Genomic DNA, 144,179 nt, shown 5'->3' with positions numbered 1-144,179 from the left:
TTCAACAGAATGGTGAGAGCAACAGATTTATGTCTCTGAGAGATCACCTTGGAACACAAGAATGATTGTAATTGTTGAAACTGTGGACACAGGAAGACTAACTAGAAAACTATAATAACATATAGTAAGCATATACAAAACACAAACCTGTACACAAATGTTCAGCATAGCTTTATTCATAAATTCCCAAAGCTGGAAACAAACAAGATGTCCTTCAAGGGGTGAATGAATAAATAAACTCAGGATACATCCATGCAATGGAACATTATTCAGACATAAAAAGAAGTGAGCTATCAAACCACCAAAGACACAGAGGAAACTTAATTGCTCAATGAAACAAACTAGTTTGAAAAGGCTACATACTACATTATTCCAACTAAACAAAATCATGAGAAAAGCATAGCTATCAAGATAATAAAAAGATTGGTGGTTGCCGGGTGCCTGGGAGGGATCTGGGAGGAATGAATAGGTGAAGCACAGGCGATTTTTAGGGTGATGAAACTAATCTGTGTGCCACTGTAAAGGTGGATACATGATGTTATGTATTGGTCAAAAATTTGCAGAATTTAAAACACACAGAGAATGAATGTTAATGTAAACTGTAAACTTTAGTTAATAATAATGGATCAATATAGGTTCCTTAATTCTAACAAATGTGCCACACAAAAGCAAAATATTAATAATAGTGGAAACTATATTTGGGGGTGAGTTTATATGGAAACTGTACTGTCTGTTGAATTATATATACATGTATACACACACACAATATACACACACATATATGTGCCGAATATAGGGGAGTAGCAATAAGGCTTAGGGTATTACATTCAACTTGAGAGGAATATATAAGGACAAACTAGATTTAAGTAAAAAGAGAAAGACAATTGTTGGAATAAAGATAGGAATCTTTTTTAAATTCATAGTATTCATTATAACTGTGCAGGAAAATAAATATAAAAGCATGGATAAATCAGTAGTGACCCTAGAAGAGATATAGGGGAATTTTCTTTATTAGTTATATTTCCCTATGATAATTTTTCCTAATTCAATAAATAGGTATTACTATTTCTATTAGGAATTCATCATATAGTATTTTCTAGATTACAATATATTGTCTCATACTATTGCTTTATGAGGAAACAGTCATATATATAAAGAAAGTACTATCATTAAGGTAATGTCCACAATACACTTGCTTTGGAATAACCTGGGTTACATGTTAGAAACTCAAAGTACAGGTCTCATTAAAGACTTTTAAAATGGAATTTTAGTGTTGGGCCTAGGAATATATATTTTAAGCCTCTGTCACAAATATGCTTATGTTCATTATATTTTATTTTTCTCAAAGTGTCTTTCAGGCACTGTATATATAACTGAATAAGATAGAATAAAGTCCCTGCTCATATGGCAAATACTATAGGAGCAAGACATAATAAACAGACAAATACAAAAGATAATATTAGACTATGAAAAACATTTGTGATGGTGTGTAGAGAAGTGATTAGAAAAAGAATTTCTCTTAGAAGGAACTATGTAGCTAAACCATCAAAGACTATAGATAACCACACATAAATGGAAGGAAACCACATGTAAATATAGATAACCGCATAGAATATCGTAATCACACATAAATGGAAGGAAAAAGTGCTGGGCAAAGGGCACAGTAAGCACAAAGGTGTCCAGATAGGAGAATCCTTTCATGGACAAGAGGCTGAGAGAATCCAAGATATCTAGAACAGATGAACGAGGGAGAGGGTGAGAGAGTGGGTTAATCTGGTAACTTGTAGGTATATAACCAAACCCCTCAAAGTTACTGTTATAAAACAAGTATTTTGTTATACTCATAGGTCAGTGGGTCAAGGTTTTGGCCAGAGAGTAGCAAGGAAGGCTTGTCTCTGCCCCACCATGTCTGGCACCTCTTGGAATCGTGGAGCCTTCTTCACTCTCTTGCCTGGGACCTAACCTGGGAAGACTTAGAACCCACTGGGACTGTTGACCAAAGCACAGACATGTGGCCTCTTCATGTGACCTGGGCTTTCCACAGCATGGAGGCTGATTTATGAGGAAAGGCCCAAGAGTGAAAATCCACAAAGTAAGCATTTCACAAGATCTAAGCAGAAGCAACATGATCTTTGATAACCTAGTCTATGAGGTCCCATAGCATTACTTCACCCATATTCTATTAGTTAAAGAAGTCATTCAGATTCATAGGATAGAGATATAGAATGCTATCTCTCAGTGGGACAAATATCAAGAAATTTGGGATCACTTTTTAAAAACCTATACATAGCCAGAAGCCAGATAATCAAGGATCTTTTAAACCATCATGCAGAGTTTTACTTTAATCTAATTGCAAGAAGGAGCCATTGCAAAATATCAAGTAGGGACATTACAATGTACAAACTGACTTAAGGGCCTTTAACCTTATCCACTGCATAGTAAATAGTACTTAAAAAAATACCAAGAATGAATTTCATAAAATCTTGCTAATGGCCATCAATTAAAGGAGAAGAAGCTCATGTAATTTCCCTTTTTTTTTTTTTCAAACAACATGCCATAACAGATATGTTTTTAAAAATACTGTGTTAGACCAAGTGTGGTAGCTCATACCTGTAATTCTAGCACTTTGAGAAGCCAAGGAGGGAGGCTATTTTGAGTTCAGGAGTTCAAAACCATCTGGACAACATAGTGAGAATTTGTCTTTACTAAAAATCAAAAATATTACCCAGATGTGGTGGCACACGCTTGTAGTCTCAGCTACTTGGAAGGCTGAGGCAGGAGGATCACTAGAGCCTGTGAGATCAAGACTGCAATGAGCTGTGTTTATGACACTTCACTCCAGCCTGGATAACAGAGTGAGACTCTGTCTCAACAAATAAAAAAAAAATAAATAAATAATAAAATAGATCTTAGAATTTTAAAATATGGAAAGGGCTTCCTTAATATATTATCTTGTAAAACGTCTCCATTTTCATGATGAAAAATGTAATTTGGAGAGGTGAATATCTTGACAAAGATTTCAGAGCTAATCAGTGGACTATTGCGTGGTCTAGGTAATAAATGAGAAATTTGAGTAGAGAGAGAGAAAAAAAACATAGATGTGATGTTATGATCATACTCTAATGCAATTTCCCCTTCTATTTCCAAGTAATGAAATATTTTCATGTACATTATTTAATTTGGTCCTCATTACTCTATAAAGTAGCAAGGGTGGGCATTAATGTCTCCATTTTATAGATTAAACAATAAAGGCTTAGATGGGTCACGTAGCTAATTATATGTAAAAACTTGAATTAGAAATGTATATCACCTGCTTCCATTTCAAGATTCTTAGTCAAATGAAGAAAAAGAGGATATCTTTATCAAAATAAAGCAAAGTATATATAAAAGCTATAACATAACTTTTCAATACTAAACATACCATGATGTAAATCAAAGCAGTTTTCCAAGACTTCAAATGTTTTCAAACATCCATGTGATTGATATTTTATATATAAAGTATGGAGAAAATTAGCTAATTTTCCCTTTTCAAACAGGATTTCTGGCATTTTTTAAGATCTTCATGCCAGGATGCAATAAAAAATTAGAAAATACTGATACACACATAGAGAAAGTTCACACTTCTTTGCAGAGGGTTACTGCTTGACCTTTTGTTTTGCTTCAGACTTTCTGTATTTGTTTTGGTGGAGAGAAAGCAGCTGTTCTGTTCTAGATACGTAGTAGATGTCAGAAGTGAGTGAAGCAAAAATTTTTTTAAGAAAAAAATGACACATCCATTATAAATGTTTATTGAAAGTATATTGTCGTTACTAATTCCATATCTGTCAACATCTGGCCAACTTCTATGTGTTGCAAATTTTTCATTCTCTACTCTTTTAAGCTACCTAATCTATTATCTTTATTGTCTTGAGCTCCTTAGTTGAAAATTAAAACAGGGAAAATGGTCAGTTATTTTGGGATAAACAAAAAGTTAACCTGTATCTCATTTTATATATTTCTCATAACTAAAATCATAAACATATACTTTTTAAAAATGAAATTAACATTTTAATTTTACATGTATTTGAGGATTTAAAGATAATCTACTGAGGAGTAAAACATGAAAGAAATAGCTTTGGTCCTCAAGGGCTTGCTTTCTGATGAGGGAGTCAAAATAGGCAATCAAGAAGTTATAAAATCCAAATAAATTTACTATTAAGAGCAAAAATATGTGCTGTAGGGACTAGGCACTGTTTTGAGTTTAGAAAACTATAGCAAGCAGCTCCCTTAGAAACAATTTGAATATAAGATGTTTGATCTAGAGCCATAAAGTCATTCTTATTCAGAGTAATAAGAAAAATCAGAACATAAATATAGAGTTATGCGAAATCTTAAAGGATGAGCAAATCTCATTGGAGGAAGGGGATTTAAAGATCAATTTATAGAACTTTCTGGCTAAAGTTTTAATACTAGGCAGTGGTGGAGAACAAGGTAAAATGGAAAAGAGCAGGGGAAGAACTTTAATAGTTAGTATTAATAATTTAAAATTGGTTCTAAGTCAGTAAGAAGTTGAAAACTTTCATCAAGAAAGCAGTTCCATGACAGCAAGGTTGCCCACACCCTCTTCAAAAAAAGTGCAGTAGCAAATATTTTTGTATGTCCACGTATCAATAGAAGGAGTCTTTCTCTTTATCTTTTGAATCTGCACATGGCCATATTGCTTGCTTTGGTCAATGGGGCATTGGAAAATTTGATATAAGCAGAGGCTTAAATTGTTCTTGCAAACTTGGTCTTGCCCTCCTTTGCTGTTGAAAATCCTTAAAACAACATAAGAACAAGCCCAAACTTGCCTATTAGAAGAAAGAGACTAGTCATTCTGGACACTCCAACAATTCTAACAGATTACCCAGACATGTCAATAAGGCCATCTGAGAATTTTTAGCCCCAGACAAAATGACAGTTGATAGCAGAGATGAGCCAAGTTGCTCAAGACCAGAAGAACCACCTATTGACCCATAGAATTGTGAGCAAATAAAAAGTTTTCTTAAGTTCCTGCGTCTTAGTGTAGTATGTTACATGGCAAAAATTAACTGACATAAAAAACTATAGGAATGGCAAGCATACTAAAACTTCATGTATACTCTGGGAAAGTCAAGTTTAAACAAGCATCAGCAGAATTATTAACCAAATCTCCTTCATTCCTAAGACTATCTTAGATAAAGTCTCAGTCCTCTGTACTTTCATTGTGCCAATTATACTATAATGTTCTTTCCTTTGGATAATGTCACCCACTTAGCCATTAACTCTGAGGGTCAGAGATCATGTACACTTTGATTGCTGTTGTATCTGCATTATTTTTGTAGTGCCTAGTATGTCGTATGCATTCAATAAATGTATGTTGGATAAAATGGCTAATAAGAAAAGCCATCATGTATATACAACAGAAAAAAACATACATGTATCTTTCTTAAGATGTACATGGAGTCCTTAAAATTAGCCCAGGATCTTATCTATATAGAAGACTTTTCCAGGGCCATTGAGTACGACATGCATCCTGCCATATAATAATCTATTTGACCCTTGTTATTGTCTTTCCAGCTATATATAATCTTGACTCCTCAACTCAGATTAATCCAGTGCTCTATCCCGGTTAAGCTATCTCAGGCATTCCCGGGTAAACTTGCTTCAGGTTTGACACACCCTGACACTACTAGTGTGCCATGACCTCATAGGTAAAAGCTGGATATTACTTCTTATGCAATTTAATCGCATGAAAATGAATATCAGTATTTTTATTTAACTGTTTCCTAAATTTATGCCTTTGCTCCATAATCAAAGAGGACAGTTTTATTATTTTCAACAAATCATGGGAATGACAACATGTTGAGCTTAATTTTCATGTCAATTATAATTCATATCTTTTCTAAACAAACAGGAAAACATCTCATTTCACTCAATTACAACATAACACCAAAAATAAATCAATCAGATTTCAATTGACTGAAACCTAATTTCTACCACTTTGCTTTTTTCCATGATAGATTAATTTCTGGCTCTCATTATGTATCCTACCTAAGGAAATATCTGCAACTAAACGTAAGACCATGTTTCTACTTGAAGAACACCCATAGAGTGTATGTTAAAACTATAGACCAGGGCCTAAAGGCGTTGGAGTCATTTCCTTATCATCACCCTACTTCTCACCCTATAACCTATTGCTTTTTTGTTTGTTTGTTTGTTTTTGAGATGGAGTCTCACTCTATCACCAGAGTGGAGTGATCTCAGCTCACTGCAACTTCTGCCTCCCTGGTTCAAGTGATTCTCCTGCCTCAGCCACCCGAGTAGCTGGGACTACAGGTGCACGCCACCACTCCCAGCTAATTTTTGTAGTTTTAGTAGAGACGGGGTTTCACCATATTGGTCAGGCTGGTCTCGAACTCCTGATCTCAAGTGATCTACCCTCCTCAGCCTCCCAAAGTGCTGGGATTACAGGCGTGAGCCTCTGCACCTGGCCTTCCCAACCTATTTCTAAAGAAGGACTTGCATATTATGTGATTGGAATCTAAGTTATACCTGTTTTTTTTTTGTTTGCTTATTTTTATAAAAGAGGAATCTTTAGCTAGTCACAGATAATAAACACAGAAGTAGAAAATAATTTTCTCATTTTCGTGGCCTGGAATTTCATTTGTTCTCTGTGATTTCTAGTTTCTCATAACAATGAACTGATTTCGACTGTATCCCCAATGTAGTTACATCTTGCTTTGGCTTCTACTAGGTGAAGCTGAACTTCATCAGTGTTCCAGAAAAAACTACCTCATCTTTTCTGCTCAGGGGCAAATCTTAACCTGAAGACAACATGGATGCTTCCTTTTCATTTATATGCAGAGATTCTGTTAGTGGGAGCAGTAAATGATCCTATCCAAATAACGTATGGGCTTTAGGAAAAAAAGCTACAGAACATTTGATTTACAGCTACTTCAACAAACTGTACTCATTGTTGTAAGTTGAGGCACTTAGGTTGTTTTGCTTTTCAAATGCTCTATGTGATTACAACTGTTAAGGAACTCTAGTGATATATCATTGACAAAATCAGAACAGTATTAAAATTTTCAGTTCACAATTATTCCAAACTGAATATAGAAGATGTTATGTCTTAATGCTGCTGAGGTACTCAGACTGCACTGATAAAATTCTTATGAATTGATTTAAACAAAAGTGAAACAACTGTTATTCTAACAAATTGAATCCAAAGTGCTCATTGTCTATAGTATTTCATGTACTAACATTAGGAATAGTGCTGCTTATAACTTTTTTTTTTTTTTTTTTTTTTTTGAGACCGAGTCTTGCTCTGTCATTAGGCTGGAATGCAGTGGCACAATCTCAGCCAACTGCAGCCTTCACCTCTTGAGTTCAAGCAATTCTCCTACCTCACCTTCCTAAGTAGCCGGGACTACAGCTACGCACTACCCTGCACAGCTAATTTTTGCATTTTTAGTAAAGATGGGATTTCACCCTGTTTGCCGGGATGGTCTGTTATCTTTTGACCTCATGATCTGCCAGCCCTGGCCTCCCAAAGTGCTGGGACTATAGATGTAAGCCACCATGCCCAGCCTAAAACTTTAAATATTCTGAATTGTTTCTATAAAACATTGATCTATGATTTAGAAAAATATCAATATTCAGCAGAGAAATGGCTTTACAGCTAGTGCTCGACTTATGACCACGATTGGTTCTAACAGACCGGTCGTAACACAATTTGGTTGTAAGTTGAGTAGGCTGTATGTACAGTACTGTGAAATGATGTTATAAAAATCTTTAAGTCATATTTTATCATAATTTTCTTTCATTGTTGTTATATATAATAATTTTCTTTGTTCATTTTGTGCCATTTGTATCATCTCTACATCATTTCGCTTCTTATTTTTACATTCGTCAGGTTTAAGTAAAACACTGCATTACCAGTACAACTGGTTTAATATTTGCAAAACATACAAAATTACAAAATACAGGTGCATACAAAAATACAAAATACAGGTGTAAAAAATACCATAGGAAACATTTTCCCAATTGCAAAGCATATCAATATATATAAACATGTACGAAACATTTTATTGGCTGCTGGTGCTTGGCTGCGGATCGTTGATGTCGTCATCTGAGGCAGCAGTTGGGGTTACCAGAGTTGGTTTTTTCATCAACATGGTGAGCTTTGTCTGAATTGTATGTTTCTTTTTTTCTTCATAAATTTCACGATACGGACTAAACACATCGTGCGCCATCCGTTCAGTCCTTGCAAATTGTTCGATGTTTGGGTCCATTGCTTTGAAATGTATAAGAAGTTTATTGGGAGGGGTTTGATGAAAAATATCCAAGACACAAAACACAAATTGCTGTACCGAGTCTGGGATAACAGTTGAAATGGTGCACGCAGAGATGGTAGTGCTGCCGGAAGCTGGTCCGCACTGTCGTACGCCCAGCTGGGCAACATTTGCGCTGCCAGACGCGGAGCAGTCGTGGCTAGCGATTGTGGTCGTAAAGTCGAATGGTCGTAAGTTGCATAGGTCGTAAGTCGATCAATACCTGTATTAGTTATATGACATGCATTTCATTAACTAAAAGGGTCAAAGTTAAGCAACTGGCATACCCTGAGATGAATTAATTAACATATCAAATGATCTATGTGTAATGCTTAGAAAAATCCAATGGACTATTTTTAGTTATCTCACATTGCCTACACAATTTATAAACAAAATCACAAATCCACTGAACAAATTGATTCTTCCATTGTGTGTTCAGACAAAAGAACATCCATTCCAACAAGTCTGTGTGTCTGTATTGAAAATGTGTTTCTAAAAGTTGCAGTGGTAAAGATTCCAACTTCAGTATTTAAATCTTATTAATTTAATTTGACAACATTTTATCAATTTTTTACTGCGTTATTACATGGTACTATATTTTATAGTGAACACTGACTAGAGAGCTGTTATTTGGGGAGCGAACTATAAAATTCTTTTGAGGAATAGAGTTTTTTAGAAGCACATCTTAGCATGGCAGTTTGGTTGTATGCACCTTGGGCTATTCACAACGGGCTTGGCTCTTGACATGCTCATCTGGTCATCTATATAAAAAATAACTGCATTGGGAGAATGACAACAGCCAGAGAAAAACATTGTGTAAAGAGTATCTGGTGTAAAAGGGGTTCAGTAGGAGGCCAGCAGAATTTAGAAGAAAATCTGCCAATGATGTTTGACTCAGGAGATTTTTACAAGAATCTCTAGGCAGACACTTCTTTGGCAGAAATATCATGGAAGTGATGCCGTTTATTTGTTTTGTTTTGTTTTAGATCCTATCGTGTCGCACAACTTCATTTTGTCCTGTTCCATTGCTGGTGATATTAACTTTGATTATTTGACTAATCTTTTCTAGCATCTACTTAACTTTTATACAGTAAAGCCACTCATTTTTTCCTTAAACTTAATTACTTTGTAAGAGGTACTTTAAGGCTGTATAAGCATGCTGTTTCTTACCAAAATTGTGATATATTTATTTATATGAGCATGAAGTCGTGGAATTCCTATTTTAATGAATGGGTTACAATCATTATTTATTTTATTATATTTTATTTTTGACAACCCCACAGCCATTATACTATTTATTTATTTTGATGTCAAGATGCCTTTGTTCAATAGGAGCCTTTTCCTTCTGGCACCCTGGTTCTTTGGACATGTCTAGAACAATATTTGAGAACCTTGTGTTTTGGCAAACTAAGATGTTTTGGGATCATTTAATATTATCGTCATCCCCAACCTGAGATCAGCCATTATCTGCAAGGAGCCCTGGTTCATTTTAGGTGGGTAATAAAAATAGTATCTGGTGCTGGATGTGCTGATCTATATGGGGATATCACTGTACCTAGGCCCGGCCAGTGTACAAATACTTATATTTATTCATTTATCTACCATTCTATCTACCTTTCTTTCATCTACTTATCTATCTACTGTCTATTTAATCATTCTTTCATCTGTCTATGTACCTATTTATCCATCTATTATCTATCTATCGAAACCATGAATTCACACTGTTATCTTCTATTTAAATGCAATACCACATTTCTGGTGGCGTATTCTAGTTTTTTACCTTTTGATTTCCAAGTTTCTTCAACAGTGAAACACTTAGCTCCAATTATGCTGAATTTATTTACTTATTTGTTCAATTTACCTGAATACAATCAATCTCTTATCCTTTCTATCCCAAGTCTCTGTACCCACCCCCAGCATGGTCCCCCTCTCACCCCCTTTAGCTCTAATACCTTATTCTAAGCTACCATGGCTCCATCCTCTCCCTTCACTGTGGTCCTACCTAATAGCTTTGAGATTTAATTGTTCAAAAAAAAAGGGGGAGGGGGAAGAGATAAAGAAGAGAAGATGAGAAAGTGGAAGAGAGAAAAAATTTTAAATAATGAAGTGGAAAGTTAACTGAAATAGTAAATTATGAGAGAAGATCAGTTAAACAGAAGCTTTTTGGAAATTTCTCTAGAGATATGAGGTAGGTGGAAAGAAAAAACATAGTATTTAACCATCAAAGTAGAGGCAATCTCATTTAATGCATAAGTGAAAATTAGAATTAAAAAGAATTCTACAAAGAAGCATTCTCTAGAAGCAATAGAGCAATTAGATATTATTCTCAGGAGATCTCTGGTCATAGGTATGAATGAGACAAAGGTTGTCTTGGGCAAGTATAAATTATACATGTGTTCATTTAATCACTTATATTCATATGAATATTTGAGTTCTTATGATTTGCCAGGCATATCATAAGATATGAGGATTACAAAGATAATGATTGGTTTTCTGACCTTTTCTTCTCTAATTATTTTCCCTTCAGTCCATTCTCATCCCAATAATTTATTGTTGGTATATCTTTCTTGTTAAAAAGAAAACAAGATTTAATAAATTATTTATATCCTAGTGAATATAATTACAGTGATTTATGTATCCCAGTTACATTTGAATTTTATACTATAATGGCAGAAGCAAGATGCAGAGAAATTGTGAAATTTCAGCTACTGTTACATTATAGGTATGTGGTTGTTACTGAAAATATTTGATAATCAGTACAGCAAAGGACCAATAAAAAGAGATGGTAGTTATCAACAACTGGTACATTCCTTATAGATATACTAACTAAATATTAAATCTGTCTTTGGGGTAGTTGAGAAAGGATAGCAAAATTTCAGAATACTGGATAAATTGGAGACTGAAACATAGTTGCTTACAGAGCACAGTGTTTGGGCCTGGAAAAAGTCAAATAATTGAAAATATGAGTCCTGCACGAGAGGCAGATGAATGAAATATTTGGGAAACTCTGTGAATATATGGTTAAGTCTGGGGCATTAGGCTGGCTTTCCCTGAAGAGGAGATATATAAACTGATCAGAAGGACTTTGGTGAAAATTTTTCAAGTGAAGTGAGGGAGAGTAAGAAGAAAAAACATCTGGCTTGATGTAAAAGCATTGAAAGCCAAAGAGTCCTACTCTACTAATAATAAAATATATAAAAGAATATAAAAATATTCTTTTATAAAATATAAAAATAATAAAATATATAAAAGAATATCATTTGGTGGTTTGGGAAACATATAAATATTTCAGAATTATCCAACTCTACACTTTAATTATACACTTCTGATGACATAATAAGGTAGGATTCTTTAATACTCATTTTATAATTGAACAAATGAAGGATCAGAAGTGTTTAGTCACTTTGTTGGAGTTTACATGACTTGAAGAATGGTCTTATGATTGCTGTCAAGTTTAGGGCTCTCTTTTCAACCTATGATTGTCAATATCAAAGAAAAATTGCACCAGATAGAGTTAAATAGGCAAGAAAGATTTTATTCAAGGCTATTGTAATAGAGGTCAACACTACTATAATAGGGGAGAGAGACTGAACTCACCTACACTCTACACTAAGACAAAAGGCAAGAGAGTTAAGTCCTGGGGTGACTTAGTGGAAGAGTAATGGAGGCCATTAGAGACAGCTTGGTCAATGTTATTGGGCCCCTGGGTTTGTTAATTGGCCCTTATAGAATTTAAGCTTCTACCTTCCCACAGATACTGGGAGATAGAGGCACTAGCTTACTCGATGATTACATTTCAAAGAGATGGCCTCCAGGTTTTTGGGAAAGACCATTCCTCAGTTGAAAACTAGCAGGTGCCTGGGAGAAGATCTACATCTCAAAGTGACAGAAGTGCTCAAAAAAAAAAAAAAAAAAAAAAAAAAAAAAAAAAAAAAGATTGGGGAAGGTCAGGAGCCTATAGTCAGAAAGAAACTGTTTAATGTTTAGTGAAGCAGTGGCGGAATATTATGGACCTCTTAGTCATTATGATCTACGCTATAATTAAGATTATTCACATTTAATGAAGTTAAATAATGGTAGGGGCTTATGAAACATCACAAATGTGAGTGATCATGGAGTCATAGAGTCTCTTTCTTTTCTTTCTAGGTCCTGCTTAATTCATTCCCTCCAGGCAGCCTTCCTAGTATCACATTATAAAATGCTCTAGAAATAGGCTCACTATTTTCAAAATGCTTATCACATTTGCAATTAGTTGTTTAATGACTATCATCTTGTTTGGTTCCCAGCTCTCAAAGTATGGACTTGGGAAGATCTTGCACACTGCTGCATCCCTATTACTTAGAACACAGGTTGGCCCCATCAACTGAGCCATAAGTGTTTCTTTAGTCAACGGATACCAATTGAGTCAGGGAGGGATAAATATGAAAACAAACAGAAAATTCTTTTTTCTTTCTGTTTCTTACAATTTTCTTTTAAAATTATTATTTTAATTTATTTATTATACTTTAAGGACTGGGGTACATGTGCAGAACATGCATGTATGTTACATAGGTATACATGTGCCACGGTGGCTTGTTGCATCCATTACCCCATCATCTACATTAGGTATTTCTCCTAATGCTATTCCTCCCCAATCCCCCTACCCCCTACTATCCCTCCGCTAGCTCCCCACCCCCTGATAGGCCCCAGTATGTGATGTTCCACGCCCCCCCCCATGTCCATGTGTTCTCATTGTTCAACACCCACTTATGAGTGAGAACATGTGGTGTTTGGTTTTCTGTTCTTGTGTCAGTTTTCTGAGAATGATCATTTCCAGCTTCATCCATGTCCCTGCAAAGGACATAGACTCATCCTTTTTAATGGCTGCATAGTATTCCATAGTGTATATGTGCCACATTTTCTTTATCCAGTCTATCATTGAGGGGCATTTGGGCTGGTTCCAAGTCTTTGCTATTGTGAACAGTACCACAGTAAAGATATGTGTGCATGTGTCTTTATAATAGAATGATTTATAACCTTTTGGGTGTATACCCAGTAATGGGATTGCTGGGTCAAATGGTATTTCTAGTTCTAGATCCTTAAGGAATCTCCACACTGTCTTCCACAATGGTTGACCTAATTTACACTCCCACCAAATGTGTAAAACTGTTCCTGTTTCTCCACATCCCCTCCAGCATCTGTTGTCTTCAGATTTTTTAATGAACACCATTCTAACTGGCATGAGATGATGTCTCAATGTGGTTTTGATTTGCATTTCTCTAATGACCAGTGATTATGAGAAAATTCTTAAAGATCAAGTTGTCTTTTAAGTCCATTAAGGATTTCTTTTAGCCCAAACTAATTTCTTTCCATAAGCCCCTGCTATTGGTGTGTGACCTATTGTCACTAGCTGATTGAGGGTTCTACAGAGGTCAGAACAATTTTCCATTAGATCATAGGTTTACCAAGGAAAGGACCTTTTCTCCCTTTATCAGACTCTGGGTAGGCAGCCTCTAAATATGGAAAAGTCTAATTAACTTATACCTCTGAATCGATATTTTTTAAGAATGATGAGTGAATGATACAGGTATTGGCATGATGTGTAAGGTTACCCATGCACCCATTTTGGAAAACTTAGTTCTTTATGAGTTCTCAGTGAGGAGGTAATAAACATTAGGATGTTTGTGTTGAGATCATTCTATTTTATTATGTATTTTTTTTTCTTGAGACAGAGTCTTGCTCTCTCACCCAGGCTGGGGGTGCAATGGCTCCATCTCGGTTCACTGCTGCCTCTGCCTCCTCAGTTCAAGCAATTCTCTCTACCTCAGCCTCCCAAGTAGCTGAGATTATAGGCATGCGCCACCATGCTCAGTGCACTTTTGTATTTTTAGTATATGGGGTTTTGCCGTGTTGGTCAGGCTGGTCTCTAACTCCTGACCTCAGGTGATCCACATGCCTTGGCCTCCCAAAGTGTTAGGATTACAGGTGTGAGCCATTGCATCTGGCTGAGATCACTCCATAAATAACCCTTTTGAAGAGTCAAACTCTTACAGAGCAGAAATCAAGATATCTCTATTGTATGTCTTATTGGATACAGGTTAATGTAGTGACATGATTATTAGTGATAGACAAAGCCGTATAAAAATTCAGGATTCTTAACCACAACAACAATTGATTTATCCTACAGAATGTTCAAAGTGGTTTGCTGTTGTTGAAAGGGTGCATAGAGTAATAAGATTGGATCTCATTTAAAAGTCTGATTTTTAAAATGTTCCATTGAATCTGTAGTGCATTTAAGAACTTCTTCAGATATTTTTTTCTGTGAGCCTGGCACTAGAGTGGTGCCTTGGTTCAAGCAGTTCACAGCTGGGAGTACTTCACATTTTTATTCTCCTTCTGTTCCCCACCCACAACACTCAACAGTTCATAGAGTCAGCGGAACAAATCAACACCTCTTCATAGCCACAGAACTTTCTCAGAATGTAGACATAATAGAAAGTTTAACAAAATAAACACAGCTAATTAAGTAAAAATGATGACAAAAACCACCACACAAAAACTGACATCTAGCATTTTAATAGTTGTCAGATGTCAGCCAAGGAAAAAGAGTTTTGTATTCCAGTTTTAAAAATAGGTATAGTAAAGGTATCTCTTACTAGTTCTGAAAAAATACTTTTCACAAATTCACTTAATATCTTCTTCTCTTTATTTTAACATTAAATTAACCCAGTATTGCTCTTTATCAAGAGTGATCAAGTAACCGTAGCTAAGAAACATAAGGGGAGCTTCTATTTACTTTATTTTCAATCCAGGATATTTAAATCAAGTTGAATACCCCCAGATTCAAATGGAGGTAACTGAAAGTAATATATCTTAAATTAGTATTATATTTCCTTAAGTATTATGAGGGTTCTCAGTAAACAGTAGAAGATTTTGGATTACATACCCAACTGACTTTAATGTTAGGATTAAGGATACTTATTATTTCATATAACAATCAGTCTGGTAGCAAATGCTTCCAGGATTCCTGGATTTAGCAGTGTCATTGTTGAGGCTACTAGTCAGTTTCCTTCTAAGTTCATTGGTTTTCTTTCCATGATCTCAGGATAGTGGTTACAACATCCACCATCACTGGCTCTGTGCAAGGACCAAAGGCAAGAATAGTTGTGTTATCTTTTCCAATTATATTTACTAGGGACAACAACATGCTTATTCTATAGTAGTCTCCAGCATGTTTTCTCTCCTTTTATTTATCAAGTTTGCAGCACATACCCATGGATAACACATTTGCTGTAGAAAAGGAGAAAAGGACCATGATTGACTTAGATTAGCCATCATCATTCACTTGTTGGGACAGTGGAAGGACCACCTTCCTTAATCATATAGAAATAAATTGAGATTCTATTACCAAAAAAGAGGGATAATGTGTAAAAGCTGTTAGGCAAGCAAAATAGGTGTTGACAGTATCAAATGTAATGATACATGTGGAGGTATATGTGAAAATGTAAATCCACTTACAAATTTGTAGTCATATTATCAGTACTTGAACCAACTAACATATAGTCAGAATCAGTAGTTTTACTAGAAATGTGTATACAAATAACCAAGTTACATAGAACTAACGTGTCCCAATCTCACATGAAAGGAAAAAACAAGTGATTTTACTGAGAATCTTTTTGTTTAGTACCATCGATTCAGATAATAGTGATAGAAAAAGAAACAGAGAAGACAGAGAGGACGTGGATTCTAGCAATGTAAAGTAAATGAAATGTATATATTTCTCTCTTCCCTTCTAAAGCACCCTCCCCCCCAAAAAACATGTATAAACAGACAAGTAAAAAAAGAGAAGCGTTTAGTTGATTAGTTATGTTCACAACATTTGGTAAAATGAAAAGCAGATTAAAAAAAGGTGCAGGAAAGGTTGAAAGTAAAATGCCTAATGGTTATGTATGTAAAACCACGAAGATAGAAGTGGATTTACAGCACAAGAGCTTGAAACGTCTGAAGAATTAGAAATACCATGTGGTGCTGAAGTCATTGGGGAGAACTAGATCTAAAAAGTGAAAAATTAGATGAACGTTAACATAAAAAATAATTAGGGGCTGAAATCATTTCCCATTGAAGCCAAATCATTGCTCTTCCCTCAACCTGACAAAAGAATGGATGATTATTCTCTGGTTAACCATAGAGGCTCTGGGAGCAGTAGGCAAAGATTGACAAATAAAACAACATATTGTTGGAAATAATCAAATCAATTGAAAATTGAAATAATGAATAACGATATCCCCTGTTCTCCTTATCCTGCCAGCCACCAAAATGTTACTTTCCATGTTAATTCCTTCCACAACCACCTCACCTTAGACAGGAGATGGGAGATTGGTCTTTGGGGAAACAAGCCAGTGCAAGAAATAATAACAACAGATGCTGACAGTATGAGTTCAGTACCCACTCTATGGTGCAGTCAGCTTGTTGGCCAAGTTCACTCCAAAACATACAAAACTTTAAAGCGTGTTTTTGTGTTTTACCCTTAAGGTTCATTGTTAGTAACTAGCTGGAGCCAATGATCATCACACATCACACATTTAAAGATTGATTTTTACATGAAAGAGATCAAAGCAAACAAACATACAACCAAACAAAAAAAATGAATTCAGAAGGGACAGAGTCATTGTAATATAATAATTTATGTAAAAAATGTAATACTGGAAAATTAAAGAGAATGTTGAGAATGTATAATAGAAAGTTGAAAAATAAATGCTAACTGGACAAGAAATGGGGAAAACAAAGGGTCCTTCAAAATATCCAAATTGGTCCAATATCCAAATAAGTAAAGTTTCCCCAAGATAGAAGAATGTCCAAAATTGAAGAATTGAGGGGAGAGAAGAAAGTTCAAAATATAGTATAAGAAAATTTTACTGACCTGAAAACCAACAGTTCCCAGATTGAATGATTGAACATTTCTACTAAATGCCTAGCATATTTGAGTGCAAAGTGGGTCACACGAATTTACATCATAATAAATGCAAAACACCAGGGATAAAGAGAGTATCCTAAAAGTGTACTAAGAGAACATCACCATCACTACTACCACAATAAGAGCAAATAACATTTAAAGGATCTCAAAACAAAATAGTATTAGCTTTTTCAATTATGTAGTATTGGAAGTTAGAATGAAACAATGCATTTAAAAATCTAATGGGCTCGAGCAGGGTGGCTCATGCCTGTAATCCCAGGACATTAAGAGGCTAAGGCAAGCAGATCACTTGAGGCCAGGACTTTGAGACCAGCCTGGCCAACATGGTGAAACCCCATATCTACCAAAAATACAAAAATTTGTTCGGAGTGATGGAGTGTGCCTGTAGTCCCAGATACTCTGGAGGCTGAGGCACGAGAATCACTTGAACCCAGAAGATGGAGGATGCAATGAGCCTAGACCATGCCACTCCACCCCAGCCTAGATGACAGAGCAAGACTCCACCTCAAAAAAATCTAATGAAATATAATATTTAACCTATACATTCTATAAGCAAATTATCCACCAATTATGATGGATAAAATGAAGATTCAGCCAGCTATAATAAAATAGCCAGCTTAACTATAGCTAGCTTAAATAAATGTACTCTAATAGATACTCTAACTGAAAGTATTGGGTGGGTTTTCTTCATTAAAATCAATAGAGAATAGATACGCTCCAGAAAAGAGGGGTTCCAAAAAGTAGAATGATTCCACAACAATTGTGAATTAAGATACAGAATTGCAGACAAGTATTAGGCTAAAGAAAACAGATCAGATTAGAACAATATGATACGGAGATTCAATAGAATTATCTCATTTAAAAATGTATCCTATAAGACACCTGATTTATTTGATTATATTAATATTTAGAGTTATTTTAAAGTTCTATTGAATAACTTAGGTAAAGAAATAATAATAGGTACCAAGTAAAGTAAAAAAAATATTTTTAAGGGTAACGTATTTAAAAATCCATATGATACTTTTGCAAGGAACATGGAAGAAATAATTAAAAGAAGAAAAACCCTAAAATGATTTCATTTTAGGGTTTATTTTATCTTTAGTGAATTAAGTGTAAGTGCAGTTAGCTGTCACTCTCTCTTACTCTACTTATACTTTATGACTTTGCTCAGTTTTCTAAAGCATAGTTTAGTAACTTGGCCTCCATATGAACTTAGATGTTTGCACTTCAGGAAGGTAGTAATAGGCTATACAGTAAAACAATATATGTATCTAAAGTGAGAAAACTGTCACTTATTCCAGAGAAAATATGAGTCAAATTTAACTTTATTTGATAACTTTAACTTATATAATGCCTTTTCTATTACTTTAAATGGGTGTTTTCTTAGTTCCAAGGCCATAAACTTAGTTTTCTTATTAATGCAAAATAGAATATATATAGCCTAGTGCTAAAGCTGATGTGCTTTTTTTAAAAAAAAAAACAAAACACATTTCTGATTTTGCACATTTCTTTTTGTAAGAAGATCTTATATTTTGTTCAATACATTGTAGTCATTAAATAGCAATGTCTAAAAGTAAAAATAATGAAATGAGGTATTAGCAAGTTATTTGGAAATATATAAGTAAATATATACATAAAATAATATCCTAGAATACAGAGATAGTATCTTTAAGTATTTTACCATTTGTATTTGTATATATGTTTTACAAAAATGAGAGCATGCTACATAGTTAATTTTGATTCTTGATAAAACATGTGAAAATGCACAGAAATTAGCTGCTTGCATCTTATGCAAGCATAGCTTGCTTCTCCCACATATGCATTCAACAAATATTTTTTGAGTACTGATATGGTTTGGCTGTGTCCCCACCCAAATCTCATATTGAATTTTATCTCCCATAATTCCCATGTGTCATGAGAGGGACCAAGTGGGAGGTAACTGAATCAGGGCGTGTGGCTTCCTCATGCTATTCTCATGATAGTGAATTAGTCTCATGAGATATTATGATTTTATAAAGAGTAGTTTCCCTTTACACATTCTCTCTTGCCTGCCATCATGTAAGATGTGGTTTTGCTCCTCTTTTGCCTTCTGCCATGATTGTGAGGCCTCCCCAGCCATGTGAAACTGAGTCAATTAAACCTCTTTCCTTTATAAATTATCCTGTCTTGGATATGTCTTTATTAGCAGTATGAGAACAGACTAATACAGAAATTGGTACCAGTAGAATGGGGTGTTACTGTAAAGATACCTGAAAATGTGGAAACCACTTTGCAACTGGGTAACAGGCAGAGATTGAAACAGTTTGGAGGGTCAGAAGAAGACAGGAAGATGTGGGAAAGACTGGAACTTCCTAGAGACTTGTTGAATGGCTTTGAAAAAAATGCTGATAATAATATGGAAAATAAAATCCAGGCTGAGATGGTCTCAGATGGAGATGAGAAACTTACTGGTAACTGGAGCCAAGGTGACTCTTGCTATGTTTTATCAAAGAGACTGGTAGTATTTTTGCCCTGGCCCTGGAGATTTCTAGAACTTTGAACTTGAGAGAGATGAATTCACGCATCTGGGGAAAAAGATTTCTGAGCAGCAGAGTGTTCAAGAGTTGACTTGGGTCCTGTTAAAAGTATTTAGTTTTATGTGTTTACAAAGATATAGTTTGGAATTGAAACTTATGTTTAAAGGGAAGCAGAGTTTAAAGTTTGGAAAATTTGCAGCCTGATGATGCAATAGAAAAGGAAAACCCATTTTCTGAGGAGAAATTCAAGCCTGCTGCAGAAATTTGCATAAGTAATGAGGAGTCAAATGTTAATTGCCAAAACAATGGGGAAATGTCTTCAGGGCATATTGGAGGTCTCCACTGTAGGCCCTACCATCACAGGCCCAGAGGCCTAGGAAAAATTGGTTTCGTGGGCCAGGCCCAGGGCCTTGCTGCATTGCGCAGTCTTGGCACTTAGTGTCCTGCATCCCAGCTGTGGCTAAAAGGGAGGGGCCAACATAAAGCTCAGGCTGTTGTTTCATAGGATACAAGCCCCAAGCCTTGGAGGTTTACGGGTAGTATCGGGCCTGCAGGTGCACGGAAGTCAAAAATTGAGGCTTGTGAACCTCCATCTAGATTTCAGAGGATGTATGGAACTGTCTGGATGTTCAGGCAGAAGTCTGCTTCAGAGGCAGGGCCCCCATGGAAAACCTCTGCTAGGGCAGTGCAGAAGAAAATCATGGAGTGGAAGCTCACACACAGAGTCCCAAATAAGGCATTGCCTAGTGGAACTATGAGATGAGGGCCACCATCCTCCAGACCCCAGAATGATAGATCCATTGACAGCTTGCACTGTGCACCTGGAAAAGCCACAAACACTCAATACTAGCCCTTGAAAGCAGCCAGGAAGTGGGCTGTACTCTGCAAAGCCACAGGAACAGAGATGCCCAAGACCATAGGAACCCACCTCTTGCATCAGCTTGACTTGGGTGTGAGACATGGAGTCAAAGGATACTTTGTTGAAGCTTTAAGATTTGACTGCCTTGCTGGATTTTGGACTTGCATGGGGCCTGCAGCCCCTTCTTTTTGGCCAATTTCTCCCATTTGGAATGGGTGTATTTACCCAGTGTTTGCATCCCCATTGTATCTAGGAATTAACTAAATTGCTTTTGATTTTACAGGCTTATAGGTGGAAGGGAATTGCCTTGTCTCAGATGAAACTTTAGATTGTGGACTTTTCAGTTAATGCTGGAATGAGTTAAGACTTTGGGGGACTGGTGGGAAGGTATGATTGGTTCTGAAATTTGAGGATATGAGATTTGGGAGGAGCCAGGTGAGAAAAGATATGGTTTGGCTGTGTCCCTACCCAAATCTCATCTTGAATTATACTCCCATAATTTCCATGTGTCATGGGAAGGACCTGGTAAGCGGTAATTGAATCAAGGGGTGGATCTTTCCCATGTTGTTCTCATGATAGTGACTCTCATGAGATCTGATGGTTTTATAAAGGTGAGTTCCCCTGAACATGCTGCCCTCTCTTGCCTACCACCAAGTAAGATTTGAGTTTGCTCCTTTTTGGCCTTTTGCCATGATTGTGAGGACTCCCCAGCCATGTGGGACTGTGAGTCAATTACACTTCTTTCCTTTATAAATTAGTCTTGGGTATGTCTTTATTAGCAGCGTGACAACAGACTAATACAAGCAGTGAGGATAGATCAATAACCAAGAAAGATGTGGTCTTTGCTCCAGAATGCTTACAATCTAATGAAGAAAGCATGTTATATAAATAATTACTCAAGTATGATTGACATTTATGTTTATTCAAAGTAAGTATATGATACTGATAAGATTTAATCTAATCTTGTTAAAGAGATCAGATTTCCTAAGGAAATGACATTTAACCAGAGATTTGAAAGAAGGTTCTGGACCAAGAAAACAGCATAATCTATTGTTTATGATCCAAATATTTTTTAGCAAAGCAAGTGTTCTGAAAAAGCAAGGATTCTAAAAACATAATAAATTATATATATTTGATTTAAAATATGTCTGAGTTGCACTTTCAGTTTAATTTGATACACCATTTGCTACTACAGTCTTGCCTCAGATTCTTATAGTAATCTAAATTGTTATCAGACTAAGTAAACTCATAAATAATTATAGAGTCAATTAAACTCATAAAAATTTATATATTACTTTACATTGCAAGCCTTTGGATTAGGCCAGGTGGGGTATTAAGAGTTGAATATGCTATATTCCCTGACTTTGAAGAGCTTGAAATGCTTTCCAATCAAATGAAGATAGTCCACAATTTACAGTGATTCAACTTATAATTTTTCTTTTTTATTTACAATGGTGCAAAGTGATAAGCATTCAGTAAAATCCATACTTTAAAATCTGAATTTTTATCTTTTTGCAGACTAATGGTAGGTGTATTAAATGCATTTTCGACATAATATTTTCAATTAACAATAGTTTATTGGTATGTAACTCCATCGTAACTTGGGCAGCATCTGTAATCTGACAGAGTCATATCAGTGTTTAAATTAGATATAAGAGCTTTATTGCTATTGTTGTATTGATTATAAAAAGCCAACATATATTCCTATGTTGGGAACATTTTGTCACAATCATATTTCTCCCACTTTATTTCTCACATATTCAGATAAGTTCATTCATACTTTTAAAAAAATGATTAATAACTGATATTTATAAATGATATTCAGATATGTATTTGTCATGATCAAGTAAATTAGTCCACTACAGCAGAAAACATAGTAATGAAACTAATCTTGCTTATTGAAGTTTCAATGGTAAATATTAAAGAGAAATATAAAATATTAATTTAACTGATTTGCTATTTGGATTTTTAAAAATGATTTCCCATAAATAAGAAACTTTAATTAGCATTCTGACTATATCTGTAAACTAAGATTTTAAAAATGTATAATTTCACTAAGTTCAGGCTGATGGATGGCCCAATTACTTTAGAAACATTTATCGTATGAGCTGTTAGAAACAAACTATTATTTGCTATATTGAAGAGAAATGTTTGTAAGTTTCTAGAATGCAGGAACAAAGTCTTCTGCCTCCTTCCTATGCAGCTTAGTAACTCGGCCAATAGAATGATTTCAATGGAAAACTCCAGAAAATGCAGCTCTTGTAGAATATTTAATAAGGCACATAATACAAATATTAGGTAATAAAGAATGCATCTACCTCCTCTTTTTCCATTTCTCTTTCTTTTTCTCCTCCTACTTTTCTTTTGTTCTCCTTCTAATAATAATGTTAATAACAATATAGTAGCGGTGGTACTTTTGGAAAATATTTTGAGGTAGTCCTCATCCTAAATTTTATTTCCTCTTAAAAGCCATGTCTGCTTCTATCATTGCAGGAATCGGAGGCAAGGGTGAGCGAAGAAGAGACAGAAAAGTCATCCTTGAGCATTAGATATTGTTGCAACAGGGCATTTTGTGTTGTACAATTTTAAAGAAAGTAAAACATAATAGCTTCTAGCAATACATATATTTGAAATAGATAGAACAAAGTAAATACAGCAGGTGAAGTGCTCAGTTTAGACAAACTCAAGTTTCCTGTAAAATAAACTATTTTCCTGAGTTGTACTGCATCTACAGGGACGCTTTTCTCCTACTTCAGAAAGACTAACTAAAAATGACTAAAATGATGATTAACTTACTATCTACAATATCAAGAAGTACACAGGTAGATAGTTTCAGGGTTGATGAATTCAGAAGATGAATAATTTCTTCATGTTTTTTGTTTTTTTATTCTTTTTGGCCTATTGTGTTTAGAGTTGGCTTTTGTCATCAGGCATGCTCATGATCATAGTTTTAAGCAGAAAATCCTTCAATAACTGATGTAGAAAAAGCAAAGGTTCTTCATATATTTTGTTTCTCAATAGGGTGGTTAATGGTTTTCAGATATTATAAATATTTGTGTGCATTTTTAGTACATAAATTAGTATTAGGTTGGTGCAAAAATAATTGTTTTTGCTTCTAAAAGAAATAGTGAAACCATGATTTCTTTTGCACCAGTCCTAAAATAGTATTACAGTCTTAAGGAAGGAGTCTTAACTGGGTGCCACTTTGTGCACTTAGACTCTTTGCCTTTTCTTTAATTTATGATCTTTTCAATAGAGAGTAACATCATACTCGCTTTACATGGAAAGATCAGTGTGCTATGTTTTCCCTTAACCAATTACATTCTGCTTAAATACTACTGACTCATCACATTCTCAATAAATTCGAATAGTGATCATACATATTGCATTTCTATTAGTTACAATATTTACAATGGTCCAAATGCCCAGTAGAGTAAAAATGCAATTTTCTGTAAATTAGGTTCTTCCTACGTATCATCTCACTTTGGTGTAACATCAAGCGAGGTATAAAGAAAACATGAGGCAATCAAATAAGAAAACAGTACAATTTGTTGACATTTGAAAAAATAAGCTTAATAATTTTCTCTGTAAAACATGTTGAAAATCAAAAAGAATTTGGTAGAAGCACTTTTCTAAAATTGTTTAAATGTGACCTCAGTTATTATTTCCCATTAACAATGGTTTTGTTTTTCCAACCATTAAGAGATTAAAATGTTATCTACAATTTCAATATTTCTATGCAAATGTAAAATACAAGTATGTTATTACTATATTAAACAATACATTAAAATCACTCACTTTTTAAGGTTTCCTCTTCTTGTAGTATGAAATTATGAGGTTGTTTTTCCATTAATCTCAATTACATTTAAGCCTTTTCTTATGGGTTATATTATCTCTTCAGTATGTGTAAACCTTCATTATTGAGAGTTTCTGTCTGCTGTATATCTAGAGAATAGCTGAGGTCTAAGGAATATAACCCTACCGTGTTTAGTTTCCTGATTGGTGCTGTTAATTTGACTGGATCCAGATACAAATTACATTTCTGAGGAGAATTTAGAGACAACTTCTTTTCATGTCTAAGGAATAGTGGTGGAGGCTTGGTAAATGTTGTGAAAAAGAGAATAAAAAAATTGAACAAAGAAACTATATTGCATAAATGTGAGGGCTGTGTATGAAAAGTAGCAATGCAGTCTTTCCTTTTGTCAACAAGGAATTGATTCCAGAAACGCGCAGATACCAAAATCTGTGATTGCTCAAGATCCTCCTATAAAATGGTGAAGTATTCACATGTAATTTACGCACATCCTCCTGTATACTTTAAATCACGTTTATATTACTTATAATATTTAATATAATATAAATGCTATATAAATAGTTGTTATACTGTATTTCAAAATTTTGTATTATTTTAATTTTTAATATTTTCATTTGAGGTTGATTGAATGTGCTGATATGAAGGGCTGACTGTACATTGGAAGAAAAGGGCAGGAGAAGTGGAAGATGTGGCAATATACCAGCTCTGATTATTCCCTTTACTATTTGCATGATATTGTGGCAATTAGCAAACTACTTGAGCTCCCTTTTTAAAAAACTGATAAAATAAGTGTAATCACAACTGTTTTGCAAGGTTGTCATTAGGATTAGATATAATATTGCAAGGAGCACAATGGGCTTTTAATACATGGGACTATTTTTACTCAAAATTCATCAGTCTTCTATTATTTCACTTTAGAGTACTGAATTTTATTCCATTAAATGGAGTTGTGGATTAGAATTAAAGCTTGGTAGCGCCAGCAGGGATCTGAGAGCACCCTGTCTATTCAGTCTAAGACTAAGCAGATAAAAAACTGAAGCTCAAGCTCATTGTGTCCTATCTTAGATACCATGTATAAAAATATTACTTACACATGATATTTCATATAATCCATACATTGTAGTAAAATAAAATAATTATAATAATGTTAATATTTAACATTATACGAGTAATTATTATAATATTTTTTATCATAGTGATGATCAGTGGGAAACCTAGGAATGAAAATTTGTCCTTAAATCTTCCATTTCAAATTCCTTACCATATGAGCCAAAGTTCTTAAATGGGCATAATGACTTAACATTCTGAAAATACCAAATCAAAATGGACAGGGATAGTATTGACCTACTTTTTTTCATCCAGCTTTTTCTGAATTTAAATACAGGGAAAGTAAATTTAGTTCAAATTGCTTAAATTCTGTACCTACCTAAAGACTATATCTCTCCCAAGGAATGTGTTCTAAAAAAAAGGAAAACTAGTGTTAATCCTATTAGTGTTGGCAAATGTGGGAAGAAAATATGTGCTACAATTTTTATACCATATATTTGTTGTATTATAAATGTATTTGGTAGGTTTCAAATTACAAATTCATATTTTTGAGTCCCTAACAAGACTTTGCTATAATAAAGTGAAATTTATTAGACTAAGTGTCTTGTTTTCATGATCTTTTATTTGAATTCAGTGTTCTCTTAATTCTGCATTACAAATCAAGGATGACTGTTTGGGGAAGAAAATAAATCATACACATAACTGAGGTGCACATATTTTTATAATCATGTTTTTAGGCAACTGACATTGTTTCATCTTAGGTGCATCTTGGTTGCAGTCATCGGTTTTGAATATAAGTGGGGAAGGATTGGGACTTTTCTCTTTGTAGCCTGTTAGAAATTTTCCATAGGATGTCATTAGCTAATCTATTTAGCACTAACTAAATAGCCGGAAAGACAGAAGAGAAGGCGCCTTCCGATATACCCTGATTTTTCCTGATGTATTCCAGCTTTTGTTTTTCAAATAAACCTGCTGATAGAAAAGAATAATGAATAAAAATGAGGAGCAAGAATGTTAATTTGTATGTAAGTTCTCATGATCCATGAAAATTAGAGACGCTTAAAGATAGTTCACTCTGTCCGACAAACGCATGTGTGAGAGTGGCTTGAATTAGAAAATTGTTGAAGAAGGGGAAGCTGGGAAAGACATATTATTCTTTTATTTTATATAACATTCATTTTGTGTGTGAGGGAAAGATAAATATGGAAAATAATGAAAAATAATATTTAAAACTATGAAACATTAAAGAATATTTTATTTTTTCGTGGATGCATAAAAATGGAGTAAAAATATAAGTAGGATGCACAGTAAATTCATGATAGTGATTATATCTAGAGAAAGAGAAGGGGCTGGAAAAAAGAGAGTAAAGAATAATTCAACTTAATGTGTATTTAACAATTTAATGTTTAAAAAAATGAGACAAATATATTTATGTCTGCTAGTTTCTAGAAAAGTTGACAAAGATTATCTTATTACTTTTGTGGTCCTTTAAAATGTTTTGGAAGATTCAGTTATTTTTTGTTTTTAGTGCTTAGCTGGAAATTTTTGTAATGTTCTCTTTCATTTACAATTCTTGACACTATCCAACCAGATATAGACAAAAAAAGATATTTATTGTCTATCTGTCATGTATTTTTATCTATTTTCTTATTTACTTTCATACAATTTTTACATTTATTCCTTTATATCTTTAGTTAGCTTTCCTTTTTTGGGGCACAGAGAAGCTCTTCACTCACTAGAGAAAGCAAAACTGATTCAGCATTCTAGAGGGAGAAAACAGACCCAAAGGGATATTGAAAGAGGTATCACCTTCACTTCAGCGTCATACCAATGGATAAGCTGAGGCGTAAGGCCTGATGTATTGCCTTCCATTGTCACTAGAAGCAGTGCTGAAAATTGGTTCTTACTGGGTTATCTGTATCAACAGTAAGTGGAAAGTGTTTGTATTTTCCCCTCCCACCCAAAAAAGAGCTTCTCCGAACAGAATTGAGAGGATAAAGAGGTAAGTTGGATTTCAGAAAGGCTTCCTGCTCTTAATAACCTAGTTGGCTGAAATACTTACGATTGAAGGTCAATCCATTTAATTTAACAAGCTGCTCTTTAACAAGTGAATGTGCTTAATACACTTCATACAGCTCCATGTCAGCCCTTTACATTGTAGTGTGAATTTTCTATTAGATTACATTTCCTTAATAGGCTAGAATTAGCTGCCTTGGAGGTGGAGAGGAGGGGGAATAAAAGAATCAGAAAGAAAGTAGAAAGTAACTTTGTTCATTTATATGTCTTATCCTTATTTTATGAACGGCCACCATCCCAACACTTCAGCATCCAATACGAAACAGTAATCTTACAGGGTAATTTCATGAGAACATTGGAGATAAGGCCTTCCTGCTAAACTAGGATAGTTAAGTATAGGGCAGTGGTTCTCAAACTGTGGTCCCTGGACCGGTAGCGTCAGCATTGCTGGAGACATTTTAAAAATGCACATTATTGATCCAGAAACTCTAAAGTGATAGCAGACATTTGTGTTTTAACGAAGTGAGTCAGATATAAGTCACATTTGAAAGCCACTGGTATAGTGTGCTTTGCTTTGGGTGGGAAGACCTGAGTTGGGATACTCAGTGCACCATAAATAATAAAAGGAACTCAGTATCAAGTTTAGAAGAGAGAGAACATATTGTAATATACACAGTGGCAGTAAGGGAAGTGAGTATGTAAAGGTTTTGTTTTTATCTGCAAAGCTTAGCAAATGGATCAAAATAAGTAGTACTTGTACGTATCTTAGATCTGCTGTTTCTGTTGCATTATCAGGCCACCTATCCCAATTCTTCAGTTTGTTTACATGAGCATCATATATTTTGTTTATAAATATAATTAAATCGTCATTTTTAAGTTCTTGAATTATTTCAACTTTTTGTAATTTGATATAAATATTAAATGCCATTGATGATGTCTTTTGAGAGCATTCCTTTTCTTCATTTTTCAGCCCTACACACACATATTCATGCATTTTTACTGAGGAACCCAACATTTTGAGAGTTACCAGGTATGAATAGCTGTGAATGCTAAGCTAGAAGTGCCATCTGACATTATGAAGTAAAGTGAAGAAAACTGTCACATCATTATCAGTAATATGAACTCATTAGTAGCATGCTTTATTCAACAAATATGGCTTAGAAATCTACTTACGGACTACAAGTAGTAGATATTTATAAACAAAATATATGATGCTCATGTAAACAAACTGAAGAATTGGGATAGGTGGCCTGATAATGCAACAGAAACAGCAGATCTAAGATACGTACAAGTACTACTTATTTTGATCCATTTGCTAAGCTTTGCAGATAAAAACAAAACCTTTACATACTCACTTCCCTTACTGCCACTGTGTATATTACAATGTGTTCTCTCTCTTCTAAACTTGATACTGAGTTCCTTTTATTATTTATGGTGCACTGACTATTATTGCTGTATTTTCGGAAAGTATATAGTGGCAATAGGAATACTGCTAGACTCATTTCTTTTGCTACACATCTATCCAATGAAAATAACACATGGCTGGATGCAGTGGCTCATGCCTGTAATCCCAGCACTTTAGGAGGCTGAGGCCGGTGGATCACGAGGTCAGGAGATCAAGACCATCCTGGTCAACAAGGTGAAACCCCGTCTCTACTAAAAATACAAAACTTAGCTGGGCATGGTGGTGCATGGCTGTAGTCCCAGCTACTCAGGAGGCTGAGGCAGGAGAATTGCCTGAACCCAGGAGGCGGAGGTTGCGGTGAGCCGAGATCGTGCCATTGCACTCCAGTATGGGTAACAACAGTGAAACTCTGTCTCAAAAAAAAAAAAAAAAGGAGAAAATAACATATTTGGATTTTTGCTATCCAAATACCTACCTTTCTTGCCAATACCAAAGGTTAAACTCAGAACAAATATGAAGAAAATAAATGAGATTTGATACATTAATGTCCTCTAATATCTTTTTTTTTGACAAGTAGGTTGTGTGTTTTGAAGATTGTAAAGAGTCATTTTCAAAATTTTCTGAATAAGTGTATTGAAACCAGGGATGTATAGTTGTGAAGGCTCAGTTAGGAGTGACATTTGACATTACTGAGCAAGGAAAACTTTCAACAGCTGATATAGTTTGGATATTTGTCCTTGCTCAAATTTCACGTTGAAATGCAATCCCTAATGATGGAGGTGGGGCGTGGTAGGAGGCGTTTGAATCACAGGGGTGGTTTCTTCATGAATGGCTTGGCGATAAGTGAATCCCCTTGGTAATAGGTGAGCTCTCACTATGAACTTACACAAAATCTGGTAGTTTAAATATGTGTGGCACTTCCCTCCCTCTCTCTTTCTTGCTTTCATCATGTGACATACTTGCAGCCCCTTTGCTTTCCACCATGATTATAATCTTCCTGAGACCTCCTAGAAGCTGAGCTGATGCCAGCACCATGCTTTCTGTAAAGGCTGTAGAACTGTGAGCTAAGTACATTTCTTTTCTTTATAACTTATGAACTCTCAGATATTTCTTTATAGCAGTGCAAGAACAGCCTAATATGAGAGTTGAACACAACCCATATCCCTGTATACATGGGCTGTTTATGCTAATGTAGGAATTATGTTTTATGTATTTGCAAAGTTTTTGAGATTTTCTCACGACTGAATCCTGCTCTGAGTACTCTGTGTGACTAGGAGAGCTGTGTTAATAGGTTAGATTATTGAAAATGCAAAGAGTTTAATTTACAAAAGTAAACATATTTCCAACATTAATTATAACATCGTATTTTAGACTTCAAGCTGATTTTTTCTTTTTATAAATAAATATTTGCTTTCATTTATTTTAACTGCTAATGAAATGTAAAGCTAAATTGTTAAAATGTCTGCTATGAAACTATTTACAGTATTTTTTTCAGGTTAAAAGGAGTTATTTCATTACACTATTCAATGGAATAAGTAATATGTTATGACCAAAAGAACTGCATATAACCATCTTCTTCATTAGCAAAATATAATGTGTCAAGGCAAATAAGTCTTTTGATATACTGAGATACAATGTGTGGAGTACTTTATATTGTAGTGTAGTATTATGGTATAGTACTTTATATTATGATATATTAGCATTTAAGAATAATATAAAACTGTTTATTAGCATTTAAGAATATTAGTCTTCATGCAAAAGTATAAGCTCTTTTTTTCCCCGGGGTAATGATAAGGAAGAAACGGGGTGATTCTGGTGAATTATGAGAATGGTTGATGAAAAGGCAAGGAAGAAACAGGGTGAGTCTGGTGAATTATGAGAATGGCTGATGAAAAGGCATATAAAAAATACTCATGTTTGGTACATAGCAGGAAGCAAAAGGACGAATTGAAGTTTCAGTAATGACTTTCAATATTTTTTGGCTGGCAATATTACTTGTGTCATTTTCAATTTGGTTTTGAAATGGGTAATATTATGGAAACATATTTGCCCACTGATATTTTTTAATCTTCCTGCAAGGTCAATCCAAGTATTTCACAGGTAGGTACCCAAGAGTTTTCAGATTCTTGGATTCAGGTACGATATGAAAAAGTAATATATTTCCTTTTAAGATTTTAGCACTTGATCTTCTCATTCTCATCAAAATCAGATAGAATAAAAAAGTTGTAGGGTAGAAAACCTGAACATTTAGAGTTCTATAAAACTGATTTAAAAACCTTGGGTAGAAATTAGAGCCAACTCCAACTTCCTGTTATGTAATTAACCTATCTTCAGAGTAATTTTTTTTTTTTTGAGACAAAACATTTTTTTTTTCTTCCTTCATCACCTTAAAATGTATCATGATCTGTCACTGCCTTGGCTCTCAAAATATTTTTAACAGAGTATATCTTATGTTACCAATGTCCAACTGTTAACTAGAGCGTCCAGCTATTAACTAGAGCGTCCAACTATTAACTAGAGGGCAAAATGTCAAATACTTAATAAAAATGTCATAATGTGTAAGAATTTATTGGGTTGATTACATGTGAATTTCAGTCTCGTGTCATAGAAAACCATTTATGGATTTGCTAAAAAGTCCTGTTTTTTAATGATTAAAAAACCCCTGAGAACCATGTAGGACTTGATTGTAATTTCAATCTGATTCATTGGACCATGTACCTTTAAGATAGTCAGTGGTATCTGGAATACCCCAAGCCTTCAAAAGCAGCAACTCTTCAGAAGAAATCGTCTGTTTTAGATTCACCGCTGTTAAAATATTTAGCTAAATTGCTGACAGTTTCTTTAGCAAAGGTCAGCATAATAAAAGCATAGTTGAAAATTACCATAAAGAGGAGTGAAAGCGCATCCAACAACAAGCCCAAATAACTTTCCTTTATCAGTGACTTTCAGAGTGATTTATTTGAAGAGCACAGCCAGAAAAGCCTTGTTTGCTTGAAGACAGTGAAAGGTCAGGCTCAGAGAAGAAATAGTTAAATTAGACAAGCTGCCTCAATACAGGAAGATTAAGAGAGTAATTTGTGTTTGTCTGGAAACAAGTGATTTGCAATAGTGAAATTTCTGGTATGAGAGTTGAAGAAGTGTCCAATAAAAAAGAGTTATGGAAATAGCCATGGGGTCTTTGAGCCTCACTGCTTTATTAGTGGTACCATACTTGTTATGAAGTTCTGTGAACTGCTAAAATCTGGTTTGGATTTGGAGTCATGCACAACAACACACGAGTACAGAAAATGTTCCCAAATAAACATGGGCTTCTGATCAGGAGAAACCAAGGCTGCTCACTAGATCTAATTATTGCTTTCCAGACCTGCTTAGTCCCTGGTTAGCTGCTGTTGGCTTAAACCCAGAACCTACCTGCATATTTTAGTTATCCCACTTTTGTCCATTTTGGAACAGGAATTTCCTGTTTTGTTGTCTTGTCTAAATCTGTAGTTCTGCTTTTGTCATAGGAATTAAGCTTTGGAGTCCTGTCTGCAGTCTCTTAGCACCCTAACCCTTAGCCACCAGTTTTTAAGTTTGTCTTCTTTCTCCTATTTCCATCATCATTGTTCCACTTAAGCCTTTTCTCACTAGATAGATGAGGATAAGCATGAACATGAAGGAGGTACTTTTAATGCCATGTAACGCAACCTTAAATTAAGGTGATTGACGAGAAAAGCTTTATGGAACTGGGTCTTATTACCTAATAGAATAATTCTAATACTCTCTTCTCAACTTGTTAAAATGACTGCAGCTTTGTATAGAAATAAAAATGAGATGTTGGGGAGACAAATGGCTTTAAGTGTTCTATTAGTCTCTGAATTGACAGCGTTTCTGGTGGGGGCAGGGTCACTCTTTCTAAGACAAGTCTTGTGACAAGACAATTCTAATGTACTGAACTAGAAATAAATATATATGAGTGGTTTTTTATTTTGGAACCTATATCTAAAGAAAACATTTCATCTCCAACAAAACACAAATCAGGTACATTGTAAAATTATTCTAGACACTACTAATTATATGTTTTCAAGGTATTGGGGCCTGTAAATACTGATTTTCAGCAATTACTTCAAATTCCTGCTACTTTGTTTAACTGTTTTATTCCCTTTGAATCTATCCCATTAAATGATTGGGCTATCTAATAATACACTGAGATAATTCACAGTCAGAAAGTGAAGGGGCAGAAAATGTCAATGGAAATAATGTTATCCATTATATATGTAAACGCATGGAGTGGGAGCACTGTCTATAGTTCTGATTTCCTCTTTACATAACTTCCCAATACAAGCATTCAAGAGGGAAACTCTTCCATATAATTTAAGGGAAACAGCCCAGGATATTTACAACCACAAAATCAATAAATTCCTCAGTAATTTCTATGAGTTTGTATTGATAAGACAGAAAAATGAACATCACATGTGATTTGAGAATGGCTGGCAATCAATAAGTCTCAGCCAGAAAGAAGAAAAACCAATAAACAGAGCAACAGAAAAAGACAAGATCATCTCTAATGCCATGTATATCCTAGAAAAAAGATACTTTAATCTTGAGGAGTAAAAGGGTGAGAGATTCTCTAATGCTGTTCTCACATTGGCCATACTTTTCTCACGACTCTAGATGCCCTGTTAACCCTAACTTAGATGTAGTTCAGCTTAGTTCAACACACACTCACTAAAAAACCATTAATGCAGTAGGTGAAAGGTGAGATGCTCATTAAATAAATATAAAGAAGGTATAATTTTTACTCCATATAAGAAGCTTGCAATGGAAACATAGATACTTAACACTCAACAAATGCAGAGATCATCACAGACTGTATGGAAATGCAGGAGCAAGGAGGGGGTAACTCAACATGGAAGGTTATTCTAGGCAGCTTTAACTAATATATTGCCTATTGCAGTATTCAGGATCCATTCAGGCTTCCAAGAAGCTGGTGGTTAAAGGACGCTGTTGTGCCTTTTGTCCAGCATCATGGTCCATAAGCCATGAAATTCTTATCACTGCGTGGGGTAAGAGGCCAATGGCCCGAAGTCAACACGCAATGTGCTCTGAAGGAAACAACCACCGTCAATACAACTTTCACTCTAGCAATCAATCCAAGTGTGGTGAGTCAAATGGTGCCACACCCCCACAAAAATGTATTTAAGTCTTAATCCTCAGAACACGTAATTATTACCTTCTAGGGCAAAGTAGTGAAGATTACCTTATTTGGCAAAATATGAGATGAAGTTAAGGATCTTGAGCTTCTTCTGGAATTTATCCATAATTATCTGAGTGGGCCCTAAATGCAGTCACATGTATTCTTCTAAGAGAGAAGCAGATGAAATTTTGAGAGAGAAGAGGAGGAGGCAACATGAAGACGGGCAGATTGGAGTAGTGCAGCCAAGAGCCAAGCAACGCCTGGAGCCACCAGCAACTGGAAGAGGAAAGAACAAATTCATCTCTAGAGTCTTAGGAGGAAGCACTGCCCTGCTTTAATTTTGGACTTCTGGCTTCCACAATAAGAACAGAAGAAATTTATGTTGCCCTAATCCAACCAATTTATAGTAATTCGTTACAGCAATATAGGAAACTAATACACAAACAAGGCCTGAATGAGCATTGCCAGAGGAAAAAGCAGTGAGGGAGGGGAGGTGAGACTCTTCTCTTGGCCTACTCAGATCTGTTCCCTTATTGTAGAAGAAATGTGGGACGCTGTTCTTCTTTTGTGGCATATGACAAAAGTTTTGGCAGGTGGGGAAGAGTGTAGGGTTTTTCGACCTTTGGGGTTAGATTTTATCAGTGATTCCATGGCAAAGGCTAAATGTGTTTGAGCACTATTTTTCAAGTCTGCTGGTTTTACATATTCAAATTCTACCCCAACTCATATTTTCTGCCTGCTTCTATCTGTATTCTCCAGACATAGCATCATCTCACATTCTGAAACAAAAGTGACTAATATAATTCATAGTTTTTAATATACATAGTGACTAATATAATTCATAGAATTTTTTTCTCTCTCTTACCAGAATTCTTATAAATTACATAGTATTTCTTTTCAAATCAAGTCTTGGACTACAAGGTAGTAAAACTTTATAATTTCCATTAAAACTGGATCAATTCTATGAACTGTGCTATGTGAATACCATATATTAATTAATTATCTCTGAATTTAATTAATGCTAACAGATGATTTTATAAAACAGCTTTCCTTTTAAGAAAAAGACTCCCTGATTGCATTAAAAGAGTAAAAAATCTCTTTCCTCCCTTGCTCATAAACCAAGTTTAATCTGTAGCAATGGGATCTCAGGTAGATTTTAATTATTTATTTTATAAATAAAGTTCCTATTTTCAAGCCTATGCAGGTAGGGGTTTTTTACTTATAACTCATTTGTACATAAGGAGGGTTTTCACTAAAACTCTCAAAAGTATATTATGATACAACCACTACAATTCATTAACAGCTTTGTGACAGATCATATCCTTCTCCTCTAGAGGTCAGAGTTCTACGCACATACTGAATTCTGATCAAATTTTCTTTCACCCGTTCATTCAGGCATGCATATTTATAAAGTATTTGCTAAAATATAAAATTGTATTCACTGTACTTAGGGAGCTCACAGTTTTAAAGTGGGCTAAAGTTGTTAATGATTTTAATACTTGATGAAAATGGCTACAATGTACGAATATGCTCAGCGAACCTGAATATATAAAAAGAGGAGTTCTTCAATTTGATTGGGAAATTAAAGAGATGTTTTAAGGACTAGAAGAGGTGGTTATAGTTTGTTATGCAGATGAATGAAGAGTAAGAGATTCATAGTTAGACAAGTGAGATTGACCATTTTAGTTGGAAGGAATAGAATGTTTAAAATACAGTTGTAGAAAAATAATGACTCACTTATCAGAAATTCAGTAGGACTAAAATAAAGTGTTGGAGAGAGGGAAGTGATCTAACCTTACAGGCAATGGTGGAGGCAGAGGAAAATGAAAATTGTGGTAATTTGTTACAGCAATTTAGGAAACTAATACACTAAGCAAAGGGCGACTGAGTAAGAAGTCTCAGGCAAAGAGTTTCTATGATCATATTTGATTTTTGTATGTACAGAACATGTTTGTTCTGTAGAGTATTGGTAAATATTTGTGTAATCATATAATTTTTTTAATCCCTAGAATCTAGCATAGTGTCTGGCATGTAGCAGAAACACATGCATTTGTTGACTTAATAAAAATAAAGGGGAAGAGCCTAGAGGTGGAAAGAAAAAGAAGAGAAAAGAACGAATTGATTAGAACATAGTTTACAAGGATGAATGAAAAGGATGACATTGATGTGGAAGAGTAAAGAGTGTGATTCTCCAGATTATCAGCATTTAAAACTAGAAGCATTCATAGATGACTAAACTCTAAGAGTAATATTACCCTTGAATTTTTAAGGTACTTCACATTTATGGCTTATCTTGTCTTCTGGCAAGATTGTAAGCTCTTCAAAGACAGTGGTCATGCGTTGTATTACTCTAAATATCTAAGGTAGCAAATACAACACACACACAGTCCATTTTACTTTTACAAATGAATCAGTGAATAAATTGACACTAGGCACTGACATATGATTGACTATGGAGGGAGAGGCACCTAGGCTGAATTTGAACGTTTCAACATCTTTCAATGTAAGCGATAATACAAGATCCCAAATAATAAAAGGAATAGTAATTTACATTGTCTTTTTAATGGATTAAAACATATTTATGGGTACATAGTATATACATTTATGGGGCATATGAGATATTTTGATACAAGCACACCGTGTGTAATAATCCCTTCAGGATAAATGGATATCTGTCACCTTACGCATTTATAACTTCTTTGTGTTACAAGTATTCAAATTATACTCTTTTAGCTATTTTTTTTTTTTTCTGAGACAGAGTCTTGTTCTGTTGCCCGGCTGGAGTACAGTGGCATAATCTCTGCTCACTGCAACCTCTGACTCCCAGGTTCAAGCAATACTCATGCCACAGCCTCCAAAGTAGCTGGCACTACAGGCACATGCCACCATGCCTGGCTAAGTTTTTTTGTATTTTTGGTAAAAATGAGGTTTCACCATTTTGGCCAGGCTGGTCTCAAACTCCTGACCTCAAGTGATATACCCAACTTGGCTTCCCAAAGTCCTTTAGCTATTTTTGAATGTACTGTAAATTATTGTTGACTTTGATCACCCTGTTGTGCTATCAAATAGTAGATGTTATTCATTCTATATAACTATAACCATTCCTATTCCCCACTCTCCGCCACTGGCTTTCTCAGCTTCTGGTAACGACCATTCTACTCTCCATCTCCAAAAGTTCAGTTGTTTTAATTTTTAGCTCCCACAAATGAATGAGAACATATGAATTTTGTCCTTCCGTGCCTGGCTTATTTCAGTTAGCAAAATATCCTCCAATTCTATTCATGTTGTTCCAAATTATAGGATAGTATTATTTTTATGGCTGAATAGTACTCTATTGTGTATATGTACCACATTTTCTTTATCCATTTATCAGCTGATGAACACTTAGGTTGCTTCCACATCTTGGCTATTGCGAATAGTGTTGCAATTAACATGGAAGTGTAGGTATCTCTTTGATATACTGAGTTCCCTTCTTTTGGATGTATACCTAGCAGCGAGATTGCTGGATCATATGGGAGTTCTATTTTTAGGTTTTTGGGGTGCCTCTGTACTATTCTTCGTAGTGGCTGTACTAATTTACATTTTCACCAATAGTGTATGAGGGTTCCCTTTCCCTCATATCTTTGCCAGCATTTGTTATTGCCTGCCTTCTGGATAAAGCCATTTTAACTGGGGTTAGATGGTATCTCATTGCAGTTCTGACTTGAATTTCTCTGTTGATCAGTGATGTTGATCATCTTTTCATGTTTGCCATTTGTATCCCTTCTTTCGAGAAATGTCTGTTCACATCTTTTGCCTATTTTTTATGAGATTATTAGAACTTTTCCTGTTAAAGTGTTTGAACCCTTTACATATTCTGGTTATTAGGCCCTTGTCACATGAATAGGTTGCAAATATTTTCTCCTGTTCTGTCTGAAGTTTCTTTATATTGCTGAATTTTTCCTTTGCTGTTCAGAAGCTTTAGAACTTGATGTGATCCCATTTGTCCATTTTTCCTTTGGTTGCCTGTGCTTGTGGAATATTACTCAAGAAATCGTTGCTCTGATCAATCTCCTCGAGAGTTTCCACAGTGGTTTTCTTGTAGTAGTTTCATAGTTTGAAGTCTTAAATTTAAATCTTTAATCCATTTTGATTTGGGTTTTTTATTTGGCAAGAGATAGGGGTCTAGTTTTGTTCTTCTGCATGTGGATATTTGGTATTCCCAGCACCATTTATTGAAGAGGCTGTCCTTTCTTGCAGTTGAGTATCAATATATTTTTCTAGGTTTGTGAAGTTTTTTGTTATTATCCCTTTGAATAAACTTTCTACCTCACCTATTTCCACCTTCTCTTTAAAAGCAATAACTCTTAGATTTGTCTTTTTGAGGCTATTATCTATATCTTGTAGGCATGTTTCATTTTTTTTCTATTGTCTTCTCTGACATTTTATTTTCAAATAACCTGTCTTCAAGCTCAAACTTTCTTCTGCTTCATCAGTTCTGCTGTTGACTCAGATGCATTCTGTAATATATCAATTGAATTTTTATGTTTCACAATTTCTGCTTGATTTAGAAATATTTCAATCTCTTTGTTACCTCTATCTGATAGTATTCTGAATTTTTTCTGTGCTATCTTGATTGTCATGAGCTTCCTCAAAACAGCTACTGTGAATTCTCTGTCTAAAAGGTGGCATATCTCTATGACTCTGGGATTGGTCACTCGTGCCTTGTTTAGTTCATTTTGTGAGGTCATGTTTTCCTGAATGGTCTTGTTGCCTCTGAAAGTTTGTCAGTGCCTGGGCATTGAAGTACAGATATTTACTGTAGTCTTCACAGTCTCGGCTTGTTTGTACCTGTCCTTCTTGAGAAGGCTTTCAGAGTATTCAAAGGGAACTGAATGTTGTAATCTAAGTTTTTGTTCACTGTAGCCATAACTGCATGAAGGCCGCCCCAAGACCAGTAATGCTGTGACTCTTGCAGACTCATAGAGGTACCTCCGTATTGGTCTTGGGTAAGATCCAGGAAAATTCCCTGGATTACCAGGCAGAGTCTCTTGTTCTCTTCGTTTACTTTCCCCTAAACCACTGAGCTCCCTGGAGCTAGGGGAGTGGTAACATAAGCCACTCTTTGACTATCACCACTGGGACTGTGCTGGGTCAGTTCTAATGCCAGCACAGCCCTGAATCTCGCCCAAGGCCTGCGGCAACCACCACCTGGCTATTGCCGATATTCACTCAAAGCCCAGGTGCTCTTTAGTTAGCTGGTGGCAGATCTAGCCAGGCTTGCATTTTTTTCTTCAGAGTGGCGAGCTCTCCAGTGGCTCAGAGCAGGTCCTGAGATGCCTGGAAGCCAGGATCTGGAGACAGGAAACTTAGAAATCTACTTGGTGCTCTATTCTACTGCAGGTGAGCTGGCACCCAAGACACAAGACAAAGTCCTTTCTCCTTTCCATTCTTTCCTTTCCTTTCATCAAACAGAAGGAATCTCCCGCCATGTCCACTACGGCCCCATGGCCCCGGCAAATACTACTGGTTACCATGATGTTCACTCCAGTTCACTTCAGTCAGCCTATGGTGAATGTTGCTAGGCCTAGGACTTTCTCATAAGGGCAGTGGGCATCCCCCTGGTCCAGGGTGCGTCCAGAAATGTGGATCAAGTGCAAAGGCCTAGAATTGGGGATCTCGGAAGCCTGCTTGGTGCTCTACCCTGCTATGACCAAGCTGTTACTCAAGCTGCAAGACAAAGTCTCCTTTACCTTACTTTCTCACTTCTCCTTTGCCTCTCCTTCCCCTTCTCCTTCTCCTTCCCTTTTCTTTTTTCTTTCTTTCTCTTGTTTGTTGCCCAGGATGGAGTGCAACGGCATGATCTCAGCTCATTGCAACCTCCACCTCCCATGCTCAAGCGATTCTACTGCCTAAGCCTCCTGAGTAGCTAGGATTATAGGTATATGTAACCACGCCAGGCTAATTTTTGTATTTTTAATAGAGAGGAAGTTTTGCCATGTTGGCCAGGCTGGTCTCGAACTCCTGACCTCAAGTGATCCACCCGCCTTGGCCTCCCAAGTGCTGGGGTTACAGGCGTGAGCCACCACACCTGGCCTCCTTTGCTCTTCCCTCTTCTTGCCTTAAGCACAAGAAGTCTCTCAATGGCCACCACAGCAGAGAATGTGCTGAGTCACCTTTGAAGCCAGCACTGCACTGGGGCTCACACGGCCTGTAGTGAGTATTGTTTGGCTACTGTTGATGTTTATTCAAGGCTCAAGGGCTCTTGAGTCTGCAGGTGATAGCTCCTGCCAGACCTTCAAGGCAGGATCCTTCCTTACCTTCAAGGCAGCAGGTTACCGTCTGGCCCAGTGTATGTTTAGAAATGTCTGAGAGCTACAGCCTGAAATTGGGGCTTCAGGACTCTGCCTGGTGCCCTTTTCTACTACAGCTGAGCTGGTATACAAGTTGCAAGATGAAGTCTTCTTTTCTCTCCCCTCTCCTCTTCTCAAGCAGAAGGAAGGAGTCTCTCCTAGTGCTGCCAGCTGTGCTGCCTAAGATTAGGGGACTGATGATGCAAGTATTCTCCGCACTGCCCAGGCTGTTGTCTTAATATAATAGATTTTGTGCACTCCAAGTCCAAGTCCGCTGGCTCTGAGCCCAGCACAGCACAAAGACTTGCCCAGCAATTGCAGTCCTCATAGCCTATACTGCCTTTCATGTCTGTTTAGGCCCCCTGAGTGCTTTAGCCTACGGTAGTGTGGCTAGCTGAAGCTCAGTCTGTCCACTGGGATGGATGATTGCCCTCTGGCTAGGGCTGATCTAAATGCTCCTTCCTTGGGTGTCACTGAATTCTGCCTTATGTTGCTTTCTGCTGTAACAGGTAATAAGTTGTAACGCAAAATCCCACAGTCACTGTGCTCTCTCTTCTCTGAGCACACCGGTCTTTCTCTGTACCACAGAGCCACTGCCAGGGAGTCGGGAGAGGTGGCATCAGAAATTCAAGACTGTCTTTTCTACCCTCCCCAGTGCCTCTTTCCTTGCTGTGATGTTAAAACTAGGCACTATGAGGGCAATTACCAGAAGCTTCTATTAGGCCATCTTGTTCCACCTCCTTCTAGTGCATGAAGGTTTTCATTTTCCTTCTACTAAAGATTATTTTTTATCTTTATTTATTTATTTATTTTGCTATCACATGCCCCAAGTGAACATGTTTGAGAACTGAAGGCAAAAGAGGATGCTTAGGAGTAGAAGACATATGGTAGATTTTCTAGCTTCACAGATCCCATTCTTTTGCAGCCTGAAGTATAAGGCTTCCCCAAACTCAGTTTCTATTAACACACTGTAAGGAACAGATGTTTACCTAGAGTTGGCCATATGGGCAAATGTGATTCATTTTCACAAATCTACATTTTTTTTTTTCCATTCACAATATGTATCTTAGACATGCCACTAAAGTTCCCACATGAAACTACCTAATTCCAATGAAAATGTCAATGAATTCTCCTATTGAAAGGGTCCAAGGGCAGAGCTCCATCCTCCATGCTATTTAGGTGCAAACATACAGAACTGGAAGGGAATTGCTAGAGATGGACGTGCTATGTGGGACTTTATGTAGTTCCCGTTGCTAAGGCAACAACCTCCTTTGTTTCCTTTAAAAGCTGTAGCTTTATTTGAAGCCCGGTTTTCAGGTGCACTAGAAGCAGTTACAATATCAGAAAGGATAGAAAGCAACTATACTTTAAAGAAATATTTTTAAAATCCCACTATGACTTAAAGGGCATTTTCAATTTTTTTCATGCCTTCACTAAGAAATCTTAGATTTCTTTTCCCTTCAAGTATATTTAGAATAAGAAAGCTAGATTATTTTTTGCAATTTTTTTACACAAAACTTCTAAAAAATTTCTATTATTTCCATTAATGAATAATTCTATCAATATATCATGACAATTTGAGAGAAGAGTTTGTACCTTTTCTGAAATTTCAAGGTATTGCCCACAGGTAAAAGTGCAGTTTTAAGATTTAAGGGAAAATGAAATCCATAATGGCCAACTGACTGTGTATAAGATATGGAAAAACTTACATGCAGAAGTGAGCTTTAGTCTAGAGATCAGCTAGTTAAAAAGTAGAATGCCACTGTGGACCAGGATTGGAAATGGTCTAGTTCTATCTGTTAGTTACTCCCTATCCACCCTGTCAATGCAATTTGGCCTTTGTGAGTATTGTTTTTCTTTTCTTAAAATGAGCTAGGACAAGACTATGTTCTTTGGGCTATTAGGAAGTATATTTAAGAAATGCCAACTAAAATGTTCTGTAATGCTTATGATGTGTCAGATATTATATTTTTCTCTCTATTGACTCATTTAAATTATTCCAATAATATTGTTTGAAATTGGCATTTTTTTAGTCTTTATTTAAGCAAACAGATACAGAGAGGTTAAATAACTAGCTTAAGTTCACAAAACTAAGAAGCAAAACTGGGCTGTAAACCAACCCAGGCTAGTTCTACTGCTCATGACCTTTTGAACTATCGTGGTATATTCTCTTTCAAAGTTAAATAGCTTTTCTTACAACAAGATTTCTCATTCCTTTGATATGCTAACTATTGTATAAATCTCTATAGGAGATGTATATTATGCAGGGTTTCACAAATGCATTAGCTACTGAATATTTTTTTCAGAGTATAACCAAGGACTATGAAATGAGCTTTGAGAAATGTTGGGCTTGGCAGTCATGTCTCTTGCATTTCTAACGTAATGATCCTGATGACATAAGCAGAGAATTTCATATCTTACAGTGCTCTAAAACAGCTATCTCTAATATTGACGTCTTATTTAAAAATTTAGAAAATACTGAATTAAGAATTCGCAATTTTATGAATGATTTATAGCTGTCTCACTCCAAATTTATTAAATTTTTGCTTTCTAGAGTTTGTGCATGTTATCTAGAACATTTTTTATGACTCCAAAACTTCCAAATTAATTTTACCATGAATCAACAAAAATAAAGGATATTATTTTGCTGTTTCTATAAAAATGTACTCTATAGATAAATATAACTACATTTATTTATTTATTTAGAGACAGGGTCTCGCTCTGTCACCTGTCACTCCACTGTCTGGAGTGCAGTGGCACAATTTTTGTTCACTGTATCCCCAATCTCCAGGGCTTAGGCTATCTTCCTACCTCAGCCTCCTGAGTAGCTAGGACCAAAGCCACATGCTATCATGCCAGGATAATTTGTGTATTTTTGGTAGCGATGAGGTTTTACCATGTTGCCTAGGCTGCTCTCAAACTCCTGGGTTCAAGCAGTCCCACTTTGGCCTCCCAAAGTGTTGGGTTCTAACATGAACCACTGTGCATGTTCTATCTATATTAGGTCATCCATTCTTTCCTATTTGTTAGCCTAAACCAAACCTATCTGAGAGGAATATATATAATCAATTAATAAAGTCATTTAAAAAAATTTCTTCTTTAGTTAAAAAAATGCCTATAGTCTTGAGATGCTGTTATTCTTGATCTCCAGCCTTGCATTTGGTCTCTTGCTATGAAAGACAACCTTTCTCCTAGAGGATAACTAACATTTGCCAAATATTTCAATTTTTTAATTGTAGTTTGTTTGAGATTCAGGGGATATATGTATAGATTTGTTCACTGATGCTGAAGTTTGAGATTCTATTGAACTTATCACCCAAATAATGAATGTAGCACCCAAGAGGTAGTTTGTCAACCCCTGTTGCTCCTCTTCCATCTCTAAGTGTCTGTCATTACCATCTTTATGTCTAGTGTTTCTAGTGTTTAACTCCCACTTATAAGTGAGAACATGCAGTATTTGATTTTCTGTTTCTAGATTAATTCACTTAGGATAATGGCCTCCAGCTGCAACCATGTTGCTGCAAAGGACATGGATTTATTCCTTCTTTATGGCTTAATATTCCATGGTGTATATATTCTTCATGGCACATAGGTTGATTCCATGTCTTTACTCTTGTGAATAGTGCTGGAATAAACATGTGGGTACAGGTGTTATTTTGATAGAATTATTTCTTTTCCTTTTTTCCAATTATTTCTTAAAAATTCAATAGTAACAAGGATTACCTACCAGATATTTTCTTCATGAGCACTGCCAGTCACAGAATGTGGAAAACAAGGGAAGGAGGCTTCAGTTAGGGAGACCAGTTGAAAAGCAATTTCTGTAAGTGCTCATAACAAATGCACGAGATCTGTGTGTTGCTGTGAAAGCACACGCTTTTGAGGCAGCATGACTTGGCCCAGAATTACAGTCTTTATTATCTGTAAGGCGCTACGAAAGTTAAAGTTACCAAACTGATTTGTTGACATTTTCACTTAGTAACTCATTAAGCTCATCATTTTAAGGCAGTCTAATTTTAAGTGAAATATAATATTGGATTTCTGGTTTAGTGTCAATTGACTTTATAGCAAAGACACTTGGACCTTGATGTGATCGATTAAGATCTTTCCGTCTTTTACTTTTCTTTCATTGATTCACATTAGTAACATATCTGAGGCATGCTTGTCTTATAGGAGTGTAGTGCTTTTCTAAATTAAATAAATGATTAAAGAGAAGAACTCAAGCGCTTTCCTAAAAATTGACTGAAACGACAAAGCAAGACCCCAGTTCAGTTTCTAACTATACAGTTGCTAAAACCTATGGTCCTGGCATAAGTCAATTTTTGTTTTATAAAGATTCAATAAATTCCTATGTCTACACCATAACATTTTTTATTCTACATTTTTTAACAACATTGCTCAAAAATTCAAAAGCCATAATTTGAATAAAAGAGCAAGTATTTTTGAAATGTAAAACTCACTGAGCTATCTTTTTTTCTTTAAAGATGAGCAATAAAAGTGTCAGAAAAGCCATATAACCATATTGCCTTTAGTTTATGTCTAAATTAAAAGCTGCCAAATAAATGAATTCAAAATTGGGTAAGAAAATTGCTTTAACATGGAACTGGAATAATTCAAATGGAAACAGAAAATAAGATCATCTCAGAAAAAGTGACCACTTTTTTCTAATGATTGAGTGTGTGTGAAGTGTCTCTGCTACAGACTTCTCTAATTGAAGAAGTAGCATGTCATATCACAGTGATTGTTGAAAAACATTAACTCCTCCCAGTTAAAACATATATCTTGCAGAAAGATATATCTTTTATATCTTTACAATTTTTGCAGAAAGAGAAACTGAATGTGATTCAGCAATAGTGTTGAATTAAAAGAATCCTTGTGAAAATTCTTTTAAGATTCTAAACCCAACATATTGCTCCAGTTGACTTAATTTGTCCTGTTCAGGTGGCATATGTTAGTTTTGTCTTTTATATCATGAGTCTTTCAGTCTGTAGATTGAAGTCTCTAATCATATCATAATTTTGTTTATATTTTAAGTATTGATTTGTTCCATAGGATCATTTTCTTCATAAAACACAGTGATTATTCATTTCTTTCCACTGTATTATCTTTCTTTTTAAATATTTATTTTATGGTCTTCATCTCCTTGCTTATGCTTCTCCACATTTTAACAGTGTTTCTCATCTGTACCTCTTATTTGCTTTTTTTTAGAGTCAGCTCAAACCTTTGTGTTTTAGAGTCCAGTTTTGAATTTTAATACGACACTTTTTTTCCTACCTTCTTTTCTTTTACTCTGTCATTCTACTTTGTGTCTCTGTTTCATGGCTATATTGGTTCATTTTCAATGTTGCTGAGAAAGACACACCTGGGACTGGATTATTTATAAAGAAAGGAGGTTTAATGGACTTACAGTTCCACATGGCTGGGGAGGCCTCACAATCGTGGCAGAAGGCAAAAGTTACATCTTACATGACAGCAGACAAGAGGTAGAATAAGAATCAAGAGAAATGGGTTTCCCCTTATAAAGCCATCAGATTTCCTAAGACTTATACACTACCACAAGAACAGTATAGGGGAAACCCTCCCCCAATTATTCAATTATATCCCACTGGGTCCCTCCAACATGTGGGAATCATAGGAGTTACAGTTTAGGATGAGATTCGGGTGGAAACACACCCAAACCATATCATTGGTCATCCATGTTTCCTGTTTATTTTAGATAATTCATGTTATTTTGTATTTATTAATTGCATGCTTCTTCATGAGAGAAAAAAAGACAGTCTTATTATAATTTTTTATGGTGTGCAGTATTTAGAAACATATCTTTTTTAATTTTAATTTTAATTTTTTTAAGAAACATACCTTTTAAACATTTTTATTTATTTATTTGACAAATAAAAATTGTATACAACTTGTTTATATATATAGTGGAATGGCTAAATTAAGTTAATTAATATATGCATTAGTTTGCATTTTTTTTGTGGTGAGAATACTTAAAGTCTACTTTCAGCAATTTTTAATAATACATAATACACTGTTGTTAACTATAGTTACCATGTGGTATAATAGATCTCTTGAACTTATTTCTTCTAACTGAAATTTTGTATCCTTTGATCAGTATCTCCTCAGGTCCTTTTTAAACTTGTAAGAAAATTCTTGTGTTTATTTTCTTCTATAATGCTACTGAATCTTTTGGTAGGACCAATTATTTGCTTAACCTTTTTTTTTTGTTAATCCTTTATTAACAAGAAGCCTAGCCTGACTTTTTCATGGGGGAACTATTTGTACCCTGTACATCCTGGTTGTTCATGTTTGTTTATGTTTTAAGAAATGTGAAGTGTTTGTGAAACATTACTGTAGTTCCAAGAGTCAGATATATACAAATATATCTAAGAGTCAGATATATACTCCCTCCTCATCTCTGCTGCCCTGATCCCATTCTGCATTTCTTACTCCCTTTCTTTTCTACGTATTCCTATAGGTAAACAGTTTTTGTTTTTTTAGTTTCTGGTTCATCAGAAACAAAAATGTGTTTTCACAAATAAGCACCTACATCAGTATCTTCTTGTGTCCCCTTCTTGTGTCTAGCATATGAAAACAGGATGCTATAGGCATTTTTTTCTACTTTGCTTTTTCACTTAACAATATGTCAACTGAAATTCCCCCGTATCAGTTCATAGAGATTTTTCTTATTATTTTTATAGTTACATAGTTCTCATTGTGTGAATGTATCATACTTTATTCAGCCACCTTCCTGTATATATAGGCATTTAGGTTGTTTCCAATATTTTGCATACATAAACAACACTGCAATAAATAACCTTGTGCATATATATTTTTGTGATGTTGGAGGAATAAAAATACACATGCAGGATAGATTTCTAGAAGTGAGATTGCTGAATCAAAATGTTAGGGCATATGTAGTTTCATTAGGTATTGCCAAGTTTCCCACCAAGAGTTGTACAATTTGCATCCTTCATGTAGGGAAACATGAAGTACATGTTTCTCCACAGTGTCACTTACAGGAAGTATTGTCTTATATTTTTGAAAGTTTTACCAGTGTGATGGTTAAGTGATGCATCAGATTAAATGAAGATTTCAGATGCAGTATCTCCATCTATTACATCTGTTTTCCTTCCCCCGCAAAATTATGTAGAAAAAAATAAACTTAGGACAAATCGTAATAGCAGTAAAAAAAATAAAAATGAACATGATCAATAGTTCATACATTTTGAAAAATTCCTGGAAGATAGAAAGCAAATCAGAACAGACTAATGGATATATAAGGATAAAGAAAACTTAAACAGGAAAGAAGAGGTAGTTCATAGAAAGGGTCAAAAAATACCCAAAGCAGCATGTGTTTTGGGGGCAATTGTCAGAGCAGCTGATTAAAGCAAATCATTCTAAGCAATTGGCCCATGTGGGTGACTCTCCCTTTGATATAGTCACTACTACACAGTGAAGAGGTGCATTTTTTCAACCCATTGATTAGACTTAGTATACTGAGTTTGGGGCTGGAAACAAGGCAAAGAGAACCATAAAAAGCAACAAAACACTACAAAGAAAGAAGACAGAAAAAGAAATTAACTTTAGGCTTTATTCCCAGAATGCAGCTTAAATTCTGACCTGGGAGTTGCAAAAGAGGAGACTCCTAATGTTGCAGTTCACGCTACAGAAGCAGGGCAGTGCTTCAGGTCACTTGCCAGCCGTAGAAATACAAGGAACACATAAATTCTGAAGATAAACCCTCCTCACATCCCATTGCACAGTCCCTTCTGCCACTCAGTGCAGGTATATATGGTATTCTTATTTTAAAAAATGAATAGAAACCAAAGTTGAGAAAAACACACACATGAAAGTAGAATACTAAATGCAGAAAGAAAACAATAAATACTAAGAAAACCATGAAGAATGGAATCAAAAGGTAACTGAAACAATAAATCTAACTGATTTCTCAGATATATTTAGAAGACCATCATATTCATAAAGCAAAATAGACTACAAAAAAGTAAGTTAATTGGTATCCTTTAATGTAAATGTAAGTGTAATAAGGTGAAAAAAATTAACCAGTCTTCTGCTCTCTGCTTCCATGAGTTCAAGTTTTTTAGATTTTGCATGTAAATGAGATTGTACAACATTTGTCTTTTTGTGCCTGGCTTATTTCCCCTAGCATAATGTTTTTCAGGTTCATCTATATTGTCACAGATGATTGGTTCTCCTTATTTTTTTAAGAATGAATAAAATTTCATACAATGAACCATTGTGTGTGCATGTGTGTGTGTGTATGCATGTGTGATATATATGTGTCTTTCTTATAATAGGCATTCTAACAGGTGTGAGGTGACATCTTATCATGGTTTTAACTTGCATTTCCCTGATGATTGGTGATTTGACCCTTTTAATCATATACCTGTTGGCTCTTTGTATTTCTTCTCTTGATAAATATCTATTCAAATTTTTTGACCATTTTGAATTGTTATTTGTTTTCTCACTATTGAGTTGAGTTCCTTATATATTTTGCATATTAACCTCTTATCAGATGGTTTATAAATGGTGTTTGCTAGGGGTTGTTGGGGTAAAGAGGAGATGTTGGTCAAAGGGTACAAATTTCCATTAGACAGGATAACTACATTCTGGAAATCTGTTGTACATGACTGTAGTTAATGTTTATAATATAGTTATAGACAGGATGTGGAAACAACCTAAATGTCCATTAAGAGATGAATGGATTGAAAAACGTGGTACCTTTACACAATAAAATACTCTTCACACATGGCAGGATTTCCTTTCTTCTCCATCTTTTATCATCAAGAGCTCTTATTCAAATTTCTTTCTTCAAAATGGTTTTCACTATTAGGGCATGCAAGTCAGAAGGCAAAGGGGTCATATTGTTGTCTTATATTTGTTTAATATTATTTCGCTCATGTAGTTTTTTTCTTCTTTGGCAATACTGTTTCTCAACTAGGTTTTCTTCACATGCACCAAATTATCTTTTTTATTATTTCCATCATCTTGCATTTATGCTTCATTCTTTGAGATATTTCTTCTAGTTTGTCTTCTAGGCTAGTAACTAAGGTTTACTAGTGAATAGTCTCTCTTTGGTATCATCAACTGTAGTTTAAGTTCTAAATAAATATTTCCAGAAATTGATTTTATTCTCTGAATCTTCATAAGTGGTCTTATTTTTTTTTTCTTCTTTTCTCTCTTCTTCTCTTTCTGTGTTTATTCCAAATGCTCTGTCTTCCTCAGGGGCTCAGTTTTTCTGAAAATACTAATTCTATTTTAATTTCCTTTCTCTAATGACTAGGCACGTTAATAAGTGCTGGCTCACTGGGTTCTGCTTAATAGAAAACTGGAAATCGTCCTATAATTGATAGAGGATGTAAAATTACCTCCTCCCTTATGTTGATGATGTAGTAACAGTCAGAAATCAAGGTAAGACTCTTTGCTCCTCTGATCTTCGTACATTCTTTTTGATGGATTAAATTAGCATTGCTAACTCTTCCTCCTATCTTGTATTAGAATTAGACATCACTACCCTTTTCCTTCTGACTTGCATTCCCTAATAGGGAAAACCATTTTGAAGAAAAAATTTTAAATAAGAGCTCTCAATTATAAAATATGGAGAAGAGAGGAAATCCTGCCCTGTGTGAATAGTATTCCATTTGTGTAAATGTACCACATTTTTCAATCCATTCATCTGTTAATGGACATTTTGATTGTTTCCATATTCTGTCTATCATGAATAATGCCGCAGTGAACATGAAGGTGCAAACTTCTCTTCACCATACTGCTTTCATTCTCTTTGGGTATGTGCTCAGTAGTGGGACCACTGGATCACATGGTAACTATACTTTCAGACATTTTGAGAAACCTCTATACTGCTTTCCAGAATGGCTCTATTAATTTGCATTCCCATCAATAGTGTGTGAGCATTCTCTTTTCTCTACATCCTCACCAACATCTTTTATCTTTCATCTTTGTGGTCTTATTTTGTGTTTCTCTGATGATCTGAGATGTTGAACATTATGTATACAATCTGTTGGTCCTCATATATGTTCTTTTGAGAAATGTTTATTCAAATTCTTTGCCCATTTTAAAATACACTTTTTTTCTTGTCATTGAGCACTTTCAGTTTTTTGTATATTGTTTATATTAGTTCCTTACACAGTGTATGGTGTGCAAATGTTTTCTCCCATTCTGTAGGTTGTTTCTTCGCTCTGTTGATTGTTTCTTTTGCTGTGCAGAAGCTTTCTAGTTTGATGTAATCCCATTTATCTATTTTAGCTTCTGTTGGCTGTGCTTTGAGGTCTATCCAAAAATTTTAGCTTAAACCTATGTCAAGAAGATTTTCTCCTATGTTTTCTTCTAGAAGTTTTATACTTTCAGGTCTTACATTTAAGTTGAATCCATTTTAATTGATTTTTGTGTGTGGTGGGATATAATGGTCTAATTTCACCCTTCTGCATGTGGATGTCCAGGTTTTCAATGTCATTTATTGAAGAAACTGTCCTGTATTTCTGGGCTTTCTATTTTGTTCCATTGGTCTATGTGTCTGCTTTTATGTTAGTACTATGTATTGTGGTTACTATAGCTTTGTAGTATATTTTGAAGTTAGATAGTATGATGCTTCCGACTTTGTTCTTTTTGCTCAAGATAACTTTTACTTTTGGGAATTTTTTTTTATAGTTTGATACAAAATTTAGAATTGCTTTTTTCTATTTCTGTGAAAAACATCACTGATAGTTTGATGAAGATTACATTGAATTTGTAGATCACTGGGTAGCATGGATATATTAACTATATTAATTTTTTCCATACATCAGTATGGGTTATCTTTTTATTTATTTGTGTCTTTTTTGATTTCTTGCATCAATGTTTTATAGTTTTCAATGTAGAGGGCATTTACCTCTTTGTTTATGTTTATGATTATTTTTAAGATAACTTTGTAAATATTGTTTCTTGATTTCTTTTGCTATTAGCATATAGAAATTTTACTGATTTGTGTACACTGGTTTTGTATTCTGCAACTTTACTGAGTTTATTTGTTCTAACAATTTTTTGGTGATGTTTTAAAAAATATGTATGGTTGCATCATCATCAAACAGGGACAATTTAACTTCATTCTTTTCCATTCAGATGTCTTTTATTTCTTTATTTTGCCTAATTGCTCTGGCTACGACTTCTGGTGCTTTGTTGATTGGAAACAGTAAAAGAGGTAATCCTTGTCTTTTTTTTAGATCTCAAGGAAAAGCTTCAAGTTTTCTCCATTCAGTATGTTATTTGGTGTGGCTTTGTTATCTATGTCCTTTATCGTGTTGATATACTTTCTTCCATACCTAATTTGTTGATAGTTTTTAATCATGATGGAATGTTGAGATTTGTCAAGTTATTTTTCTGCATCTATTAAATTAATAACATAGGTGTTGTCCTTTCTTCTATAAAGTGTTTTATCACATTTATTGATTTGCATATGTTGAATTGTCCTTGCATTCCCACACTCTGTAATTCCACCTCATGAGTTTCTAACAGGCATGTCTAATTAATGTATTTGAAAACATCTCCCGACATGTTTTCTCCCATTTTCTCCAGTTACTAAGTAGCATCACCATCCACTTAGTTTTTCAGACCAGTAATCTAGAAAACATTTAATGCCATTTCTCCTCTCACATTCATACATAAATTACACAATGATTTAAAATCTACCTTTAGATTATTTTTCAAATCTGACCTGTTGAAGTGGCTGTGTTGTCTGGGGTAAATACCCAGGGTTGCTCATCTTGTGCCAGGAAAATTTAGGACACAAACACACACAAGGAGTTTAGGAGTGAAGTTTTAATAGGCAAAAGAAAGAGAAAGGAAAACAGCTCTCTTTCTAGTTTAGAGAGAGAGGTTTCCCAGAGGAAAAGGCCTGCTTGAGGAGGTGGTTTCTGATTTATGTAGGGGAATACACATTGTTTTGATCAGGTGTGACTTTATATAGTGCTGGGAAGGCTGGCCACCTCACCATAATCTTATGCAAATGGGCTTTCCAGTTGACCAGCACCGTCTTGTCTGCTTACTGTACACGTGGCTGGCAAAGGGAAGGGAAGATGGAGCTTCCATTTTGAACATGCCTAGTAACAGGTAATATTCCTCTTCTGGCAACTATATCTGCAGCTCAATTTTACAGGCTACTCTTTGCTAGAAAGGAAAATGATTTGGGCTGCTTTTCATTCAAATAAAAACCTTTTCCAAGGATTTCCGTACCCATTCTATCTGCCTAAGTAATTTCTTTTTAACTTCTGTATCACAATTTTCACTGATTTTTCAGGTAACACACTAAGTTAAGCCTTTCTTATCTTTCATCTCGACTAATATAGTAGCCACCTAATAATCTCTTTGTTTTTACTAACCCCCTAAAAACTGTATTAAACCAAAAGTCATATTGATATTGTAAAACTATAAATAAGATCACATAACTCTCCAGCTCAAAACCCTCTGGTGGCTTCATGTTACATATAAATCAGTCCCAAGTATCTTATCACTGACTCTAAGGCTGAATGAATTTGCTGTGACCACCTGTATGACCTTCCCTCCTAACCTCCACTGTATTTCCCATTACTCTCTGCTATGTAGTCCTTGCTTTTCCTCTAACTTGCCAAACCCATTCCTCGATGAGAAACAACTTCCTTGTGATTGTTCGTCTTTTGTCTAGATCAATAATCCCCCACATTTTTCCAGAACATCTAGGTCTCTATTCAATGTTATGTCTCCAGACATCTCACCAGACTCTCTTTTTTAAGCTAAAAGTCATCCCCCAATTCATTCCCTTACCCCAGAATGTTCCAGTCTATGAGCCATTAATTACCAAGCCTTGATCCCCCTGCTCCTCCTTACAATGGCCAGGCAAGGCCTATGACTACTATACCCTCTTATTTCCCACCCACCATTAGTTCTCTCTGACCACAAACAGCCTTATCCTACTTAACTCAATGTGCTTTTTAATGTTAAGTAATATTTATTGTTTGTCATTACATCATCCTGCGATGTTAGAGAACTAGTACTAGACTAGCTTTCCCTGTTAGTTTCCTGCTTCTGCTATAATAAATTGCTATGAACTTAGTGACTTAAAACAAAAGAAATTGGGCCAGACACAGTGGCTCATGCTTGTAATCACAGCACTTTGGGAGGCCGAGGTGGGTGGGTCAGCTGAGGTCGAGAGTTTGAGACCTGCCTGATCAACATGGAGAAACCTGGTCTCAACATGGAGAAACTGGTCTCCACTAAAAATACAAAAATTAGCTGGGTGTGGTGGTGCATGCCTGCAATCCCAGCTACTTGGGAGGCTGAGGCAGGGGAATCACTTGAATCCGGGAGGTGGAGGTTGCGGTGAGCCAAGATAGCACCATTGAACTCCAGCCTGGGCAACAAGAGTGAAACTTCGTCTCAAACAACAACAACAACAACAACAAGACCAAAACAAATTGATTTTTACTGTTCTGGGGGCCAGACGTCCAAAATGAGTCAGCACGGCTGCAATCCTTCTGCAGGTTCCAGAGGAGAATCTATTCCTTGACATTTTAGGCTTGCAGAGGTGGTCTGGACCACTGCAACCTCTGCTTCAGTTTTCACGTCTTCCTCCCTCTGACTCTGACCATCCTTCTCTCTCATAAAGACCCTGTGATTATATTGGGCTCAACCAGATAATCCACGATAATCTCCCCATATAAAGAGTCTTTATTTAGTCATATGTGCAATTTATTTTGCCATATAATGTGATATATTTATGAGTTCTGGTTATTTACATGTATCTTCAGAGAGCTATTATTCAGCCTGCCATGCCCCTCAGCAGAAATAGCTCTAAATCTCTGTAAAGGGTATGATTCAACTATATTCACATATCAGGTGACAAGTAAGATAGGATTAAGCTCTTTGCAAGAAGAAAATCATATTAAGTGGTCCTACTATTGCCCTAGGTTTCTGCCTCAATGTACTTTCTGAGCTGTGGCATAGGAAGAGAGAACCCAAGCAGAGAGGAACTGAAGAAACAGCGAACAGAATTTAGCAAGGCTGAGGTCTCTCTCTCTCTTCCTTCTGTTTCTTTTCCATCTTCTTTCTTTTATCTGTTCCCTTTTATTTACTTCTTAATCTCCCTTTGCCTAATTGTATGTATTTCTATCTCAACCTGTCTCCACTTTCCTGACATCTCTTTTTATTACAGACTTTATATGAACCAAAGCATACATTTGAAGACTTGTTGCCTTTATAGTACAAAGCTTTCGATCTCATGTTCTAAATATTCAGTTCAAAGTAAGCATATTGAAGGCTTTTTATTTCTATAATCTTAAAAATGAATTCAAATGAATCTACTTTTTAACTTTGTTGTAGCGTTCAATTGATATTCCTTTCCTTAGGTCTGCAACACTTAGAAGCAAAAACAGAAATCTACTTGGTACAAAAGATTTCAAACACGCAAGTGAGACCAATCTGGTTTCCACAAATGGTTAATTTTTGCCAGATATAATAAAATTAATTTCATCAGATCAAGCCGTGTTTAATGTGCTGTATGTAAAACTACATATATAGACCAGAATTAATATCAAATATAAATTAAACAATATAAAATCCATTAACTAAATTTATTCTGTCAGCAATTAAAATATAAGAACAATTCTACCAGGATTTGCTTAGTTACTTAATTTATACTGCTTCTTTATAATACTCATGTAATGATGTGACTTCTGTAACACTATTTCTGTGTTCTCATAAAAAGGAGTGACTTTGAATTATCCTTTCCTCAGCAAATTTTTCCTTCCTAAGCAAGAAGTACCAGATAGAAATCATTCACCGGCCCTATAGCTGTCATTTACTTTTCATCAATGGAGATTTCATTAACATACTCAATTTCCTGTGAATCTTTTTTTCCCCGTAAAAATAGTTGCCATTCCCTTAACACCTATAGTAATTCTTAAGTATGCAGGCTCTTAAGTCAGACTGCTTGAGTTTTATTTACCACTTCATACCTTTCTAGCTCTGTAATCTTCAGCAAGTTAAATTTATTCTGCCTCATTATCTTCATCTGTTTTACAAAATATGTATGTTTGTACGATGACTATAAGGATTAAATGTATAACATTTATAAAGCATTTAGAACCCTACTAGATGTATAACAAACAGTAAATAAATGTTAGATATTGCTATTGCAACTCCTAGTATTACCATGACCACCACAACTATCTAGACTGTCTTTCATCATTATTCTTAATTACCACTACAATTTTATCAAATATTGTTTATTTCCACTTGGAAAGGGTCTAACTAAGGATCAAAGCTGTTAAAGTAATTTTATTTACCTGCAAGTGAATAGTCAAGTGGAGTTTTGAATATATCTCTATCCCATTTTTTCTACCAAGACTTGCTGTCATTTCAGTGTTAATGAAAGGATGGATGAACTGGAATGGTTAAATATCTTTTTCATTTCTAGGATTTTAAAGAAAGATTTGGAAAAAGGGGCCCCTAGTGCTCCAAAGCAGTAAGTGTGGCTTCCAACCCAGGAGAATCAACTCTACAGGTTCTTCTCTAAGCTGGGACACTCTTGGCAGAGCTTTGTAACTGCAGGTGGGGGAAAGTGCACAGCAGCTGTTTTGACAGCCTGGTACAAGCACAGCCTCTCTGGTTGCCTGTTTTCATATCCATCTGTTTAAATGGCATTTTTCCGAGTCATAATGAAGGAACCAACTAAAAAGAATTTTCTGGTAAAGATGCTTTCCCCCCTTAAAATGTGACCATCAGCCTAGGGAGATACCCTCATTTCATAGAGCCTGATAACAAAGTCATAGTGAACTCATTTCACAAAAGTGCCTTATTGATTACATATTTCTGGGGTATATATGGCGCCAATTAATTTTCATATGTTTCAAAATATTTGCTTTAAAAAATAGAAAAGAAAGGCATTAACATATTTAAAGTCTACTGTATACTAAGCTATTTGCACATACTGTCTTATTTAATCTCCACAATGATTTTAAGGTTCAGAAACTATCTTCTTTGACAGATAAGGAATCTCAGACTCAGAGAGGTTCATTAACATGGCCAGTGTCATCACACCTACTAAGTGGTAGAACTGGGATTGGAATCCAGACATTTATGACTCTTACAAATGTGCAAATTCCCTTAGCTCAGATGTCTCTATATAGCCGCATGCACAAGAAACTGTGATGCATATTTTTCCAAAGCCTTGTTTCTTACTTTTTCTTCTTTAGCTTTCCTCACAAGCTCAATTTCTCTTATGCTTCTCTAGTATTTATAGCTGTTTTAGAAGATAAGTTTTCCGAATAAAAGTTGTTCCTGACTGTAATAGTGTTGGTCACAATGAACAGGAGCCAAAGTCTTAGCTGCCTAGATACCATGAGACACCTTTGACGTTTACACATTTTTTTTTTTAACATTAAGCACTAAGACTGTGTTTTTATGTGCACAGTTTGGGAAATAAGATGGAGGGGTGTGTGTGTGTGTGCGCGCGCATGTGTGTGTGTGTTTATGATATAAATGTAGATATTTTTCAAATGAGAATCAAAAGTGAAGTAAAGCCATTATGTCCTGATATTCTGAGTTGGTAAGTCAGCAAAATGATGAAGAAGTGGCCTGAAATATACCTTGTTTGTTTGGCTCAAATAATTCAGAAGTCTCTGTAAAGAGGTAAGACACAAGATGCTAAAACTGTAAAACCGTCACTGTCCAATATGGTAGCCAGTAGCCATAAATTTCTGTTTACATCTAAATTAACTGAAACTAAATAAAAATTTTAAACTGAGTCTCCTAGCTGCGCTAGCCACATTTCAAGTGCCATAGCCATCTATTGGGCAGTACAGATAATTTTGTTTTTCCAAATTACAGAAAGTTCTTTTTGACAGTGCTGCTAGAAATTGTAGAGTTGTTTATACTTTATGCAATAAGTACATTAGCTTATTGATGATGGTTGGGTGTAGATAATATTGAAGCAGTGGATTATTCTCAGTGCTATAAGTAGAGAAGCCACTTAAAAGTCATTCTGCCTTAGCAGTTGTCAAGGGTGATTCTGTTCCATTCTTGCTGTTCCAAGTTAAGAAAAAAAGACTAAAAGAATATTAAAGACTACTTTAATATTAGTTATTATTCCATTAGATGAATCAAATAAAAATTATAAAGTATAAATGATATGACAATATAATCGATTTATCTGTTTCATACATCATTTAAATGAGGCCAACAAACCAATGGAATCTAATAAAAAAACCAAACAGAAACCCTTTGGAAATGTCTGGCTTACTTCTAGAATTATTCCAGATGATTTCTCATATGCACACTTGACCACACCTGTCTCTAAGCTTTTCTAATATCTGGATCCTATATATTGCTTCCTACAATTTTCAGACTGTTTGCATTGGCAAGAAAACTTGTGTTTTACCAGTTAAACTTTGACAACTTTAAGGCTACTTGGACTTAAATTGAGAATCCATAACCAAAAGGAAGAGCTATACTTTCTTAAGCTTACAGGACCCACTATGAAATGTCTCAGTCTTATTCACTCTTCTAGCCCCTCATGAAATATGAATGAAACATATTAATCTCTGTAACTTTGAGGAAAAGAATAAAAGAGAAAAGTAACTAACTTTTGGGAGAGAAAATTGAATGTTAGCAATGGAAGTAAACTTAAAGATTGCTGATTTCACCCATAATGGTGAATGGGCATAATTGCAGTGACTCTGCATGAAAGAAAATGATGTGGGCAAAGTTCTAACATGGAGCTAAATATTTTTTTCTGAAGTCTTTTGCCTGAAGTTTACCTGAGGAAGCTCCTTTTCCTTCACCTGTCTAGTTTTGCATCTGCTGAATTAGACAATTAACCACCAAGCCTCTTTACACATAAGTGAAGGAAGGAGATGCTAAAGACATTTCATCTGACTAGGAATGATACATGAGTATCTTGACTGTGCAAAGCCCAGCAGGAAAGAGTGTCTGATGCACAGTTAACTTTTAGGTTGATATTTCCAAGGATGATTTCTCTCAACTTTATTTCAGAGATTGGTTGAGCACTTAAAGTATACATTTTCTTGAGAGCACTGAATCTAATAAATAAGCTGGAATTCAAAATAGTCTTGGTTCAAGAGTGAGAGTGGTGAGGGCCTCAAATGAAATGACTTCTTTATATATTACCATTAAGTAATGTTGCTCATATATAAATAAGCATCACTGAAAAGCCCGAAAAAGACATGTAATCCTGCTAGACTGTTTCTCTACTGTTCAGTAGTCCTATGGAGTCTCTGCTATATGCTATACACTTTTCTAGGGTCTCTGTGCTTCTGGTAGCTTCTGGTCTGATGCACCATCACAGCCATGAGAAAACACCATCACAGCCCTGAAAAACTGTCTTATGATTTAAAACAAACAAGCAAACAAACAGCAAACCATTAGTTATAATGTTATACACTTAAAGTTACATTTTTCTACCAATATGATGTTCTGAGACTAGGTAATAAAAGAAGCAAGGGTAGATTAGTTTTTCTAGTAAATATCTTATGGTATTTAATTTTATGACTGTCATTTATTTTGACACAGAAAAATATCATTGCCAACTCAGTGAATATAGTAAAAAAGTAACTTGTGAGAAATTAAATAATTCAGTGGGTTGATTACAAAAAAGGTATGATCAGATGACATTACATACACAAACTTTGAATACAAATTTTTCTTAAACATACATTCAGTGTTAATCAGTATAAGAAAAGTCTGGAAGAGGGAGTAATCAGACATTTTTTATACCTTGAAAACTTTTTGCTCCTTTGAAGAAAACCTCACTATTCCCCCTGGCCTCGAGTCTACTCTTACTTTGGCAGAAATGATTAGCAACCAATGAAACAATATCTGTTTATGAAACAAACACCGGAGAGCTACATGAATAACTCACAGGCGAGGAAGCACTACAGTCGCAATCAGTGGCAAGGGTGATTTACTATTTCTGCAAAATGCTCTAACTGCATTAATCTTTGCTTGGAACTGAGTCACTGCAGAAAATGACACAAGCTATAAGTAGCTTCAGTCACACACTGGAATAGAGTTCTGTCAGACAACTTCCAGAGACTACGATGAATCATGCTGCTACTTATTTTGAGCAGCCCCACAAAAACAAAAGGAAGGTAAGAGGCAATTCAGTGTCTTGGTGGCAGGTTTTGGACTGATTTAGACTTTTTTTTTTTTGCTTGTGCCTGTAAAACTGTCATCTCTAAAATAAGAAAGGTCAAGGGAGAGAAGAAGATATATAGTGACTGGGGTCATCTAAGGGCCCTGTGAAGACCACTGCATTCTGTGACTACAGGGGAAACCACTCCTTACTGGGTTGACCCTATGGGTGTGGCATCCTGGTACTTCACTGCAACGTGAGAATGGACTTACCTTTTTGTCTTGCCATACAGACCCGCTTGTATATCCCAAATCTGTCCTATCTTTTTGCATTTCTCCACCTTTCATTGGTGCATGTTTATGCATGTGCCTGCACACATCATGTGTCCAAGGGTGAGGAGCAATAGTTAATTCTCTCTCCCTACATTTTCATTCTTGATGGAGAGAAAAATACAGAATAAATATCTCTGGTGGATCTTTAGGCTCTCACTTATTTCTCTGTGTTTTTCTTGGGGAAAGAAGGTGTCATCCAGTGGTTGGAATGGAGTCCAAAACTTAATAGAGCATAGATTATAAAACAAACTATCTTGGAAAAAGGGAAAGTTCAAGAGCCAGAGACAAAGAGGCAGAGTTACAATGAGTTCTTAAACTCTCCATTATTCCAAAGAGAAGCATAATAATCTGGGCATCTGCTAAACCCATAATGCGTCCTGCTGTGGTGGAGGAATTTCTCTTTCTACTCCATTGGTGCTTTTTCTTATAGAATAAGCAAGAGAAAATGGCCTTTTCAGTTGAGAAACAGACTGAATACTGGCCACTGAGCAGTCTTGTATTTGCAGTACTTGCAATTTACAGTATTGCCTGAACAAGACAGCTTGGTACTTGGAACTTGAGATCTGTGGGATAATGTAGTCTCGACCACAAGAAAGACGGTTGCAGTCCCATTAGAACTTAAACTTGAAAGCTGCCCCTTCAGCTAGGAGAAAAGTGAGCTCACAGACCTGACCTAGTTTGCTGTCCAAGCAACACAGGTTCATGTTTGCATAATTCTGCTCCTTCAGTAACACTCCCAAGGGAAGAGAAAGTATATCTAACTGGTGAATTTTCCAAATTGAAATAGGAATGCTTGGCTTAATATCTTCTGGTTTTCATGCTCCTACAGACCTAATCTCCTTTTGGACATAGGGATTTTCTCTTTAATACATGCACCTTATTTTGGGGTATGAGATTGTATTCTCTATGAGAGGTTTATTAGTTAGCTATTGCTGCATAACAAATTGCCCTAAAAGTTATTGACTTAAAACATTTATTAGCTCACAGCTTTATGGGTCAGCAGTCCTAATTTGATTTACCTGGCATATCTTGTGCTTTGTGGCCTCAAGGCTGAAATCTAGATGCTGTCGAAAGCTACAGTGATCACAAGGGTTGATTCATAAAGGATTGACTCTCAAGTCCACTCATGTGGCTGTTTTTCAGAGGCCACCCACAGGTTCTTTTCATGTGGGGCTCTCCAGAAGGTAGCACTCAACAGGGCAGCTTGTTCATCAGAATGAGCAAACTGAGAAGAACCAGTAAGAGGAAGAGAAAGTGCAAGCAAAATGGAAGTCAAAGCTCTTGATAATCCAATCTTGGAAGTGACATCCTATACCTCTTTCTGTATTCTATTTATTGCTGGTAAGTCACTAGGTCCTGCCTGTACTCAAGAAGAGGGGATTCATACAGGTGTGAATACCAGGAGTATACTGGAGTACCAGGCATCACCAGGGGCCACATCAGAAGTTGTCTACTGGCCAGGTGTGGTGGCTCACGCCTGTAATCCCAGCACTTTGGGAGGCCGAGGTGGGCACCTGAGGTCAGGAGTTCAAGACCAGCCTGGCCAACATGGTGAAACCCCATCTCTACTAAAAATATAAAAATTAGCCAGGTGTGGTTGTGGTCACCTGTGATCCCAGCTACTCAGGAGGCTGAGGCATGAGAACAGCTTGAACCTGGGAGGAGGAGATTGCAGTGAGCCAAAATCATGCCATTGCACGCCAGCCTGGGTGACAGAGCAAGACTTGGTCTCAAAAAAAAAAGGGGGAGGGTTGTCTAATACAGGAGATTATCAGAAAGTAGTCATGGCCATACATTTACACCATGTATTTCAGTATAATTTTCATCAAAAATAAAGCTGATATTTTTATCTCCATCTGCCTCTCTCCAAGTCTTTCAGCTGAATTTGAATTCAGATTAGATGACAACATTTTTGTTCTTATAGATGACAACATTTCTGTTCTTACCTTTTCCTCTTCTCATAATCTTTCTTTCTCACTTGACAAACCTTGCTAGTTTTTCAAGATTCAGCCTCAATATTATAGCCCTCAAGAAACTCTTAGTAAGCTCCAGGGAGCAATACTAACACACACATCAATTGCTGTTGGTATTACCTAAGTATGAAAGAAAAGATAACTAGAGTTATTTTTCCTCAATAGGAAAACAGAGTCTGGAGGTCAGTATTCTTTCAGTAAACTCTACTCCTAATCCAGGCTCTGGAGATGAAGCTGGAGGCACTCATTTATTCACCTCCTTTTTGACCAAACTTTATGCCCTTCCCATAGGATAACTTCATTTTTTTTTTTTTTTTTTTTTTTTTTTTTTGTCAAAGTCTTGCTCTGTAGTGCATTTTTAGTGCAGTGGCGCAATCTCGGTCACCGCCAACCTCCGCCTCCTGGGTTCAGGCAATTCTCCTGCCTCAACCTCCTGAGTAGCTGGGATTACAGGCACGTGCCACCATGCCCAGCTAATGTTTTGTATTTTTAGTAGAGACAGGGTTTCACCATGTTGACCCGGATGGTCTCGATCTCCTGACCTCGTGATCCACCCGCCTCGGCCTCCCAAAGTGCTGGGATTACAGGCTTNGTAGAGACAGGGTTTCATCATGGCAAGAATGGTCTCGATCTCTTGACCTCGTGATCCACCCGCCTCGGTCTCCCAAAGTGCTGGGATTACAGGCGTGAGCCACCGCGCCCGGCCCCAATAACTTCATTTCTTTAAGAAAAAGTTGATGAATTTCTCATGCCCTTCCTCTTACCTCCACGCAATGGAGTCTTACACTCTAGCAGAGCATTTTAGACTTTGTGGGGTGAGTAATGATGCTTGCCACCGCTAACTGCACCCATTTTGTAGATGTATATAGAGACTAACATTGGCTCTAATCAATGTGCGACATTTTTTTAGGCATGATACAGCTTACACCCATGCTGAGGAAATAGTGTTTTGTGTCTCGTTTATTGGACAAAACCTATTCAGGTTTTTAGAGGTCAGCAGGTTCTCTACTATTCTGTAGGTTGATTTCTTATCTCCTCCAGTTGTATCCAATTGGAATAATAAAAAGGTTCATTAGCTTTCTAATATTTGTTCTTGTTACTTCCAGCAATGTGTGTCAGTCTTAATTGAACCTTTCGATTCAGCAGTCCCGTTCTGATGGCAGATGTGTGTCAGTCTGTGTGTACATGTGCATGAAATGTTGCCAATTTTTTCTACCATATTAGCAAAAAAAAAAGAAATTAAGTAAACTGAGTATTCAATACCGTAAGATAGATGAAGAGGGAACATGACAGAGAAAAGAAGAAAAGGATTTATAAAGGGGAAGAAGCCTTTAATATTGTAGGCAAGAAAATAAAAATAAATGTGGAAAATAAAAAGAAGTGCGTGTCTGGCAAGAAGACTGTAACATGATGCTTTTGTCACTTTACAGCAACAAATTTGGATATCTAGATTAAATGGTCAATATAAAGACACCATAACTGAACAAAATTACTCAAAATATTTGATTAAATCAATAACCAAAAAATCCCCTGGAAATTTCTACTTATAGTTTTCATTCTACATACAGTTTCACAGGTGCATTTCTATCAGGCCTACAAGGAACTATATATTTTTATGATGAAACAATTTTAGAGCATAGGAAAAAAGTAAAGCTCCTCAAATTATTTACTGTAGGTTACATTGCAAACATACCAAAATCAGGCATGATTAAAATATATATAGAAGAAGATGAGGGGAAGGAAGTTTCTAAATTCACATGAGCACTGGTTATGAATAAGTTTGTTATCATGATGCTATACCTAAAATCCAGGGGCTTTAAGAAAATAAGACATCTTGGCCGGGCGTGGTGACTCACACCTGTAATCCCAACACTCTGGGAGGTCTAGGCGGGCAGATCACAAGGTCAGGAGATTGAGAACATCTTGGTCAACATGGTGAAAACCTGTCTCTACTAAAAATACAAAAATTAGCTGGTCGTGGTGGCGCATGCCTGTAATCCTAGCTACTCAGGAGGCTAAGGCAGGACAATTGTTTGAACCTCAGAGGTGGAGGTTGCAGTGAGCCGAGCTCGCACCACTGCACTCCAGCCTGGGTGACAAAGCAAGACTCCATCACACACACACACACACACACACACACACACACACACACACACACAAAGTCTCTTTAGACTCTGAGGAGAAGATTTTTAATTCAAATTTTGATTATGGCAGTGAAAAAGAAAGTGCTATATAATTTTATAAATAAATATATCCTCTGGCAGTTAGTATGTTTTATGAAAGACAACAGGTACATTTGATTCAGAGCTGCCAAGTCTTTCACATGAAAAAGAAAAGTTGTTATTTATCAACAGTACATCTTACCATAGAGGGTATCTTAGAAGCTAAGAAAAATGGCAGCCAAAGTAGTAGAGTCAAAGAGGAAGTTCAAAAGAAGCAGCCTTGGAGAACTAATTAAATTCTTATAAATATAAGTGAAATAAAACTTCAAGCTAGGATATCTGCTTGAAGAAGGCTTGAAGGATTAATTAAAATATCACAAACTGGGTTAAGCCTAACTTCAATTAGGAAGGAATGGCATAGATTACAAGGATGTAAAGGGCCAGGGCTTTATCCCAAGGGGCACTGAAAGGAAAGAACCGAGAGGAACATTCACAGAAGAAACAAAGATCAATCTGAGGAGTAATTACTTCATGTGAAAGAATTAAGTTTCAGTCCTTCATATTCATCAAATGAAGAAAGGCATGTTGGGATGGATTGGTGCATAACACATAAGGTGCATGGAGAGATACAAGATTGGGAAGGGTGTCATGAATATAATCAAGGTGACAATAATTATTAGATATGAGGCTGTGACTATCTGCCAAAAGAAATGTTATGGGCAATATGTTTCAGCCATACTCTTGTCTCCTGAACACAAGAAGAGTGTTCAAAGACTTTTACCTGAAAGCAAGAAAATAGATTTAGGGAAACGTGATGATAATCTTATGTGTCAAATTCATGGGTCACCAGGAACATAGATATTGGTCAGCCATTATTCTCTGTGTTTCTGCAAGGATGCTTTTAGATGACATTAATGTTTAAATTAGTGGACTTTGAGTAAAGCATATGTTCTCCATAATGTGGGTGGGCCTCATCCAATCAGTTGAAGGCTTGAAAAGAACAAAATGATTGTCCTTCCCTGAGGAAGGGAGACTTCTCCAGCAGATTGCCTCTGCACTGCATCTACAGCATAAGCTCTTCTCAATTCTGCAGCAGATGGCCTTTAGACTCCAACTGGAATACTTGGTCTTCTGTGACTTCAGCCTATCTGTTCATCCTCCAGATTTTGGGTCTCCCAGCCTCCATAATTGTGTGAGCCAATTCCCTATAATAAATCCCTTTCTATAAATATTCATACTTTTTTCCTGTTTCTCTGAAGAACCTTGGTTAAAGTAAGAAATAAGGAAAACATTATTTATGATGTCAGAAATTTAAATGTAGCCAATAAGATTAAAGGAGTGAAGGACTTATTTCCTTTGTCCAGACATGTTAAAACATAGACCTATAAATGGAAGGCAATTGTAAAACTTACTACTTTTTTGCTATTTAATTTATGAGATATTTGTAACATACAGGACAGTGGTATATATTGTTCATATATTCAAACATGTACCTTAAACGTCAAAAAGCATACATGAGAATGATACACACTGACTTTGGGATTTTGGGGACATTAATCCCTAAAAAAGAGAATGGAAGGTGAGGGGCCTGAGATAGTGAGTCTTCACTTGTATTTATGGAGATATGTGAAAAGCAAATAGGGCAAACTCTCTAATCTCATAGATGGATGCATTATTGATTTTAACATTGTTTTTTGTAATTTTGTGTGTGATTAAAATATTTTACAATCAAAATGGAAATATTAAACAAAATGAAAAATCATCTAAGGTAAAATATAGATTTAAATTTCTTTTTTCTTCTGAGAGACAGCTGCAGAGGAAGGCATTCATTGACCACCTATAAAGCAGTAGTTGTGCTAAGTGTTAGAGATACAACCAACCCACAAGACCAGCCTTCTGAACTTAGAAGCTTTGTCTAGAGAGTGACACAGAGAAATACAAGAGATGTTTTTCAAGCAGAGGCATCACAGACAATCCAGGAAGTGATTCTGCTTCAGATAAAGTGCAGAGAAGCCCTCATAGAAGAACTCATATATGAATAGTTTCAAAAATGAATAGGAATTTCCTATAGTCAAGGGTTAGAAGGGCTTTCTTGGACATCAATGGTTTAAAGGCAAGAAATGACAAAATGTTCAATAGAATAAAATACAGATTAAACTATAGTAATAACCAAAATTAATTTCTCAAAAGTTTTAAAACTTGAAAGAGGCAGAATCTGTATAACTGGTTCTAAAAGCAAGGAGAAAAAAGGCAAATGGACGTATAATAGGAGAGAAGTATTACTTTCCTTCTGAATGCCCAAGAAGAATCAGTCTGTCAAGGTATGTTGTGAAGATAAGCTTATGCATGCAAAATGAAAACAAAAGCTAAAACAAAATAATTATAAATAACAAAGTCATTCGTGGATAAAGAAAAAAAGTACAAAAGAAAAGTAGTGAAAAAAGTCAAAAGATTAAAAANACAAAACCAAAATAATGAAGAGAAAACTATAAGGTCAAACCGAAATGAATTCACTACTAAATAAAGTATTAACCATTAGGAAATGTACTAAATACATTGTGATCCATCCACTTCTTGTACTATTATGAAACACTTATAAAAAGGGCTGTGAAATCTTTGCATCATAAAGCAAATATTTATGCTATAGCAGGAGACACAATTATTTGTATGCCATGCTTATTATTTATTACTAATACAAGCAGGGACATACCTAGGATCTACAGACACTGAATAATTTTTTGTGGGTTATTTTCTTATATTTATAAATAACGTTATTAGTGATCAATATATTAGAATATATTAATTGGTCCATGTAATGGACAGTGATTAACCGGTGAAAATTTAGAATAATGGATAGAGAAAAAGGTATTCGTAACTGTATAATTAGTATATGTATAGATTCTTCGCAGCATCTGGGCATCTCATTTTTTCTTTTTCAGGTCCAGAAGCTGTATCTTTGAGATCTTTATTATCACATGTCACATTTTGGCTACTTCTCTATTCCTATTGTGAGAAGAAAGTGGCAATGCTGTTATTTCTAACAATGCCTCATGGTGGACCATCAGTAGTGCAAATCCCTAACATCGTCTTATGTTAGAAAGTCACTCAAAATCAGCACATTCTGATGGCTCAGTCTCATGAAATCACACAAAAGAAATGCCACACTGGCCAGTGGAAGCAATCTGCTTGTTATGCTGCCCTCATGCACTGAAGCCATTTACAGGAACCCAGGACAACTCCATCCATGGAAATCCAAGAGGTCCCCAGGGCATCTGGTAGATCCTACTAGGAAGAGGTGTGGTAGGCAGAATGCCCTCTTCCCAATGTTTACACTCTTATTCCTGAAGTCCTGTGAAGATATTACATTTCATGACCAAAGAGGCTTTGCAGATGTAATTATGGTTATAGATGTTAAAATAGGTAGATTAACCTGGAGTACTTAGGTGGAAACAGTCTGATCACATGAGCCTTTAAAAGCAGGAAACTCTGTGGAGTCACGGAGGCAGAAGGGGAAGTTAGAACTGAAGTGATTATTGATGAAGGTTGGGGGGGCGTGACCCACTGTGGCTGGAGGGAGGCTACATGGAAAGCATGAAGAGGAATTTGGGTAACCTCTAGGAGCAAGGGTCATGCTAACTGATAGGTAGCATGAAAATGGGGTCCTCAGTAGCACAACTGCAAGCAACTAGATTATACCGACAACCTGAATGAATTGATTCTTTTGCAGAGTCCAATAAGGGTCTTAGCCTAGCCTGACACTGATTTCAATCTTCTGAAACCCTGAGCAGAGCACGAGCTGAGCTCACTCAGACTTCTGATTTACAGAGCTGTGAAATGGCAAATACATGTTGTTTTAAGATGCTAAGTTTAGGGTAATTTGTTACAGCAGTGATGGAGAACAACTATGTGAAGGGGATCAATAAAGTTTGCTTGGAAGGTGCCCTCACTGGGGAAAACTGCAACCATCAAAGCCCGTAGTTTCCAGTTTAGAAGGGGTTCCACTATTGTGGCACTGTTAGCCCCATCTGCTTCCAAGCACTGCAGCCTTAGAAAATTTCCAGGAAGTTACTCTAAAACAAGAGTTTCCTGTGGTGAAACCTGGGGCAAGACATAAAAGTTGTGATGAGTTTAAAGATTCTTCTTCAGTCTTTCTGCTTGCCAGAGTCACTGGGGGTAGCTAAATGGTTTTACAATAACTTGGTGGGGTGTGCATAATTTAAAGAACCAGTAGTCAAAACTGAGAGAATGACACAGTTCACCCCACTTACATGGAATCTCTTTTTATCAGAGGCTATTAAAAGCTGCAAAACCAACTTCATCCATCTCAACATTTAATAATCTTACCCTGACTTCAATCCATTACATCACCCTAAAATCTGACATCCAATGCTAATAAGTGGGTAGTTGTGGAAGATTTGCCAGAAGGAATATTGGTATGTGCAGGTTGCCAAAGTAATTTTGTTTATACTTTGTTGTAACTTTCTTTTTCATCCTTGCAAGGCTTTGGCATTTTCTGTGATACATATGGCCATTGGACAGTTCTCCAATACCTCCAAACCAAGGGAATTTCTTGATTTTCTCCACGTATAACAGTAACACAATGATGAATATTAAAATTACATGGAACCTATATATTATCTAGGAGAAAAGATTTATTCATTCAGTCTATACTCACTGTTCTAGAAATGGTGGATACATCAAACAAATATAAAATAAACAAATCCCTGCCCTCTTGAAGCTTACGTTTCTAATGGGGAGAGATGTGTTATGAATGCAAACAGTAATTGGCATGAAGACTCTGTCATTAGGGGACATGTGAGAAATGTTCCCTAATCGTTTATTTTTGACTTGAGATTTCTGAAGGTGAGAAGCTTAGTAAATAACGCAGAGAAAAGGGTTCATGAATAATTGTGCCTGGGAAGAATATATGAGCAAAACCCTTTCTCTTTCCAGGTCTTGGTCATTGTAGGCTAAGGAAAAGAACCTGAGCAGTTGTGTGGCTCCATATATAGGTACACTGCTCTGCCCAGGGAATCATTAGGCAGGATAGAGGATGTCCAACCCAAAGGATTATTAGTAAGGGAGATACATAGCATCCCTCCTGATGGTACCTCAATGATGGAGGGAGCAAGGGTAAGGCTAAACCCTACTTGATGAGAACCACAAAACAAGAAGACCCTCCTTGCCATGGACATACTACCAGTTTCATAAGAAGAGCCCTGTATCCATCTAACACCACTCTTTCCTACTGAAGAAGGACGGTGAGCACTTTTGATATTTAGGACAAACCATCATGTTACCCTACTCTATGAAGACACCATCAAGGCTCCAGTTTGGAAGTTGCTGGGTGGAATTTGCTATCAGAATAAAACAGAGTTTACAATTGAAGCTTCAAACTAGACTGAATATGTAATATGCCAAATTACCAGAAAATTTAAGAATATATCAACATGCTTTTAAACAAAGAGGAAGGGAAATCCAACATAGAATATTGGCAGGTAATTAGAGAAAATTAAACCTTTTAAAAATATTTTTGAGGCTGGATGCAGTGGCTCACTCCTGTAATTCTAGCATTTTGAGAGGCTGAGGCAGGTAGATTGCCTGAACCCAGGAGTTCAAGACCAACATGGGCAACATGGCAAAACTCCATCTCTACTAAAAATACAAAAATTAGCCAGGCTTGGTGGCATGCACTTGTGGTCACAGCTACTCAGGAGGGTAAGAGGATCACCTGAGTCCAAGGAGGTCAAAGCTGCAGTGAGTCATGATCATGACACTACACTCCAGCCTAGGCAACAGAGTGAGACTCTGTCTTAAGGGAAAAAAGGAAAAAAATGTTTTGAGACTTGTAAACATGGCTGATACCTGCATGCATTTTATATTTTTAAAACTTCCATGTTTTTCTTCCATGTGAAAACTCAGGTTTCGAATGTGTTTTGTAAAGCATGAAGTTCTTTTGCTGATAATAGTCTTGAATATGACTGTGTGAGTGGGTGGGCGTATACATGTCTGTGAGGTAGAGTGTGTGCATGCACGCTGTGAGAGTAGGCATGTTGAGAGTTAAATTGCACAGGACCTGCACTTTCTAGAAGAAGTCGATGAGGCAGTATAGGGAGGCTTTGCCCTAGGAGGTCATTACATCTTATTACTAAAACAAAGTCTAGAAATTCAAAGTGGGATTATGAATTACAAGAAATCCAAAGTTTTCTACCTCCTACTCTTATTTATAGTGTTCGATTTCTGAGTAAAATATTATGAATTCTTTTCAGTGTAGCCTCACTCAATTCAGTCAACATTCAATAGACGTATATTGAGCTTCTATTAATTACAAGAAGGAAAAGAGATAAGTAAACTGTCAATTCTAATAGACTATTACAAATTGCTAAAGATTTCTATAGCTTTCTTCAAATCATATTAATTGAAATTTTCCAACATCTCACAGAGTTCAGAATTGTGCCATAAGGCATAGAGACATGAATTTGTGCCCTGATTTTAAGCAAATTAATGGCAGAAGTATGAAAAAAAAAAACACCCTGCTTTGCCAAGTTCACCATTAGATAGCAGGTAAAATTGGTGTCAAAATTCTTTATCAGTTCTGAGACCTGGACCCAAGGGGAAACTGAGAAACAAGTAAACAAATTAAACAGCAACAACGGCAAGAAGAATAAAAACTTCCACTTGCTCCCATCTTTGAAAAATGTCTCGGAAACTAAACAAAGGCATGACCTAAATTTAAGTCGTATTTATTACTGGCTGTCCAGGATATCAGTCAAATTTGAATCAAAATATATTACGCTTTTCGTTGTATAAAGAATGACTACAGTGATACATGTGATTTAAAAAATGTTAGAACTTATATGATTGAGTGTTTATCCAACCAAATAGTGTTTTGCAAGTGTTGTTCCTGAAACTCAGAATAATTTCCAAGTTGCATATTCGAAGTCCCTCCAAGGTCTGAAGAAAAATTTTTTTTTTTTNTTTTTTTTTTTTTTTTTTTTTTTTTTTTTTTTTACAAATTTTACTTGAGGGAAGCAGTTAAAAGTGATTTTGAGTCACATAGTTGAAGAGGTAAATGATTCAGGCGAATATACTGTCTTTGAAGGATGCTTCTTTGGGAAGCAATAATAATGGTGATGATGATAACAGCTTTAAAAATAATAACAGCTGGGCTGGGCGCGGTGGCTCACGCCTGTAATCCCAGCACTTTGGGAGGCCGAGGCGGGTGGATCACGAGGTCAAGAGATCGAGACCGTCCTGGTCAACATGGTGACCCCGTCTCTACTAAAAATACAAAAAATTAGCTGGGCATGGTGGCGCGTGCCTGTAATCCCAGCTACTCAGAAGGCTGAGGCAGGAGAATTGCCTGAACCCAGGAGGCGGAGGTCGCGGTGAGCCGAGATCGCGCCATTGCACTCCAGCCTGGGTAACAAGAGCGAAACTCCATCTCAAAAAAATATATATAATAATAATAACAGCCACCATTCAATCATATTAATGCTTCCCAGAAGCCAGGCTCTGTGCTGAACTCTACATATACATATTTTCTCATTTAATACATTGAATAAGATCTGGGTTAAGCATTATTATCATTATCCCTAGTTTGTTGCAAATTAAACTGAATCCTAAGAAGGCCAGCGTGGCTGGACTAAGAGTAAGAGGGACATACTTGAAGAAGGTAATGAAGGGTTGGGGGGAACAGACTTTATAGGGCATTGTAGCTCAGTGAAGAATTTGACTTTTACTCCCAGTAGAAACACAGACATGACTTACATTTTTAAGGAAATAACTTTGGCTGCTGTTTTGGGGACATACTGCAAGACAGCAATGACAGGAGTAGGGAGACCAGTAAGATCCTATTGGCATAATCATGGCAAGATAGTGGCTAAGAACAGAATGATGGTAAGTCAGGACAGTGGAAAGTGGTCACATTATAAACATTTTGAAAATGGAGAAGACAAAATTTGCTGATGAACCAGTTCTAGAGTTTGAGAGTAAATGCGAGATTAACTATGACATCAACTGTTAGGCATAAGTAACTAGAAGAATGGAGTTAGACTTAATAAACGTGGAACTGTCCATAAAAGCCTGTATTTAGAGGGATGAACTCATATGGAGCTTATTTTTGGATATGTTGAGTCTGCCAAGTCTGCTAGATGTCCAAATGAAAATGTCAAGCAGACAACTGGATATACAGAACTATAGTTTAGGGCTAAAAGCATAGAATTGTGAATCATCCGTGTATGCATTATATGTATTTTTATTTTAGATGTTAAATAACCAGCCCAAGGCTTAAGTGGCAGAGTTATCTGACTTCAAAGCTCATAATCTTTTCATAAACTGTACTGCTACCATATTCTTAATTTTTTATATGCAAATTTGCCCATATCATTAAATCGCTCATTTAACAAATATTTATTGGAACTTGTTACATGCTGGACAGTTTGCAAATTGTTGGAGATAGAGGAATTGGATTAAGACATACTGTGTGTGATTTCTTGTTACAAAAATTGTACAGTCGAGTTCAGAGGCTGTCTCAGTCCTGAGAAAATCAAACCTTCAAGAGTCGATAAACCCCTTTGGTCCCAGTGACAAATAAGGTAGCTAGGAAATGACTTTAGACTAGCTTTTAAATTTTTGAGATAAGATCTAAAATTAAAATAAAACAATTGTGTTAATTGAATCATATTAATACATTCCTAGTTATGAATTGCTTTAGGAAACTAGCCAGGTGATCATTAAATTTTATGCCATTTAACATAATAGCCATACTTGAGTGAGAGCTCTAACAAATAATAATATCAATATATCAATATTTATTGGGTTAAAATAAGCCTTATTTGTACAAGAAAAGAAAAAAAATTTTTGAATTAATCCTGAGTCTTGGCATTGAGACAAAGCCTGTCTTTTCTCCTGCCCATCTATTTTTCTTTTCTCTGCTTTCTTTTTATTTTCTGTCAGGGACACTATTAGATTCACATTGCCTCTGGCTATCCTCTTTCTATCAAAATCTATTCTAAAGAAACAGTGAACATTCATAATAAATACTTCCATGTGCATTTAAGTCTGCTCAGCCCTTCTTGGGGCTGTGTTTGGTTTATACTGTGACATCACTGCCTCATTGAACAGGGGTTAGAAAATCTGTGTACAGGCCGGGCGCGGTGGCTCAAGCCTGTAATCCNTTTGCAATTTTTATAAAATAGTAGCAAACATTATTAAATATAAAAAAGTTTTTAACAGAAGTTCCTTCTGTTGTCATTTAAACAAGTGATGTATCCATGCATGATTCATTTTAATTTCAGTGGCTGTCATTAAAACAAAAGTAAATGCACATGATTCAAAATGTACTAAGATTAAATTTTCATTGTTGGTTCACAATAAAGCTAATATTTTAACTTGTTTTTTGTCTTTCATGGTTGCATTTTATTTACAAGACAAATTTGTGCTATAAATTATTGGAGATAAAACCAAATTTCTATCCAAATCTTTCAGAGTCTTATAAAGAGGGTCTTATAGCTAGAGGATAAAGCAATCAGAAATAATTTCAAATTAAGGAAATATATGACCAGTTCCATATAGGTAATATATACACAACAAGCATTATAGTAGTTCAAATGGTAAATGTTGAATATACATATTGTCATGGTTAATTTTTTTTTGATTCAGGCAGAGTCTCTGCCACCCGGGCTGGAGTGCAGTAGTGTCATCATAGCTCACTGTCACCTCAAACTCCCAAACTCAAGATATCTTCCCACTGCAGCCTCCCAAGTAGCTGGGACTGCAGGTGTGTACCACCTGGGTAACAAGAGCGAAACTCTGTCGCAAAAAAAAAAAAAAAAAAAAGAAAATCTGTGTACAGTTATGTGTCAGCTTGGCTATGCTGAACCACATTTTCCACAATTCCATTTCTCTTTTCCTTTGGCAGAGGGTAAATTGCATATTCTTGTGTGAGATTCAGAGGGTAGAGGTGAAGTAGTAGGCCTGTCGTAGCTCACACACACCAGTTACCTACTGGCCCTCTTCATGGGCACAGAGCCGAGAAAGGGTATCCAATAGCTCCTTCTTCCCCAGCATCCTCCTTCAGAGTCTCTGACTCTTGTGCCAGGTGTGCTTGTTTAGCTCCATGGGAAAGGGCCCTGGCTTCTGTGGGACACACATGCCATCAAGGTCAAGGGAAACAAAAACTGACACAAGTCATAGTCCATCTTTCTAGGCCCAGTCAATACTTGTGAGTTCCAACTGGTCATTTATTTTTTTTAAATAAGCCTTTTATTTTAGAACAGTTTTAGATTTAGAACATTATTATGAAGATAGAGTTTTCATATACCCTGTACCTATTTATGCCTATTAACATATTAGTTTGATATATTGGTCATAAGTAATAAACGTTCATACATTATATTTTCTTTTTGTTTTAGGATCTCATCTAGAATACTAAATTACCCTTAGTAGCCACACCTCCTTAGGTTCCTCTTGGTTGTCAGTTTCTCAGATTTCCCTTGTTTTCGATGACAGGCAGCTTTGAATATTACTGGTCAGGTATCTTGTAGAATACCTGTGTGGTTTGTCTGATTTTCTTTCTCTTTCGTAATTATATTGCGATAATATGTTTTTGGGAGGAAGAGCACAGAAGTACAATGCCATTATTTCACATCTTACCTAGGGTATACACTATCAATAATATGACTCATCACTGTTGATGTCAACTTTGATCACCTGGTTTGAAGTAGTATTTGTCAGGTTTCCCCGTTTTGAAGTGACTCGTTTTATTTCTGGTTCCATTCTGCACTCTTTGGAAGAAAGCCCCTTACGCTCAGCTCACATTTATGAATGGGAAGTTATGCTCTACCTTTTTAAGGGCAGAATATCTGTATCTATTATTCAGAATTCTTCTGCATGGGAGATATGTCTATTCTCCCCCATTTATTTATTTCTTTTGTTCAATCATTTACTTGTGTCAATATAAACTCATAAATATTTATGTTCTTATTTGGGTTATAATCCAAACTACTTTAATTTGTGGCTTAAATTATTTCGGTATTGGCCATTAGGAGCCCTTTCAGTTGGTCCTGTCCCTCTGACATTCCTATCATAGTGTTTTGTTTGTTTTTGAGCACTTTCTTACTTTCTGGCACTGCAAGAGGCTGCAGGCTCATCTCATGTATTTCTTATTTCGCTTCTAGAGTCAGCTGTTTCTCCCAGTAACTCTGGTTTCCTTATTTAAAAAATGATATTAGAAACCACAATCTAGATACCCAGGTATGCTTGTTGCTATAGGAGTTGCTTTGCTTCTTGGCCCTCTCGGCTGTTTGGGCCAGAAGATATTTGTGTGTATACTAACCATTGTATAGAGACATATCTATAAATATTTCTATATGTAACCATCTGTTTCTATGTTTAGCTAAACATGAGTCCATATTGCTGTCTCCAGCGATACAGCTTGTTCTTGCTTTTACGTGGTTTACATTTATCTTTCCTTTTCCAACTTCTTGCCCTGTTCACTTCAAGATCCAGAATTTTATTAGCAGATAACATCATGACAGAGACTGTTTAAGCAGTTTTCACAATTCATGTAAGGTCAAATCCCTGTAATAAAATTAAAGCCACATATATGTATGTAAGTGTGTGTTCATACGCCAGTTTATCTGTATGTATTATATATGCACATATATATATATATACATATTGTATGTATACACATAGTTATATAAATCTATGTATATATGCATGTACGTGAACGTATATAGGTATATATGCATATTTTATTTATATATACACACATATATACATATATAAAAATATACATATATGATAAACCCAACTTGTTCAACCTCAGGTACCTTTAGTGTAGCAAAGGAGATTGTACACCGTGGGGAAATGTTGGGCATCTCTGAAGAGGGCATTAGAAAAATCTATCATAGTATTTGAGCTTTGGTTGAGTAACTTTGGGGAGGTTCTAAGGAAACAGAGGTTCGTTCTAGATTGGATGTTATCAGAAAGCAGAGGCACTTCTGTGATTAGATATTTTAATAAATTTTATCTATAGGAAGGGCAAATAAATGTAGGAATAAAGCTACAAATGGTAAAACATAGCAGTGTCTCATTTAAAGATGGAGAGGACTGTTTGCTATTTGGGGTTGCACTATGACCTTATCTGAGGTATCTGTTTGGTGAGATTGACTTCGTCTAATCAGAGAACTGTGTCATATGGTTGTAAGCATCAGATTAGTTTGTAATAACATTGAGGCTTAGCTATGAATGTCAGATCTGTCTTCAGACATCAGCATCTTTTTTGAAAATCTATATATCTATTGGTTGATCTATCTCACTCACTATATACCTATATATCTAACTACTTACCTTTCCTCCCACCTGTGACATAATAAAAATAAGAAATATATATTGGGTCTCTGCCCCGGTATCCTGTCACATAACTCCTAAAACCCTTGGGATCTCAGATGTGATAAGTGTCTTTCTGGATGCTAACAAGATGACTGGAGGCTGTGGGCTCCTGGGTAGCCTCGTGATGGAGACTGTTTGCCAGGAAAAGCACCCATATGATTAGAGGGCTAGAACTTTCAGCCCCAACTTCTGGCATGTAAGGAGAGAGGGGCTGATCCAATCACCAATGGCCAATGGTTTAATCAATAATGGCTCAGAGAGTTCAGAGAGCTTCCCAGTTGTTGAACACGTGGAGAGCTGAGAGTGCAGCTTCCTCAGAAGGCATAGAAGTTCCATGCCTCTTCTCACATACCTTATCTATGTATCTCTTCTATATGGCTGTCCCTGGGGTTGCATCCTTTTATAAGAAGATACCATTTATAATTATTTTAATTTACTTTATAATAAATAAATGGTGTTCTTGAGTTCTATGAACGATTCTATCAAATAATTGAACCCCAAGAATTTAAAACCACTTTGTCAGATGCACTGGTCACAGACTGGACTTGTAATTCGAATAAAAAGTGGAAGGGTGGTTTTGTGGGATTTGAGCCTCAACTTGTGGGAGCTGATGCTATCTCCAGGTAGATAGAGTTGGAACTCAGTTAAATTGTAGCACAATCATTTGGTGTCTACCTTGTGTGTGGGAAAAAAAAAACACTCAACTGTCATAAGTGAGGTATTGAGAGTAGCCTACATATAGAAGAAGAAGCAGTTTACTTATTTGTTATGCATTTGGTGTCAGATTGAGTGAGATTTATTAGACTAACACTAACTCACAGAAACATGCAGTTTGGGAAGAGAAAGAATGAAAGGGCAGAGGATGAGGAACTTTAGATTTGTAGGTGGTCATGTGGTCACCCATGGTATGGAGCAGCAGCTGTGCTGTGCTCAGTTACTGAAGGTAAAAGTTACCAATGGGATGTAGAGATGGATATGACTCCCAGAGAGTTGGTTCACTGAATGCTTAAAAAAAAACTGCAAACTAATAAGGAAAATGAAAATTAATATGAAAAAGGCAAAATATGCCATCCCTTGGTTATTATTATATGTAACAGCTAAAATGAAATTAAAAGAGAGTGCTAGGTAGGACCTTGATGCTAGACCAAGCATAGATTTGTGAGTCTGAGCTTCTGCCACTAACCTCAAAGCTGTCTCCTATGGGACAACGGACAGAACCTCTCCAACCTTTGGTCACCAAGGAGACAGTCGAAGTGGAAGAACAGGAAAACAAAGAAATTACTGAAACCAAAGAATGTAGTATGAAGGAATTGTTTCATTGTCTGCATCAGTATCATCAGGTTCTTAAAGAACCTTTAGTAAAATGGATGTGAGAGTCATTAATCTGGGGGCGGTATCTTTGGTTTCAAATGCTGCAAAGTCAAAGAGCATGTATGTGTTGATACAGGATCCACAGCTCACTGTGGACCAATCAAACACAGCTATAAATGATGCAGACACACAGCAGGTTATTTCCAAGTGAACAGCTAGCCTGGTGGAATGGATAAAAGCCACTATAAAGTCTCTTTACCTTGAGAAGGGGGACTGCCCATCTTCCTCTATAAGTGCTAACTTGAATACCCCAGATGAAGCAGTAGATAGGCTTGTGTACAAGCCATGTGAGACTGGCTTTATGATAGATGGGCTATTCACTCACTGATTTTGCCCGTAACCCAAGTTATGTTAAGTGCCATGGTTAAAGGGTCCCTGTTTACATGGACATCCCTTATAATCTTATTACTTTAAAACCAAACAACAGTTCAGGAGACTTGTGGAATTTTCTGTCTTAGCTTCTCCTCATGGGCCTTACAGATGCTAATAAAAATATTAGATTAATTAACAAGAGAAAGGGGAAAAGCTAATTTGGGTCAAGGGACTGGTCTTAGTAGGGTAGAGATATCTAAATGATTAACAAAAAATAGATTGGATACAACAAATATTGGTAGGAGCGAAAAAAAAGAAGGAAAATGAGGCAGGGAGGAGTGGGGGCAGTAATAAAACTTATCCCAGCAGTGGAAAATTCTTTAGATGATGTCCATCTAAGAAACATGATGAGTAAAACAAGCATTGATGAGGTTAAAACTATGGTTTTAATATAACATTTCCAAATGGTGAATGAGCCAAAGGAACCCCTAGCTGCTCCTCCAACATTAAAAGTCTTCAACAAGTTTATCCTATTACCCATGTTAGAAAAAGTCTTAAAAGCTGAAAGACAAATACTACAATGAAAAATGTGGGGCCACAATCATTTTGGGCAATGGTCAGGCAGATTAATCAAAATAAAAATGGACAAAAGGGCCAGAGTCTCTTGGCTTAACCCCTCATTAGGGACTCAAGCACTTTGCCCTGGGGTGAAATGATTAGGAGAAGATACATTTCTGGGACTCCTTGATATGGGATCATAGGCACTGTGGTGCTGGAACTCATTGTTGAAACCTGATATGGGCTATGACTAGATCGGAAGGGCATAAAAACATAAGGGTTGAAAAGATTATGAAAATTGGAAAGCTTAAACAGGCCTTATATAAAGAAGTTGTGTCGCCTTTTTCTGAGTGTTCTATGGGAATGGATATTATGTCTGACTGGGGAACACTTCCCTGACTTAGTATTGTAAAATTGAAACGTGCTAATAAAGTCCTAATGGAAGCCACAGTAAGGGTTGATGGAATTCAGGTAAAAATTTGCAGGAGAACTGGTATAGTTGAACAGGTTTTAAGCGATGGTAGCTCTTATACCTGATTACATTATGGGGATAGACTTTGCATCTCACTGAAGAATGTTTCTCCTACCCAGTACTGTAAAGCAAAAGACATGTAAATCTACTCTTCAAGCAATATTAATTGGTCATGATAAATGGGAACCCAATAAGATTGTCCAAGCCCAAAAAGTGTGGAATTTAAGCTGGAGTGCTGACAGCAACAAATTCTCTGAGTGACACTCTATGCGGAATGTAGCCTGAGGCTTGTGGCAAAAGTCTGTGAGTGCATGCCAGTGGTGACTACTGGGACTTTGAACTAGAGAATTTCTGCTTGAGAGACTAACATGCTACTGGACATTAAATGAAACTGGCTCAATGACTTAAGAACATAAAAATTATCTTGAAACCTGAAATCCTATGATGTCTTCAGTGACATCATAGAAATACTCTAATTGGAATGGCAGTGCTCAGAAGAGTTTCATAATACAACGGAAATGGTTTATACAGGATGATTCTACCTGGGAAATACAAGGTGGAGATACTCACATATGGGTCACCTCTTTTCCCCTGAGACTGAGTCTGGAACTGGGTGAGGGATTCTTTTTTTGTTGCCTGGAGAGTGCACTATAAACAGCTCTCAACTGAACAACAAAAAGCTTTTTGTTTGTGGACAGTAGTTCCAAGGTGAACAGACAACATCTTGTTTGGAAGGTCACCACTTTGATCAGGGAAGGTAGAAACAAATCAGCTTTGTGGGGTCAATTGCTTGCAGTGTTGAAAGATTTGAAGTGGTAAAAGCTCCCGCATTTATGTTTATAACATCTCATGAGTGATGACCAATGTCCTGGCCACATGATCAGGTAAGAGGGCAGTGGAAACCTGGCTTGTTAATGGGATGTCCATATGGTGTGCACAGCCCTATGGAAATTTGAAGGGCACATTAAAGTTGAACTTGTCAGTGCCCATAAGAAGAACTCTCTTTCAGATTTGGAAGTTGATTGGAAACACCAAGGGAACCTTTGGTGTATTCCCTTAAAAGGGCCACCTGAATCCATGGGATGACTGGATAGAGGAGGACTGTATCAATGCAGGGATAGGCTGAATGTAGATGTGGTCCTTTTGCACCCTCTGAGGCACAAATTACCAGTAAAAACTGTTCTATTTGTCAGCAAAAGAGAAAGAGACTATAGATGTCTATGTGGCAGATTCTTCAGGAAGAAGGCCTTACATGTAACTGACAAATCAGACTAATACCTATAGCCCCAAAGGCTGCACATGGGTTGTGATGGGAATAGACACTGACTCTGAACCCAAGTTTGCTTACTTGGAGGTAAGTACATATGCTCAGAATACTATTAAAGAACTGGACAGAGGATATTTCATCCCTTTGGATGGCCGACCAGCATTGCTTCATGCCAAAGAAAACACTTTACAGCCTGTAATGTTCAACAATAACCAGATTGAGACCCTTCTCAGTGTAATAGCTTGATAGAGAATTGGAAGAGGCTATTAAAACATTGGTTGTCCAAAACGAGCGTGGAGTGGGTGGGTAGAGGCCTAAAGGGTTGGCTTAACACCTGAATGAGTTTGTGTTTACACTCAACATGGCTGGTGCTAAAGGAGTATCCACATTCAACGTTTCTCTGTTTTTCTGGTGGATCTGGGGAGGAGGAAGTGGGGAAGGATGCTGGTATGACTGTGCAATCTTTCTGAAGAAGGTTAGATGCTGGTATACTGACTGTACTTTTTTTCTTTCTTCCTCACATTACCTCACAATCTGTCTACTCCAGTGATTCTACTTCTTTAATTGAACACTGACCAATACAGTATGAAAAGGAAAATCCCTGAACTTCTGGGCATCATGCCTGTTTAGCTTTCCTGAGCCCCTGTGTTGGACACATAAAGCACAAAGTCAGTCACAGAACTACCTAGAGGAAAACCCCCATGAGGGTAACAGCTTAGAGCAGGGAGTTTTATGTATGCAACCCAGCTCAAAGCATATCAACTGCGGCCAGAATTGGAAGGGGGGCCAGCTATCTCTCCTTGGCTGGCACAGTGTGACACTATGTTAATATGGCATGTTCTTCACAGAGTCAATTTGAAAACATTTGTTCTGTTACTTGTTGGGATAGGACAACTAAAAGTATTTGTTTTTGTAGCTCTGAAAGCTTTAGTCTTGAGATACCTGCTGGGTACCATCTGACAGGCTTTGTCCCTGTAATGAGGAAATGTGTCTGTTTTTGATTAGTGTGGGCAGTATACAGCAATCCAAGTTTTCTTGGGAACATAGTATCATTTAACAGAAAGAGGTCTAGGCTGGGAATTGAGAGAAGTAAAGATGAACCTTCACTATCCTCAACAATCTGTGTGAGCTTGGACAAATTGCTTAACCTTCTGCACTTCTGTTTTCCTCATCTTTACAATGGGAATTAACTAATTTATTTCTCAAAGGCCTTTTGACTCTAATTTTTTTGTGCTTTTCATGTTGCAACAACTTATCAAGTATAAAAAGAAAATCACTATTCTAGACCTTATGATTTCTGTGGATGCAGAAGCAGAATTTTGAACAAAAATACAAAAATAAGGTTTTTGTATTTTTGAACAATTGGTTTAAAACCCCAAATTCCTATATTCCTCAAAAAGGACATTTGGGATTCCTAGCTACATTTCTATCATGTAAAACAGATTGCAAGATAATTTTGGTCCTTATAGAAAATTGAAAAAAAGGGTGGCACTTAAGAGGAGAGAATTATTTATCATGATTTTTTGTTTACTATTAACACACATTAATTTGTATTTGAAGGGCACATTGAAGATGAACTTGTCACTGCCCATAAGAAGAACTCCCTTTCATATCTGGAAGGTGATCGGAAACACCAAGGGAATCTTTGGTGTATTCCCTTAAAGGGGCCACCTGAATCCATGGGATGACTGCATATAGGAGGACTGTGTCAATGCCTGGACAGGGTGAATGTAGACATTGTCCTTTTGCGCCCTCTGAGGCACAAAATGCCAGTAAAAACCGTTCTATTTGTCAGCAAAAGAGACAGAGGCTACAGATGGCTATATAGCAGATTCTTCAGGAAGGCCTTACATGTAACTGACAAGTCAGGCTAATGCCTATAGCCCCAGAGGCTGCACATGGGTCATGATGGGAGTAGACATTTTGAAACATTTGGTCTGTTTCTTGTTGGGATAAGACAACTAAAAGTATTTGATTTTGAAGCTCTGAAAGCTTTGGTGTTTATGGTTGATAAGTTGTTGCAACACAAAAAGCACAATTAGAATATAATCATAAGTTGAGAATCCACTTTTAGTCAGTCTGTAATGCCTACCATCTTTTTAGTGTATATCTTACACACACGTACACACTCACAATATAGTCATTCACACATGTAAATATATTCTTTTACCAAATTTAAACTGTATAAGCAATGTGTTTGCCTGCTTTTTCTTCAGATTTATTTTGGCTCTCTCTACACATCAATACGTAGAGATTGCATTGTCTTCTTAATGTCTATCTAGCATTCAATTACATGGATGTGTGTGGGGACTGAGATTCACACCTTATCTTCAACACTTACTGTCTGTGATATCTTGGACAAATGTATTAACATCCCTGAGTTTCAATTATTTCATCTGCTAAAACAGGGATAATAACTTTCATGAAGAACTATTATGAAGATTAAAAGAGTTTGTGTCAAATAATTATGCTTCCCTAACTTCTGTTTAGAAAAAAATTAGGGGAAATTGTTAGGGATTTGAGTGGATATACTGAGGCAAAACAAAAAAAATAAGGCTATCCATGTACAAATAAGTTAACTAGACTTTAACTGCATATAATTCACTGTAGGATTTTTCAGAATTCTTATTATGCAAATGTGTTTTAGTAATGAGTTCTTCTAAACTTACTTATCAAGGAGTTTTTTTCTTTTAAAAATAGCTTTGTTGAGATATAATTCACACATTGTACAATTCACCCATTTAAATGAACTGCTTTTGGAATATTTATAGATATGTAACCATCGCCAGAATAATTAGAATACTTTCAATATCCTGAAAATAAACTTACATCTCTTATTCATCACCAGCACCCATGCCTCCATCTCTCCCTAACCCCTAGAAACCACTGATCTAATTCCTGTCTCTACAAATTCATTTGTTCTGGTCATCTCATATAAATAGAATTGTGCAATATGTGGGCCAGGGAATGTTTTGATCACTGAGCACAAATTGAAGCCTATAAGATTAGTAATATGCAGAATATGCTTTCCTAAATATTACCTTGGAATATCCAATGTCTGATATGTAGGTGGCATTCTATAAATATCCCTTTTCCATATGTTAAAACTCAAATGGTTAGATAGCGATCAATGGTGAGGATTCCAAATTATTTTTGTCTCTAATCTGGGAAAAAGACTCTTTGTAAAGGGGAGAGGAGGGAGGGAGAAGGATGTTTAACTAACCTTGTTAAGACTTTACTAGGCAAGTGGCAAGATACTGAGAAAGGAGTATCTGAACTGCTGCCTTTGGAGTTATACAACACCCTCAATTTTCGTGAGGAAGAGCTATTTCAAGTGAAGCATCAACATAAGTTATGACCTGGACATCCTGGAATATTTTATGCTTTGACAGGCATAAGAATATACAATATGAAAAATGGGCAAGAGGAACATTTGTGGATAGAATTTTGGACTAGCAAGTGTATTACTCAGTGCTGTGGTTTGAATGTTTGTGTCCCCCTAAAATTCAGATGCTGAAACCTAATTCCCAGTGTGATAGTTTCAAAATGCGGGGCCTTTGGAAGGTGATTAGATCAAATGAGCAAGAAAAAAGAGGCCTGAGGAAGCTTGTTTGCCCCTTTCACCATGGGAAGATGCAGTGAGAATGCACTATGAGGAGTAGGCCCTCACCAGACACCAAATCTGCTGGTGCCTTGATCTCGGCCTGCCAACCCTCTAGAACTGTAAGAAACAAATTTCCATTGTTTATAAGCCATCCAGTCTATGGTACTTTTGTTACACAGCCTGTGTACACAAGTGATACACAGCAATGACAATTCAGAACAATACCAGTTCTATTGGCTTTTCAGACCGTCTTCCAAAAGGATGGTACAACTGTGAAAATCAATGGCAGATTATACAATTATTCATTTCTCTCTGCCTGCCTAGGGTTTGGATGTAGCACTACATTGAGAAGTGCCAAGAGAAAGAGTTTGGACAATGTGAGCAATTGGTCAATATAAGCATATATGTGTGTGTGTGTCTATGTCTAATTAATAGAAGAATCAAAAAGATTCAGTTGTTATTATGCCATAATTTTGTGGTCACCTTAAATTATTCATTTATCAACCAATTATTATAGATTACCTCCTGCTCTGTGGCGGGCACTGTGGTACTGTTCTGGATACTTGGAATATATTGGTGAACAAAACAGATGCAAATTTCTACGTTAATGGAAATTATATTTCAGCAAAGTTGTCATGGATTTCCTCTTTCTTCACTCCACATTAAAACTTTTAGATACATCATGTATTTGTTAGCAAAAGCTTCAGGACAAATGAAGATGTCTTTACCCAGGTGATGCATGATAATCATCTCTGAGGCTTTAGCAAGTACATATGCCAAGCTCTTGCTTGGTGATGTTGATTGAATTGGTGTGGATGGGAAGAACTTAAGCATCAGCACCTTTTCAAACCCCAGCAATTCTGAATTTCAGCTAGGGATGATATTTCTCTAATAAATATCTACCACTGGCTCACCAGTGAAATGAAAAAAAAAAATGGGGCTGTTACCTTCTGCTTCTATTCTTTCCTAATATCTTGGGCATTGACCTTAAAACCCAGTTATGATACTCTATATTGCCATGTTTTCAATGAACATAAGCTAAGTATATATAATGTACTCTGTAGGTTACCTGCTACTACTAATATACTCCGTAGGTTACCTGCTATTTTAAATACATGCACAAGCCATTTCTAAACTATTTGACTCAGATTTGGATTTAATGATTATTGGAAATTCTTGGAAAATTTTATCTAGTTTGCCAATGTAATAAGTAATGCAGGCTTTTCTTTTCTTTTTCTCTTTTTTTTTTTTTTCTTTGAGATGGAGTCTCACTCTGTCGCCCAGCCTGGAGTGCAGTGGCACAATCTCAGCTCACATGTAATGCAGGCTTTTCTACTGAAAGGTAAGTATAATTTTTTATTTGTCATCAAAGTTCCTAATTTCTGATGAAAATAGGGTTATTATCTCAAGATAACATATCATATATTCTCCCTACCTTGTAGGCAATTGTGCTCAACATCATCTTTTATGCCCTCTAGATCTTTCATTTTTACCCTTCTCTATGTCCTGGGAGGCTGACCTTATGTAGACTGTCAGTAGACTACCCTGACCTAGGCATTTGATTCAATTTGGCCAATTAAGAAGGAGGGGAATGGGAAAAGAGAGGGTGCGATGTTCCCTGGCCAATCTCTGTGGACTCACCCAGGCTGGCTTTGTTCCTGAACGGAAAGTAACGGCTCCTATCATGCAACCACACAGTAATTTTGAATCTGGTTTCTAGTAACCACTCATTTTCTTTGCCTATTTGGGCCTAGGATTGCTTTTTACTAGTTCTTGGAACTTCATTAATCCTTTGTAAATTGTCACTTTATTAACTTCTCCTCAAATTACTCAATTTAAGTGTGCCATCTATTTTATGGCAGTGCTCTGACTGATATAGCAATTAATATAGCTCTAGAATCTGCTAACTTTCATGTAATACACAGAAACAGGCTAGAGAAAGGGCTCTGGAATAGACAGAGGTGTCTTAGATGCCTGGGTCTGGCACTCCCTATATGTTAACTCTGCAAAATTATTTAATCTTTCAAATCATCAGTTGCTTTATAAAAATGAGATGATGGACTCATTTCATAGGGTTGTTTGAATACTGAAAAGTGATAATAGAGTGAAGGGGAATATAGATGAACAAGATCAACTATACATTGATATTAATAATTGTTTATGCTAGATGATAGGTGCATAAAGGTTTATTACTATTCTTTCTACTTTTGCATATTTCTGAAATTATTTATATACTTATAAAGAGGCAATACATATGATGTACATACAATTATTTTACAGAGTACTATGGGGGAGCTTTATTTTTTTTAATTTTTTATTTTATATATGTTATTGCATTTTAGGTTCTGGGGTACATGTAAAGAACATGCAGGATTGTTGCATAGGTACATACATGGCAATGTGGTTTGCTGCCTCCATCCCCAACACCTATATCTGGCATTTCTCCCCATGTTATCCCTCCTCAACTCCCTACCCCCCACTGTCCCTCCCCTAGTCCTCCCCGCACAGACCTCAGTATGTGATGCTCCCCTCCCTGTGTCTGTGTGTTCTCATTGTTCCTCATCTACCTATGAGTGAGAACGTGCGATGTTTTGTTTTCTGTTCTTGTGTCAGTTTGCTGAGAATGTTGACTTCCAGATTCATCCATGTCCCTACAAAGGACATGAACTCATCGTTTTTTATGGCTGCATAGTATTCCATGGTGTATATGTGCCACATTTTTCCTGTCCAGTCTATAATCGATGGGCATTTGGGTTGGTTCCAAGTCTTTGCTATTGTAAACAGTGCTGCAATGAACATTCGTGTGCATGTGTCCTTATAATAGAACGATTTATAATCCTTTGGATATATACCCAGTAATGGGATTGCTGGGTCAAAAGGAATTTTATTTCTAGGTCCTTGAGGAATCGCCACACTGTCTTCCACAATGGTTGACCTAATTTACACTCCCACCAACAGTGTAAAAGTGTTCCTATTTCTCCACATCCTCTCCAGCATCTGTTGTCTCCAGATTTTTTAATGATCGCCATTCTAACTGGTGTGAGATGGTATCTCAATGTAGTTTTGATTTGCATTTCTCTAATGACCAGTGATGATGGGCATTTTTTCATGTTTCTTGGCCTCATATATGTCTTCTTTTGAAAAGTGTCTGTTTATATCCTTTGCCCACTTTTGAATGGGTTTGTTTGCTTTTCTCTTGTAAATCTGTTCTAGTTCTTTGTAGATTTTGGATATAAGTCCTTTGTCAGATGGGTAGATTGCAAAAATTTTTCCCATTCTGTTGGTTGCCAGTTCACTCTAATGATTGTTTCCTTTGCTGTGCAGAAGCTCTGGAGTTTAATTAAATCTCATTTGTCTATTTTGGCTTTTGTTGGCAATGTTTTTGGTGTTTTAGTCATGAAGTCCTTGTCTATGCCTATGTCCTGATTGGTTTTGCCTAGGTTTTCTTCTAAGGTTTTATGGTGTTAGGTCTCATATTTAAGTCTTTAATCCATGTTGAGATTGACCAAGTCTAAAAAAGTTGTCACTATAAAGCTTTGGTTCTGTCTTTGTGTAGCCAGAAGATGGTCATCAAAAGACAAATGTCTTGAACACACATGTTAAAGAGTATAACATTCTTCTGGATAGTAAATGTCTGCCTAATACTTGGCAGCAATAAGATGAATAAACCCATGACAAGTTTTGGTCAACAAATGGTGCAACTTTCCACTTAAATAGTATGAAGGGTTCTATTCATGATGTTGATGGGGGCTCTGTGTGGGTTATACGGTACTTAGATAAATGTCTCTTCTTCATAATATAGTGTTAGCATAAACCATCTTTTGTAGTCCAAATGTTGCACATTTTGCTAGTGTCAATTATCATATGTAATCAACTCCAGAACTTTGGGAAGATTGGGTGGGTCTAAGTCTGATGAACCGAGGCCATGATCTTGGAAATGGTGAATTCATTTGTCCATGTGGCCAGCCAGTCTCTCCCAGATGATTCTCTTTGGTTTTTCGCTATGCTATCTTTCCATTTGAAACTTTCCATTTTATAGAACATACAAGGAAGCATCAGAAAATTTAAGTACCATTTAAGCCTGCTAGCTAGTAAGTGTGGAAGCCAAAAATGCTTCTTCTATCTTATATTTTAGTGGAGAATATATGTAGTTAGTAAAAAGAGTTGTTTAACCTGATGGATCAACAATAATGGTAAAATAATAGGTGCTTTGTAATTTAGTCTTTCTTTAATCTTGGAGTCACTAAATATTCCATTTACAATTTCTGGCGATCAGTTTAATAATAATGATACTAATGGAATAGATGGGGGCAGCAATATTAAAATACACTATAATTTATATATATGGGTCCAAGCTTAGAGTATGTTAATATTTTCACTGTAGTATCAGAATCTTGGAGGAATAGAAAATTTGAATGACCTGGAATAGATAGTTTTACTGAAGGCTAATAAGAAAGGTGAAGCTTTCTTATTGTCAAGTAAAGTGTGATGCTCAATACTGTCATTTTTTATTGCAAATTACATTATTAAAATTTAAGCAGAGAGTTGCCCATGAGCTACAAATGATTGCTTCTTATTTACCTTCAACCTGTTTGACTATGAAGTGATATTTTAGAATGAAGTCCCTCATATTGTTATTAATGTCACGGTAATTATGTAATTATTGATAATATTACCATAACATAATTTTAGTGAGAGTTTTTCCTTCAGATCCAGTGATGTTCTAGTGTAACAAAGAATAATAGCTCAGCGTAATGACTTTGGAACATAATTTTTGTTAATATGCTTCATTAAAATGTCAAGAATGTGCTGAATACAATGACCTCATTTATCTCATGAGATTTAAAAATCCACACCTATATGTTAATTTAGATTTGTGTGCCTTCAAAATGATAATACTTTTGTAATAAGAAGACTAGCTTAAACCACATGCAAGGATAGACAATAGAAATCTTTATCTGCTCCAACCTCCTATCACTCTCAGTTGACAACATAATATTGAGAAAGGAGAAACATGCTGTGCTAATTGAAAGAGTGATAAACCATAAGGTAGTAGACCAAGTAGACTTACATGGTGCTATGCTACTTCCTGATTGTGTGGCTGCAGACAATTCTGTGTTTCATCCAAGGCAACTGGCCATGAGGAATCACAGTCTGGCCTGGTGTGGTGGCTCACACCTATAATCCCAGCTTTTTGGCAGGCCAGGCTGGATGGATCACCTGAGGTCAGGAGTTTGAGACCAGCCTGGCCAACATGGCAAAACCCCATCTCTACTAAAAATATAAAAATTAGCTGGACTTGATTGTGTGTCCCTGTGATCCCAGCTGCTCCGGAGGCTGAGGCAGGAGAATTACTTGAACCTGGAAGGTGGAGGTTGCCAAGAATGCACCACTGTACTGTAGTTTGGGTGACAAAGCATGACTCCATTAAAGATGGGAATTCAGGAGGAGGGATACCTGTATTATTTATTTTCCAAAATTGACTTGGAGTACATGTATGTAATGTGAGTTCTCTTCATTTTACCACCTTTCCCACCACTGCTTTTCCTCTGACTTCTGAATGCATTTAAGATGTGTAAGCTCTAGATTGCTTTTGGCTGGACGTCTTCAGCACCTGTAGGAACTAAGAATTTTGATTCATGCTTGAACAACTTATATTTTCCATCATTTCTACATCTAAATTTCAAAGATTTCAACACTCTTTGCTTTTCTCTATTGGCTTTGTTGTAGAGTTTGCTACAAGAAAAGATTTTACTTTTTGTATGACAATATTTACCAATTTTTTTCATGCTCACTACCTAACCACCTCTGCTTTTATGAAACATGCATTGATATAAAACTATGCTTTTAGATTGTGAATGTGTTTTAGGGCTTATAACCTTCAAATGGATTCATTCACTACATCTTACACTGCTGTCTGTTACATAAGTGTTGCTTCATCTCAGACACATTCTTAAACCTTCCTATGACAGACAGATAATTTCCCAGTCACATTTAATTTGATGATTTCAGTCTTTGTTTCAGCTTAAACACAAACATTTCCAGAAACTATTGTTCACAAAACCCCATGTTCAGGTATGTGCTATCTCCCTGTTGTTCTCTAAACACACACATATTAATTACTTAGGGTCTTATACTGTCACAATGATTCTGACTATTGATTTAATATTTTATAAAGACCTCAGCCTAAATTAGTATCACTAGGAAGCCCAACAATGTGGCTTATGATGCCCTTTCCATCTTTCTCCACAATTCCAAATCCCTATTTTGTGATTTTTACATTAATTACATTTTCATTACAAGGCCTTTCTTAGTTCTGTCTTTCAAAAATAAAAAAATTGTATGTATTTGAACTGTGAACCTCCAAAATTTCAGACAGGTCTCACTTAACCTAGAAAGTTTGTTTTGCCAAGGTTGAGGACATCCACCTGTAGCACAGCCTCAGGAGGTCCTGACAACATGTGCTCAGGTGGTTGGGGCACAGCTTGGTTTTATACATTTTAGGGAGTCATGGGACATTAATCAATATATGTAAGATATACATTGGTTTGGTCTGGAAAGGTGGGACAACTTGAAGCAAAGGCAGGATGACTGGAAGTCAGCAGAGGACTTCCAGACCACAGACTGGTGAGAGAAAAAGACAAATGGTTGCATTCTTTTGAGATTCTGGTTAGCCTTTCCAAAGAAAGCATCAGATAAGCATTTATCTCCAGTGAGCAGGGAGATAACTGAATAGAATAGGAGGCAGGTTTGCCCTAAGAAGTTTCCAGCTTGAGTTGTCCTTTTAGCCTAGAGGTTATAAGGGTCCAAGATATTTTCCTTTCACAATCTCTTACATATAGAAAAATATTTGTAACATTTAAGCATTTTAAAAGACAATTGTAGGGCCTTGAATAAACATCAGTGATATCCAGGCGGTATTCACCGTGGGTCTTGGGTGAGACCGAGTAGTGTGCTGGCCTCAGGTGTGACCAAACATATTACCAGCTATGGTGGCCATGGGGGAGGCCCTTTCTGCTTGCGGAAAGGAGAGGGAAGAGTAAAACGGACTTTGTTCTGTAGTTTGTATACCACATTAGTCACAGTAAAATAGAGCACCAAGCAGAATCTCAAAGTCTCCAATCCAGGCCTTCACTCTTAGATGGCATTTCTAGACTCACCCTGGGCGAGAAGAGAGCCCATTCCCTTGAAGGGAGACTCGGGCCTGGAAGGATTCACCATAAGCTGACTAAAGAGCCCTTGAACCTTGATAAACATCAGAGGTAGCAGGCAGTACCTGCCACCAGACTGGGATAGCGGTGGCCATGGGGAGATACTTCTCTGCTTGAGAAAAGGAGAGAGAAGAGTAAAAAAGACATTATCTTGCAACTATGGTACCAGCTCAGTCACAGTAAAATAAAGGACCAAGTAGATTCCTGAAATTCCCAGCTGCCAGCTTTAGTTCCTGGATAGCATTTCTAAACCCACCCTGAACTAGAATGGAACTTACCACCCTGAAGGGAAGGACACAAGCCTGGCTCTATTCATCACCTGTTGACTAAAGATCCTTGGGACTTGAATAAATATTAGTGGTAGCCAGGCAATAGTTGCCACAGGCCTTGGAATTAATAACTAGAATATAGAAGGAGCTCAGATAACTCAATAGGCAAAACATCTAATAATCTAATTTAAAATGGGCAAAGGATCTGAACAGATATTTCTCAAAAGAAGACATATAAATGGCAATTGGGTATAAGAAAAAGTGATCCACATAATTGATCATGTCAGTGCAAATCACAACTGCAATGAGATATCATCTCACCCCAGTTAGAATGGCTTACATCCAAAAGACAGGCAATAATGAAGCTGGCAAGGGTATGGAGAAAAGGAAATCCTCATACACTATTGGTGAAAATGTAAATTAGCTCAGTGTGGAGGTTCCTAAAAAAACTAAAAATAGAACTACCCTACGATCCAGAAATCCCACTGCAAGGTATATGCCCAGAAGAATGGAAGTCATTATATTGAAGAGATATCTGCACTCCCATGTTTACCATAGCACTATTCATAATAGCCAAGATTTGGAAGCAACCTAAATGTCCACCAGCCGATAAATGGATAAAGAAAGTGTGGTACACATGCACCGTGAAATACCATCCAGCCATGAAAGCAATGAAATCCTATCATTTGTAATAACATCGATGGAACTGAAGGTCATTATGTTAAGTGAAATAAGCCAGGCACAGAAAGACAATCTTTGCATGTTCTCATTTATGGGGGCTAAAAAGTATAATAATTAAACTCATGGAGAGTAGAATAATGGTTATCAGAGGCAGAGAAGGGAAATGTGGCAGGGGGAGTGGGTACAGTTAATGGGTACAAAAATATATAGAAAGAATAAAATCTAGTATTTAATAACACAACAGGGTAATAGAGTTAACAATAATTTATTAGACAACTTACAATAACTAAAAGAGTCTATTGGAATATTTAAAATACAAAGAAATGATAAATGCTTGAGGTGATTGAGACCGTATGATATGGTTTGGCTCTGTGTTTCCACCCAGATCCCATGTTGAATTGTAATTCCCAATGTTCGAGGAGGGACCTGGTAGGAGGTGACTGGATCATGGGGTTGGATTTCCCCCATGCTGTTCTCATAATAGCGAGTGAGTCCTCATGAGATATTGTGGTTTAAAAGTGTGTGGCACTTCCCCCCTCACTCTCTCTCTTCTGCCACCATGTGAAGAAGGTGCTTGCTTCTCCTTAGCCTTCTGCCATGATTGTAAGTTTCCTGAGACCTCCCAGTCATGCTTCCTGTTAAGCCTGTAAAACTATGAGTCAATTAAACCACTTATCTTCATAAATTACCCAGTCACAGATAATTCTTTATAGCAGCATGAGAACAAACTAACACCCCATTTACCCTGTTGCAATTATTACACTTTGGCTGTATCAAAATATCTCATGTACCCCATAGGTATATACACTTTCTATGTACCTAAAAAAATAAAAATTTAAAAAGCAACAAAAAAGATAATAGTAAAGACTAACTGAAAATCACTCATGTAACTCCCACCTATCTTAAGAGATAGACTATTGCCAGTAGCAATATAAGCCGTCTGAGTGCACAATGGAACAATGGACTGCCTCTGCAATAGAGACCATCAATAGTCTGACCTTTGTGGTAGTCATTCTGCTGCTTTTATTTATAGATTTGTCACTGTATGTTTATCCTTTAAGAAATAGCTTAACATTGCCTCTTTTAAAAATTGGTATAGTAAGAATCATTCCCCTTATATGATTTTATCTGCTTTCAGATAAAAAGCAGATTTTTTTTTATCACAAGCGTTGCTTGTGAGATGCCCTGATATTAATGTACTTAGTAATGGTCTATTCGTTTTAATTGCTATATAATATACTATTACATACATCACAATTTTTCTTTTTATCAGATCTATTATTGATAGACATTTAGGTTGTCCAGTTTTGCTTTTTATAAACAATGCTTCGATGAAACATACTGTGTGACTCTCCTAGTACAGTTGTACAAGAGTATCTGTAAGGGATATCCTAGGAGAGGAATTGCTGTACTCTAGAAAATGTGCACTTTTAGATATTCTAGATTAGGAAAAATTGATTCTACAGAATTCATTTTGCTCTATATCTTCTTTAACACTTAGCATTGGTAGTTTTAAAAATTTTTGCTAATCTGGTCAATAAGTAAGGACCTCCCCTCCCCTCAGCTCCCCTCCCCCCTCCTTCACTCCTCTCCCCTCCCTTTCTCTCCCCCCTCCTCCCCTCCCCTCCCTTTCCCTTCCCTTCCCTTCCTTTTTTTGAGACAGAGTTGCTCTGTTGCCCAGGCTGGAGTACAGTGGTATGATCTCAGCTCACTGCAACCTCCACCTCCTGGGTTCAAGTGCTTCTTGGGCCTCAACTTCCTGAGTAGCTGGGACTCCAGGTGTATACCATCATACCTGATTAATTTCTGTATTTTTAGTAGAGACAGGATTTCACCATGTTGGCCAGGCTGGTCTTGAACTCCTGGTCTCAAGTGATTCACCCAACTTGGCCTCCCAAAGTGCTGAGATTACAAGCAAGAGCCACCACGGTTGGCAGAATTTTTAATCGTAGCTTCAGTTTGTATTTCCAAGATTATTAATGAAGCTATGCTCTTAAGAGCTCTTCCATCATCCAGCTGGGAAATGTTCTCTTTGTTGGAACTTAGATAGCACATCTATGTCATGCTGTTTCAGAGTTTTCTTTTTCTATGTTCTATTATACTTATTCTGTACTGTATGATTCCTGAGAGAGGAATCAAAGTTTTAATTCCTCTTTGTAGCCTTGCAGTTCGTAACACATGCTCTCATTAAGGATAATCTATCCATTATCATTTTCTGAATGAAATTAATGAATCTCTGAAGGTATGGATTGCAATGCAGAGATGTGGGGGCTAACACAACAGGTTTTGAAATCAGAGAGATTGGGAATTAGCACTATCTCGTGTATGTACTAGCTGCCTGAGAAAATTTATTCAATGTGAATAAGTACTATTTTCTCCTCTGAAAATTGGAGATAACATGAATGACAGGCTTGTAAGATTCTCATAAAAGTTAAATGTGATAGTTCATGTAAGTCATATGTAAGTCATGACAGTGACTTCTCAATCATTGATAGCTATTATTATCGTTGTTGTGATTATTACTACTCCTACTATTCAGATACTGTTTTAAATACATGGTCTAGAAGAGTGTGATGTTTGTGTGCTCCCCGTCTTTCTGTGTCAGAGATCACGGTTGCAATACATTCCTTCTCTGCTGAGATAGCCTTAAATGGAGAGAGGAAAAGAAATATCAGAACTCATTTTGTAGAAATGAAATGGAGCAAATAGTTTGGATCACTCTTCTTTTTCATTATTCAAAAGTATGTGGAAAAGGGGCTGGCAAGGAGAAATAAAGAACATAAAAGAACAAGGGCAAGAAGAACTAGGCTAGACTTTTATCATCTGTTTCCTACTAATACACCCAAGAGGATACTGAAGATGCCACCAATTCAACCTCCGAGTGCAGAGAATTCAAAAATTCCAAACTGCCTCATAAAACATAGCCAACTGTCACATCTTAGAATCTAGTTTAGAGAAATACCACAAATGTGTAAGAGAACCTCAGAACACTTCGAAGCTGATAATATAGTGAAAAAAAATCAAAACACTCAAATGAGTACAGAAAAAATAATTAGGTAGAGCAATGGCAGCCACAGGAACAGATCTGCATAATTGTAACAGCATTTTATGGAGAAATGTAACCTAAAGCCTCTAGTGCCTTGTTAAGCCAATGTCAGTAAAATGTAAGCCTCAATAAATGAGCTATGTGTTTGCCAAGATGGAATCATTGCAAACATTCAGAGATGGTTTAACATTTAGGAATCTGGATTTCAATGTAGATATATATGCTTTAAAATATTCCACAGCAGTAATTGCAAAATGTTTTCAGAGTAGTTTACATTTATAGCACTGGTCTCATATAATTTACGTGTACTTTTTCATAAAAAATCTTTTGATGTGCAAATGTAAATAGCAAATTAGAAGCAGAGGTTTACCCAAACACACCATTTCAATACATATGTAAAACTAAGCAGAATTTGTGGAAGTAGATCACGTCTCTGCTTAAAATGCTTCAAGGGTTTTCTTACAACTTACTGAATAAAGTCCAAAAGCTTTAACATTAGCACAAATTCCTTCCAAGACACATTCTTGTTCTTCAACTATGTTTTCGGTCATTCCACACAGACTTCACATATTATGCTTTAGTAATAACAAACTGTAGTTTTTCCTGCTTTACAGTTGATGCTGTTTCCTCAGCTGAGAAACCCCTTCCCAATTCTCTTTATGTGGCTAAATCTTATTTAGTTTTCATGAATAAACGTGTGTTTCCATGATACCTATCTGGAGCATACAAATTAGGTAAGGATGCCCCATACTTCATAACATGCAACACAGACCTTTATGTTTCTATTTACTGCATTGTATCTATAGTAATTTTATGCATCTGACTCCTTCATGAATTTCTATGCCAATCAAGTCCAATCACTGTTTATCTATGTAACCTGTGACGCTAATGCATAGTAGGCACATTATGAATTAAGTTCTTGTTGAACTGTGTAATTACTAATTCATGTGTGTGAATTAATAGTGTGAAATGTCTAGATTCAACATTTGGCATTTTCATGTTGAAAACTTTCAGGAATGGCACATTATGGGTTTGTGAACAAGGTGTGAGAAGGGAAAGTTAAGCTAGACTCTAAATAGACCCATTGTCAAGACAAATCTTCTTGCTCAGCTATGTTATTCAAGGAAGTGCTGCCTGACATAGATTCAGTTTTGAGCAGAGGCTAAGATGGTTAATATGGAAACTCAGAAATCTTCCTTGAACATCCGTATTGTAAAGTTGACACGTAGCTATTCCTAAGCACTGCCAGATGGAAAAGGAGAGAAAAGGGAGTTACTACAAACACGTGCTCTAATTCTGCTGAAATTGGCTGATGTTTGCATTTGGTTGAAAGCAGAGCATCTGGTGAAAGGGTGTGATAAGAAAAGTTTGGATCCATTTATAAATAGCATAAGGGTACGAGGGCAACAGGAATTAAGCTAACACTGACAATAAAACAAAAAGTACAGCGGTTAGTCCATTTAGGAAGCTCAGGAAATTTTAGCTCATAATAAAAAAATTTTCAAGGCCACTCAGCTTGATAGCTTTTCATTTTATAAGTCAAACTAATAAACATCTAATTCGAGCTCAATAATCTTGTGTTAGATTCAAAGAATTTTGACCTCATATGACCTCAGAGATTATCTTGATTGGTGCTTTTAGATATATTTGGGTGAAAAAGAACCCCATATAAATATCCAGTATGAAAACATATGGTACTGTGGCTTCTGTGGGGTAAGAGGGCTAGGGAAACTTATTCCTTATTACACGTTATGTTCCATTTCCCCATGTTACTTTACCCCTGAGGGCTCGATTCAGAATAGGGATTGAGAATCTCAGATCTGGTTGAACAATCCAACTTTCAAAGATGAATAAACTGAGGAACCAAAGGTGAAGTTATTTTTCCACAGTCCCACCAACAGATATGGCCAAACCAGAGATCCTTTTCCATTGTGGCAAGTATGAGAAATAGAAGCAATGTAGTAGTAATCCCATTTTGTCAATAAAGAACCTAAATCTTGGGGTGACTCTATGAGGTCCCTAAGTCAGAATTCTGACTAACAAATTCTAGGATCAGAACTCCAACCCAGATAATCTGAAGTTACAGTTAATAGGCCTACACTGCCATCCATATTTATAAATATATAATGTTAATTATACGACCCTGAAATTCACAACCAATCCATCAGAATTAGCTGGAAGTTCTGTACTTAACACATGCATGTTAAGATTCCATCTTATTTCTACAAAATGAAATTTTCTAGCATAGGAGCTTATGAATGTGTGTATTAGAAAGTTCACTGAACTATTTTCATATACCCCATGTAAAGGAGACCCGGTACAGAAGTTTAGTATGTGTTGTATTATGAAGCCATTGCTTCCAGAGAAAACTTTATCAGGTAGTATGAGCCAACATGTATAGACTAATAGTGGCCATCTGCAGCTCTGTATTGAGAAGGGTCTTGAAATTATGTGCAAGTTCAGAGATGGCTATCTTGGGCATAGAAATGGAGAGTTCTTTACCCTCCTCTTGCTCCCTCCATTGATGAGCAAAATTATAAAATCAGTAATTCAATATCTAGTCTTTCGGGCTTGGAGACCCAGAACAATATATTTTTTACTAGAATCAATCATAATAGGTTAGGAGCATACCCGTTCCAAAAGAGAGGGGATCACCTTTGCATCAGCAAGGTTTCCAACAATGGAGTCTTTATTTTACAATATATTCTATAGAATGTTTTTAAAATGTTTTAAATGTTAACTGTGCATTAAATTCATATTAGTTTATTGATGTAGAATTAAAATATTATAAAATATAAATTATACAAAATTTAAATACTATAGAACAAGTAAAGATCACTTTAACCTCCAAACTTAATCTCACTTTCCCAGAGATAATCACTATTATCAGTTAGGTACATTATCTTTTCAGATTTTTCTATGCATTTACATGCATCTGAAAATTTAATGTTGATGATGAACTCTGACACATAGATAACTCCCTGTTAGAAAGTATTGCCCATCGTATTCATTTTTCTTAACTTCCTCACTCATTGATTTATGCTAAAATTCGATTGCAGATTTTGGGAAACACCTGTAAACAGTTAAGAACAAGGTGGTGAGGCTGCGGCTCAGCTGTAGACATTAAAGCCTTTTCCAGAGGGCTGCAGGAATAAGAGGCCTCTCTGGGAGGCCCCAAGTCTATCTTGCCCTTCTCCAGAGACAGGAAGCTGGTCTACCTGAGGCTGACACCGGGAGGAAAGGCAAGGAGAGGTAGGTAACAGGCGGGTTGTTCCCGTTGAACAATTAGAGTAAAAACTTGATCTTTAGCTTGCTGTATTTCAGCTTGGAGGTAAAAAGTATGAAGAATGGTAAAAGCTGAAATTCGAAATGATTTCTCTTTCAATTGTTGAAAATCCTACCAGCTGTCTGGTTTTCTGAATTTTCTTAAAACGAAGGATATCAATAGCTACAGTTGGTTAACCTGAGTGTCTATGATGAGGCATGAAATAAAACCTTTTTGTGAAATAGAAAATAAAAATGAAAACATTTATTCTTACTCACTGAACCATCAATCTAGAGGAATAAATTTTAGAAAAAGATCAGTATACTCTATAGCATTTTGTATTCTTTTTTTTTTGGTCATGCATAATTCACCTAGTTCAGTTCATATTTAATCCTACTCAAACCTATTTTTCAGGGATTGCCTGAATGTCAATGGTGATTTTGCACATTTTACAGTCACTTCTGCAAAGTGGTAAGTGGAAAAAAATTCTATTTTGCATTTCCTGTCAGGTTTTACATTTTACCCTTCACTTGCAAAAATGTCCCAATCCAAGGCTTACACTTTAGAGGTGTAATTTTTGGTTCTAACTTTATTTTTAAAAAAATTTGCAGATGGAGTTAGTTGCCCACTCTATCGTTTTATTTTTTCTAAAGCAATATAATTTCTGGAGTGCAAATGACAAAGATTCGAGAGGCCTGGTATTAGATATAAATTTAGATTAAATTGTTCCACTAGAGTGTAAATTATACATTGTGATCCTGATATTCTAGTAATAGTAATACAACTGATGCATAATCTTAAAGTTATCTATGTCTCTACCCTTACATTTTTAAACCTTCTGAAAGATTAACATGCTGTTCCGTAGTCGGCAAACCTGCAGGTGTCTACTCTGGTTGCTTATCAAATTTAGCAATGAAGCTTTTAAAACATATGGATGTATGGATGCCAGGTTCCATATACACATTTTTGGCTTGGGCACCTCATGTTTAAAAAATTTGTAAAGTGATTATAATACACAAATGATTATTGGTTTTTATAACAAGGGTAAGTAAAAGTATCAGCCCCACCAAACCATTTGTAGACGATATGGTATTTGATGAAACTCTTCGATAATAAAGCACATAATTTGTAAACTGGGTATTTTGCAATTCTTTGTAATAGTTATAGGCTAGCATAAATACAACTCAAGATTCCCTCCAAATCGAACATTTGTAACTTTGCTCTGTTTAATGACAACATTTGTGCCAAATCAACTATAATACTGATTGAGAAATCCTGGAATTGTGGCTTAATTATCTTCTTTAATTGAAATGCTTTCAAGGTGTTTGGCATATTTGAAAGACTTTCAATGAATCACTAAGAATATTCAAGATGGAAAATAAATCTACCTTGTTTCCCTCCCCTAAATAATGTCTTTGGATATATATTAATGCATCAAGTTGCATAAACATGACAAAGTTATTATAATTATTTTCTTATCTCCAGACTCTTCCTTTATGAATATATTACACAACAGTAATTCTATTTAATAGTAACCTAGCAACAACATGCCTGAAGGAGGTTGCTATTTCACTTAAGATGGAACGCTTTGCAATAGATAGACTGCACAAGACTCATATTCTCCATGGGCTAGGAAATCTTATGGAAAAAATCATCACCTCTTTCCCCCATAAAAAAGTTAGGCTAACTATGAAAGATATCTCAATTCTCTTTTATGCTTTTTGTTCATAATCTTAGATATTTGTGATTAAATGCCCCTAGAAATGCATAGCAATGGGCAACTAAATTGTGTAAATTTTGTTTTTATTTGTTAAAACAAGATGCATATATACAGAGGTACAAATTTAATGTGTAGATTTTTATTACTTTCTTGGGTCAGTTTACCCACTTTGACTCAAGCTCTGATTGACGTGATAGGTGAAAAGCCAATACATTTACTTCAGATTTTGACTTTCTATCTTAAGTCATTGAACTATGTGGGTTTAAAGATAGTTATTGTCTTTTATTCCTGAGACAATTTGTTAAGACAGGAGGTTGAATAACTCCTGCATTTTTGATTAGTTGGAACATTTTGTTGATCTTTATGATGAAATGTGCAATAGGAATGTAAAATGTTATTGATATCATGGCTCATTTTTCCTTCTATGACTTTATTTTTGAGCTCATATATTATTCCTCTTGCTAAACCAAGGTTGCCTCCTTTTCTCACATGATAAACATAACTTGATATCACCTTTAAAATATAGTGCCCCTGGCAGGAAAGCATCTCCAGAGAAACTTTGTTATTAGCATACATATGGGTATGCAAATAGAAAAATTATTTACACAAAACTTTCTCTAAGGATTTAAAGAGTCTTTATAGCTAATATCTTCTGAGTCTTTAACATAATTCCGGTATATGAATAGAAAGTCAGCATTATTACAGTACATGCTTCCTTTTTTCATTAAAATCATTCTGATTTTTTTTGAGTTCCAATTGAGAGATCTATTAATATTAAGCATTATTAGTTGCTTATCAGTTTTAAAGAGTTTATCCAATTGTCTCCCTATATATATGTATATATATATATTTGCATATCATGTATTTCATATGAATACAGGTGTATAACATAGTATGTGTATATAAGCATGCATCTCATGTATTCTGTTTATGTATATTTATATTTGTTTCAGAATCATTTTTGTGGCTTATTTGGACATTGCATTAGTATTTAAATTATGTATAGGTCATCTGGACAGATTAAAAGAATTAAGTAACCTTTAATGCAAGACATTTAAATGTGAAGAAACTGTTAATTTTAGTTTGTAGACTAAAAGGGAGAGAATGAACCCAAATCATAGGTTAAAACAATGCTGACCCCAGATAGAAGGCTCTTTGAATGTGAATGTAGTTGCTCTCAAAAGAGGTGTGTTTTGTGGCAATCAATAACCACTTTTGGACTTTTGGTCACTTGATTGGATTCTCTTCTTTCCTTCCCCAGAGAGGGTTGAAGAATAGGGTTGGATCTCAGGCTGTCATCTTAACGAGATGAAAAGGATGCCAACCACGGCGGCCCTGCTTTGTAGATAGAGTCTTACCTGAAATAAGAAAGAAATGAAATGAAAAAGACACAGCAGGTGTGGTTACTCACACCTGTAATCTCAACCCTTTGGGAAGCCTAGGTGGGCAAATCACCTGAGGTCAGGAGTTCAAGATTAGGCTGACCAACATGGTGAAACCCTGCCTCTACTAAAAATACAAAAATTAGCCGAGCATGGTGGCAGGTGCCTGTAATCCCAGCTTCTTGGGAGGCTGAGGCAGGGAGGTGAAGGTTTCCTTGAGCCACGATCGCACCACTGCAGCCCAGCCTGGCGACAGAGCAAGACTCTGTCTCAAAAAAAAAAAAAAAAAATCAAAACAAAAAAAGACACAACTGCTTATTGGTTTCTTTTACACAGGCTGCTACACCACAAGTGGCTAGTTTATTAAAAAGTATCTGAATGCTTTCCCTTTAAAGTTGAGAAGATGGCAAAAATACTCTCTTCTTCCTTTCTTCCTTCCTTTCTTCTTTCCTTCTTTCCTCCTCCCTTCCTTCCTTCCTTCCTTCCTTCCACCATCTTTCCCTCCTTCTCTCCTTTCTTCTTTTCTTTTTCTTTTCTTTTCTTCTTTCAAGATGGAGTCTCACTCTGTCACCCAGGCTGGAGTGCAGTGGCACAATCTTGGCTCACTGCAACCTCCCCCTCCTGGGTCCAAACTCAAGCAATTCTCTTGCCTCAGCCTCCTGACTAGCTGGGACTACAGTCACCTGCCACCATGCCCAGCTAATTTTGTATTTTTAGTAGAGACGGGGTTTTACCATGTTGGCCAGGGTGGTTTTCAACTCTCGACCTCGTGATCTCCCCACTTTGGCCTCCCTCCCAAAGTTCTAGGATTACAGGTATAGTGTGAGGCACCATGCCCAGCCTCACTTTAACTACTCCTCTTCAACACAGTACCATTGGTCTTAGCTATTGCAATCAGGCAAGGAAAATAAATAATAAACATAAGAATTAGAAGGGTGGAAAGAAAACTATTCTGCAATTGACATGACTTTATACATATATAGAAAATTCCAAGGAATTTATAGGGAAAAACCTCCTACAATTAATAAGTGTGTTTAGCAAAGTGACAGGACACAAAATTAACACACAACAATTGTATGTTTACGTACTAATGTACAATTAGAAGCTAAAATTTAAAAGAAAAATCTAAGCCAATTACAATGAATGATGAAATCCTTAAGTATATATCTAACAAAACATGTACAGAATCTGTATGCTGAAAATTACAAAATTCTGATGAAAGAAATCAAAGGAAACCTAATGGCAACCTACTATTTTAGTGGATTTGCATATTCAACATAGTAAACATGTTAATTCTCTTCAAATTGATTTATACATTTAACACAATACTAATCAAAATCCTATCAGGTATTTCTGGATATATTCATAAAAGGATTGTGAAATTTGTATATCGAGGTAAATACATTGTAATGACTATGATAATTTTGTAAGAGAAGAATAAAGCAGGAGAAATCATACCACCCAATAAAACACTTTTTATTACTAGCTACAATAATTAAAACATGGTACTGTCAGAAAGATAGAAACAAAGATCAGTGAAACAGAATGGATAGTCCAAAAATAGTCACACAAGTATGAATAACTGATTTTTTACAAAGATGCAAAAGGAAATCAATGAAGAAAACTTAGACAGTTTAACAAATGGTGTTGGAAGAATTGATCCTATATATGAAAAACAATAAATCTCAAACTAAGCCTCACACCTATATACAGATTAAATAAAATGGATTATAAATATAAAACCTAAGACTATAAAACTTCTAGAAGAAAATATAGGAAAAAAGTATTTGTGGGATGGGGCTAAGCAAAAAAATGATTAGACAACCAAAATTATAATTCATAAAAATGATTAATTGAATCTCACAGAAATTAACTTTTATTTACAGAAAACATTTTAAAACAATTAAAAGGCACGCCACCAAATGAAAGAAATAATTGCAAATTACATAACTACCAAAAGACTTTCACACACACACAAAATAAAAATAGTAAAACTCAAAGGTAAGAAAATAAACAACAAAATTGAAAAATAAGCAAAGGATTTGAGCAAACATTTTAGTAGAAATAATATAAGAATAGTAAATAAGCAAAGGAAAGGATTTTCAACACTATTCCCATATAGGAAAATGCTAAATAAAACCAGGATGAGTAACTATTGTGCTTATCATTAGAATGATTAAAGTAAAAAAAAAATACTGACTTTGAGTTCTAGTGAGGATGTAAAACAGCTGGAACTCTAAGACATTGCTGATAAGAATGGAATATTACATAGCCGCCCTAAAAAATAATTTGATAGATTCTTATAAATTTAAATATGCATCTATTATATGAGCCAGAAATCTCATTCTTAGGCATTTATCTTAGATAAATGAACATTTGTTTTCACACAAAATTGTATAGGAATGTTTATAGCAAGCCTATTCGTAATTGCCAAAAACTGAAAACAACCAAATGTCCTTCAATGGGAGAATGAATAAATAACCTGCAGTAAATCTATAAAATACAATATTATGCAGCAATAAAAATGAAGGAACTATGGATACATGCAACAACTTGTATGGCTCTCAAAGGCATTGTACTGAATAAAGGATTCAATCTCAAAAAGCTAAACAGTATATTTTTACATTTACATTACATTGTCAAAAAGGCAAAACTATAGGGGGGGATTATTGTATGCCAGGAGTTGGATTGGAGGGAACGGTATGGATATAAAGGGATAACACAAGGGAGTTTTTTGGGGCGATGGAACTGATTTTGATCTCATTATGAGTATGGTTAAATGCATCTATACATGTGTTAAAATTCACAGAACTGCACATCAGAAGAAAAAAGTGAATTATATAATAGTTTAAAAAGAGCATTGAAATAAGCAAAATTCATAGTAATAACAAATTTTCTTTTCAAAGGGTCTTTTTTCTTATGTGTCACAAAAATATGTAAATGCCTTGCATAAAAACAAGTCAAAATCAAACAGAACAAAATAACAATGGAAAGAAAAACAATAGTGGCAACAAAGCACTTAGAGATAAACTGCATTGACACAACTGAAGAACTGTTGGAATTCTGCAATTATGAAGCACAATATCTCTTTTATTAAAATACCTTTCTCTTGAATTTATTGTTAAGAAATTTGGCTCCACGTAATCACTTGACCTTCTTTTCTTTTATGGTGATATTCATTTGAATGTTTTGATTAATAAGTTTTGCTCCAGGAAAGTATTCACCACTTATTTCTGAAATACTTCTTTAAGTTTTGCAGATTACTCATATGCATAGTAATATTTGAATTTTAATGTACTCTCTAAAGATTTTCCAGAAGCACTTAATGAATACTCTAGTTTGTGTAATAAGATATTGCTATTCACACCTCGGGATTCCAGAGTATGTACATATTAAATAGGAATTAATATTTATGGTTGTTCCCATAATTATTCTAAAACAGTGACAAAGCTATGAAGGTACTGATTATTGAGCTAACAAAAGTCATGTATTTACTTCATAGATTTAAGACGAATGACTTAATTTATGATTCAGATGCTTTTTTTGGGGGGTGGAGAATCAGAGTTTCACTCTGTTGTTCATGCTGGAGTGCAATGGCGTGATCTCAGCTAACTGCAACGCCTGCCTACAGGTTCAAGTGATACTCCTGCCTCAGCCTCTGGAGTAGCTGAAATTACAGGTGCCTGCCACCACACCCACCTAATTTTGTATATTTAGTAGAGACGAGGTTTCACCATGTTAGCCAGGCTGATCTCGAACTCCCGACCTCAGGTGATCTGCCTGCCTCAGCCTCCCAAAGTCCTGGGATTACAGGCATGAGCTACCATGCCCACTTAAGATACATTTTAAAAACTCTTCACAGTCAGTGCAGTTGCACATGCCTGTAATCCCAGCTACTCAGGAAGCTGAGGCAGGATAATTGCTTGAACCCAGAGGCAGTGGTTGCAGTGAGCCAAGATTGTGCCACTACACTCCAGCCTGGGTGACAGAGAGAGACTGTCTCAAACAAAAACAAACAAAAAAACCCAAACTCTTCACATGCCAGATAAAACTAAGATTAAACACTGTACTTTAAAACATCTGATACTTTGAACTCATGCATAGATTTTAGCTTCAAGGTCAATCTCTTGCTCCTCTGGCTGAAAATCTTATTGGATTACCCCTTATTGAGACATTTATTTAAAATAAATCTACCTGAATCTTTCAGAAAAAAGTTCAGTGTTTAATATTTAAGCTATTTTAAAATACATGGTCTAAAGTAGTTTGTTTCTCGTTCCTTCTAATTTAGCAAAGAAACACTGCACTAAATTAGTGATTTCTTCTATAAATGTAACTTTTGTAAAAGTACCTACTATATGCCAAGCTCTGAGGGCAATGAGAATATGATGGATTTATGGCCTCAATTATATCATCCTCTCTACCTTTCATAAATTCATCTGTTGAACTCCTAACCCTTAGTACCAAAAAATGCAACTATATTTAGAGATAGGGTCTTTAAAGGGGCAATTAAGTTAATTCAAGGTCTACAGAATGGGCCCTAATCCAATATTATTGGTGCCCTTATCAGAAGAGGAGATTAGGATACAGACACACACTGAGAGAGGACCATGTACCCACTCGGAGAGAAGACGGTCATCTACAAGCCTCAGGAGAGAGGCCTCAGAAGAAACCCACCTGTTGACACCTTGATCTTGGATCTCTAGCCTCCAGATTTGTGAGAAAATAGATGCAAATGTGTACCCAACTGGTACTAAAGCCAAGGAGTGGGACAGAAACAAAAACACTACATGAGTAAAAATTACCATAGATTCTGTGAAAATTATTGGGGCTGCAGCAGAATAAAACAAAGGTACCTGATCTATTTTTCTAATGGTGAAGTTTTAAAATGAGGACTATATGGTATGATAGTCACCTGGCTAAATAAAAGTAAAATTCTTCCAGGTAGAGAAAATGATTTTTTAAAAATTCAAGAAAGAGTTTATCCCACTGAAATGACTGATAAAATGCTCCTGCAGGAGGAATTCAGTGAGTGAGGGGGAGAGAGTACGCTGTGGGTAGAGAAAGAAGTAGGGCTGGAACAAAGAGAACACGTTAGAATTCACTTTCTGTTTTTCAGCTCATTTTCTGTTACTTTTAATCTCACCTTTGGCCTTTGAACATCCTTCTGGGAGACTACTCCTAGTCCTTCTCTTCTGAATTTGTTTTTAGTTCTGCTGCGTAGAGACACATACTCTTGTGTTTTATTTAAGCCTGAGTGTTGCCTGGAGCTACCTTCTTCTAGGCTCTAGTAAAGAGTAAAAGGTTAGACTGAGACATTTCAAGCCCCATTCTACCTTAATATTCTGTGACTCTATGCCCGTTTTTGCCTCTCTTAATTATTATATATTGCTTTAGGCTTTGGATACACGCTCAGGAACAAGGCGAATAAAAGAATTGTTATAAAATCTTTAAATCATGGCTCATTACGGAAGAGCCCTTGAGGTGTGCTCTCATTAGTGTGGGTTGTTTTCGTGTTTTTATTTATTTATATTTGATCATTCACATAGCTAATGTTTATTGACTGCACTGTATGCTAACTTCGTGCTAGATTCTTAGCAGTCTATTAACACTATTCATCATTTCCTGCTTCTTAGTATCTAGAGAGGAAAATAGACACTAAGAAGCCAGATAAATAAATATGTAATTACAAATTGTAATGAGTACTCAGAAAGAAACATACTAAGTAGAGTGATTACAAAAATAAGCAGAGAAAAATTTATTGAATTAGAACATTCTCATCCTTGAAAGATGAGAAGGAATAACTTACGTGAAGTAGAAACAAAAACATTCCCAGTACAGGAAACTGTGAATTCAAATACCTTGACTCTGGAAGAAGTATATTTTAGGAGCTAGTAACTACACAGCATGGTGAGTATCACCATGGCATATGGCATCAGATGAAGTTAGAAAGAAATGCATGGCTGAGGAACATGGATGAAGCTGGAGGCCATTATTCTCAGCAAACTAACACAGGAACAGAAAACCAAACACCGTATGTCCTTGTTCATAAGTGGGAGTTGAACAATGAGAACACATGGACACAGGGAGGGGAACATCACACACTGGGGCCTGTTGGGGGGACAGGGGGTTAAGGGAGGGAGAGCATTAGGACAAATTCCTAATGCATGTGGGGCCTAAAACCTAGATGACAGGTTGACAGGTGCAGCAAACCACTATGGCACATGTATACCTATGTAACAAGCCTGCACCTTCTGCACATGTATCCCAGAACTTAAAGAAAAAAAATGTATGAACCACATCTTAGCTTTGTAGGATATGGCCAAAAGTGGGTGGTTAGTGGATTAAATAACAAAAATTAATAGCAGAAAAGTTCCAAAAATATTCAGTGATCAGGGGCCCATTATTTGTTGAGGTTAGTAAAACCAAGTCATCCAAGATTGTGTGTATTTCTTTCTATTTTCTGAACTTTAACCATATATGAATAATTCTCTATACCGGTTTTTATTTCAGCTAACACATTTGTTTTATTTAATTTAAGAGATTTTAGAGCAATATTCTATATTATAGGATAATAAGGAATATATCCCCTTTTACAGAAATGACTTCAATGAAAGAATAAGAATAAAAATGGAACATGTGTGTGTTATTATCTTTTAAAAAAGTAGTGACTGACCTCCATCATAGCAGATCTAGTTCAAAGAGCTTGAACTGAAACTTTGCTATAGAACAAGATTTAATAAAATCCAGCTCTACCTTTTTTTTTTTTTTTAACCTGGTAGCTAAAGAAAACTTCTTTAACAAGTAAAATTAAACTGAAAAAGAATAAATCCATTGTGCTGAGGCTTTCTTTTGAAGTTCCAACAGTGGTATAATTAAAGTAGGATTTCTATAGGCAGCATGCAGGAAAAAGAGGAGCAAATCAGCTAATATGAAAGAGAGTACCTTAAAAAAAGTAAAAAGTATTAAGATTAAAGTTATTTAAGAAGCACAAACTTCTATTTCATATAGGAAGGTTGACTTCTTTGAGCTTTTGAAATTACATTTCAAAGGCCATGGGAAGACATTACTAAAAGACAATATGTGGGATTAAGACTAGAAATGCTTTATTGATATTAGGATTTTTAAAGAAAGAAAACACTGGAAATTCTTACACATAACACAATGAAAGCTCTATTTTTGAGACATGGAAAATAGATTGAAATGACCATAATACAAAAGATATCCTATAGATCTAAAGGAAGCTTCTCCCCACCTAAAAAAACCAATCTCAGATATATATATTTTTTTCTGTCAAATTAAATGTAACGTACACCTTTTTGGATAACTTAAGAATTTTCAAAAGGTGGAAAGAATTGGTGTGGGCATTTTTACTATCCAAAAGCAGCAATCGATGACAGTCTAGTATTCCTGCACCTGTCTTCTTTATAAAATTGAGTTGTTTGGTTGGGATTGTGTTTCATCCCCACTTCACTGTTCAGCAGTCTCATTATAAAAATGAACACTTACCCAATAATCAGAGACTTCTGGCAAGAAGACCCCAAAGTTACGCAATAGGCTGTGTAGTAAATGCAGAGCCATTTGCTTAAAAGGACTTTTTTTTGTGGAAACTTGGGGTATTAATGATTCTTAAATATTTTTAAAGTAGAAGTAACAAAAAATAGGTGATTCCTAATCTCAACATCCAGGGATAACCACTGTTAACCTCCCTATATATTTCTTTTTGTTGTTTTTCTAAGCCATTGGTAAATTGTTCTCCAGAAATGTCTATCAGTTTACATTCCCACCAACAACAGCTGAGAGAGTCTGTTTCACTATAGTTCCATTAGGAGAATTATTTTTAATCATTATTTATTCTTTCTCAATTTAATACATAAATGGCATCTTGTTAATTTTTTAATGTACATTTTATTGATGTTATTCAAGTTTAAGTCGTTTTATTTGATGATTGTTAACTGCTTTTCTCTTTTGAAAATATCCTGTGACTTCTACCTTAATATTTTAAATATTTTTCTCCTGTTTTCTAAGATATGTTTATGAATGAAATATGTTAATTCCATACCTATGACAATGCTTTTTAAAGATGTTGATGGACTCTCAATTCATTTTCAGTGTTTCATTACATGGAGAAATGCTAAATTTTCACATATTCAGATTTATTAATCTTTTTATATGAATTCTTTCTTGTTTTAAACCCTTTTTGGACAGCTGAAGATAGTTTAAAAGCTACTAAATATTCATGCATTGGTCTTTTAGTTCTTTAGGAAGTTTTATTTATTACAATTCCTTTTATTTGTGAATGCATTTATCACACAAGTATTAAATAAATAAGATCAAGAAATACCTGTTTTGAGAAAACTTGACTTTCTGTTGCTTGCATTTCCCCCACTATTTTTTCTACCTCAAATTAATAAACAAAACTCACATCTTGATGTTAGTAAAAATACAGTAAGTTATTTTTCTTTGTATTTATACATGTGCCTGACCACATTTATATACAAAACATTTACATAAATTATATTACATGCCTTCTTTCTTTACTCTTTTAACAAGTCTTAGATATATTTCTATATCACAGAATATATAAATTATGTTTATTATTTTTAACAGCTGCATAATATTCCATAATGGGCATGTACTACAAATTTAAATAATTATTTAAGTGATTTACAGTACATCCATATTATGAAATACATGCCCTACATTTAAGGGTAATTATATTGTTTTCATTCAGTTTTGTTAAGGATTTTTTTTGTAATCAACATTGTTTTATTTCCATCTTTGTACATACATGTGAGTAAGTCTTTCCTTCGAGTTCTAAGGATCAGGATTGCTGTGACGAATGAAACACATATTTTATTTTAGTAGTTATTGTAGGTTTAATATTCATACATATTTATGGGGTACATATGATATTTAATTATATGCATAGAATGTAAAATAAGTCAAAGTATCTGGTATATTCATAATCTCAAATATTGATCATTTCTCCATATTGGAAACATTTCAAATTCTCCCTTCTAACTATTATGTAATATACAACACATTGCTGTTAACTATAGATGTCTGTTATCAAAGACTAGAATTTATTTTCTAGTTAATCATATGTTCATACTTATTTACCAACCTCTCTTCACCTTCATCTTGCACAATCTTTCTCAGACTCTGGTATGTATAATTCTACTCTCTACCTCTATGAAATCAACGTTTTAAACTTCTGCATATTAGTAAGAAGATGTGACATTCATTTTTTTGTGCCTGGTTTGTTTCACTTAATGTAATCACCTTCACTTCCATCTTTGTTGCTATGATAAAATGATTTCATTCTGTTTTATGGTCAAATAGTATTCCATTGCGTATGTATACCACATTTTATTTATTCATTTATCCGTTAATGAGCACAGGTTGATTCTGTATCTTTGCTATGGTGAGTAGTGCTGCAGTAATCACGGGGGTGTATATATATATCCTTTTAATATACTGATTTCTTTTCCTTTCAGTAGATACCCAGTAGTGGGATTGCTGAATGGTATGGTAATTCTATTTTTAGCTTTTTAAGAAATCTCCATACTGTTTTCCAGGGTAGCTGTACTAATTTATAGTCCCACCAACAGTATATTAGTTCCTTTTTCTTTGCATACTTACCAGGATACATCATTTATCGTCTTTTTACAAGCCTTCCGACTAGAGTAATATGATATCTCATTGTGGGTTTCACATGCCTTTCCCTAGTGATTGGTGATACTGAATGTTTTTAATGTACCCATTGGCCATTTGTATGTATTATTTTGAGAAATAGTTATCTATTCATATCCTTTAACAATTTTTCAGATGAAATTATTTACTTTTTCCTGTTGAGTTGTTTGAGTTCTTGTATATTCCGGATATTATTAATAACTTGTCAGATGAATGGTTTACAGATATTTTCTTCCATTCAACAGTTTTTAATTTTTTCATTCTGTTGATTGTTTCCTTTGCTCTGCAGAAGCTTTTTAGTTTAACATGGTCCCATTTGTCTATTTTTGGTGTTGTCGCCTGTGGTTTTGAGGTCTTAGCTGTGACTTCAAAATCTTTGCCTAGTCCAATGTGTTTCCTCTATATTTGCTTCTAGTGGTATTAGAGTTTTGCGTATACGTTTAATGCTTTAAACCATCTTACACTTATTTTTATATATGGTGAGAGATGGGGTTGAGTTCTATTCTGCACATGAATATTTGATTTTTTGAGCACCATTTGTTGAACAGACTGTCCTTATGTCAATGAATGCTCTTGGTACTTTGTCAAAAATCAGTTGGCTGTAAAATCAGTTGGCTGTTCATTTCTGGGTTCTCTATTCTGTTCCTTTAATCTGTATGTCTGTTTCTATAGGAACACAATGCTGTTTTGTGTTCTATGGCCTTGTAACATGTTTTGAAGTCAGACAGTGTAATAGCTTCAGCTTTCTTCTTTTTGCTTAGTGTTGCTTTGATTATTTGGGCTCTTTTTTGGTTCCATACAGCTATAGAATTGCTTTATTCTATTTCTATGAAAAATGACATTGGTATTTTGATTAGGCATTGCTTGAATCTTTAGATTGCTCTGGGTAGTAGGGTCACTTTAATGATGTTATTTCTGATCCATGTCTTGGCATGTCTTGCCATTTGCTTGTTTCTTCTTTAAAATTTTTAATGGTGTTTTGTAGGGTTTTTTTTTTTTTTTTTTTTTTTTTTAAATTTATTCCTAACTATTTTATATATTTTTGAAGCTACTGAATATGAAATTGTGTTCCTAATTTCATTTTCAGCTAGTTTACTGTTAGTGTGTAGACATGTTACGGATTTTTATATGTTGATTCTGTATCTTTCATCTTTACTAAATTTATTTATCAGATTTTAGAGTTTTCAGCGTTATTATTGATACGTGAGGACTTGTTTCTGGAATTTTATTGATTTCTGGTTGTTTTACATGTCCTTTATTCCTTTATTTCTCTCTTATTGTTTTATTGTGGTTTGGTGGTTTTCTGCAGTGGTAACATTTGAGTCTTTTCCTTATTTATGTTTCCACTCTACCAGTGGGTTTTAGGCTTTCGTGGATTTTCATGATGTAGTTATTGCTTCTAGGTGTAGAGCCTCTTTCTCTTGATTACAAGTATAGAACTCCCTTCAGCATTTCTTGTAGGGCTGGTATAGTACTGATTAATTCCCATGACTTTTGTTTATCTGAGAAAGACTGTATTTTTTTCTTCATTTATGAAGGATAATGTTGCTGGGTATAGTAGCCTTGGCTAAAAGTTTCTTTTTTTTATCACTTTGAATATATGCATCCTTCATCACCTGGTCTGTAACGTTTCTGCTGAGAAATTTGCTGTTACTCTGATTGGGATACCTAATGAGTGACTAGATGTGTTTCTATTGCCGTTTTTAGAATTATCTCTTTGTCTATGACATTTGACATTTTGACTGTACTAGGGAGATGTTTTTGCATTGTGCTGACTTGGGGATCTCTGAGTTCCTTGTATCTGAATGTGTAAATTTCTTGGTAGACTTGGGAAGTTTTCATGTATTATTTTGTAGAATAGATTTTCAATCCCTTTCATTTTTCTCTCTGTCTTCTGGGGCACTGAAATTCAAACACTTGGTCACTTTTTGGTGTCCGATATGTCATGTAGGCCTTGTTTGTTTTTTAAAAATTCCTTTTTCTTTATTTTTGTCTGACTGACTTATTTCAAAAGACTGGTCTTCAAGTTCTGAATTCTTTCTTCTGCTTAATTTAGTCTAATGTTGAAGCTTTCATATGTATTTTGCAATTCATTGCATAAAGTTTTCATTTGTAGAATTTCTCTTTTGTGTTTTTCAATGATATATGTATCTTTGATAAATTTATCATTCATATCCTGATTTTTTATTGTTTTTCTGAGTTACCTGAGCTTCTTAAATATAATTTTTAAAATTATTTTCTAGAAATTTTTAATTTTTTAATTTTTATTGCCAGAGAATTATTATATTCCTTTGAAGTTTTCTTATTTTCTTGCTTTTTTATATTTCTTGTGTCCTTATATTGATACCTGTACATCTGGCATAGCTGTCACTTCTTCCAATTTTTAAAATTTGCTTTTATAGGGGAGGACATTTTTCTGAAGATGAATCCATGGTGTTGGTTGTATAGGGCATTTTGGCTTTGGATCTGGATGTGTGCAGTAGTGTAATTTCTGTTGATTTATTGAACGATAAACAGTGTCAGTGTTATCTGTGATCTCCTCTGTGCAGTTGTTAGTGGGGTCTGTTATAAAGTTCTGCTGGGATAGGGCATCAGTTGGGACTGTCCTTGGACCCCAGTGGTGGCAGTGGCAGGCCAAGCATGCTTATCCTTGTGCTTCAGGACACTGCATGCTGGCCCTGGTGTTACTGGTTCCAGGTATGCCAATTCTTTGTTTTCCAGGCAGCTTGTTTGGCACCAGCAGTGGCAACAATATGTCGGGTTGGTTGGTGTCTTCTTGGAACCCTGGGAAGTGAGATTGGCATGGACAGTAGCAGTAGCTGTCATGGGACAATCTTCTGTCTCCCATGTGTTTCACATTGTTGTTTGTTTGTAGTGAATTTAGTGGGCTTGGTGAGGCAGTCCCCAGGCTGCAGGTGATACATGCAGGTCAGTGCAGGGTGTGGTATGGCAGGTTGAGTCAGCTTGTCCTCAGGCCCCAGGCAGAGTGTTCAGGTTCCAACAGTGATTTATCGGTTAGCATGATCCCCAGGCTTCAGGAGTGTTCTAGGGAACTGGGCAGTCGTTGGGGGGTAGTAGAGCTAGACAAGGTGGAACTATCCTCAAGCCTTCTAGTGGTACATATAGCTGTTGGCTGTGGTAGGAAAGAACAAAGTGATCTCCAGGACCCCAGTGAAATGCTTAGGTGACAGTGGCAGCAGCAACGGTGTGCCCCTGTTGCTGGAGAGTATAAGGTTGCTTTCAGTAGCAACAGCCATAAACAAGCAGCTGAGGAGTACATGGTTTGGCCCTAGGTAACAGCTGCAAGTAGCGTAGCCTTTCTTCAGGGCGCTTGTAGACACATAGTGGCCCTGCTACCAGGGGCAGTAAGGTTTGCTGCCAATGGCTTATACTTTGGCCTTGGCAGCAACAGCCATAATTGGCTTGCAGGGATTTAGGAATGTAGAAATATAGAGGCTGTTGGGATGCAAGACAGAATGTACTCTGATGTGGGCTACACTCTAAAATGCCTTGCTGTAGATGCTTACAATTCAGGGAGTGTGTGAGCTCCAAGCAGCTCCCTACATTTTTCTTAGGGCATGCAGGGGTTAAAGGGTTTTCTTATGGCTAAGATTGCAGCAGTTCATGGTGAAAATGTGTACCACTAGGGATCACTCACTTTATCACCTTATTAGGGAGACTTTCTAGGCTCCTACCTGATTTTGGCTGAGCAATCTGACTCAGAATATATGTTTTAAATGTTTTCTTTTTGTCTATTTGTCTTCCAGAAAAGACATAGCAAACTATAGTCCTACTATTGTATTCATTTCTCTGGGCTATGTTGCATATTTTTATTTTTTTATTATTTCATATATTTTTTATTGTACTTCAGATTCTGGGGTACATGTGTAGATCATGCAGAATTGTTACATAGGTACATACATGGTGATGTGGTTTGCTGCCTCCATCCCCCTGTCACCTATATCTGGCATTTCTCCCCATGTTATCCCTCCCCAACCTCCCTACCCTCACTGTCCCTTCCTTAGTCCCCACCAACAGGCCCCAGTGTGTGATGCTCCCTTCCCTGTGTCCACGTGTTCTCATTGTTCAGCACTCGCTATGAGTGAGAATTAAAGTAATTGCTAACATAATGAGTGAGAAAAACTGTAGCATTGTTGATTGAGTTTAAATTGTCCTGGTTACTAATACATTTAAATACTTTTTGCATTATTTGTGTAAATTCCTTTTATATGATCATTTGCCCCCATGGATCAGTTATCTATTGCAACAATCATATTGCATAACAACCAATCACAAAACCCAGTGATTTAATAAAATAATTATGTATTTACCTCACAATAGTGGATTGGCAGAGTGATTATCTAGTCTGGGTTTACTCATGCATTTGCAGTCAGCTGCGGTTTGGTAAAGAAGCTTTGTTAATCTTGCCTGTGCTATCTCACATGTTTGAGGGTTGGTTAGCTGTTACCTGCTCAGAGAGATCATTGGCTGTGATGACTACACTCACATAGCACTGCTCCTCATATATCATCCTCCAGAAAGCTATTCCAGGCATGTTTTCATGAAGGAATCAGAGAAAGAAGAGAGAAAGGGGAAACTTTTAAACAATTTTTTAAAGCTTCTAGTTACATAGTATTTGTTAATATCCCATTAACCAAAACAAATTATATAGCTGAGCCTAGGAACAAGGGCAAGAGTCTGGAGTGTGAGTGCAGGCACTGTAAGGGAAAGCATAGTGCAATTACATAACATAGGATACAAATACAGGGCAGAAAATGTAGCTGTTTTATAAATCATATACCATACCATTTTTCTAATGATGTGTCAAATTTTTTAAAAAATTATTTTCTAGTTTTTAAAAATCTATTATTAAAGACATTTTATTATGCATATTTAAAGTATGCGACATGATGTCATATCCACTTCTTTTGTGTGTGAAACAGTTAATGTAGTGAAACAACACATTCCTCATCTCAATAGAAACCCAGATTTTAAGGATTTCTCTGTGTTTTTGCATCCAAAGTAAAGCAACATTTGCAAATCAATAAGAAAAGAGTAAACTACGCCCTCTCCTTTCCAAAATATTTAAAACGTCAAAATAATTAAATAAATACTTCACCAATGAAGTTATCCAAATGACCAATAGGTATTTGAAAAAGTATTCAGCACCATTATTTCTTTGGGCAATACAAATTATAACTACAACAAGATATTATTATAAGGCCACTAGAATGTTAACTAGAATGTGAAGCAAAAGGAGCTTTCTTGTACTGCTATCACAAAATGGTATACTTCTTTGAAAAACTGTTAAGTCGCTTCTTACAAAGTTAAATAGATGCCTCTTCTGTAATCCAACAATAACACTCCTAGGCATATATCCAAGATAAATTAGTACACATGTCCACAAAAATAACTGTACAGAATGTTCATCACAGTGCTATTCATATTAGCCAAAAACTGAAAACAACCAAGATGCGATGTTAATTAACAGAAGACGTGGTAAACATATGATGGTATATTCATACAATTAATACTACTACCTGGAAGTAGTATTATGAACTACTAGTCATAGTTTAAACTAATACAAAGAATGAACTAATGACATAAAACAGAATAAATAAATTTTATTGTTTTTAAGGAAGGGATACAAATATAAAAGAAATGCATTTACTGAGATCATATAGCCTTAATATTTAAAAATTACAAAATAAGAAAATTATGTAACCACGTATTTTACAAATACAGATGTAAAACATATGCATTCAAATTTCAAGAAATCAAAGCTCAGCAAAATAAACCCAGAAAATAATTAAAACAATACAAGGCTATGATCAAGGGAAGTTAATTCTAAAAATGTACATATAGTGTAATATTTGAAAATGATGCATTTTATTAATGATAAAAATTATCAATGGTTTTTAAGTATGCAATTTTATTTACCTGAAGTTCAAGAAGAAATAACAAATAATATACTGTGGTAGAAGTCAGAATAGTAGTTACCAAGGTGGTGTTCTCACACACGAGGAAAAGTTCTGGAGTGATGGGAAAACTCAATTTATAATTTAAGAGGTTACTACATCATTGTAGTTGAACAGTTCTCAAACTTTTTAGCCTGAAGACCAGATTTTTAGATGCTTAAGAATTATTGAGGATACCTAAGATCTTTTTTCTTTTGTTATATTCATCAATATTTACCATAATAAAAATTAAAGCTGATATTTTTAAAATGTTAATTTAAAATAACGAAAAACTCATTGCATATAAATATAAACAATGCATTTTTAAACAAAACAACAATATTTTCCAAGCTAAAAAATAGTTAAGAATTAACAAGAAGGGTGATATTATTTCCCCCTTTTTATATTTAATCTTTGGCTATTATCTTAAGACTGACATGAAGAAATTTTGTTTTTCTCATTCTAGAAGTGATTATCAAAAGTAGTTATGCTAGTTTTACATGATACCCTTTCAACCTTTACAAAATAATTTTTTTGGCTATTAATCTATTGATCCTAATGTATGGTTTTCAAATGTTAAATCATATTTTGGAATTAACTTCATGTGGTCATGGTGTTTATTATTTTAATTAATTTGTGATTTTATTTTGTGAGTTTTAATTTTGTAAGTTTGGGTGCAAACACTTTTTCATCTATATTTAAAAAATAAACGGTTATAATTTTCTTCATTTTGTACTACATTTGTAATTTTTTCCCCCTAGGGGCCATATGATCTCAGCAAAATGAATTAAAAACATTTTAATTTTAAATGTTCTGAAATAGTTTATGTAGCATGAAAATTTTCTGTTCTTTAAAATGTTAAAGAAAATATGTATATGATAACTTCCACCTAGTGTCTTTATTAAAGATATTTTTTCATTTGTTTTAATAATAATGGGTTATTTTTTATTTTCTAGATTTTGCTACATATATACAGTTCTTTATGCAGTCACTTTTTCATCTATATTTATAAAATCAATTGTTTTTATAATTTTCTTTATTTTGTGCTACCTTTGTAATTTTGATTTTCCTCAGGGCCATATGATCTCAGCAGAATGAATTAGAAACATTTTTATTTTTAAATGTTCTGAAACATTTTGTGTTATGTAGCATGAAAATTTTCTGTTCCTTAAAAATTTTAAAGAAAATATATATGTGATAACTTCCACCTACTGTCTTTATTGAAGGTATATTTTTTTTATTTGTCTTAATGATAATGGGTTATTTTTCATTTTCTAGGTTTTCTTGCCACATATATACAGATCTTTATATAGTCATATTCTATATTTCTTCCTCTATATATTGTTTACTTCCAAATGTGTCTTATATTTAGCTATGGGATATACAAATCAATTTTTTTTGTCTTTTAAAAGCAAACATGGATTAAATTGTAACTTGTTACTAGTACCATGTTTTACCACAAATACCTATTTTTTCTTATCATGTGTGCTCTCAAGGAAGATCTACATCTCATCTAACTTTGTATAAGAACTTTTTCTGAAAATATTACTACATTTGGATTAAATAGAATTTTACTATACTCATCTGTCTCTCTCTCCATATATCTTTGGTTTATTACCAAAAAGATCTTCCATTTCACTTTTTTTTCTTTTTCTTTTTATGCTCTAATCTTTAAATATGAAATAACACTATTATAGCATAATTCTTCGAATATTTTCAATATGAAAAAATGCAATTGTTTGAAACTTGTGCTTTATACAGTCTTAATATTAGGCACCTTATTATTTTGGGTTTATTGCTGAAGTAAACACACAACATATCAGATATTGAATTTGGCAGATTTCTAACTAAATTACCCTGTCACCATGTTGCCGGAGATCCCATAGTCATTGACTTGGTCTACTGCTGCATAAAGTAATACAGTTATATAGCAATAAAATGACAGAATAACAGATGGATAATCTATTAGCAGAAACATCAGAGGCTAAAATAGGAGTACCGGTGGTGCAGTGGTGCCAATCCTGTAGTCAGACAGTGCTGGAGAAAATACAACTTCAAACTTTTGAATATAACTTCAAATGCCGGGTTAAGCAAGTAGAATGTTAATAATTCAAAAGTGGGAAAATGTCAGAACATATTCCAGTAACTCAGCAGAAGCTGCAGCTTTGTAGAGGTCATTATTAAAGTAAAATAATTGAGTATGAAGTACTTGCCCACCCATGAACAAGTGAAGCAGAATTGGTAATATTGCTAGCAGAGATATTTAGAGTGAGACTTCGGAGTCGGACAATGAGCTTGATGATGATTGATTCCCATCTTTTGCTAGCAGGGTAAATCTGGACATTATCTAATCTCAGTCTGCAAATTTTACTAATATCTACTTCATAGGGATATGGAGAGGAGCTAGGTATTAGATGTGAGACATTTAGCAAAGTGTTGTTGGTTAAGTGTCAACTCAGTGGTAGTTTTATTATCCTAACAGAAGCATTTAAACTAGGAAGATATGAAGCTGTGAAGTTAGAATTCTGACTCATATCCCTGAATTCCTTTTGAAATACATTACATAGCCTGGCATGATATAAAATTATATAAATTGTTTTTTTTTTTTTTTTTTTTAGGCAAGGTCTTGCTTTATTACCCAGGCTGGAGTGCAGTGGCATGATCATGCCTTAACCTTTGGTCTCAAGTGATCCTTCTTCCTCAGCGTCCCAAGTAGCTGTGACCACAGGCATGCCTCACCATGGTAAGTTACTTAAAAATTTTTTTTTGTAGAGATCAGGGTCTCACTATGTTGCCCAGGCTAGTATCAAACTCTGGGTTTCAACCAATCCTCCTAACTACCAAAGCACTGGGATTATAGGTGTGAGCCACCACACCAACGTAAAATAGTCGTTATAGAATTTTTAGTATTTGATGTATGTTCACCTTTGAAACTACTTTTTTTTTTTTGGAGATGGAGTCTTGCTCTGTCACCCAGGCTGGAGTGCAGTGGCACGATCTCAGCTCACTGCGACCTCCGCCTCCCAGGTTCAAACGATTTTCCTGCCTCAGCCTCCTGAGTATCAGGGACTACAGGCATATGCCACCACATCTGGCTAATTTTTGTAATTTTAGTAGAGACAGGGTTTCACCATATTGGTCAGACTGGTGTCAAACTCCTGACCTCAGGTGATCCGCCGGCCTTGGCCTCCCAAAGTGCTGGGATTATAGGCATGAGCCACCACACCTGTCCTGAAACTACTCTTAAGAGTAAGACTCACTGCATGTTTTTTTCTTAAAATTGTTTTTCAATAGACTTTTTTAGAACAGTTTTAGATTCACAGCAAAATTGAGCAGAATCTACCTTGACACCCTCTTCCAATACACATGTGTATCCTCTCCTACATTAAAATTTCTCACCATAGTGGTACCTTTCTTAAACTTGACATACCTACACTGACATATTATTGCCCAAAGTCCAGAGTTTACATTAGAGTTCACTCTTAGTGAGTACATTCAATAAGTTTTGACAAATGTATAATAACAATGTATATACCACTATTGTATCATATAGAATAATTGCGCTTCTCTAAAAACCTCCTATGCTTTCCTTGCCTATTATTCAATATTTTCTCTATTTCCTGGAATCCTTTTTTTCTGTTGTCATGGTTTTGCCTTTCCCAAAATGTAAAATTTGTAGAATCATACGTATGTTACCTTTTCGAGTTTGTTTCTTTCACTTAGTGATATGCATTTAAGTTTCTTCCATATCTTTTCATGAATTGACAGATAATTTCTTTTTAGTACTCAATAATACTCCATGGTCTGGATATATCATAGTTTTTCCATTCATTCGCTGAAGGACATTTTGGTTGCTTTCAAGTTTGGATAATTATGAGTAAAGCTGCTATAAACATCCCTGTGCAAGTTTTTGTGTGCACAGAAGTTTTCAACTAATTTGGGTAAATATCAAGGCACATGATTCATGGATTGTATAGTGAGAGTATGTTTAGTTTTCTAAGAAACTGCAAAACTGTCTTCAGAAGAAGTTGTACCATTTTTCAATCTCAATAATAAGAGTTCCTGTTGCTCCACAGCCTCACCAGTATTTAATATTGTCAGTGTTTTGCATTTTGGTCATCCTATTAGGCATAGAGTGGTAGCCAATTATTGTTTTAATTTATAATTCCCTGATTAGTTTGATGTTAAACATGTATTCATATATATTTTTCCATCTGTGTATCGTCCTTGTGAGGTGTCTGCTCATGTGTTTGTGCAATTCTTAATCAAGTTGTTCAATTTTTATTATGTATATTTAAGAGTTTTTTGTATAATTTGAATAACAGTTTCTTACCAGATAGGTTTTCTTTCAAATATTTTCTCCCAGGCAGTGGCTTGTCTTTCCATTCTATTCATAGTATCTCTTACAAACCAGAAAATTTTAATTTTAATTTTAATAAAGTCCGGCTTATAAATTCTTTATTTCATAGGTCGTGCCTTTGATATTGTGTCTAAAAAATCATTGTCAAATCCAGGGTCACCTAGATTTTACAGTTTTGTGTTTTACATATAGCTCTATGATCCATTTTGATTTTCTTTATTTTGTGAAGAGAGTGAGGTTTTTCTATGATCCTTTTCTTCTTCTTTTGCATGTAGATTCCCAGTTGTTTCAGAAACATTTGTTGAAAAGATGGTACTTTTTATTTGTTTGAGATAATGGAATAAGAGTGACTAAGTAGCTGGGCGCTGTGGCTCATGCCTGTAATCCCAGCTCTTAGAGAGGCAGAGGTGGGAGGATAGCTTGAGCCAGGAGTTCAAGACCTGCCTGGGCAATAAAGTGAGACCCCCATTCTTAAAAAAATAAAAATAAAAATAAATTAAAAAAGAGTGACTAAGTAAAAACGAATTTATAATGATCTGATGACTGTGATTTTCACTGCAAATGAGGAAATTCCAATCAAAGGTGCTTCAAAAAAGAATTTTACTGATGTAGCTCAAGCCATTCTAAACAATATTCTAGATTCTTACCATATTAATACAAGGCTTAGGGAATAGACTTTTTTCCCAGCATAAATAATATAATATTTACTATTATGCTTTTGGGGTAGAAAATGTTGAATAAATGATTTTTCTTTGTTTGTTCAATTGATTGAATAAATGAATAAATAACTTTCTAGGGTATACAGTTTATGTGGCATGAAAAAGCTGTGAAAGCTAAGACTGAAGATAATCGTGTTTTGAGGATATTTCCATTACTTGTATTGCAAAGGACAGTTAAGCCCCTGATAACTTGGTGCTTACTGGGCTTAGGGACTGTTGAAAGATAGATGTTTTGCAGTTTTTTTATAGGCATCTTTTCTGGCAGACCTATTCTTAGTATGATGTGTGGGCTTCAATGAAACAAATTTTGAAGTTGTCTTGAGCCTTCACAATAATAAAAACCTTTGGAAATACTGAATTCAGAATTCCATAGTGGGAATGTGAAAACCCTCCTTTCGTTGTCCATGCCTTCCTACACACCTAACTGCCTATCTTATTTGGCATATAAATATTTTCCCATAGCCCCAGAGACTCCCATTGACAAATTTATTAAACCTGTCTTATCCAGAATGTTAATGTTTCTGTAAATCTTCACCATCTGTTGTACCATCTAATTGCAAATGTGGAGTGAACATAATTCATGATTTTATCATAATAAATTTAGATAAGTGATTTAAATGCACTTGAATATTCTTTATTCAAAGCTACATGGATTTTTCAGCCTTTCCTTGTCTCCTAGGAACTGCTGTGAAGCTGTTCTTTCCCAGTGCCCTGTGTCACAGGGGGATTTTCTGGAAAAAGACACTCTCTTCTTTAGGCTTGCCAGACCACCTCCAAGTGTAACAGACAGTAAATGAGATGCCATTAGGTTAAACCTTAGCTGCTTCCTAAGAAACATGAATAATTGAAATTCTTCACATGCATATTTATCTCTCTCTCTCTGCTTGTCAGTCACTCATCAATAGCTACCACTCCAAACCTTCCTGTCTATAACCCAAATGCATTATTTGACCTCTACCTTACCCCTTTATTTCAAACTATAAGAGGATTTTACACTGCCATTTTTTAAATATACATTTTCTTCTTATCCTTCTAAAAAATCACTTTTAGGCTAGTTGTCAAAATATTTCCGTGGTGCTATCATTAAAACCATAACGTTATATTTTGTACATCTCTGAAGTTTCTTCTGAACGTGTTCTGATACATGTGTTATTTAATAGGTAGAATATAAAAAAGATTGTTTTCACAAAGTGAGCTGTTCATTGGGAAATAAGTGGACAGATGGTCTAAACCTTTAAATGAAAATATATTCATAGCAGTGTAGAGCTACTAAGCCCTTTTGAAATCCAACACAAAATTCCTGAGCCAGATCCTACTGTTCTCTTAGGCTTCAAGAAAGTCTATTTGGCTGAACTGCAAAGTAGATCATCTGATGTCACAGTTGAATCTATCCATGGACAATATCATTTGAGTGATATTATAACCAGTCATCAGGCCTCTCTAGTTCTCTGAGTTCTACTCACACCCTCTATGCCTATATCACAGTAGTAATAGCATTCTATGACATTACAATTCTATCTTATTCCCTAAAGGTGAGCAACCAGAGGCGGGGTTGTGCTTTTCCTTCCTGTGTTCTCAGGGGATAGCATAGGGAGTGACAGAGGAGAATGCATAAAAATTGCTTGTTGAATTAGTACCAGGAGTATAATGAATATATGCTATGTTGAATGATTAAAAAAAAAAAAAGAAAATGTCTTTGGAAAGAAAAGAAAGCCTAAGTTTTCCAAGTGTGTTTTCTTTTTCTCTGATAAATGCTAAGGCTGTGTTAGCTAACTTAGCCAGAAAGTGTAAAAACTTACCTGTTGAAAGAGATTGAGGAAAATATTGACAGGTTTGGTAAATTTCTTGCCAATATCTTCACTTTATTTTGGGAGGGCATTCTAATAGTGTCTTGTGGCTTTGATATCGTACTGCAAAAAGCACTGCATAAAGGTAAAGCAAAGGTCATTTAGAAGTGATAGGAATTCCACCATACATTGAACCCTTGGTTTCTGGGCATTAATGTAGCAGGATTAGCTTTTCCTTCAACTTTGAAAACATTTCATCAAAAACACTCCAAGTCAGTTGATTCATCTAGATATTTTCATATAAATTTACATAGAACCCACTGCCTATTTAAATAAAATCAAGGTTGAAAAATATCTCTAAGTGGAGCAGAGAGAGAAAGTGAAATTAAAATTTTAAACAGATAGCCCCACATTCAAATGCATGTGTAGCTTATTACCATATTGATGTGTAAGTATGGAATCCGGTTATACCCAGCTAATTATTTTCTTCAATTCTTCCACTAAGTTATTCTATTTCATTTAAATATTTATATGAGTAATATTTAATATTCATATTTTCATAGAAAGTAATTAGAAAAAACAGAGTAATGTGAAGAAGCTTGCTCATTCTCAAATCTGAGTGATTTTCAAAGATTTAGCACCCACGTCTAAACCAGAGCCTTTTGCTCTGCATAAGTCAGCCGTGTGCCAAGTGACCAGCTTGCAATAAAACTGCTTCTTAACCAGCTCTGTTCACAGCTAAACACTTGATAATTTTTTTGTGTTGCTACAGAGCCCTGTGTTGTATCCAATTATCCTACACTCAAGCTGCTTTAGGAGTTACTGAATGTGGAGCTAAAAAGTGAGGAAGGTTGTTTCGCCTCTTGTTTCTTGACCTTGTATGTGACAACTGCAATCAGAGTAATCTTTCTAAAATGCACTTTTCCAGGGGCTCATAAAGAGGCCCACATTCAAAAGCCTAGGTATCCTCTCTAAACTTCTACAGGCTGCTATGGAATTAGATTGTGCTCTTAGAATTTGATCTTAGAATTCTACCTATGCTCTCAAACCATGTAAGTTCAATTTGCTTCTGCTTCTTTGTGGATTTTTTTCATTAAAAAAAGTAATATTTATTGAAGCAAGTTGAAAAACAGGCATTTATCACATTATATAAAAAGTTTTGTATTGCAAGAATATGATCCATGGGTTCAGTTACAGGTAGGTAGAATTTCCAGCATTCCTCTTTCCAAGTGGGAAACCCTCCTCAGATCTTCCTATATATTTATCACTGATGATAGCTAGTATTTTCTGATAATAAGTGAAACTATAAGCCAAAAAAATCTTCCACTTCTGCTTTAGCCAAGACTACTGGGTGTGTGGGGGAGACATTGAATATGTGAAGACATGTAAAACAGGCAAGAGTAAGACAATTGTCTCTTGTTTATTGTCTAAATTTATCATAAACACCTCAAGTTAACTTAAGAATTTAACAAAAAGTTTGGATTACTATTTAGGCATAATCAGAGTGATTCTATGAAAAAAAAAAATCTATGTGCCTCATCTCAGCTGGTGGCATCTTGTTCAGTTATTTATAAAGCAGGGACACAAAATTACCAACACAGAGAGAAGACTGAATAGAAACTATCATTGAATGAGAGTATTCAATGTACTATTTTTTAATCATACCTAACAGTTTTCATCATCATTGGAAAAAAATTAAGAGGCATTTTGTATATAGGTAGCTGTACGTATTTATATGCATGTCAATTTTATCATAAGTTGTGCCTTCTTTTCTCTGCTTTCTTTCTTTTGGCTGTTTTTTTTAAACAGGGTCTCACTCTATGGCCCCAGGCTGGAGTGCAGTGGCACAATCTTGGCTCATGGCAACTTCTGCCTCCTGAGCTCAAACGATTCTCCTGCCTCAGCCTCCCCAGTAGGTGGTAGGCAGGTGCCACCGTGCTTGGCTAATTTTTGTAGTTTTTGGTAGACATGGGGTTTCATCATGCTGGCCAGGCTGATCTTGAACTCCTGACCTCAGGTGATCTGCCCCCCTTGGACTTCAAAGTGTTAGGATAACAGGCATGAGTCACTGTGCCTGGCCTGTACCCTATTTTCATCTTAACTGTGAACTCAGCCATTTTATCTAATCCTTTGGTTGTTTGCATAAAGTTCTGACATAAAACAAACAAGCGTAATGTACCTTATTTCACTATTTTAGTTAAAATTTTAAACAGGAGGGTAATCAAAAAAGTAATACTACATAGGGCATTATACACAGAATACAATATAATACTATATATGTACTATTGCTTATCTAACTTTATATATATGTATACATATAGACAGCTAGATAATTTGCTTTAACCAGATACATTTATATCCATGTTGTCTAATCAATGTTTTGCAAGCTATAGTCTATAACCTGGTGGTAGTACATAAAAATAATATAGCAACAACAGCATGTTTTTATTTTGTTTTGTTTTTTAGATACAGGATTTCACTTTGTTGCCCAGGCTGAACTGCAGTGAAGTATGAAGTACAACATCACTGCAGCCTCAAACTTCTGGGCTCAAGCCATCCTCTTGAGTAGCTAGCACTACAAGTGAGCACCACCATGCCCAGCTAATTTTTTAAAAATGTTACAGAGATGAGATCTGGCTATACTGGCCAGGGTGGTCTCAAACTTTCAACCTCAAGTGAACCTCCCACCCTGGCCTCCCAAAGTGTTGAGATTATAGGTGTAAGCCACCATACCCAGTCCCAGTACATTTTTAATTTGAAAAAGCAAGGATTAGAATAGAAATATTAGAGTGCATTAGATATACCAAAGTAAGTATTGCTTCTTGGAGCTGTTATTTCATATAGATATGCGTCTTCATATGTAATATTCACATACATATGCATACACAAATATATTTAAGTAAATATATGTTTCGTACTGTGAGTAGTAGTTTATAAATTTGGAAAAACTGGGCTATATTATACAAAGATGTATAATCTGAAGTCCCAAGATATCAGTTCTACTATTAATAAAATAAGAAAAGAGATTATAATTGACGCTAAATTCTTCTCTCAGATTAAAGTTTAAAATCCGTTTAGCTGACACTAAATTCTTCTCTCATATTAAAGTTTAAAAGCCTTTTAGATAAAGATATTTTTCTCAGAGATATTGAGGGAAGACTCTATTGCATATATTTATTAAGTTGTCATAAGTATTAAAGACTGGGTTCAGGGCTTGATAGTAAAGGTTTGTTTCACTAGTATCATGTTAATTACAGCAAATTCACATTCTGACTGAACATGAATGAATTTGTTTAGCTTTACTGACAAACACAGATCAGCCTTTGCCTTAGGCACCCATCTTTTAAACTAATTTTACCAGAAAGAATCAGCAATAGTCTTAAAAATGTAGACTCTTTCTTTCTTCAATGCTAAGGAAAAGGACTCCAGTGAGACAAGTAGATAGAGCCTAAAAACAAGGTCACAAAAAGATAAAAATGACAAGCAAGAACAAACATCATTTTCCTAATGGTTGAATCCATCTTTTCCAAACATTCCCAATTCAGAGAATCATTTACAGGTTTTAATTCATCTTACCCAGGAAAAGAGTCAGAAGGGAGAAAGTGAAGCTGGCCAAGGCTGGAATTAGGATTAAACCTAACATCTTCAAGGCATCATACACTTGCAGTTGCTTTACAGATAGAGCATTGTGAGGCTGAGTTTGTTCCCAGGAAAGAGCACTCCTCTCAGATAATTTCTGCTTTAAAACCTCGTTGAAGGAAAATTGTCCCAAGGAACATTGCACTTTCAGAGAAACCCAGGTCTCTAACTCTTGTCCTCAGTAGATTTAAAATTCGAACCACAATTATTAAAATAATGGTTAATAAAATACTTTGTCCTATGACCTTTCAGCTGATTCACATTTGAAAACAAATTTACTAGGAAGAATAGCAATCACATATATTTTTTTCTCCTTTAACCCTTAAACAGATGGACACTTAAAAAAAAATAACTAGGAAGTGCTCCTACTATGATTTTTTTCTAACTTGGAAGTGTCCCTCTGCTACAATAGTTTCATTATTCGAGTGAATTGATTACTTCCCTATGTTTAGTTTACTTTCACTGCGCTTTCTATTACCTTCTACTGCTTCCCAGCTGAATAATTTCAAAGAGAAATTATCGTTCATAGGCAGGAAGCTGAATACTTCCGTGATTTTTGAACTCTAAAATATTTCTTGAGCCACTCTCAAAGTACCTGCAGAGTAGAAATATATATATATTTTGGGGAAGAAAAAGTTTTCTTTTTCTTTTTTTTTTTTTAAGTCTTTTTTCTTTGTACTTCTTACCGATACTTTTTGGACATATAAGTGTCAGTTGTTATTAAGGGCTGTTATGAAGGACTTTGAAGATCACTTAAAAGACCAATATCTGCTGGAGGAGAGAGAATAGGAAATTATGGGGGAGTGAGTCACAAAGAGTTTGGGTCATCTTTCTTTTGAAATTAAAAAAAGGAGAGATTTCAAACATTCGGAAAAGTATACAATAAGAACATATGGACACAGGGAGGGGAGCACTACACACTGGGGTCAGTTGGGGGGAAATAGGGGAGGGACGGTGGGGGATGGGGAGCTGGAGAGAGATAGCAAGGGGAGAGATGCCAGATGTAGGTGATGGGGAGGAAGGCAGCAAATCACACTGCCATGTGTGTACCTATGCAACAATCTTGCATGTTCTTCACATGTACCCCAAAACCTAAAATGCAATAAAATAAATAAATGGGAAAAAAATTATAAAAAAAATTTTAAAAAGTATACAAAAATAAATAAATATGACCTGCTGAGATATAAAATGGATTATGACATTTTATCACATTACTTTCAGGTATCCCACTCTTTTGTGGATTTTCCCCTTGTTCATTTGTAATAATACATAAATAATATCTTCCCACCCATCAACTGACCCCATATTCCTTCTTCCCAGGGATAACCTCTAACATAAGATTGATGTTCTTTCTTCCAGGCATGCTTTTTTCTTTCTTTATTAGCCTAATCAGTAAAAATGAGGATAAATATTACTTTCTACCTGATAAGATTATTGATTGTGTGAATTAAATAAATTAATATATATGAAATGCTTATAACAGTGTTTTACACGTATTATATGGCCAAGAAATTTAGTTAGCTAGTAAGTTGTTACTTAGCTACCTCTCCACAAACCATATATTACTCTTTAAGTGTATTTTAAATTAGATTAGGTTGAATACCATGAAACTGATGATATTTGACCTTTTTTGATCTATATATTAAAAAGGAATTTTATATAATTCAACCTATTATATAATGGTTTTATCTGTGTATGTGTATTTCATTGCATATAACTTTTAAATACAAAATAATTTATAAGATTATTAATGCATCAGATCTGCATTATTAATATTCACTGCTTGACAAAATTCCATTTTGTCATCATAACAAAGTTTATATAGGTTTTCTCAACTTCAGGTTCCACTACACTGCTTCTACATTTTCACCATTATAAACAGTGTAGTCATGGACATAATTATATGTACTTTCTTATGCATGAGTGAATTTATATAAAGTAAAACCTAAAAGTGGAATCCTTAGGTTCAACAGTAGGCATCTCTTTCACTTTACTGGGAATAACCAAATTACTTGCCAATGTTTGAACTGACATACATTCTCCTTAGGAATGTATTCATAGTGTGAAGCCCTCAAAAATAGGGAGACTTATTTATTTTGCAAGCCAAAGACATTTCAGTAGAGCCTTAAATGTGTATCTGAAAGAGATTATCAGGGGAGGATGTTTCCAGAAGAGAAATGTAAAAGTTAAGGAATAATCAAATAAAAATGCTGCAAATGAAAAACACGGTACAGAATACCTACCATCTGGGCCCAGGTGATTTATAGCAAATTTTTCAAGAAATAGAATTGATTGATATTGGGAACATTTTTGAAGGCAATACTGTGCATTTTGAGGGCTCTTCATTACTTTATATAGATACAAATTTCTGTATGAAATCATATTCCTTCTACCTAAAGGTCTGTAATTTTTCTTGGAGAGTAGGTATCTCTCAACATTTATCTGAGAAATACTTCATTTCTCTTTTATTTTAGAAAAGTATTTTCACTAGACATAGAATTCTATGCTGACTTTTTATTTTAGTTCATTAAAAGTATACTCCTTTGTCTTTCAGTTTGCATGGTCTCTGAGAAGCCCATTGTAATTTTTATCTCTGATCATCTGTAATGTATATTTTTTCACGTGACTTCCCTCAAGAGTGTCTCTGTCTTTATTTAAGCAGTTTGAATAAATATGACGCATCTATGGGTGGTAATTTTCCCTCTTTGTGTTTTCTGAATATCTTGGATTTATATCTGTTGTTATGTTTGAAAAAAAATTGAGCTTTTTTCTTCAAATGTATTCTATTCCATTCTTCACATATTGCAGTTATGCGTATGGTAAAGAACTGGATGATGTCCACATTCTTGGATGCTCTGTGCTGTTGTTGTTTATTTGCATTCTTAGCTTTTTCATTTTTTTTTCCTCTTAAGTTAGATAATTTCTATTAACCTATCTTCAGGTCCTGCATACCTTTGCTTGGCTCTATGTAGACTACTGATGAGCCTCTCAGAAGTATTCTGCACTGTTTTTGTTTTTGTTTTTTTTCTAGTGTTTTCATTTGATTTTTTTTAAAAGTAATTTTAATCTCTGCTGAAACCATTCACCTCATCTACTATACTTCCCCATTTCCTTATTATGCCTTTAACATTTTAATTATAATAATTTTAACTGAGAAATTTCAACGTCTGTCATATATGGGTCTGGATTTAATTATTTCTTTATTTCTTGATAAGATGCTTCTTTCTTGCTTTTTTTAAAAGGAGCTATATTGTGTAGGACAGTAGAGACTGAAGTAAATGTATTTTCTACTTAGAGATAAACACACCTTTAGTATGGGATTTGAGTCAGTCTAATTATGAGTTAGAAGAAGTCTGAAGTATTTACTATGGTTACCTTTCTTTTAACACAGGATTTAAAATCTTTGATTTAGGATAGGGCTAGTTTGTCAGGGTTTTTGTTTTTTTAATTTTTCCCCAATTGCTGCTCCGTCCTCAGGTTTAGATCTTCCCTTTGGAGTGTACCTCAGAAGAAAGGATATCTCTTGCAGTTAACCTGTTATTTGATTTGTTAGTTTTGTGGTTGAGAGCAGAGGGTGTTCTCTGTGGTTCTAATTAAGCCTCTGTCTTTGGCATCAAAGACAGAGTGTTAACATCAAACACTGAGTGTTCCCTTCTCAGTACTACTACCTCTATCTTGGTATATTTCTGATACCAGTAAATATCCCCACCCCTTTGCCGGGGTAAAAAGCTTTTTTACCCGTTCCCTTCTCCTGGCTGCAGTAGATCTTCACCAGTATCCTAATCATGACTAAGTTTGTTCCCATCCCCACTCCTCTCACATATTAAGGCTTTTGTTTCATAGGAGATTTAGATTAGAGCAGCCAATGTAGAAGAGTTTTGTGACTTTCTGAGGTAGTTGCTGTTCCCCTTCCTAAAGCCTGCCCCATTAAAAAGACTTTTCTAATCATTTAAGTGAGTTGGGTTAATGGAAAAATTTCCACAAGAGTCTGTAGAATGCCTCTATGTTTGCAGCCTCTAGAGGTGTCACCTCCCTTGTCAGTGTGCACTCCGACTCCATTGATATGCCTGTCACCCTTACTGAACTATCTTTCCAGTTCCCATGTCCTGAACAATTAACCCACAACTTCCAGGTAATATTTCTTTCAGCCACTTGTCTCTTCTTCAACTTTAGGCCAGTTCTCTGTTCTACTACCTCAGCTGTCTGCTGAGTTTAAGAAAAGTAATAAACTTATTGTTTGCTGACATTTGTTTGTCACTGTTATATGTTACTGAATAACATTCTTCATAGTTCTGTAAGTAAAATGCGTGCCGATGTATATGTTCCCAAGGAGGTAGGAAGTAAAATCACTAAGTAAAATGTGTGCCGATGTTTATGTTCCCAAGGAAGAAATTTGGTTGTTGAACATTTGTTTAAGTCATAAAGAAGTGTGGCAATTTCAGAAAGGTTGAGAATTCATTGCCTACAGTAGCTAATGACAGTAGAAACTATTTTAATTTCCTCCTAGTGTCTGGCTTCTAAGAGTTTTATATGGTTTTTACTCTGTCAAAATAAGTAATTTATTATCTTCTGTCATATACTAGGTCTCAGTTAATACACAGTTATTGATCAAATTGCAATTTACTTTAGAAAATACTTACATTCTTTTTGAGCTAAAATGATATGTTAATAGAATAACTTGATCTTTAAATTCAGGTCATCTTTCGTATATAGCCAAAGGTCATCCAGTTATGAAATCACAATAGAATCAAAAAGAACTGTAAAGTCATTAAAACCCTGACAAGTAACTTGGGAAAAGAAGGTACCTCACTGAATTCTGGAGTATAGATGCCTGATTATATTGTTGATCTTGCCAGGCAAAGGCAGTCACAATTTTTTTTTTATCTGAAGGGACAAGAAAGAAAGCAGGACAAAATTATATAGCCTCATGTGACAGCAAATACAAAATGACTTATTATCGATACCATGGAAAATAGCTATTTTATTTATACTTATATAAAGTTATATGTGTGTATATATATGTTGGGAGAACTTTTGTTAACTTTTATTAACTGGTATTCTAAAAATAATGTATATTCTTGTCTTTTGGGCTCCTCTTGATGAAGGATAGAAGTATTAGAATGGCTGGCACAGGTATAATAGGTCTTTTATTGATTTAGTCTTTTGTTTGTCATAGCTTTAAAGGGTGTTGTCAAAGCTTTGGTAAAGATCTGGATGGGTCTATCTGAACCTTCATAGGCTTAGTCACTATAGTTCTGTCAATATTAGTAGATATTTTAGTTCACAGAAGTTCCAGTTGTTTGTGAAGATATTCAATTTAGGCTGTATTTTGACATAAGAATATCAGTAAGTCAATGTCCGAGTTAGCTATGACTTTATTAAAAAGAGGGGAGTTCCTGAAGAGTTTCAATGAAGAGACTATCAGGAAAATATTGAGTCTGGCAATTCAATTTGCACAGCATACCCGTCTCTATAAAGTTAGCAGCTGTGCTATCACAAAAAGGGTAAGAACATTATCAGTAAAACATGCGTACCCGAGTGTCTGAGGATTATTAGAGATATCTATGATCTGAATAATTTATTGACTTTGAATCAGAAGTTGAATAACAACGTGAAGTTTTTCAGCTAGTATTTGTGTCAATCAAAAATACGTAGGGTAGAGGAAGATGACCAAATAGATGCCTTCACTGATTGTACCCCTGAAACGAACACCAATTTAACAAGTATCTACACACAGAAAGCACCTTCATAAGAACCAAAAGTTAGGTGAGCAATCACATTACCTGGTTTTTAACTTCATATCACTGAAAGGCACTAAAGAGGGTAAGACAGACAGACTTGAATTGCTGACACTACTCCTCCCCCATCCTCTGGCAGTTTCTGTATAGCACAGAGAATCTGTGCACATGGGGGGCAGAGAATGCGGCATTGTGGAACCCAGCAGTGAACTCAGAACTGCCCTATCACAGTGGGAAGCAAACTGAACTCAACTTACATCTACCCACCAAGGGAGCATTTGGAAAAGCTCTAGCCAGTGGCCATCCCAACATCAGAACTTAAGTTTCAGCAAGCCTCACCACTGTGAGCTAAAGTGTTCTGGGGCCTTAAATCAACTTAAAAGGCAGTCTAGGCAACAAGACTCCAATTCCTAGCACTCCTACTGCTGTGCTGGGCTCAGAGCCAGTGGACATAGAATACCAGCTGGGATGGCTAAGCAAGTACTTGTACTACCCCTCCCTCAACACCGGGAAGCACAACTTGCAGTAATAAAAGTGTCTCCTTTTTTCTACTTGAGGAAAGGGAAAAGAAAAGAAGACTATGTCTTGTATCTTATATGTCGCCTCAGTCATAGTAGGATAGGGCACAGGGCAGAGTTGTGAGGCCACAGCTCTTGGACGACATGTCTAGATACATCCTAGGACAGAAGGCAGCCTGCTGCCTTGAAGGGGAGGATCCAGTCCTGGCAAAATTCATCACCTGCTCACTAAAGAGCTCTTGGGTCCAGAAGAACCAAGCAGAAATACCCAGGTGCCAAACCATGGGCCTTGGGTGAGACTCTGAGATGTGGTGACTTTAGGCACCAACTCAACCACAAGAGTAGAGCACCAAGTAGGCTCTTGGGGTTCCCAATTCTAGGCCTTGGCTCTTGGATAGTGTATTCCTGAACCTACTTTGGACCAGAGGGAAGCCTATTGCCCTGAAGGGTGAGTCCCAGTTCTAGCAGCATTCACCAGCATTCACCAGCAATGATGAGCCCTTGGACATTAAGTGAATATTAGAGATAGCCTAGCAGTAACCCTTGTGGGTCTCTGGTGGTGGTGGCCATGGGAGAGGCTTGTCTGCCTGTGACAAAAAGGGAAAAGAGTGGGAAGGAACTTGTCTCATGGGTTGAGTGACAGCTTAGCCGTAATAGAATATAGCACCAGGTAGATTTCTAAGGTTTTTGGCTCTAGTCCCTGGCTCACAGACAACATCTCTGGACCCACCTGGGGCCTGGAGGAACTAGCTGCCTTAAAGGGAAGGATATAAGTCTGTTTGGTTTCCCCACCTGCTGATTGTAGAGCCCTGGGGCCTAGAGAAAACATAGTCAGTAGCCAAGGACTTGAGCAAGATCCAGGGCTGTGCTGGCTTCAGGTATAACTCGGCAATGTCCCAGTGGAGGTGGCCGCAGGGCCGCTTGTGTTCCCTGGCAATGTCCCAGTGGAGGTGGCCACAGGGCCACTTGTGTTCCCCCACCCCCAGCTCCAGGCGGCTCAACACAGAGAGAGAGAGACTGTGTCTGGGAGTAGGTAAGGAAAGAGAACAAGACTTTCTGCCTGGTAATACAGATAATTTCTTTGGGTTTTATCAAACACCACCAACGTGGTACATCTACAAGTCTGCAAGAACTATAGTGTTACTGAGTTTGGGAAGCCCCCTAATGCAGATATGGCTTATATCACAATGCCCAAGTTTCTTCTAATACCTGAAAACCTTTCCTAAGGAATATGGGCAGAAACAAGTTTGGCTGCAAAAACTACAATAAATACCTAACTCTTCAATGCTCAGACACCAAGAAACATCCACAAGCCTCAAGAACATCCAAGAAAACATGACCTCACCAAATGAGCCAAATAAGGCACCAAAGACCAATCCTGGAGAAGGAGAGAGAGAGGACAATTCAGGCAGATAATTCAAAAAAGTCGTTTTGAGCAAACAAAAAAATTCAAGTAACACAGAGAAGCAATTCAGAATTGTATCAGCTAAATCCAACAAGAAATTAAAATAATTAAAAAGAACCAAGCAGAAATTCTGCAGTTGAAAAATGCAATTGACATACTGAAGAATACATAGAAGTTTCTTAATAGCAGAATTGTTGAATTAGTAAAAATAGAATTCAAGACAAATACTATAAAAAGGGACAAAGAGTACTGTTATATAATGATAAAGGGGTCAATTCAGCAGGAGAATATAACAATTGTAAATATATATGAACCCCAAACTGAAGCAACCAGATATATAAAGCAAATGTTCAAACTAAAGAAAAAGTTAGACTCCAATAAAATAATGGCTGGAGTCTTCAATATCCCACTCTCAGCATTGGACATATTATTCAGACTGAAAATTAAGAAAGAAACAATGGACTTAATCTGCACCATAGATATAATTAACCTAATAGGTATTTACAGTACATTTAACCCAATAGCTAGCTGCAGAATATACATTCTTCTCCTCAGTACGTGAATCATTCTCAAGGATAAACCATATGTTAGGTCACAAAACAAGTCTTCAAACATTCAAAAAATGTGAAATAATATCGAGCATCTTCTCTGACCACAGTGGAATAAAACTGAAAATCAATAACAAGAGGAATTTTGGAAACTATACAAACATATGAAAATTAAACAATATGCTCCAGAATGACCAGTGGCTAATAAAATAAAAAGAAAAATTTTTAATTTATTGAAACAAATGATAATTGAAACACAATATACCCAAACCTATGGGATACAGTGAAAACAATACAAAGAGGAAAGTTTATAGCTACAAGTGCCTACATTAAAAAATTTTGTTTTCAAACAAATAATCTGATGATGCATCTTAAAGAACCAAAAAAGCAAGAGTAAATCAAACCCAAAATGAGTAGAAGAAAAGAAATAATAGAGATCAGGGCAGAAATAAATGAAATTGAAACAAAGAAACAATACCAAAGATCAATAATGTGAAAAGTTGTTCTATTTTTTGGAAAAAGATGAACAAAATTGACAAATCTTTAGCCAGACTAAGAAGGAAAGAGAGAAGGCACAGATAAATAAAGTCAGTGATGAAAAAGGAGTCATTACTACTGCTACTGCAGAAATACAAAAGACATTTACTGGCTGCTATGAATAACTATATACCAATAAATTGCAAAATCTAGAAGAAGTGGATAAATTTCTAGAAATTTACAATCTACCAAGATTGAACCATGAAGAAATCCCAAACCAGAACACACCAATAACAAGTAGTGATAACAAAGCTGTAATAAAAAGTTGTCCGCAAAGAAAAGTCTGGAATCCAAGGGCTTCCCTGCTGAATTCTACCAAATATTTGAAGAACTAGTACCAAGTCTACTCAAACTATTCTGAAAAATAGAGGAGGAAGGAGTACTTCCAAACTCACTCTACAAGGTCAGTAGTTTCCTGATAACAAAGCCAGACAAAGACACACCAAAATAATAATAATAATAATAATAATAAAGAAAACTTCAGGTTGGTATCCATAATGAATATTGATTCACAAATCCTCAATGAAAGACTAGAAAACTGAATTCAACAACACATTAAAAAGATGATTCATCATGACCAAGTGGGATTTATTCCAAGGATGTTAGGATGGTTCAACATTTGCAAATCAATCAATGTGATACATTATGTCAACGGAATGGAGGGCAAAAACCATATGGTCATTTTAATTTATGCTGAAAGAGCACTTAATAAAATTCAGCACTCCTTTGTGATTAAACACTTTTAAAAAACTGGGTATAAAAGCAATTTAAGACCTCAAATTGTTAAACTACTAAAAGAAAAAATTGGAGAAACTCTCCAGGACATTGGAGTAGGCAAAGATTTCTTGAGTAATACTTTACAAGCACAGATAACCAAAGGGGGAAAAAAACCAGGTAGTATCACATCAAGTTAACAAGCTTCTTCATAGCAAAGAAAACAATCAACAAGGTGAAGAGACAACCCACAGAATGGGAGAACATATTTGCATACTATCCATCTGAAAAGAGATTAATAACCAGAATATACAAGGAGCTAAAACAATTCTGTAGTAAAAACAAAATCTAATACTCCAATTAAAAATGGGCAAAAGATCAGAATAGACATTTCTAAAAAGAAATATTAATGCAAATGGAAAATAGATATATGAAAAGGTGCTCAACAACACTGAGCATCAGAGAAATGCAAATCAAAACTGCAATGAGATGTCATCTCACTCCAGTTAAAGTGGCTTTTATCTAAAAGGCAGGAAATACGAAATTCTGGCATAAATGTGTGGAAAAGAGAAAACTTGTACACTGCTAGTGATAATGTAAATTAGTACAACCATTGTGGAGAACACTTGGTGGTTCCTCCAAAAACTAAAATTAGAATTACCATATGATCCAGCAATTCCACTGCCAGGTTTATATATATAAAAAAAAAGGAAGGATATCAGAATATTGAAGATATATCTGCACTCTCATGTTTGTTGCAGTATTACTCACAATAGCCAAGATTCAGAAGCAACTTAAGTGTCCATCAACAGGCGAATGGATAAAGAAAATGTGGTACATAAATACAATGGTATACTATTCAGCCATAAAAAAATAATGAGATCCTGTCATGTGCAACAACATAGATTGAACTGGAGATCATTTAGTGGAATAAACCAGGCAGAGAAAGATAAACATGGCATGCTCTCACTTATTTGTCAGATCTAAACATTAAGACACTTGAACTCATGGAGACAGGGAGTAAAAGAATGATTACCAGAGGCAAGGGTAGTAGTGGGATGCGGGGGAAGTCGGAATGGTTAATGCATTTGAAAAATAGTTAGAATAATAAGAACTAGTATTTGATACCACATCAGGGTAACTATAGTCAATGATAATTTAACTATACATTTAAAAATAACTAACAGAGACTGGATGCAGTGACTTAGGCCTGTAATCCCAGCACTTTGGACAGCCAAGGTGGGCAGATCACAAGGTCAGGAGTTTGAGATCAGCCTGGCCTACATGGTGAAACTCTATCTCTACTAAAATTATAAAAATTAACCAGGCATGGTAGCACACCACCATAATCTCAGTTACTCCGGAGGCTGAGGCAGGAGAATTGCTGGAACCCTGCAGGCAGAGGCAACCTCAGTGAGCTGAGATCATGCCATTGCATTCCAGCCTGGGCAACAGAGTGAGACTCTGTTTCAATAAATAAATGAATGAATTAATTAATTAATTAATTAGTGCAATTGGATTGTTTGTAACAAAACTGACAAGTTATGGAGGTGATCAATGTCCCATTTATCTTGATGTGATTATTATACATTATATACCTATACCAAAGTATCTTATATACCCCATGAATATAATGTATACCTACTCTGAACCCACAAAAATTAAAAGTGAAGAATAAAATTTTATTTTATATATATATGCACACATGATTGTCCTTTATTTAGATAAAATTCTTCTTGTAAGTTTAAAAATAAACAGAAAATTTGGAATTGAGTACTGAATTTCCCCTGGGTCATCCTTATTGATTACCAGATTTTTAAAATAAATTCTTTTGTGTGTGTGGGGGTACATGTTAGGTGTATATATTTATGAGGGTACATAAGATGTTTTGATAGAGGCATACAATATGAAATAAGAGCATTATAGAGAATGGGATTCCCATTGCCTTAAACATTTTACATTTGAGCTACACACAATTCAGTTACACTCATGATATTATAAAATGTACAATTACGTAGCATTGACTATAGTCACCCTGTTGTGCTATCAAATAGTAGGTCTTATTCATTTTTCTAGCTATTTTTTTGCACCCATTAATCATCATTGGTCAAGTATATTTTCTGCTTATGGTATACATTGGTTTCTTTAGGGAGAAACTCTATCCTATGATGTTTTGATTGGGTTGGAAGCGTTCAGTTATTTTTAGTTGTAAGGACTTCAGTTTATTCTAGATCCTATTCTATTTTTGTCAAGATTCTGTCAACATATCCAGTTACTAAGAAAACTATCTAACAAAGGGACCATTTTTCATTTGAGTTTTGCTTGATTATTAAATCCCCTATTTCTGGTTAAGACTGTTTACACAAAAGTAAAAAAGTGGGAAGTAAACATATTCCCATTTGCTTTAGGATCTACTCCTTAGTATCATGTACAGTTGTTGAAGAGCCTATCCTTAAAGGTTCCAATGGACAGACCCTTTTCTTCCTTGCAGGATTTTATTAGATGTGTTATCCTGTTTTCACACTGCTAATTAAGACATATCCAAGATTGGGTAATTGATAAAGAAAAAGAGGTTTAAAAGACTCACAGTTCCACGTGGCTGGCGAGGACTTGCAATCGTGGTAGAAGGCGAAAGAAGAGCAAAGGCATGTTTTACGTGGTACCAGGCAAGAGAGCATGTGCAGAGGAGCTGCCTTTTATAAACCATCAGATCTCCTGAAACTTATGCTCTATCACTGCAACAGCACAGGAAAAAAACCTGCCCCCACAATTCAATTACCTCCCACTGGGTCCCTCCCATGACAGGTGGGGATTAAGGGAGCTCCAATTCAAGATGAGGTTTGGGTGGGGACACAGCCAAACCATATCATTAGTTAATGTAATCTATTTTCATCAGAAAGATTATGAAGATAGTTATCAAAAAACCTCATTCATCATCTAAAGCTTTCTAAACCCTTCTGGTTTTCTGTACAATCTGAGATGCATCATTGACCCACAGTATTTTTCCACCTCTGCCTTTTCCAACACGATTTATGCATACAGAATTATTTGTATTATGAACTAATTGATTTAGCTCAGGGAGCCCTGTCATGAATAAGTTTAAAATATTTATCTTGATTCCTAAAGCAATTCTTTAAAAAAAACGCAGATTACCTAATAGAAGGCAGAAAATGAGTAGTAAGGTAACTAAAAACAGATGGAATGTATAGAAAACAAATAGCTAGATAGTAGACATAAGCAAATCAATATTTGCAGTAAATGTAAGCAGGTTAAGCACCCTAATTAAAAACAAGATACCATCAGTCATGAAAAAAACGCAAGACCCAGTTATGATGTTCTTAGAAGAAAGACATTTTAAATATAAAAAGACAGAAATGTGAAAGTTAATGATGAGAAAAGATATTTCATATAGAACGTAAGCATATGGAAGCTATATACAAAGTAGACTTCACTACAAGGCATATTATCAGACATAAAGAGTAATACTTCACAAGGAGAAAAAAGTCAATTCGTAAAGAAGACATAATTTTTAGAATTTGTATTTGTTCTGTCCTTCAATTCAGCCCATTTATATTTACATTCTCTTATTGTTCCCTTAATCCTTTAATCAATATATACACACATAAGTATGGTTTCTTTGTGAATTCTATTCTTCATGCACTTGGGATTCTAATCCTTTGTTCTGTCTCAATTTCCTTTTATTTTTGTGTTGTTTGCTTCATGCCTGCAGATTTTCTCTCTTATGACAAATACAATTCTTTATTTCTCATGGAAATTTTTGTCATCTTGCCTTAGCCAGATTTATGCTTGTGTAGGCTAAATTAAAGCATTCGTTTAAATTTCAACATCCCTGTCTCTTAGGGACCCAAAACTTCATTTACTTTTTTCACTGTGGTCACTGAAAGCCAAGTCCTTAACATTCAGCTCAATAACCAGTTCTTCCCAGTTCTTTTTATAGTAACTTTTACACCATGTTACCAAGATTAAAATAAAGAGAAAACAAAGCAAAGTGGCAACATAAAAGGTCCAAGAATTAAGATTTGAGACCCTTCAAATTTAAGGTGGTGAAGATGGGAATGAAAAGCAAAGAAGAGAAGAAAAAAATGGAGAGGTGTCATTTCCTTCAATCCGAGAGTAATTCTTTCTTATTTTTTCTCTTTTATCCCCTGGATATCACGGCTTTCTATCTTTTCAGGAAACTCACAGTATTGAGTATCCTTTCTTGTATTGGCTACCTCTTTCTATGTTATTTGTGTTCTCCCTCAATACAAAAATAAGCTCAAATTTCTTCCAATATTTAGTTACTTAGCATTCCTAGAACTGGGAAAGTAACAATTGAACACAGATCTAAAGGATAAATTGAAATAAACTGGACAAAGGGCAAGGGGTGCAGGAGAAAATATGCAAACCTCTTGTGTAAAGGCCTGTGGTGAGAGGAGTGAATATCTTACTTGTTTCAAAGCACTGAAAGAAGAGCAGCAGGCTGGAAAGGTGAGATCAAAGGGAAATGCTACATTCTGTGAGATTGAAGAAAGAGACACAGGTTGCGTCACTGGGGCCTTGCCAATCATGTTATGGATTTTGTACTTTATCCTGATGGCAAAAGAAAACAATTGAAACATTTTTAAGATTTTATTTTTAATTGAAAAATAAAAATTGTATATATTTATGTGGTAGACTGTGATATCTTGAAATATGTTTGCAACGTGGAATGAAGGCATTTAAAAGAGATTAACACAATCATACTAGAATTTCAAAATTATCTTTAAAATGAGGGATTGCAGAAGAGATCCTCTTCTTGCATAGTCTCTACATTGTTCCTCAAATCTCGTGTACCAACTTCCTATAGCTACTGTAAATTTTTACTATAAATTTGGTTGCTTAATACAACCCATATTTATGATCATACTGTTTTGGAAGTCAGAAGTCGAAAATGGGCTTCACTGGGCTGAAATTAAGGTGTTAGCAGGGCTGTGTTCCTTATTAAGGCTCTTGGAAAGGATCTGTTCCCTTGCCTTTTCTTTTTTCTTTTCTCAATTTTTTAAATTGCATTTTAGGTTTTGGGGTACATGTGAAGAACATGCAAGATTGTTGCATAGGTACACACATGGCAGTGTGATGTGCTGCCTTCCTCCCCATCACCTATATCTGGCATGCTCTCTCCCCAACTCCCCACCCCCTGCTGTCCCTCCCCTATTTCCCCCCTATAGACCCCAGTGTGTGATGCTCCCCTCCCTGTGTCCATGTGTTCTCCAACGCCCTTGCCTTTTCTTGATTTTTATATTGCTGGCATTTCTTAGCTCATGTACCTTTCCTCCATCCTTAATGCCCGGTGCATATATCTTCAAATTTCTTTCTGATTCTTACCATCTGCTTCCATCATCACAGCTCCATCTCTCTTACCCCTTTACCTGCCTCTTATAAGAATACTTGTGATTATTTTGGAGCTATATAGATAATCCTATTTCAAGATTCTTAACACATCTGAAAAATCTCCTTTGTCATATAAGGTAACATGTTTGTAGTTTCTGGTGATTAGGATGGGCGTCTTCAGGAAGAAGAAACATTTTTCTGTCTACAACATCTTTTTTCATAAATTTAACCGCAGTTTGTAACTATAGGATTTTGTGGTTAACGCACAATTATCTTCTCCTCTAAACCATAAACCATGACACTAGGTCTCCAATTTATAGTACTTACCTTTGTATGCCCAGCACTCACTACCATAGTGTCTGGATCTTAATCAGTGCTCAGTAAGATTGAATGAAGCTGTAGATTGAATGAATAAATGAGTAAATATCTTAAAAGTAAGATTAGTTTATCCTGGAAGCAACGGATACTTTTGTTCAAATGTTTTTGTACATCTCTACAGGGATGTTTAATCACATCAGCATAGCTATAGTCAACCTCACCTACTTTAGCCCTGTGTTTACCTATAGTCCACATTCAACTGATTAATTACATGCAGAAGTATTGATTACCCATTTAGAGGCTTTGTGCTTCCAACTCTGTGCCATGAGTGATAGAACTAATTGCCTAATTATAACTATTCTTGTAATATTCTGTATTATAAAATGTCAATGACTGAAATCATTACTCTGTGATGTAACTAAACCAAGTATTACTTATCGTTATTTTATTACATAATTCAATTGTGTTTTAGAAATTGTTAGCTTTCTAATTTCTAAGACAAACTACATTTTCTGACACTATCTGTTTTAGTGTTATAATATTAAAATGTTTGCTGATTTCATTTAAAATATGCAAGCTTGAAGGTTTCTGAAATATAACCTATATTTCTAACTTTGCAAAAGAAAAAATATATATAATGTATTCTCCATCACTCAAGTACATGAGTCATCACTGATCTCTCCTTTTTATATTACCTTCATATAAGATCAATCACCCAGTTCTCTCAAATATTTCTTATGCCATTTTCTTCTCTATATCCCTCCTTTGGTTCATATCCTGATTATCTCTTACAAGAATACTGTAATAGTCTATGAACTGGCTTCCTAAATTCTTGAGATGCCCCATTATATAACCTTTCTGTATATGATGTAGGCCACTTTTTCCTCTTTAGGAAGTGTTCTTCAGCATTAGGATATTTATTACTTTTAATTAAATAACATTAAAAAAATAGAAAGCCTTACATGTCAAATAGAGTTAGATTCCAGTCAAATAGAAGTGGATTGCAGATTTTTAATTAATGAAATCAGGTTTTTGTTTTTTGGCATCCAAAATACTGAAAGAATTAGACAAACTTAGCAGATTTTCAGTTAATGAAATTAGGTTTTTGGTTTTTGGCATTCAGGCTAAACATTAAGAAAATATATATATATATTTTTTTCTTAATGTTTATGTATATATAAACATGATATAGATATACATATGTGTGTGTATGTATGTGTGTGTGTATATATATATATATATATATATATATATATATATTGC

The sequence above is a fragment of the Cebus imitator genome, unplaced genomic scaffold (assembly GCF_001604975.1).
Source record: "Cebus imitator isolate Cc_AM_T3 unplaced genomic scaffold, Cebus_imitator-1.0 Scaffold115, whole genome shotgun sequence".
Classification (NCBI taxonomy): domain Eukaryota; kingdom Metazoa; phylum Chordata; class Mammalia; order Primates; family Cebidae; genus Cebus; species Cebus imitator.
The sequence above is the reverse complement of the archived record's forward strand: the minus strand, read 5'-3'. Positions refer to the sequence as shown.